This window comes from Psammomys obesus, unplaced genomic scaffold, assembly GCF_907164565.1.
Source record: "Psammomys obesus unplaced genomic scaffold, mPsaObe1.curated_primary_1811, whole genome shotgun sequence".
Taxonomy (NCBI): Eukaryota; Metazoa; Chordata; class Mammalia; order Rodentia; family Muridae; genus Psammomys; species Psammomys obesus.
The window spans coordinates 19,613,210-19,741,358 of NW_026593286.1; the positions used below are offsets into that span (position 1 = coordinate 19,613,210).

The following is a 128,149-nucleotide window of genomic DNA, read 5'->3' on the forward strand; positions in this document are numbered from 1 at the left end:
GCAAGAACTAGGGAACTACAGTGCTCTGCTGGCCCAGCCTGAATCCACATTTCACCTTAGTGATGCTTGAGCTCATTTACTGAAAGAGGAAAATGAATGTCTCTCTACAGGGAAACTGTGATGTCTCTTCTCAGTAGCAGATCATATATTAGAAGGGAGAGGTGATAGATAATTAGTTAAGAGGTTGACTAAATATTTTGTAGGGAATGAGCCCAGGCCTTGTGCATGCTAGACAAGCATTCCTCCACTAAGCTATATCCCTAGCATCCTAATCATCTATTAACGATTCTCCTATCTAAGGCCAGCCCTTGACTAGCTCTCCTTATACAGCAAAGTCCCTAGCTGAATAGACTCATGGGGATAGGGAAAGCCATAGTTTGCCTTTGTGTAAATGACTGTGGCTCTTTCCCACACACCTGACTGAATGTAACTTTTTATTATTATTATTCTTTAGCTGTTATTCTTTCTAGCTCAGATTGTGCTGGAAGGAATGACCAAGGCCTGGGTCACCAATGATGATGAAAAGTATAATAGTCAGTCTTGCTTGTCAATTTGACTGGTGTGAGAAATGTCTAATAAAATACACTTCTCAGGGTGTCTGTGATGGTGTCTTCAGAGACAATCAGATCATCAGGACTATCACCCCTTGACACATCATAATATGATAGCATTGTTGGAGAAAGCCGACCACTAGTGGAGTGAGCTCAGGGGCTAAACCTTGCTTTCACTCCTTTTTCTCTGCTTCATGGCTGTGTGCTGTGAACTGCTTTGGTCCATCATGTCCTCCCTTGACTCGGATGAGATGGACCTCGAGAAGATGCACGTTTTTTAAGTTCCGGTCACCATGAAGAGAAGCTAGTTAATACAGAAGGTATAAACAGAGCTCCTCCTCACTCTCTAGAAATGTTCAAAACCGTTGTGGGATTTATGGGGTAAATCTTCTGCATCAGGGATAAACTCATTCATCTACTTACCCAATACAGCTGTTGATGCAGCATGGCTTGTTCATTGCTTTTGATTTTGCTTTTGCTTGTTTTTGTTTGCTTTTGTTTTGTTTTGGGTTTTGTCTTTGAAAAGATGGAACTGTACAAACCCAGCGTTTGTCAAAGGAAAGAACACATGAATTGCCATTCTCTATTTAAAAAAAACAGATAAAGTCGGCATCTTGAGTCAACAAAATAAAAGTGGTTTACTGTTGAATGTGACGTCATTTGGGTTCACAGTGGTTCTCAACCTTCCTAATGCTATGACTCTTTAATACAGTTCCTTATGTTGTGGTGACCCCAACCATAAAATTATTTTTCTTGCTACTTCATAACTCTAATTTTGCTACTGTTATGAACTGTAAGGTAAATATCTGTGTTTTCTGATAGTCTCAGGAGACTCCTGTGAAAGGGTAATTCAGTCGTTAAAGGGTTGCGACCCACAGTTTGAGAACCACTAATTTAGGATAAATACACTTGACTGCTTATAAAAATCAATTTGACTTGATCCAACTGAAGCCACACCTGTGCCTTTTTAAACCTTCAGCACTACGCTGGTATCAACTGCTTCCATTTTCTTCTTCTTCTTCTTCTTCTTCTTCTTCTTCTTCTTCTTCTTCTTCCCTTTTTTTTTTCCTCCAGGAATATTGAGTCATTACTATGTACCCACTGTGTTGAATGCTCATGAATTATCTTAGTCACTGAACTCATCACGCCAGGTCTTTAAAGGTGCTATTACTTTTGCAGAAGCACAAGAAGCTAAGAAACTTTATCCAATGTCATATAACAAATTAATAACTATAGTTTTTAATCCAGTGTGATTCTTGAACCCATGCTCTTGGCCATCCTGGTGCAAAGTCTTTTGTGGCAGTTTTGATTCCGCTTTAGTATGTAGAAAAGGAGGTTTTGTAGATGTAACTAAGTCTCTTAGTCATCGTTTGATTTTGAGTTCATTAAAAGGCTGATGAATAGTTGAGTTGTATAATATTACATGATTCCTTTCAAATGTTGGTGGCAGTGGAAAAGTCAAAGTGATTCAAAGTACAACGGGGTTTAATACAATGTATCTGGCTTGAAGGGGGAAGAGACTACAAGCAAGGGCCAGAGATCCACTTCTAGCTTCTCTAAACGATCTCTGGCAGGGAGCAGAAGAAGCTCATTTCTGCCTATAACCTGAAAGAGTTAGATGCAGACTCTCCAAGAGACACGAACCCTGCCTAGACTTCAGCCTTCCATGACCTTAATCAGAAAACTCAGTCAAGCCTACCCAGACTTCTGACTTAGTGAACTGTAAGATAAAAAAGAAAGTGTTTTAAGTTGTTAAATTTGTAGCAATTTGTCATACAGCAACAGAAAAATTGATGTAAGTCTTTTGTTGTTGAAGTTAGGCTAAGCTATGTGAAATGGCCAATGTCAACTGCTGTGATCTGCAAAAATAATTATTTTTAGGTTTCATGTAATGATTTCTGGGGGTGTCCAAACTAATATTGTTTAGTGCATTCCCATAGACTTGACATCTTAGGAAGACACTGGAAGTGTCTGTGGGCTACTCAACCCCTTGTCCTTTACTCCTAAGAATGTACACACCAAAAACTGTGCTGACAATTCATCCATCACGCAGCAGAGCGAATGTCTGCTACACCTCATCATGCTGCCAATTACAGCTTGGGTCTGCGCACAGGGATGATTTGATGGTGTCTGAAGTAGGAAGCACATTTGTTTCCAGCATAACATTTTTTACAGTAATAAATATGCATTAAATTTACAGTGTTAGCCTCTGGGGTATACAAAGTTAATTATTTAGTTGTGAATATGTTGGATTTTGTTTTTGTATGACCACTAAAGAAAAAAGATATTTTTAGTTTAGACTATAGTTTAAATCAGGACTTTAAAATTGTTTATTGTCAAACTAAAAGAATGGAAGGAAGGGAGGAAGGAAGGAAGGAAGGAGTTGAGAAGTATCAAAAGTTCTCATGCACAGAAATATGACTCAGTTGATGAGATGATAATTCAAGGCATCTTTTCAAAACACCTCACTCTAAGCCTCTTTCAAACAAAGAAGAAGCTGGGGGTGGGGATGCACTTCATTAATCCCACCACTTGAGAGGCAGAGACAGATTTCTGAGTTCAAGGTCAGCTGGGTTTACTTAGCAAATTCCAGGCCAACTAAGCCTGTATGGTGAGACCCTGTTTCAAAAAACAAACAAACAAAAACATAACTAAGACATACACGCTTAGTTATGTGAGAACCCAGCAGTTGTTGTTGTGGTTTTTTTTTTTTTTTTTTTTTTTTATAAAACTAAAAAAAAAAAAAAAAAATGTGTGTGTGTGTTTTAATTTAACCCTAACAGCGAAGATCAAAAGCTACAAAAGATGAGCTCAATACGAGTAGGTGCATATTTTGATCCCACGGATATGGCTTTGAGGCAGTAAAGACCAAACGGCTCCTCCTACTTGTCAAGAACAGTATGCCGCCATCAAATCAAGAGTTTCTGTTGCATCTAACTCAGTGTTCTTGTCGGTGTTGTCTGAAGGACTGTGCATGAAGGCTGCTCGCTCTATGCACATACCCTGAAGCTATGGCTGATTTACAAATTACCATCAGTTCACTCTACCCCATCAACTTAGCAAATATTCAGGACCACCTTTCCTTATTAATACTAGAGTCTATTCTTGGAGCAACTTCTGTTCACAGGTTTCCAGCCAAATCCTCTCACCAATTACATTTGAACCCTGTTGTACTGCTTAAAGAGCAACTAGCGAAGGAATACTAGCACGATATTCAGAATACGCGCAAGGATCTTTTAGATTTATGTATAGAAAAGAGATGGTTGTCAATATTTTACTTTGTAATGACTTATTCCAAGTGTTTCCCTTCCTTTCTAATACATCCCAAAGGTCCTTTGTTTCTTTCTATCACAAGCAGAGACAGTTTTAGTTTATCCTATTAACTAAGGAGACAAATGAAATATTTCTCAAAAAGGTTTACTTCGTTAAGAGATCCCGTTCCTCTTACAGAATATTAGACTTGGAAGAGACATGGAGGTCACCAGCATAACCCAAGCATGAATGGGTGCTCCTTAGGCAATGCCACCAAATGCTTTCATAACGTTTGTTTGACCACGATAGTACACATCAATCTGAATAGCTCTTCCCATTAGAAAGTTCAACTTACATTGAAATAGAAAGCATACTGCCATAATTGTTCCCTACTGCCATGAAAGCCAAGCTACACTGAAGAGCGTAGCCACTTCATTCTCATCTTCCCAGTTACTATTTAGTTATAGGTCTTCAGTCACTGAAAACTCTCATTCCATAGTGCTCATCAGTTTGGATGTCCACAGAAGCCATTCCCACAAGCAAGATTTTAATCCTCAAATGGCACAGGGGCTTTCAAAGCTATGGGGAAGTTTAGCATCGATGGTCAACCTGAAGGGATCTAGAATCATCCGGGAGACAGGCCTCCGAGCGTGCTTGTGAGAGATTAACTCAATTGAGCTTTCTGAGGTGGGAAGGCTCCCCCTGTGTGTGGGTGACACCATCCCACATGCTGATGTGCCAGACTGCATACGAAGAAAGTGCAAGCATTCAACTCCCTCTGCTTCCTGACTGTTCATGCGCTGTGAAGAGCTGCCTCAAGCTCCTGTGGCCATGCCTTGCCCTCCACGACAGACTGCTTAAACCCAGAAACTGTGAGACAAAAGAAATCCTTCCCTACGTCGCTTTCCTCAGGGTGTTTTGTCACAGCAACAAGGCAAATGTTAAGTCTCAAACAAATGGCTGAGGAGCCTATTTAACATACCAAAGCCTACCTGGCTGCCAGGTTCTCCCAGCATGCCTAACAGCAAATGGCTGGCAAACACCACTCCCTACCCTAAACCTCTCCAGCCCAGGGTCTGGGTTGCCCTTTTCCAGCTGCCCATCCTTATATATTCCAGCCATTTTGGCTATGCCACTCTCTTGGTCAGTCTCTTGGCCCAAGCCTCTTCCTCTCCTCCCATGGTCCAGCTTGGTCTGATCATGTCCACTCTGTACTCTTCCGGATGTCCCTGTCTCTGCCTATGCTCTTCGTTTTATCTAAAATATGCTTTCTCCTCCACCATACCTAGAAGCAGTCATGTCCTTTCCTTTTTATTTCTTTTTTTTTTTTCATTCACAAATAACTAAAACAGTTGTTTCTAAGGTCTTTTCTAAAACAATTCACATGAATTCAGATTACGGAAATGAGATAGACTCTCTTGGAAGTCTATTTTTTTTTTAATTCCTCCAAATACAAATGTTAAAACTAAAATGTCAGAGTAAGCAACAGTAATATTAACACGGTAAAACCGGAGCTAAATGTTAAACACATGCATAGACGTCTTTGCAAAGAGCATCTGCAGATGTAAAACCAAGAGCGGTTTTGTTATAGACAAACCTACTTGGAAAGTTACATTAAATCACTTTATGTGATGTATCTTGGCATTTTCCTCTTTTAATTTGCAAATATATATGTATATATATTTCTGGAAGACCATGACTAGCAGTGGTTATGTCTGTACACTCAGAGTGATCATATTTCCCTTGATTCTGGTGATTTTCTGTGAGCATGGTCTTGTACAATTCCTGGCCCATTTTTTCATATTGTCCGTTCTCTGTGAAGAAACGGACTAGGTTTACAGATTTGGAAAGAACTATCACAAGACTGCTCAGTTGTGTTGTCTTTTTTCACCTAGGTCTTGTTGACTGGGATCTCTGTTACATTTCTGTTCATCCATGCAAATGGCCTTTCTAGAATGGCTGATAAGCCATGCAACAGGCAGGTGGGACTGCCTACGTCATGTCCATCAGTCAGACTTGTTTTATTCTGTCATGGAGCCACTTTCACTGGCCTGGACTCCACCCTTCTTTCATTTGGAACTCAGCCCAGAATGTGCTATTTTAGGCAGTGCATCCTTCACCTTCATGGAAAAAAAAAAAAAAGTGGGAAAACAATGAAAATATTTTTCATTTACAAAGGCGTGTGGTAGGGTAGGGCAGTCAAAGCTCTTCCTTCTTGTTAGAGATAAAGTTTCAGCTAGAAACATAAGTAAATTTAGGATATGTACAAAATGTGCACTTGAGTGTTTAGCAAGAGTAAAGGTACCATTATTCTGTTTTTGCACATTTTTGAAAACACAAGATACAAGTTATAATGGACAAGAGTTGGGGTAGTTGGTTTTGGTTCTGGATTTTCAGGTTTTTGGGGGAAAGTATCTCTCTACATAGCCCTGGCTATCCTGGAATTCACTATGTGGACCAGGTTAGCCTCAAACTCACAGACATCAACAGCCTGCCTCTGCCTCTAGAGTACTGTGATTAAAGGCATGTGTCACCATGCTCTGCTCTCCTGAAACTTTTTTAAATTACAAAATTTTTGAGCCCAATAAATAAAAAAAATAATCTCATTTGGATTACAGATAGACAGATGGAGGCACAAAGATTTAAACATAATCAAGTAAATTCTGACATATCCCAGCAGACCATGGAACCAGAGTGCCAATTATATAAGAATGCCAACTGCCACCTAGCCCCAAACCGCCGTGCCACTCAGTATCTGTGCAGTGTTCTAATGGTGTACATAGACCAAACGTAACTTCATCCAGATTTGACCAAAGCAAGTCCTTTCCTTAGGAAGGACTTCAACCACAGTTTTAAGATTGATAACTAAAGAATTTCCTGTCGTGTCTCCCTAAACCAGATCACACATCCTCAGCATTTGATGGTAACCACGCCCAGAAATGTTCCAAAAATGCTGGGTTAAATTTTTCAGCCCCCTAGCATTTTTCTTTCAGTTACAAGGGTAACTAAGGCCGAACTGTAAAAATTTGGAGCAGTTAAAAATGAGAATAAAGTGAAAATCACCTCAAGTTATACACAACAATGGACTTTTCTTTGGTCAGTATTTTTCTAAGCTTGAGGAAATGCCACATTGTTGTTGAAAATAAATGGTATCAGGCTAAGTATGTTTATTATTAGCCATATAATTCTTCCAGCAGTATTATTTAACCCACTATCATAATCAATAAGACACAGACAACTGTTGGATTTTATAATTGCCTTATTCCACCTTGGGCTAAACAGATAATTCACCTATGCTATCTCCTTTCTCCCAGCCTTCGTCCCTTGCCTTCTGTCTTAACCATTCTTAACTGGGCTACCTCCCATCCATAATCCCCAATACTTGCTAATGTTCTTCATCTGGGCCACTTTGTTCGCCATTCTCGGAGTTCTTCCAGCCCACGAGGTTCTCTCTTCACCCAACCCAAGGTGGCTTCCCTTCTCTTCCTGTTTGTCTGTCTCCTTCCGGGATTCTCCGGTCTTCAGAGCCCGGGAACCTTAGCCACGCCTACCTCCTTCTGCCCTGCCCAGGTGTAGGCCTTTAAATCAACCAATCAGCGATACTTGGGGAGCATTCCTTCTCCTCACATGGTTACCGGAGATAGCTGAACACTGTAACAATGTCCCTGGCAGGGCGGTAACCAGATCTCAAGGCACTGAAGTCAGCATTTGAATACATAGCACCAGACCGACCCCCCAACACCTCGTGTATTTGGGCATTACACATTTTTAGTGTTTATTTTGTGTGTGGAGTTGGGGGTCGGTGCGGGAATGTGGAGGTCAGAGAATAACCTCTGGCAGTCTTCAGGAGGATGGATGAGGGGAGGAGCGTGTGCTTACGTGAGCCGTGATGCTTACGTGGTACTTGGAGGGCTACTCTGGACAGCTCCTCTCTCCTTCCACCGTGTAGGTCCCAGGGGTTGAACTCGTGTCTGCAGATTTGACGGCTAAGGCACTTCCACCCAGCCAGCATTTGCTGGTCCCGCTGTCGATATTAATGACATCCTTAACCCAATCTGAGCAAGCACTTGTGTCTCATCAAAAATGCAACGCAATCTGTTCACAACTTCATCTTTGTCTTAAAAACAAATACTGTTTGCCATTTCCCCTCACACCGTATTATATGCGAGGAGGGCCTGTGACCCTTTCAGCCGTCTTTCACGTGGGCGCCTCTCAAAGATTCCTTTGAATTTTGCTGCCTAGGCAGAAAGTCTAACACTGAAGCAGTAGGTGAGAAAACACAAAAATAAATCATGAAAGCTGATGTATCATTTGGGAGTACAGCAAACAAAACAAAACAAACGAACAAACAAACCAGCATCTCAGATCAAAACAGACTGAGACTAGAGTCAGGACTGGAGAAACCCTTCCGTGTGGCTGGGGCCTCAGGGATTGTCACCTCTGGCTTGTTGAAGCGTCATCATCTGCTCTCAGAAGAGGAGTTTCTTGAACATTTTTGTCATGTATTCAACCTGGTTCTCCATGCTTGGAAAAAGTATAGGAAAAGAAATGGAATGCCGGTCCCCACCTCCAGGGACTTCATCTTTAGTAGACTACATGAAACCAAGAATCTGAAGCAGCCAGACTACAAATACGACATCAGGTCTCTTCAACAAGGGCCACTGAGCATCTCGGCCACAGTAAACTACAGTCTGCTTTCGCTATAGAACAGACTGTTAATGCCTGGTGTTGTACCCAAGGCATGGTGAGCCAGGACCTGCCTGTTCCCAGAGCTGAGTGATATGTTTATCCAGAGTCAGTTATCAAGTACCATGCTGGCTGTCCTAATTGTACTTGATTTTAATTATGTAATTCAGGTCAATATTTTTGAACCTCTGAAACAGAAGTGTGAAAAGAAGCATTTTGTATGAAAATCAGTTTGAATTGTTTCAGGAAAATAATAAAACTGTGACACTTAAAATATTGCTGTTGAATCATGTCTTGGCAAGATAACCATAAAACAACAGAAAAAAAAAAAGGCTATCCAAACTTGAAAGGACATTTCACCTTGATGTTCTACACCAAAGGTCAGCAAACTGTTTCTAAACGGACATAGCAAATATTTTCAGATTCATGACCCATATGTCAACATGGAGTCTGTCACAACTTTCAACTATGCCATGAAAGCACAAAAGCTTTTAAATAAAACATTAACAGCATGTGCAAGTTATCTCCACATTGAGAGGCTGAAGCAGGAGGAGTGTAAGTTTGAGGTCATTCTGGTTTACATGGAGACCCCAAGAAGGGAGGAGGTAGAAAAAGAAGAGAGACTGTTCATCTACAGCAGATGGGGGCGATGGCCAGTGGGCAAAGCACTTTTCACACAAGTCTGAGGACTCGGGTTCTGAAGCTCAGTATTAACACAAGTGCTGGATCGTGCCTATAGTTTCAGCACTCACAGGTGAAGGCATGGGATCCCCAGAATGGACCGGCTAGCTAGACTAAACCCATCGGTAAGCTTTGGGTTCAATCAAGAGAGCCTGCCTCAGTGAACTCGGTGGAAAGTCATTGAGGAAAACCCCCAGCAGCAGCCTTAGGTCTCCAAACCTATGTACACACACACACACACACACACACACACACACACACACACACACACACTGCAGACACTTGTGGAAAAAAAAAAAAACCAAAACTTCATATATGAACATTGAAATTTGAGTATCATACAATATTCTCATGTCATGAAGTTATTCTCTTTTTTTTCAGTCATTTAAAAAAATCTCAAATTGCAGCTGGGGTTGTAGCACAGTTGATAACATACTTGCATAGCAAGCACAAAACCCTGGCAAAACCCACTACAGGTTTTACCCCTGTAGTGGTTTGAATGGGAATGTTGCCAATAGGCTCTGGCCTTGTTGGAGGAATTATACCCCTGGAGGTGGGCTTTGAGAGTGTGTTGGAGAACCCAGTTGTTTGAGGTTGCAATCCACGAGGACTCCAAAAGCTTGGTGCAGAATGGAGGACTCCCTTTTTCAGCAGGGGCTTCTTTGTCTCTGCCTGACCTCATCTGGAGAGTGTCTCTAGGCACAGATACCTCTAACCACACCTGAAATATGCTCTTTGACACAATTCCCTGGGAGGGGGGTAAAAAAAAAAACTCTCCCTCTGCTGCACATAAGATAATTAGATACTGTGTTCCCATTCACATGATAGGACCTTGCTGCCAAATGCAAATAAAGCATTCCTGGCACTTCTGGCCTCAGTTGGTAGTGTACAGCTACACTGGGAACCCTCCACCCACAACTCAAGAACTTGTTCACCCTGAATAAAGTTGAGCGGTCTTGCGGAAGCTGGTCCCTGAAAGTCATTTCCATCCAACTCACAAGCCATCAGAATCCCTTGTTCCCTTGCACATTGCTTCTGCTCCCTTTGTCCTCAGGGACCACTGTTGGAAGATCCCCCTGGGGGAGGGAGGACCAGACCAGAGCACTCTCTGCTTAATGCTTGAGGTTGGAGATGTGAGCCCCCAACTTCCTTCTGCTTCAGCCATGCCTTTGCTCCACCATCATAGACTCTAGCCCTTTGAAACTATAACCCAAATAATCTCTTTCTTCTATTTGTTGCCTTGGTCATGGTGTTTCATCACAGCAACAGAACAGTAACACAATCCTCAACACCATAAAAACCAAGAGGAGGGATATATACCCATAATCCCAGCACTTGGGAAGTGGAGGCAGAAAGACCAAAAGTTCAAGGTCATCCTCAGCTACATAACAGGAAGCCTGAGATGCATGAGACCCTGACCAAAACAAAAAATACCTAAAATCTATTCTTAACTGAACACACACACACACACACACACACACACACACACACACACTGCATACCTGTGATATACAACAACATAACGTAAACAGTCCCACTGCGAACGAGACTAATGGGAAAATAACATGAAAAGCTAGGGCCAAAGCAAGACCCAAACACCAAGTCCTGGAGTTTTATCACCAGCATCCAGATGCTGTCAAGATGTGCACCCCAACGGGTAGTCCCACCATTATGGCTTTGCGGTTTGCAACCCACACGCTCTCTCTATTGAGCTGGGTCCAGTCTTTGCCTCCAGCTTCATTCAGCATATACTCACTTTGCTGGCACCTCCAATACCTTGGAGTTCCTATCGCAGCTTGGACCCTACCCTCAGAGATTTATGTTTCACCTTCTCAGGGAGGGACACTTGCAGGAAACCTGACTCTTTTGACATTTCCTGGCTTCGCTGGCCTTCCTTTGACATCACAGGGCTGGCCTCTATGGACCCACGGCTCCCGTTCTTTTCCACACTTGTAAACTTAGTGTCATAAGAATTATGTTAATGCCTGCCACCATCTTAACTGGTGGCCAAGATTTGCCTCTGAGTGTCTCATGACTGAGTCTGATGAACGAACCCTGGTGAATTCATTCTCTAGACATCCCTGGGCAATCTAGACAGAGGTGGTGCCTTCTGGGAAGAACGTGTTTCAGAAAAAGTTCAATCCTGAGCCACCTTCAAGGCATTCGTGTGGTCCCAGTGTGCCTTCATTCTTTAAACTATCTGTTTCTTTACAACCACTTTTTCCGTGGGTTCAGCTTTAAACATGCTTCTTTTTTAGGAAAGGGGGAAAAAAAAAAAGCACATTTTTTTTTCTCAGTCCTCCTGTTTTGCTTTCCTACTTCAGATTCTCACTGTATACTGGGCTAAAAGTAGCCAGCAATATCCTCACAATAGTGTGAACACTGGGCAGTCCTGAAATTCCCAGATGGGCATGCTGTCCTTTGACTCGGCCTCTCTGTCTCAGAAAGCCATCTGCCACAATGATGCATGAAGCCTCACCTGTCAGGCCAGTATTGCTATTGACATGCTCACCTGCTGAGCTCCCACTGAAATTACCCGTTATTAACCTCTGCTTACACATGCTCAGCCTTCTAGCCCACATCATGAACATTTCTCAAATTCCTCTCACAGACCCGTCCCCAAGCTTTCTAATGACCCTACTCAACCTGCGAACAATTCCCTGTTAGTCAGCATTTCTAGATGCTGGGACCAAACACCTGAGAGAAACACCTCTTAAAGGAAGGAACACTTATTTGGGCCCTCCCCCCAATTACATAGGCTTCACACCATTGTGATGGACAGCATGGCGGGGCCATTTATACCATACTGTTGCACAGCAGAGACACAGTGGGCGCCACAGCCTGCCCTTTCCTCCCCCCCCCCGCCCCATTTTGCTCCATGCAAGAACAAATTTACTGGGTTGTCTTGCTCACCGGCAGGATGAGTTTTCTGCTCTCACTGAATCTGCCCTGAAAACTAGTCCCTCCCCCATCTCCTCCACCCCCCCCAAGCCAGACTTGTGTTGTGCTACTCCTGCAAATGCTTCCCAGACTGATGGACTTGGCGATCAAGACTGACTTTAGGAAGACTGACTTCTGTCTACCTGTCTGTCTCTCTCCAAGAATGACCATTTTGAAGGTCAGGTTTCAATGCATAACATTATGAAGAGGGGAAAACACAACTAATCCATATCGGATATTTATGCAAAGTTTTGAATGTTTTAATAGATATACATTTACGACATCAACACATTCAAGAAATGACCCTTAGCTATTTCTTCTGATTTCTGAACTGGTAGCTAGAATTGTTTTATTGCTTAAATTTTCTGACCATCTGAACACATAGGGATATTTGAGCATTGAAGAACAAGTCTTGTTTATTTTCTCTTTTCCAAGAAAGTGAACATTTTGTGTTTACATGACTCTTGTCACATCTTGGTAGCACATTTTTTTTCATCTGTCCTGACCTCTCATTGTCCTTTTAACTTAGAGACATACCAAAAAGAGAAAAAAAAAAAAATCAATCTTAGTGAAAGGATAACTAAGAACATTAAGTTTAGGTCAAGTGTCTTCATAATTCTTGTTTCTCATTATTTGGGTTCTTAGATTTGACTTTCATCAAGTGTAGAATAAAGAAAAAAAAGTTTATGATTTGTATTTCGGAGTGACCATTATAAAATTTCTTCCGTAACTATCTATTTGTTGTTTTTTTGTTTTTTGAAACAGGGTTTCTCTGTGTGGCCCTGGCTGTCCTGAAAATCTCACTGTGGACCAAGCTTGGCCTCAAACTCAGAGAACCACCTGCTTCTGCCCCCCGACCGAGTGCTGGGAATAAAGGCGTGCACCAGCATCCCCTGCTAAGAAATATTTTGTAATACAAGAAATGCATCTTCAAAATAACCCAGAGAAAAGCAGTTGTGTGATATAGACATCATCTAAAAACTGCTTTGAATCCTGACACAGTGGCCTTACTTTAGGATATTATGAAGGATGCTAAATTCAAAGCCAAATGGAAGACATTCTTCTGACAAGGTGAGGGCTGAGAGGTGAGGGTCCTGCTATCATTCCTCGGGAACTCTACAGGAGAATGCCAGTCTTCTTTACTACATACTCATCAGCAGAGTTGCAGACTCCTGTTTCACCTCTCATTTCTTGGGAAAGGAGAGAGGCTCATGGACAGGCAAGGTTAAATCAGCTTATGGTAACATGTTCCTTTTAACTTGAGTGGTTCTAGACTACAGTCTGGCCATCTTGCTTGCTGAATCATAGGCAGTCCCAGAACAATAAACAGCCAACTTTCAAGATTTAGAGATTCAAAAAGAATAATCAGTCTTGAGTACTGAGGGATATGACAGGAAATTCACAAAAGATTAATAAAAAAAAGTCTATACAGTTCACAGAAGAACCTGAGAGTCAGAACTAAGTTTTAACCATGAAAAAAGTTTGCCATCAACGAAGGGTTTGTTTGACTGTTCATAAGTAGGGCTGACACAAAGAGCCAGTTCTATACATGATAACTGGCAGAAAACAACAGAATGAAATACATTATTTTCTTCTGAGGATAAGAATACTAAAGGAGGGCTTGAGGTCAGAGTTCCTTGCCCATGATCCCTCAAAATACTCAGTCATCCAGAGCTTGAAAGTTCATCCATGAACAAGTGGCTAGAAGTTGCTTATCAGAAGACATGTCTATCACTTTATTCTCATAACCAGACAGAGTCTTCAGGGGAGACCAGCTTGCACTGGCCCACATTTTAGACATGTTATCATAGTTACTACTGAGTAAGCACCTTCTCTATAGGCTCAAGCTGCGCACAAGCCACTGAATTCTAATGGGCGGGGCTGGTCCAGAGGCAGCTTCTCAATCAAAGGTCCCATCCTTTGCTGATGTTGCCTCACTGCCATTTTGCAATGTGGTAGCCATCGGGGTGCAGGTGTATTTCACAGATTTCCTTCAGGCGTCCTTCTAGGAACCTGCTACAACACTCATCCAAATGCAGCTGTGCATGCAGGCAAAGAGCCATCTTGAAAAAAGGCAATGCTGTATGTACTCATGCCGTGGCCTTCCTCTGGAGCTGCCAAATCTCACAAGTGCCACAAATGAACAGTCCTTGCAGGGGGTGCCTAGGAAACACCCTGATGAATGCCACATTGCTTGGACCTCACACACTGTTTGGCCTTCACTATCTGCCATTAGCTCACCACTGTCTAGACTCAACTGGGTCACAGAACCATCAGCAGCACAAGCGGCGAGGGTGACATGTTTTTGGTCTAATGTGGCAGTAGACAGCTGTTTCTACATGAGTGTCATGGCCTCAAAGACCATAGACGGGTTGTAACTGAAACAGAACAGAGCCCACAAGAGCCATGCCATCAAGCTGTGCTCAGTGCTTTTGGACTTGCGACTACGAGTCATGAGCAGAACAGAAGAGGCTCATTATTGTCAATTTGGCTTCAGAAATTATTCAAAGACTGGGGCAAACCCATCTAGCTCTGGCATGTGGGAGGTCCTAGTTGTTTCACGGACCTTCTTGTAGAGACGGGCCACTTTGTTATTCTATGAATAATGATGAGTCCTCGTCAATCCACCTTCAAACTGTCTGGTTCTTCATGGTACCAGTCTTACAGATACTCTCCTGTGGACTTACTAGAATTCTCATGATCTTATTCTTTGTTTTGTTTTTCTCTTGAAGCATCAGTACTGACCATTGATCTTTTTCCTCTGCCAGCAGAGCCCTCTCTAAAGAATATTGTGGACATTGGGTATGGCTATGAACGCTTTTGATTCCAATCCTTGGGAGGCAGAGGCAGGTGGGTCTCTCTTCTGAGTTCTAGGCCAACCAGGGCTGGCTACACAGTGAGTTCCAGGCAAGCCATGACTAAGTAGTGATACTGTGTATTAAAAAAAGAAAAAAGGATTATGGGCTCCTCCAAAGCTCTAAGGCAAGCCTTGACCTCTGAGTCATCTGTGGAAACACTCACTCTTCCTTTCAAAGTCTGCCTGTACCTGTGTGTCTTACTCACTGGTACCCTACTTAATTATAAGTATAAATATAATTATAAATATGTCTTCAGAGTTTGTATTACCAGTTCTTATTTTAGATTTTTCTTTTCCTCCAAATTCCAGACTCTCCTTTGGCCAGACATTCCTTCTCCTTTTTTAAACCTCGGTGTGTGACTTCTTCCCAGGTGGCATGACTAAACCACCAGGGGCTTTGGTTGTGGCTGTTGTAGAGGCCTGTGTAGCAGCCATGCTGGGGTCTAGAGTCATGAGGCTCCAATCAACATCAAGCTGTAGAGTTCAGACAGTTTGCTGCCAATCAATTCTGCCTTTTTCTGAAGAACAACAGTCACACAGAATCAGGGCTCACTGTGACAAACTTGTAACTTGATTACTTCTTTTTTTTTTTTTTTTTACTTTTTTTTATTAAATTCTTTATTAATTACACTTTATTCACTTTGTATCCCCCCTGTGGTTCCCTCCCTCCTCCTGTCCCAATCCCTCCCTTCCTCCACCCTCTGTATGCATACCCCTCCCCAAGTCCACTGATAGGGGAGGTCTTTTTGATTACTTCTTTAAAGACTCTGTTTCCCATTAAGTAGTGCAAGGTCACGGCTGGTAAGGATGTCCACAGGCGGTTCTGAGAGGAGGAAAATCCTCTGACTTGTACCAGAACTCTTAGCAGGTACTGAGAAATATTCAATGGGTAATCTAAATTTACCATTGAGCAGCGAATAGCAGAACATTACAGCAGTTTGCCATAGAAACTACAGTTTTATGTGTGTATATGGAAAGGCAAAAAGAGAGAGGGGCTGTGGTACAGAGATGTCAACATCAAAACAAAGCTAGCAAATGAAGAGAACGTTCTAGGAGGGCAGCTAGGAAAAGCAGCAGAGAAAAAGTCTTCTATAAAAGCACGGCTCTGTAGCAGATGTGCCTAGTAACCCGGGGACTTCGTGACTAAAAAGTCCATTTCCATTTCAGACAGCAGTGCCAAAGTCACTGGTCAAGTTCTGTTCATCACAGAGTGTTTCAGAGCCAAAAAAAAAAAAAAAGTTCCTAACCATTTTCATCATCTTTATGGTAAATGCTGGGTGTCATCCACGCGTGCATTTCTGCTGGTGGGAGTGAATGGGAGGAGGCATGCTGCTCAATGAGGCTCCCACCCCGGGTTCTGAAAGACATCACTCCTCACATTCCACTGGCGAGGGCAATGCCTACTGCGTATCTCCCTGCCAGGGAAGCTACAAATGAAGTCTGCCCTGTGTGAGAAGACTTTACCCAGAAGAGGCTGTTCTGTGTAGAAACCTGGCAGTCCCTGCCATCCCCCTTAAAAGTCTGCAATGTGAGGAAAAGAAGACTTCCTAGTAAGAATGATGTCAGGGTCTTCCATTAGACAAATGACAGTACTCCTTGAGAGAAAAGCATCAATGAGTATTTCAAGAGCTGCAGTAAGATGTAGGTCTATAGAGAGAAGTGCTAAAGAAGACAGAAGTGCTAAAGGAGGACAAACATCAGAGTGCCCCGAATCATCAGAGTCACGAGTGACAGCCTCGAATGGAAACTAACTGACATCATCTTATTTACATATTAATTAGATTAAACAATAATAGGCCCGACCATTATCTGCCAATTACCTTAATAATCATTAAATTCAACACCTAGCGAAGCCATGGCTATAGTACTTATTTCTTGTAGTGTCTTTTCCCTCAGTGGCTTTCTATTAAACTTTCTTCCAATTTCAGTCTTTGACATCATGCCTCGAAAGAGAATAGAATTTGTTTTCAAATAGTGCACAGGTAGAAAACGATCTAATACTGGACTCGCAAAGAGAGAATATTACAATAACAGTGAGAAATTTATGTACTGAAGAAGCTGCCAAAAGCAGCACATTTTATCAGACTCCAAATGAAAGAGCCACAAAGTAGGCTTTCTAAAAATACTTAATCCATGGGCTGTCGAAAGAGATTAATGGGTAAACATATACCTGTAGTTAAACCTGACAACCTGAATCGGACCCCCGGGATCCATTTCCTAGGAGAGAAGTAACTCCTGTGGGCTGTCTTCTGATCTCCATAGGTGAGCCACGCCGCGAGCGCACCCATACCACATGCATATACACGCACAATAAATGTTAAGTTAAAACAAATAAAAATACACGATACAATTCCAAATTATAAGTGAAGCATGATGTCAAAAAAGGATGTGTTTTTTTTTCCAGCTGTTGATTAGTGTATTTAAACTGCTGAAAACACAGGAGCCCCTCAGTAACTGCTCACATGGAGGAGGGAACAAATGGCTACCTCACATGAAACAAACATACCGTGAGACAGGATGTTAAGAAGCTGGGGCGTCACACTGACGGTGACAGACAGAGAATACAACAGAGCGAGGACAATGACTGTTTTCTTAAAATGCTAAAACAAAACAAATCACCTAGTGAATAATTTGAACCATTTCATTACTAGATATTTATCCAAGAAAAAAAGAAAATCCATTCTTACAAAGAATAATTTATTCATACAATAAACCGAAGATGAATCTCAAAATAAGCATCCTCGGTGAAAGAGCCAGGTGCGGTGGGTACATAAGCCGTGGAAACGTAAACTAACCCAGAGTGCAGGGAGCTGACCCATGGTTGTCAGGATAGGGAAGACAGGAGAGGAAGTCACACCAGGGACCAGGGCTCTTTTGGTCACTGTCTTCTCAGAGGTGACCCATGTTGTGGTGTACGCATGTCAACCCTTATCAAAGTGTCTATCTCAAAATGCAGTTGAAATCTGACCGGAATATTTTAGACGACGCATCTTTTAAAATGTCCTAAACGCTCTAATCACGTAGCCTCTCGCCGCTCCAGTCCTCTAACTTGGGAGCAGCCAGAACCACAATTTGCTGAACTGTCCTAGTTGATTGTTTAAGTGATAACTTTATCTAAGCACTTTTAATTCCTTCAAACAAAACAAAACAACAACAATCCCAAGCCCCCCTCCCCTAAACTGAGGTGGTTTAGACATTAGGCTCCTCAGCACTTGCTTTATTCTACTCAAAGCTTGACTGGAAGAAGAAAATAGTCAGACAGGCTTACTGTGTTTATTGATGAAGTCTCAGGAACCTTGTGGAATGCTGCATCAAGGGACAGAAACAGGCCTGCTTTGCAATAAAGGATAAATTATCAAGTATCTTTGACTCCTCCCACATAAATGACATCGCAGTTGCTTTCGAATTCCAATCTGACCCCCAACTAAGCAGATTGCAAAAATATGAGTAACAGGTTTGAAAAGTATCCAGGACACTGAGGAGTTTCAAAGTACTGAAGAGAAGCTGTCTTCCTAAATGTCATCTTACGTTGTAAGTATTGCACGACACAAACGAAAACATCCTTTTATGTTCATGACATCTGTAGATTTATGAGACATTTATATTTTACTTATTTGTTGTTTTTGTTTTTTTGAGACAGGGTTTCTCTTTGTAGCTTTGGCTGTCCTGGAACTCACTCTGTAGACCAGACTGGCTTCAAACTCAGAGATTTACCCACCTCTGCCTCCCCAGCGCTGGGATTAAAGGCATGCACCAGCCTGTCTACCTGCCAATTCCAATCTCTTTGTCACATCATGGTTTACATGATTTTCATTCTGTAGCCGTCTGATCACTGGTTTAGAATATTTTGCTCTGGGAAAGCTGCAGTGTTAGAGGGGACACGATCAGCAGACAGGAGAGCAACCAGGGGAAACCCATACTCAGATGCTAACTGTTCCATTTGGAGAAGAATTCACGTGCCTTAGATGTATTGCTGCCAGGGAAGAGTAAGCCATACATTCCTGTCATGATTAGAGAACTGCTTAGATTTTTGGATTGAGTGTTTCATCAAGAAAACAGATTTCAAGTGGTTCTCATGGGAAGACTTTGGGGGAAGGTATGTTTCCAAAGTTGCAGCAACGGATAAGTTTAAGTGATGTTTAAGCCTCCAAGAATTAGCAACCGGGAAATTCTGTCACACTTGGGACTAGAGAAACAGGTCATCAGTTAAGAGAGCACAGTGGTCTTCCAGAGGATCTGAGTTCAGCTCCCAGGACTCAGGGACCCATGGTGGGCAGCTCACAATCACCTCTAACTCCAGCTCCAAGAGCTCCTCTTCATGCACGTACTCTCCTCCCCCCCAACCCCAATACATGACTTAAAATAAAGAAAAAACCTGTCACTCTAGGCCACCCTAAGTAAGCAGGACAGCGCTCTCCAGAGCTGGGGCCTCCCTAAGGGAGCACTCTGAAATCTAATCTGGATCAGTTCTGCATCTCTGCTTGTTTTTTTTATTATCTCTCTGATCCACCCTATCCCTGGAGATAAATTAAATTTGATTACAATTCTAATGGGCTAAATTAACAACAAAAGAAGGGGCTTTTTTTTTTTTTTTTTTTTTTTTTTTTTTAGAAAAGCTCATTCTGTATCTATTCCCTCACTCACCTCCCTGGCCTACCTCAAATTCAGACCAATCTTCATTGCCCCCCTTTGAAAAAGTAGGTTCTAGAAGGACAGAGCTGCTATCAGAAGGGCAGCTGGGAGTGGGATGGGGATAGGGAAGACGTTTCCTGGTCCCTTTTCTCCTGTATTCCTGCAAGCAGACAGCTAGCTAAATAGTCCATAAGGCCAGGCCCCAGGCCCAGAGCAAAGCAATTCTTGATCTGAAGGAAGATATGAGATAAAGCCAGAGAGTTTCCCACACTGTTTGTAACTTCCATGGGGGCAAAAATCACTTCAGGGAAAGCCATGACTGTCTTGGTGAAGAACATGAATTTTATGTCAGGGATCTTAATTTAAATTCCAGCTCTGTCTCTCAGTATTTAAACCCTGAGCCATAGAGAGTAAAATGAGGCTGTTAATCTCAATCTCTGGCAGTTGCTTTAAGGACAAAGTTAAATAACACATGCAAAGCACAGAGGACTGCCCCAGGCTGTGGTCTCCCAGTGAAGAGGAGAATGCTCCTCAGCTTAGATTCTTTTCTTCATTTACCAAGTACTCACTCCCAGGACACACGAGCACAGTGCTGGTCCTATAGGGGCCAACTATAAAACCGACCATCCCCATAAAACTTTCAGGCTAGAAGAGAGTCCCTAGTCTCACATTTGATTCAAAATGCCCAAACTAGGAGCTAGGGGGACTTGTGGCTCATTGGAGTATGCTTGGCACGTTCAAAACCCTGGGTTCAGTCCCCTCACCCCTGTCTGTCCACTGAAAAATAGTAGTCAGACTGCTACATGGTTGAACAGACCTTTATACAAACAGCAGGTTCAAGCAGCACAACAGTGAATAACTTCGTACGTGAATCCTCTTAGACGAATTAGTCTCATGTTGAAGATGACATCCTCCCACACTCTGCGGTCAATTGCTTTGCCCGTGCTTTTGTTGCGAGGGCAAGATTATGAAGTGACACACCATTTCTACAAGGCCGGTGGCTTAGAAAAATGTCATTCTGGAGATTTTCTGAGCCATAGCTTCTCTTTTGTAAGGATGAGGGGGTGATGGGACTTTTCCGCTAAGCGCTTGATGGTGGCTGGTGCTATAGCTTAGTGTGGAGGCCATGCTTAGCATCCTCCAGGCTCTGGGCTCCACTCCCAACTGCAAAAAGAGACAGCTGATAGGTGAGTGAGAAACTGCAGTGTAATTTGTTAGCAAGTCACCCAGCGTAGATCAGTGTTTACTAAAAATCCACTTACCTATTTTTTTTTCTATTAAGGTATTGAAATGTTATGGTTTTATGCATGAGGTCCTTGCCTTCCTTATTCATGTTTAAACCACAGATTTGAAATGTCCATTCGACGCTCGTAAAATTTTCATAGTTAACAAAAGAATACATGGAGTTAACCTCAGATATGATTCAGTATAACTTTTGAGAAAACTATGTTTTTGTCTTTATTCTTATAATTCAGTTGGATATGTCTTAATGTGTTACAGCTAACTAGAGACAAATAATAGCTATTGCTACATCTATCACAATAGTCTACTATTGCTATATATTTTTTATTTAAAGCATATTTGTGGTTATTTTTATGCATCTGATTCTACCTTCCTGGCCAACTGCATATGAGAAATTTGATATATGTGATTGTAAAACAAAACAAAACAAAACAAAAAACCAAAAACCTGAAAATAATTCAAATACAGAAAACAGAAAACAAAAAACAAAAAACCTTGAAACCTTTTATGTCAACCCTCCAAAACAAACTGCCAACCTAAAACAAAATTGGACTTAAATCATGTTGCCAACATGGAAAGATAGAGCCAAACTGAAAAAATAATCAACAATTAATATAGATAAAAGTTTCCCAACCACATGCTGCCTGTCTTGGGGGAGTAGAGACTGTTCGGTGAGGCGATACAGCCGCACGGTAGTTCCTTCCATTTTACTGGATGACGAAGACTCCCTTGCAAAGCCTCTGGGAGTTACATCATTCTAATGAGAAAAGGGTATTCCCGTTAAGGAGCAAAAGGCATAGATTAAGGCTTTTAAAGTGCTGATTAAAAAAAAATTTTTTTTTTCTAAAGTAACTTCAAACATAAACAAAATGCTTATTAAGTTAAAACTAGCTAGCTTTCATGGCATAATTTAAAGCCTTCCTTTATCAACTATTTTCTCCCAGGTTCCTGGCTTCCTGTTGAGTCTGGACAAACTGCTCAGACATTCTCCGTTTGGGCTGCCCATGGGGTAGTTTATGCTTCTTCTGCACCTGTGCTTAATGAGCAGCATCTTTGCAAACAAGGCTGTTTTCAGGATAAAAAAGGGAGGATTTCATGCAAAAAATAATAACAACAACAAACTACAACCTCCCCCTACCAAAAAAAAAAAATCTAAAATACAAAATAAACCAAAATGACTATAATTTATCCCCATCCAACCTACCTATGGAAAAATCAAGATATTTATGAACATGCTACAAGGTCTGAAGGCTGAAAGTTTCAAGGTCACCCAGGCAAGGGCAGGACTGAGAGACTAATAGAAGGATAAAGGCCAAAGATTAAAAACAAACAAACAAACAAACAAACAAACAACAACCAGCCACTGTCACCCAGTTGTCTACTTTGAAGTCTGGGTAGTCTATCAGCAATTACCTTCCCCCAGTAGGCAAGCAATTTGGTCAGTAGGGATTTTGCCTATAATGTTTATTAGTCTTAAACAAACCCACGTTCTCACTTGGAAAGTAAAAACTTGCTCTCACAATTTATCCGGTAAGTTGTTTTAATTTCAATTCTGAATGAATGGGCCTAATAAATTACCTTGGCTCCTCATCCAGGTCCATCTCCGATCTTCAACTGAAAAGCAGTCAATCTAATTCAGCTCTGCACTACACATGCTCTTAGTTATTTCCCTCCAACAGCAAACCATCTGAGGAATGTCCCTCACGAATGCATGCGCTCCCTTTTTCTTAGCGAAATTTTTAAGAAACACTGGGAAAATTCTGTCACCACGGTAATTCCAGGAGGAATCAAGGCACGGCTCTTCATGGCTGGTTGTCTCTTGGCCACATCTGTGCCATCACATATAAACTGCTAGTGCCCTAAGAAGCTACTGATGGGGAAGGAGAGTCCCCACATAAATTCAGGCCAAACTCCCTTGAGAAAAACTGAGAAATGAGGATGCTTTGTGGACATTGTTGCAATTTAGGATTAGGGATTTGAAATAAAATCAGGAAATGCTGAAAGTACTGCAAACAGTAAACCAAACAACCAAGAACAAAACAAACAAAACAACCTCCCCAACACTTAATGAGGTATAATTTCGACTGATTTCTTGGAATTACAGTGACATCCTCGTGAGTGGCCATGGTCATGAGGGCCGTCTGGAAAGTAGCCAGTGCTCTTAACTGTGGAGCCATTTTCCCAGTTCCCTCCCCTCCAGTTTCGGAAGTCTTTAACATTTAACTGTCTCTGGCTGGAGACAAGGCTCAGCGGTTAAGAACGCTGGCTGTTCTTCCAAAGCTCTGGAGTTCAGTTCCCAGCAACCACATGGTGGCTCACAACTATCACTGTGAGATCTGGTGCCCTCTTCTGGTGCACAGGCAGAATGCTGTATAAATAACAAATCTTTAATCTGACTTAAGAGAAAAAGGAGTTGGAAGAGATTTTGATCTTGAAAGGGCACCGTAGCAAGGCCAATTTACCTTCAGTAAGAAAATGTCTCCACATCCAAAATTAAAAATAGAACACAACTTTCAAGTAAAAGGGTGAAGTCCTAAACATTCCTATAAAATTCAATCAAATATTTTTGCTTATGGGCCACCAGAGACACTTCTTACTGGGCTGAAAGAGAAAACTTTCTTCTGAAATGTCAAGTGGGTTCCCTGAAAAGCGTATATTATTCCGAAGTATTTTGAGTAAATATACCAAACTATCATATTTTCGTGATGAAATTCTTTTCTAACCGCTTATTTCCTTCCTCCAGAATCTACCATATTTGCAGAAAGCCTTTCCCTTCAGGTTTATCTTGCAAGCATCCTGGTTTTCAGGTATCCTTCCCCGCAGCCCCTGGGGAGAGCGCTTCCCAGAAGTTCACTGTTTTACAAGGAGCCCTTGTGTATTTGAAAGAGAAAACTGTTTTGTCAAGGGATGATGAGAAATTCCAAAAAAGCTAACCCAGACCGGATTCTAAATTTGGGGCAATGTATGGCACCCCTTCAACTCCGAGTGTTGGTCACCGAGGTTCCCAGGCGTTATTTTACACCACTTATAAGAAACTGGTCCTCGCTGTGGTTTTTTGTTTTTAGGTCTTTACATCAATAAAAATAAATGTTAGTTTTGCGTCTTTAATGTGTTGAGGATTTTAATAAGGCACACAGTTCAAATTATCCTCAGGGCAGTTACAGAAGGCGAAGCTTTTGGCGAAAACAAGAACCTGGTACAAATAACATATTTTGCTGGTAGCTTAAATGCGTCCTCAAAGCAAATGAGACCTCGCGCCTAACCGAAAGGAGAAAGCCAAGTGTGGGTGCGGATCTGCTGCTTTGAAAACGGTGGACTTTTCGTCTTGAAGCCCTTCAAAAGCTACTGTGCTTGGGTGTGACTGAAAAAATAAAGGGGGCTGGGGGGAGGGGAGGGGAAAGCCAACGTTTAGAGCTGCCGGCTGCAGGGAGACGTCTCCTATCCCCTTTCCAACCTCAATTGTGTACAAAGTCCGGAGAAACCTTCAATGGAATTCTGTACATTCTTGGAGCAAATGACAACTGAAGTATTAAAATCTGGAGGCCGGGGAGGGGCTGGAGAGGGGAATTCTGCCATTAGCCCTGAAGTCTGCCCACCTCCTCCCTAGGTCTCTCACCGAGGGCCACCTAGGTCTCTGCTTTGAGTGCAAATGGCCCAGAGAACGTGGGTTGGGAGGAAAGGCCCCCCCCTCCCCCAGGCCAGCTCAACTTTCCCGCATCTCAAGCTGTTCACCGCTGCCCTCCTAAAGGAAACGGGCACTCCGCTCCCAGGAAAGGAAAACTTTGCTCCACGACTTAGAAAAGAAACTGTTGCTTCATCCTCGGCAGGGAAACTTGGTCCTGGGGGTCTGCCCCGAAACTGCAGAGCGCCGAGCGGAACTCCCGGGGATTGTAGAGGCTCAGGGTCACCTTTGCCAGGCGCTCACCCTCTCCTAGCTGGCTTTTCCTCGAAACCAGGTAGGTACCGCGTGGAGGAAAGGAGCCCGAGCCCAACCTCTCAAGGCAAAGAACGGGAACCCCAGGAGGCGCCCAGGAGACCCCAGGAAAAGCACCGGGAAGAAGCCGCCCCGCCCTGGGGCTGCGAAAGTGAAGTCTGGATTCTTACAGCGACGAGTTGGTGGTCGCTTTACGACTTCTTCGCTCCCCACACACACAATAAAAAGACACTCCGGGGAGCACAGACTTTTCTCAGGGGTGACGCAATGTTCTCAGACACCGCCACAGCCACCAATTAAAAAAAAAAAAAAGTAAAGAGAAGCCTTGCTCCCCCCCAGGCCTGCCCTTCCCTCCCTTTCCTCCGGGTCGACCTCACTTTACAGTCCTTTTCCCATCCCTACCCCCAACCCTCCTCCAAAAAAGTTTGACGACCGCAAAGGAAACCAAAGGGGAAAAAAAAAAAGTTCTCCAGCCCCAGACCTGGCGGGAGATCAGCATCTCTTTTGTTCGGGGCGAACCCACCGTACCCCGTGACGTCACCCGGACTCTGGGCCAATCGGCGAGCGGTCGGCGGCGGCTGCGGCGGCAGCAGGGGCGGGGGGAGGAGGACGGGTCCCTCCCCGCTGGCGCGCTGGGCCTCGTGGGGGGCGGGAGGGGACTGTCCCATATAAGCCCGGGCTCTAGGGGCTCAGCAGCCCGCACCCGCTGTGCTGCACAGGGGGGAGGAGAGGGAGCTCCGGGCGCCACAACTTCTGGTCCTCTCCCGTCCTCCTGCTCTCCTCCGTCCGTTGCGTTCGCCCCGTCTCCTTGCAGGACTTTTCCCGCAGGTTGCGAGGGGAACCGCGCTTGGTGGCCACTTGCCTGGGGAGGGCGACTCTCCTCCCGTCCACTCAAGATGCTCAGGGGTCCCGGACCAGGGCGGCTGCTGCTGCTGGCCGTCCTGTGCCTGGGGACGTCGGTGCGCTGCACCGAAGCAGGGAAGAGCAAGAGGCAGGCTCAGCAGATCGTGCAGCCTCAGTCCCCGGTGGCTGTCAGTCAAAGCAAGCGTGAGTACCCACGGTCTGGCTGAACCCGGCCGGCGGCAGGGATGGGTCGGTCCTGGGCGCCGGCTGAAGTTGGGGCTGAAGTTTTGCGCGCGTGCGTGCGTGGCCGTGCGAGCGTGCGTTGAGTGCGCGCTTTCCCGAGGGAAACCAGCTGTGGACACAAAAGGCTGAGGTTTGGACAGGCTGGCTGGGGGCGAAGGGCTCAGGAGAAGATCCTGCAGTGGAGGCCGGGACCTTACGTCCTCCCAAGTCCACTAACCAACCCTACAGCTTCAGAGCGCCCTTCCAGGAACCAAAAACTTGTGGTGAAAGAGAAAAGTGACACGAACTTATAATTTTTACATCTGAGGTTAGCGTGGTCCCCTTGATCCTCATTTTCTTTATTACTAAATAGTTGTGTGTATGTGTATATATATATCTGTGTGTGTATATATCAAATGAGGATGAAATAAAAATATCTAAATAGGTAGTTACTTACCAACTTGGTAGAAATGTGATTGGCTCACTGCTTTGGATTCTCCACCAAGCATAGGATTGGAATTTCACTAGCCCAGGCCTGTGTTCAACTTGGAGCAATTCTCCTGCCTCAGTTTCTGCTCTGGGGTTACAGCAGGACACCCAACTTTTTTCTTCCTGGCCTTAATTTTTTTGTCGTTAAGAGTATTGAAGGAAAACCGGGCGTGGTGGTGCGGACCTGTAACTTCAGCATTTAGGGAGGCAGAGGCAGGCCGATCTCTGGGTTCGAGGCCAGCCTGGTCTACAAAGCGACTCCAGAACAACCAAGTCTATACAGAGAAACCCTGTCTCAAAAAAAAAAAAGAAAAGAAAAGAAAAGAAAACCTCAGATGTTTTAAAAGTAATCTCTATCATTTACCTCTTAGAATGTTTCAGCTCCGCTGATGTAGTTCTCCTGACCAGATGGACATGACATCATTGTATAACTTTTAGCCAAGTTAAAAAGATAAGAAAAAAAAAAAAAAAAAAAAAAACCTAAATATCCACCTACATAAATAATGCTAAAGACTTTGGATAGCTAGTTTCCATGTCTGTATTTTAGTGGAATAATGCTTGTAAGAGATTCTGTGTTTGTTCAGACCACATCAGTTAGCAAAATTCAGTGATTTTATAAAAGGAGGAGGGAGAAACTGTGGTGACTTTTCCCTTCAATTCTTCACAGCTGGTTGCTTTGACAATGGGAAGCACTACCAGATAAACCAGCAGTGGGAACGGACCTACCTGGGCAATGCCTTGGTTTGTACCTGCTACGGAGGAAGCCGAGGGTTTAACTGCGAGAGCAAACCTGAACGTAAGTGGAAGGCAGTCTGGTCACTAGCGGAAAGATGCTGGAGTGTTAAAGTTAGCTTTAAATAAAAACACGCTTGCCTTTCCCCCTGCTGGAATTAATTGCCTGTGATTTCTTCTTCGTAAACCTGCTCATGTTGGCTTTACACATGCTCCTCTTACCTCTAAAACAAATGTAATCCGCACAAGATTCCAAAGCCGCCTTTCTATTCTCTCAGAGATTTTGATTAGAAAAGGAAAGGTTTTTGCATGTCTTCCTTCAAAAAGCAAACTTATAAAAGTTTGCTTATAAAAGTTTAATTTATTAGAAAGTTATCTCAGATCTTTGGCTCTCGAATTATGGGCCCAAAACTGCTTTGAAGTGCTGTGTTGTAAAATGATTTGTTAGTTGCAGTTCAATAAAAAAAAAAAAAAAAAAAAAAAAAAAAAAAACCACCACCACTTCTGAGACTTTGAAGCCCCTTGATATGTTTCTCGTGAATTACAGCAGTTCCTTCAGAGAGCCTGCTGAGGGGAGGCTACAGGGGAAATATTTCAGTAAGGCTGACAAAGGCCAGCGCCTGCTGGGAGGCAGGCCATGTTCAAACTGTTTGCATCCTCCTGTGGCCCTTGAATTGATTTCCCTGGTTTGAGACCGGAGTTTGAAATCTTTTCCTTCGCAGCTCAGCTGGTCACAGGGTGTGGCTCCTTCCTGAGAGTTCTTTACATTATAAATCAGAGAACAATGGGAGAGCTTGCCAAAGGTCAAGAACTGTGGTTTCATTAAATTTGGAAGTCTCGGTTCAGTTCCAAGTAGCCCCACTACTCGTAGACTAAAAGGGAAGGGGTGTTCTTAGGGATGAGGGGCTCATGCGCGCTCTCTTCTCTCCACAGCTGAAGAGACTTGCTTCGACAAATACACTGGGAACACTTACAAAGTGGGTGACACTTACGAGCGACCTAAAGATTCCATGATCTGGGACTGTACCTGCATCGGGGCGGGCCGAGGGAGGATCAGCTGCACCATTGCAAGTAAGAAAGGCGTTCTGTATTGTGATGGGGTCACGTGTACATGGGCCTGCCATGTCCTCTGTCCCGTTCCTGCCATTTTCTGCTGGCCGTATCAGAATATTTCTTATGTAGGAATTTACTTCAATGACCACCGTATCCGTTCGGGTGATCACCTAGTTCTTGTACCTCTGGAAAATGATCTGAGTAAAGGTGGAATCTCTCTCTCTCCCTTCCTCTGTGTGTATATGTTTATACAGTGGAAGATCTCTTGGTTCTTTTGGGTAAGGTGTGCCTAAGGGACCTACCTATTTTAACTTACTAGGGCATCTTCAAGCCAGATGGATCATATGATAATCTGCAGCGATGAGGCAGCCCTGTTTTTGTTCTTTGTCATGCGGTCTGTTTCTTTTTGATGAATAGGTTAGACTGAGGGGGAAGGTCTTGCTGTTTTCAAATATAACATAGAATGATGAGCACCGTGTATGTCCAAGGAACTTGGGCTGCCGGGCTGACTCTCACGAACTCTGTTGCTAAGGCAATCTTTCTAGTATGACTCACTGGGTTGCCAGTACTTACTATTAATAAAGCTTTCTTAAAAAAAAAAAAAAAGAAAAGAAAAGAAACAATTAGCTTTTAAATATAAGTTGTCTGTCCAAAAGAACCAGTTAGTCCCTTCTGAGTAGACCCAACCAATATTTCCAACAGTTAATGTTAGGGTTTTTCCAAGCTTCTGGGCCTTGCCCAAGATTTAATGGCACACAGTGCTTTTAACCCTGCATACAATTCAGCCATTGGCTTTAACAGTCTAAGAAGGCATCAGGGTTTCCACATTCACGAGTCTGTATGCTTGTCCACCAGAGTGGTGTTTCCATCCTAGAATGAACTGCTGGCTCTCCCTACCTCAGGAAATTGGAATGCTATGCCCATGTAGCTCAGCTTGCTACATGGGAGGCTATTCCTCCCAGCTCTTTTGTGACTTGGGAACAAATCATCTGAGCTCTCTCTGGGGAGCCATTATTTATGAACCCCTGTCATTCAGATTTCTCCTTGGCCTTTCCCTTTGTGCTTTAACAATTGACCCAAAGTGAGCGGTTATGTTGTTAGCCTTTTTTTTTTTTTTTTTTTTTTTTTTTTGACAGGAAAGTTGTTCTCAGAGTTAGGGGTCTCATTTTGGCCCAAACAAGTTCACCACCCACCTTAATCCTCTGTACTGCTTTCTACTAACATTTGCCTCTTACCTAACAGATCGCTGCCATGAAGGGGGCCAGTCCTACAAGATTGGGGACAAGTGGAGGAGACCTCACGAGACTGGTGGCTACATGTTAGAGTGTCTGTGTCTGGGAAATGGGAAAGGAGAATGGACCTGCAAACCAATAGGTAAGCAGCCGGGAGGGGCGATTGTGCCGAAAGGGAGATTCGGAGCTGTAATGTGTGGAACCCAAATCACTGGGCACGATGTCTGAATTACAACGTAAAACTTAGTGAAATGTGATGATCCCCTGGCTTAACGAAATCAGATCGTTGTGTATGAACCATAGAGAAATCCTATGGAGTTAAGATGTTTCTTTTGTTTATATCCGAAGCCATCTCCTTGGCGGAGACATGCTGTGTAAAACGGGGGAAAAAATGACACTTTTTGACATATTTCTTTTTGGAATGCAGTGGACTAAAGCACAAAATGGCATGTGGCTCTGGTCACCCCTGGGTAATTTCTTCTAAAATGAACTTTAAGGGTTTTTTTTTCTTTTTGTTATTGTTGGTTGGTCGGTTCAGCCTCAGTTGTACTCCATGAATCCTTAAGTTTTTGGTTCTATTTCCTAGTTCTCCAAATCAGTGTTATTGTTTTTCAAATTCATTTTGTCTTTGCATTTACAGAAATCTGAAATGTAAATAGCTTTTCCTCTCATTCTATTGAAGTCACCCATAATTCAGATTGGTTTGACTTAGGGACACTCACAGCTCAGCGATAGAGAGAGAACACTTTTTAGGAAGCAAACGTAAGGTCCTGGGTTCAATTGTGAGTACCACTTTGATGAATTAAAGAAAATAATAAAAAAAAGATTGTGATTTCGCATAGGGTCCTCTTTCCCACAGGGTACATCCATCGATTCTTTCCACTTGGAATAGTAGTGGGATGTTTGGGACTGGCAGAAAATGCCGCCTGTGTAATCATTAGAACAGAATTTGCCTGCCAGCCTGCCTGGGCCTTCCTCCTGCTTTGGATACTTGCTATGAGCATAGCTGCAGGGCGTGCCTTTTTCTGAACAGAGTGCCACTTAAAAAAAAAAAAATGTGGCTGAATTTTTGCTTACACGCTACACTTTAAATTACAGGGAGTCACTATAATTTTAAATAGCTTTTTTTTTTTTCCCTCTTTCTGTTTTCTAATTTCTCCTGCAGCTGAGAAATGTTTTGATCATGCTGCTGGGACTTCCTACGTCGTTGGGGAGACCTGGGAAAAACCCTACCAAGGCTGGATGATGGTGGACTGTACTTGTCTGGGCGAAGGCAATGGGCGCATCACCTGTACCTCCAGAAGTAGGTGGTTTTTTTGCTTGTTTGCTTGTTTGTTTTAAGCTCATTTCTGTTGAAAACGCAGCCTGCTGTTGCTTCTGGATTTCTAGAGAGAGTTGTAATGCTGTGTAATGCTTTGGCAACTTGAAGATGTCATAGGATGTCCAGAAAAATTGTATAACTAACACACTCTGTCTTTTCAGGAAAAGCAGTTCTCAGTTCATTACTGTCTTAGACAGTCAGCTAGTAAAAAGAGCCTTAGGGTTTCCTCTGATGTTGAGTGGGCCTTATAAGACCTGGAGATTATCACTGAGATATTTTTCTAAGTAGTAAGGACAATTAAATCCCTAAAGTAGCATGTAAACAGATCCTTTAACATGGGGGAGCTGTTGACATGGAAATAAAAGGCTCTAAAAGTCCAAAATTCCTTCTATGTTTGAAGTTTAAATAAGGTTTATTTACAAAACAAAAACCTATCGAAAATGAGAAGTGTTCAGTGGAATCAATTTCTGTGTGTTCATCTGGGCAAGCAGACCGTTAAATTATAACCGATCCTTTAACTTACACTACAATGTAAATATTAAGGGTCTAACTTCTTTGTGACTTAGGTATTACTGAGTCAGGACACACACACACACACACACACACACACACACACACACACACAAAATCAACCATTGACTCAGGCAAACCTACACACACAAGAATGGAGATCAAAGGAAGGTGTCTTTTTAGTGGTTGGTGCTTTCTGCCAAGACCCCAGCTAACAGTGTTTGTCAGACCTGAACAACCCCAGCACTATTTTCAGTATCTTTATTGAAACTCCTAATGCTGTGCTTTGTAAATGATTAAATACATACAAACCTTCCTCATCTCTGACCTCCTAAGTGGTGGCTTATTGTCCAGTTCTTTGTATTTCCCTCCCTTATACCACCCTATACAAGGTGTGTGCTTGTAAAATTTCATCGAACAGATGGGTTTTGCTCGAGAAACCTCTCAGCTTGCTATCAGAAAAGTCTTCAATGATAGCTAAGAGTTTGAGGTACAGATCTCTTTCTAAATTTGTTTGTTTTGTGTGTGGAAATGGGAGGAGCACACGCCACAGTGTGCCATGTGGAGGTCAAAGGGCAGTTTGTAAGAGTTGATTCTCTTTACTAGGCAGGGTCCAGTACCTCAGGTTGTCAAGCTTGGTGGCCATCTCAGGGGTCCAGAGCTAGATGCCTGGTTTGTCTCAGGCTAAAATATTGTCACAAAGGTCCTGGTAGACTGAAGAGCACCACATTTTTAAATGCAGAAGGTCTCATGAGCCAATAAATTTTTGGGAAAATATTTGATTATTTTCCATGTTTTATTTTTCTTTAGCAAAAGAATTTGAACTTGGGTGGTATTTTTTTTTTTTTTATTAACTAGCTTAGGCTCGATAAAAAGAACATATTCAAGATATTTAGATTTGATTTTGCATTCATCTTAAAACTCATGCTTCAGCAAATTCCAAGCCTGTTAGCTTGGAATTCAACAGATGGAACTTTGAACACAGAGGCAGCAGTTAAGACTTCAAGACAGTCTTAGAAGGGACAAAAAGGATGTCTGAGGCCAGCTTTTTTTTTTTTTTACACCAATAGAAGAGACAGTATCCTTAACTCCAGAAGAGACCTTTTAACCATGAGATAAAAGGCCATTTTGTTGGTGATTTTTATGTTACAGTTGTTACAGGTTATAGGTTACAGGTCCTGTGTTACAGGTCCTCATGAAGCCCAGGCTGGCCTAGAACTTACTTTGTTTAACACCTTATCCTCCTGTCTCTATCTCCTGTGCTGGGGTTACAGGCCTGGGTGTTTTAGAGTAGGGCAAGAAAAGAGAACCTTCTAGTCAAAGAATGAAAGTCTTTTACACAACAAGTAGATAAAGGGATGCTTTTATCATTTTATGGCTTCCCTGGGGCCGTTGGAAAGAGACCTTTTGAGAACTGCCTGCCTCTCAATTGTTTCTAGTCTTGTGAGGAGAATTGACTATTGAAAGAAAGGCCTTAGGCAATAATTACCAGGAGAAAGGTTTGGAAATAAGACTGAGAAAGAGTAAATAGTAGAAGGCCAGTCAAAGAAACAATGTAAAAAAGTCTTAAAAATTTTTGTTTTCAATCAATGAAAGACACTGAACAAGTTTTTTTGGCAAATGGAGAAGTGGCTCTGTACTGCAACAAAAACTATGGATCTGAATTTTATCTATCTATCTATCTATCTATCTATCTATCTATCTATCTATCTATTGTCTATCTAGCCATCTGTCTGTCTAACTAACAAACTACAGATATGAATTTTATCTATCTATCTATCTATCTATCTATCTATCCATCCATCTATCCTGTTTTTTCCAGACAGGGTTTCTTTTTGTTCGTTCATTTGTTTGTTTGCTTGCTTGCTTGCTTTTTGTGTAGCCTGCCTGTCCTGGAACTCACTATGTAGACCAGGCTGGCCTCGAACTCACAGAGACCCACCTGCCCCTGCCTCCTGAGTGCTGGGATTAAAGGCGTGCGCCACCACCTCCCGCCTGTGTATCTGAATCTTAACATCCATCTCGCCAGCCCCGGGCCCCGTGGTGTTAGACCGAGGACAGTCACTTAAAGAACGTTCAACTGGGACATCCCTGTCTTTGTTTGAGCGGCTGCTTGTCGGGTTACTAGCTGATTTCTCTATTCAATGCTTCTTTCCTGAAACAGACAGGTGCAATGATCAGGACACCCGGACATCCTACAGAATTGGAGACACGTGGAGCAAGAAGGACAACCGAGGGAACCTGCTCCAGTGCGTGTGCACGGGCAACGGCAGAGGGGAATGGAAGTGTGAGCGGCACGCTCTGCAGAGCGGCCCAGCTGGTGAGCCGCTGGGGCTGGGGCATAGCTTGCCAGACCGTCTGAGGATGAGTTTCAGCTTGGCTTTAGCACAAGACAGAGATTTGAAAGACATAGACTCTGGTATCGGCTCCATCGGTTCATTGACTGCCCCATAAGCATGAGGAACAGAATTCAGGGCCAAGAACCAACGTAAAAAATCCAGGTGTGCTGGTTTATCCCTGCTTCACCCCTGGCTAGCCAGCCTACTCTACTTAGAGGGGGCTGGTTCCAGGTCGATGAGAGACCATTTCTTAGAAAACAAGGTGAATGGTTCAGGGCTTGATCCTTGGCTTCCACATGCACACGCTGTCCACACGCGAGTTCACATACCTATGTACATGCCCCCTCACTCACACGCACAGGTAATGGCGAATGTGTGTGTGTCTGTGGTAGACACTCAGAATCCTCACAGCCCCGGGTTCAGTTCCCAGTATCCAAACCAACAGTAGTTAACGTGTAAAAATGAAAAGAAGAACTAAGACAAATGTTGCTAGCCCAGGTATTTTGTAAGAGTCTGGGGAAGGTTGAGTGTGCTCAGGCAGCGTGCTTGCTGACCGTGTGCAAAGCCCTGGCTCGTATCGCCAAGTAAAACCGGAGGTGTGGTGCGGCCTATGACTCCAGGGATGAGGATCAGAAGTTCAAAGTCATCCTTGGCTGCTTAGTGAGTTCTCGTCAAGCCTGTTCTCTCTAAGGTGCTATCTCTCTCATACACAGATCTGAAGAGAGAAATGCAGCCTTTGGGGGGGGGGGTGCCTTCCCGTTATTCGAGTTTTTCCGATGTGACATTCCAGCCTCGTTATTTAGCCTCTTAGCAATCAATCATTTAGCTGATAGTAATTAGATTATTTTCCCTTTTGATGAGCTTATCTTGACCTAATTAATCCTTGTGAAAGCAAACCGGGTTAATTTGACGATCTTTACATTATCTAATTATCGTCAGTAAAGTAGCTATTGGCCATAAGACAACAGAGGAACAGTTACAAATGTCATTCTACTGCACTAGATTAAGGATTAACTGTGAGTTAACTGGGATAAACAATACATGTTAACTATTTTTATGACATCACTAATATACTGAGGTATTTCCTTATGAAAAGCTCTGAGAAACAGTCTTAAATAAAGCAACCTATTCTATAAGCGCCCTGCCGCTCTTCTGTATGGTGGGCCTTGACGCCTTTGGTATCCTCTGTCTTCCGTATCTTTGGGTCTTGGTGTTCTGCAGCTCTGAGAGAGAGGCTAGATGTATACCACCAGCCCTTCCACTGCCCGCTGTGCTGCTGCTGTGAGCTCGGGCCTTCAGAGGACAGATTTCTAAAAGTTTCAAGAGCACATTCTGTTGTGGTATTATCAGAGAAAAGTTGTGATGATTGATTGGTTTTTAGGAGGAGAGCACACACACACACACACACACATGCACACACACACACACACACACACCCTAAGCAATTCTGCTGAGTAACAACACTCAAGAAGGGCTAACTCGGGAAGTCTGTAGCTATCCTGGGTGCTCTTTTATGAGAGCAGTTTAAGTGCGGGCAGGATGCCCACTGTGGATGGGCAGGGTTTCTCAGGAAGAGGAAGGCCTCACATACTGGGTGTATGAGAGGTATAAGGGAGGAGAGAGGGGGACCATTTCAGGTAATGGGGGATCCACAAAGGGAGGGCAGGCATAGGTGAGCAGGTGGGGGGTGTTGAAGCTTAGAACAAGGAAGAGAATGGCTAGCAGCCAGGCAGGAGGGAGCTATGGAGAAGTGTGGAGCTCACAGAGAGGTGCTTCCTAGCAGGACTGAGGGGTTGTTGGAGGTGACCTACTGTGTTGTGTGGCCGAATAGTGTTTGTCACTTAGGTGTGCTATTCTGGTGGTTCAGAGGAGTCTTTGTGAATTGCTTCTTGGGCTGAATGCGAAAGCTAAAACTCAGAATGGGAATGGGAGTTCCATTTCATCCAAGTTCCACGTCAAGCCGAGACCGGCTTGACTCACTGATTTCTTCTCTCTTCTAGTTTGTAACTTTTGCTCTCATGCTCTTAGGCTCCGGCTCCTTCACAGATGTCCGGACAGCTGTTTACCAGCCCCAGACCCACCCCCAGCCTGCTCCGTATGGCCACTGTGTCACAGACAGCGGTGTGGCCTACGCTGTGGGCATGCAATGGCTGAAGTCACAAGGAAACAAGCAAATGCTGTGCACCTGCCTGGGCAATGGGGTCAGCTGTCAGGAGACAGGTAGGCTGCCCCTCTCTTCAGTAATACTAGTGAACTCCTGTTTAGTTTCCCTAATATCTTATTTGTTTGTAAACAAACAAGCAAAAACAAAATGTAAAACAATAAAACCGGAAAGGTTTATAACCTTGCCTCCCTGTGATAAAAATCACAGTGGTTGACATTTTCTTCCAGGCTTTTTAACTCGTGTATTTTCTTCCTATGGTGAGGATCAGACTGCTCTGTGTTATTTATTTGCATGTTGCCAAAAGTGAGGCTTTAACAGCACCAGTCTCCCGAACAGCTAGTAATCTGCACTCTGGAGTTCAAATTCGAAATTACAGATGTCTTTCAACAGCCCATGGCACCTCTTCTGGGTTACAAGCATGTCTGTTTTTTCTAAATTGTTTTCCTAGAACAACCTTTCTTCTGTCACAAATAAAACTAACTATGTATCTTCCCGGGCCATCTTTGAGCCACAATTAACCCGTATTACTAAGGCTTTACAAACGGAGACACCGAGTCACGGCATCAGAAGTGTCATTAACAGAGGAGCTCATGGCTCCGTCCTGAATGGTTATACATTTTGATTGCCATTAACCGGATGACTTGGTTTTCGTCTTGCTCCTTCACTGACACCAGCTCGATCTCCATGTGAATTAGAAATCTGCCGCCGCTGGGGTCGGGATCGGGGGCGGGAAACAACCTTGCTGACTGAGACTCTTGGTTATGCTTGTAGCTGTGACCCAGACTTACGGTGGCAATTCCAACGGGGAGCCCTGTGTCCTCCCATTCACCTACAATGGCAGGACCTTCTACTCCTGCACCACGGAAGGGCGGCAAGATGGACACCTGTGGTGCAGCACAACTTCAAATTACGAACAAGACCAGAAGTACTCTTTCTGTACAGACCATGCTGGTGAGTCTGGAGAAACCAGCGCAGGGAGGAGAAGCCCTTCTGTTTGCCAGCAGTCAATCATTAATTGTGAGGCTGCACAAGAAACACAGCTTTGATCTATTTGGACCCTAAAGACACAGCTAATTCCACAGCAGAGCCACTCCCACCTCCCTTAGCACTACTGGGGAAATGACACCAGGGGAAAAGCCCCGAGGTTCAGTTCTTTTGACACACAGGGATTACGTTGTGATTAAAGACACTCAAGTGTTGAAATCAGTGGATGATCCCACAGAGCCTATGAACACACAGGATAAATGTCAAGGGTGCCTGTACTTATCTTCTATTTAATGCCATATTTTACACAAAGCTATCACTTAATCTTTTTTTTTTTCCTTCTTAGCTGGGAAAATGAGAGAACATGAGATTTAAATCTATTTTGAAAGTGAGGATGAAAATCCACTAAGGAGCTTACGAGTATATTATCAGATATCTTTTGCTCTTGGATAGGCCCTCTGGGAATTAGCAGCCGGAACCTGGGTCTTTCTAAGCCTTTGTAGTCTATCCTTGTTGTACACACCACAGCTCAGCTGCAATTTTCCTGTTTGCATGTCATCCCGGACAGTTCTGGTTCAGACTCGAGGCGGAAATTCCAACGGTGCCTTGTGCCACTTTCCCTTCCTATACAACAACCGCAATTACACCGACTGTACTTCTGAGGGTAGGAGGGACAATATGAAATGGTGCGGAACCACCCAGAACTACGATGCTGACCAGAAGTTTGGGTTCTGCCCTATGGCTGGTAAGTCGAAAAAGCCGTTGTAGGGTTGCCGTGTGGACCACTGGCAGCCTGGTTGATGTTGATTCCTTCTCTTCTCCCCGAGACAGCTGGAAGAGTGTGACCATACATATAGGCATTATATCTTACGTTTGTGAGTTGTGAAAGCTATCAGCAGCAATGATTATTGATATGCTTTTAAAATCCCATTCAAATGACTAAATGTCAAAAACTAACACACAGTAAAATTCCAAGTACCTTTTAAAATTTTGTAGGTTTTCAAATGTAAATTCACAAAAAGAAAATGGTCTTTTTTTTTAAAGTAATCTGACTGGTTGTCACAGACTAATAGTTAGTGACACCTGGACAGTTCGACTGGCACCACAGTTATCAAATACTAAAGTGAGCAAAAGGAGTCAGAAAAATCTGTTTTCTGACAAATACAGAACTGTCCCCAGTTTACCTGAATACAGGAAAAGGGATCAGGTGTTGTTTTGTTTTGTTTGTTTGTTTGTTTTTAAGTCCTGTAGAAGGCGTTTGACTTCCCAGTTGTAGAACCAGGACCCTGGGTGGTGTACAGTGTCACGTGTACTCAGAGGCAAGAAAACTATTCACACTTGTGTTTTTCTCGTTTCAACACATTGGGCTTAAGAGGGAACGTCACTTCCTCATGGGGTGTTATGCTCAAACAACTCTGCTTTGAAGCAGGGTGAGCTGGAATAGGCCAAGTCACAAGTTAAATCCAGTCTTCAAGACTATGGAACCAATCGAAGGAGTGGATGAGATTTTCCTAGTCTGATAGTCTCCAGCCCTTCTGGTTATTTCTCTCCAGTTCCTCTCTGGACTAGTTCTTTCCCGGGGAGTCCAGAACGCCACCTTCGTCCAGCAGCGTTCATGAAAATCTTCGTATGTGTATCCATTTGTAGCACGTGATCGTTTGATCGAGTATTTCTCGCCCGTTCCCAAACAGCGCACGAGGAGATCTGCACGACCAATGAAGGGGTCATGTACCGCATTGGGGATCAGTGGGATAAGCAGCACGACTTGGGCCACATGATGAGGTGCACGTGTGTTGGTAACGGCCGAGGAGAATGGGCCTGCATCCCCTATTCCCAGCTCCGAGGTATGCTGGTTTACTGATGAGAAGAGTTGAGCCAAGCTTTCAGAGAGACTGTGTGAAAACTTGTACTTGACAAAAGCAGAGAAGGAAGCGTGTAGTGCCGGGAGAAGTTTGTTTCCAGCAGCCCGTTGGGAAAAGCTGTTGAGAGAGTTGAGTAGTTCTGGGGCCCTGGAAACATTCCCAGGATGTATTTAGGTTGAGCCAAAAGGGTGGCTTCCCCAAGGAGAAACCTACATTTGATCCTTTTAGCTCTAGGTTATGCCTGTGTTTATGTCTAGAGAAGATAACATCATTTCTCTAAGGGGGAAAAAGGTTTTCAGTTGGCCACATTTAAAATGACGAAATACACACTTTTGCTAATTTGTTTTGTTCAAATCAGCTTTTCCCCTTTGGGCCCAGACATGATATGAAGAGCCGTTGACTTATTAAAGCAATTTCAGCTTTCCATTTCTTTGATTTGAAAAGTAATATTTAGGTGGAACTCACATGGTGAATAGTTCCCTTACCTAGTCGATAGATAGTGCCCTGGACTGATGGTCTTTATGGTGGTTAATGGGCAGAGGTAGCCAGGAGTCTCCTTTGTTGCTTAGATCAGGAAGAAAGCTTTAATAAGGTATGCAGAGCAGCCCTTCATTTTACAGATGCGAAAATGGGGACCCAAAGACAGAGTGTAACTTTTTCCAGGATTTCTCCTTGAAAGAGGAACAGAATTGACCTGAGTTTTAAAACCTTTTGAACACCATAGGTGTCATTTTATTTCCCAAGTCCAATTATCTTTAACTGCTGTCTTAGGTTTCTGTTGTTGTGACAAAAACACCATGAGCAAAAAAAAAACCAACTCGGGGAGGAAAGGGTGGAGTTCAGTTTATAACTTCCGGGTCATAGTCTAACACTGAGGAAAAAGGTACTCAAGGCAGGAGCCTGGAGGCAGGAACTGAGCATCAGAGGCCACAGAGGAGCACTGCCTACTGCCTTGCTCTCCGTGGCGTGTTCAACCTGCTTTGTTACACAACTGAGGCCTTCCTGCTGATGGGTAGCACTACCCGACCTGGAATGGACCTTCCAGTCAATCATTAATCAACCATAACCTCCTAGGCCTGCCTGTAGGCCAGTCTTATGGAGGCATTTTCTCAACTGAGAGTCTCTCATCCCAGATATGTCTGGGTTTGTGTCCACTTGGCAAAACCCAATCGGCACTCTGTCCTCTCCATTTCCGAAACCAGACCACAGCGTTACAGTGTATGCTATGTGATAGATTTCTCTGTTCATCTAATGGTGACGAGCAAAACTTTAAATGAAATCATCAACTAAGCAAGAACATAAGGGGAACTAAGGCGTGTATTTGTTGAAACATTTAGTTCTTCCGAGGAAGCTATACTTTACTATGGCTTTTAGTTTAATGGACTGCAGTCCTTGACAATTATAATAAGTCTATTAGACAGAATAAGAAGGGAGTAAAAGTTATATTATTAAGCTTTGGGAAAAGCTTATTCTACACCAGTAGAAAAGATATTTTAGCAGGTGTTAAATCCAGCAGTAGAACCTAATGCTTTGGGAAGTGCAATTTCTTTTATCTCATTAGTCAGAGTTACTAGTCATCATCTATTTAACGGTTTTCCCGGAACAGATCAGTGCATCGTTGATGACATTACTTACAACGTGAACGACACTTTCCACAAGCGCCACGAGGAGGGCCATATGCTGAACTGCACGTGCTTTGGTCAGGGCCGGGGAAGGTGGAAGTGTGATCCAATCGGTGAGTGGCTGCCTCTGCTTGGATGGCTTTCCTCCTGGAGGCCGGTTAGCCAGCCAGTTGTGGATAAGGAAAGCTGTTTGACATTGCCCGGCTGCGTCCTCTCCAGACCCGACTCACTGGTCTGCAGAGAGCTCTGCAAAGAGTGTTCCCATCCTGAGCCGGTGTACAGTCTGCCCTGCCGCTCATCTTTTTCCTGTTGTTGCTCAGATTGGTGACAAGTATAGCTTTCCTTCGGTTGAGTGGAGTTAGCTTTTTTGGTTCTGAGTCGTGCGAAAAGGGTTTTTTGTTGTTGTTTTTTTACTGGCCGAAGAAACATGGATGAAGGTCTGATGCCTCCCTCCCTTCAAAAACACCCCATCTTTTGGCTCCCTGTGCAAACAGATAGGACTCGGCTAGCGGTGAGGGTTCAACATTAGCAAGAGCCGGATTCCCCAAATCCAAAGTTGAAGATAATCAATTCCTATTCCTTTACTGAAAGAGGCAGACTGCTTACTGAGACAACAAATTGATCCCAGCAGTTTGTTTGGCCTGAGATTGCAAAACCAAGAGATCCCGAGAGGCTTGCTTAGAAAGCTGCTCATGTTTCAGATTTAGCTCGTTAAGGTAAAGCTAGCTCCTGGATTCTGAAGACGTATATAAAAGCGAAATCATTGCGAAGTTGTTTCTTGCTCTTCAAATGGCAAGTCAGTTACTTTGGTACCTAATTTTAAAAAATTAACTGGTATCTAGTTTTTTAAAAATTACTATGCAGGTTTCAAATATGTGCTGACATTTTAATCTTTTCATTTTTTAAATTTAGCAATTTTTCCCTTTTAAGGAGGTAACTATCCTTCCTTCGCAATAGGCACATTTTAGTTTTTACTACTAGTTTTTCTATAAGGTAAACAAACGATTTGAACCAAATGTTAACTTAGGGCTAGGGAAATGGTCCCACACACACGTGCAAGCATGCTCACATTCTCGTGTGCACACATCACGCTCACACGCTCACACTTCCTACTACTACTTTTGTGTTTGTGAGAACCGTAAGTTTTTCTTCATATCTCAAGAATACACAGTATCACACTTGCAATGGCTTGTTTGAGGCTGCTTTATTTACTCTTTTCCTTTCGTGGGTTCTAGACCAGTGCCAAGATTCAGAGACCCGGACATTTTACCAGATCGGTGACTCCTGGGAGAAGTTTGTGCATGGAGTGAGATACCAGTGCTACTGCTATGGCCGTGGCATCGGGGAGTGGCATTGTCAGCCTCTGCAGTCCTACCCGGGTAAGAAGGCCTGAGACCGACAGCTGACCCACGCGTGCCAGTCTCTGCTACTATTAGGGCCTCTCTCTCTCTATTCCGTCCTTTTTAATATTACCATCCAATAGTTGATCACATTTTTGACTTAAATTATTTTTTCTTTCTTTACTCTTCATCAGGTTAAAAAAACAAACCAAAACAAAACAAAAAAACACCGAAGGTGAAAACATTCTAATTAATTTTATTTCATTTATGTATGTACAGAAAGTACAATATGAGGTACAAATCTGTTCCCTGCCATCTTTTTTGTTTTTTATTTTGTTTATTTATTTATTTTTAAGACAGAGTTTTTCTGTGTAACCCTGGCTGTCTTAGGACTTACTTTGTGGACAAGGCTGGCCTCGAACTCAGAGATACTCCCAACTGCTGAGATTATAGGTGTGCGCTACCATGCCCAGCCCATTCCCTGCCATCATAAGCCTTTCTTTGTGTCAAATTTCATTTGTTTCAGTGGGATGGACTGTGGAACAAAGTATCTGGAGCTATGAAACTTGGTCAGCTCCATTCACACAGTTCAAATACTCTAAAATATTTATTGCTGTTTTTTGTTGTTGTTGTTGCTGCTTGTTTTTTTGTTTGTTTGTTTTTTTCTTCTGCGAAGACATCATGTCTAGCCGTAGGTGTTAATTTATCTTGGGAAAACATATGTAAAACTCACTGAGTGGCTGTAATGACACATGCTGAATTATGACATTAGCCATAACAGGCATGCGCTACTACACTTGGACAACTGAATACGGTTTAAAGTCTGATTACAAATATGCCGTAAACTCAGAACATACATACTTAGGAGGGTTGGGTTTTTAAATGATACACGTTTTTTGTTCGTGTGTTTAAGCTTGGTTTTTGGCAGGGCAGGTTTTTTCTTTCTTTTTTTTCAATGTATTTTCTTTTGAGACCTTTTTTTTTTTTCTTTTAAAATAACCCTACCCGCACAGTCTTGCTGCAAACATTGAGGTGGCCCTGGTGGACAGGAAAGAGTCAGCTACTTGGAGTTTTACCTGTTGACTTTGTTCCCAGTCTCTTAAAGAGGGCAACGTCAAAAGCCCATTTTGCACAGAAGAGATTTCAGGGAGAGCAGATAAATGCTTGACCCCGGAATTCGGTGCAGTGCTTATCTCCGTGGTGGCTTTGCTTAGTGGCTCAGGCCTAGCCCTCGAGGCTCCAAGAGTGGGGGATCACAGAGAAGCCACAGATGGCCGAAAGATTGTCTCTGAGCCTTGTCCTGTTTGTCCTTCCTACTGAGTTGGCAGAGTTGTTCAAACTAACAAAAGATAACAGGAATTTGGTTTGTCAATAAGAAACCGGGAAAGCCCATCTCTCAGCAAATTATGTGGAGAAAAAAAAAATATCATGAATGTTTAACTTCTCCAGGGTCACCTTTATCGGAAATCACTCATTCTGACCTTATTTTCAGCCGATTTTGAAAGTGTCTAACGTGTCATCTTACAAGTGGAGATTTCACAGTGGGAATTGCTGGTAGATGTTCCCTGGATGCAGGGGGCGGGGGTGGCGGCGATCATGCCAACTAACCGGTATCGGAAGGATTATAAAAACATTTCGATTTAAATAATGTAAGTGATAGCTGGCTTTTTAACTTCCCTGTCTTTAAATCATATGTGGTCGTGTGGAGGGTTAGAGATGACTTGGAATTTAATTGACCTTGACAATAACTCAGTTTCTCTTTTCATGCCTGCACAAAAATGTTCCAAATCCCCTTGCTGTTTAGGGCAGTCCCTTGAAGGTGGACCTTGTCATCATTTTAGGGGGCTGGGGAGATAGCTCAGCGGTACATTAGGTCATACCATTGGCCGAAACTCCAGCTCCAGGGGACCTGGACCCATGTACATATACCCTCTTACACATGAAGCTTTGGTGGTTCTGTTTTACTTGGGTTAAGTATTGCAGCCATCTTTCTTCCCCCCCTTTCTCATCTGTCGTCCTTGTGAGCACGGGTATATGAGCAGTGGATGGTAAACACCATTTCTGTTGTCTCAAAAGACTTACTTACTGAGGAGATTTCATCATCACAAATTTTCCTGCCTCAAATTCGCTATCGACACATGAAATAGAATGTGTGTGAAATGTCTCTCTACCTGAGAGATTATAGTAGGGTTTTTCTAAAAGATCGATATTCAACGACGTTATGTAGATTGTCACAAATAATGCAAGGACAAACATCTGCTTTTACTGATTTTATATGAAACCTCTTTAAATGTTTGAGCTTTTGTGTTTTAAGGTATTTGCATTTGTGAGGCTCTTCATCCATGGAAGAAGTGTTTGCAGAGAGTCATGGGAAAGGCTGTTGTTAATTGATCATAGGGCCACCTTTTGTGGTTTGTGGGCCATATGCCTCTTGAGGATGCAAAAGCTGAGAATTTTATCGGTGAATTGACATTTCACCTTGTAGCATTAAGTGAAATTAAGATTCAATGACTATTTGTTAATCTTCAACAAACTGAATTATTCCCAGTGTGGAAGTGAGTACGTCATTCTAAAATTTTTTGAGGTCACACAAATATGTGAGTTACATGTTTGTTCTGCTAAAGAAGACTTTGTCTTCAAAGAATTTAGAAGCTAAGACTGCAATTAAATCTGAAGGTCAATATATTTTCCCAAGAGTATTCAGAAAACTGCAAATAGTGCAGAGGACTACTTTCTCAGTACGCAGAACTGTGCTCTGTCTCACACAGCATCAGGGGGAATTTCTTATCTTAGGATTTCATGAGGACTTTATACAAATTAACTGACAGAAAAGATAAATTTCCACCTGTAAACAAATTTCATTATGATCCTAAATGGAATCTACTATATTGAAAAAATTGATTCCCTTCTCTTATTTTGCTTTTTATTCCCAAGCAAAAGAACTGAATCTTGTCTTAAATTTTGTTATTGGCAGTCATATAAAGATGTGAAAATATTGAATTTTAAATATGTGCTTTCCAACTGTCATTTCACTTGGTAATTGCTTGAACAAAACAAAGCAAGCAAACAAAAAACCTTTTAACAATTTGATCCATAGTGACTTTAGAGTATACTTCTTAAGTAAAAGAAAAACTAGATCCTTTCCTTTCTTTTTCAAATGGAGAGAAGGCTTACATTGATGGAGAAATAAACCTTGGTCTTTAATTATTACCTTTGTCTGTCTGTGTAAGATTCAACCCCATTTAGAAATGTTTGTTTTACATCATGTCTTATGGCCTTGGGAATGTTCTTCCTTCCTAGCAGATTCACTTGTGCTGAAAGCCTCTGCAGTTCAGAATTTGTCTTAAAAGAGCATCAATGTAATTAGCTCAAGAGGCCTGCATTCTGAACTGCATTATTTCGTGTTATGGAAATGTAACAGTTGTCTCTGAAGTCTTACTTTGAAAGCCAGAGAAGAAAGGAAGCAGTGAGACAATGGAGTGGTTTTTGTTTTATTTGTTAGGGGAAAAAAAAAAAATCTCATTGCATTTCTTATGGGAAAGGGAATCATTAACCAGGTAAAATCGGACCTGTTTCTTTCTAATGTCAATATGTAAAAGGGTTAGCTGAGCTCAGTCGTTTTTAATTTGCCCATATTTCCTGAGAGGCAAATAGTCTTTAAGGATGGACATCCATATATAATAAACTTTAAGGATACTCACACATTGTCATTTCCAGGCACAACTGGTACTGGCCCTGTCCAGGTATTTATTACGGAGACCCCCAGCCAGCCCAACTCTCACCCCATCCAGTGGAATGCTCCGGAGCCATCTCACATCACCCAGTACATTCTCAGGTGGAGACCTGTGAGTATTAGACCAGAATCCTTGCACTCTGAGACTCCCGACCTTACTGGATTAGGATGTGCTGGCTGTGGCTCTGTTTCTGCTTTTGAGTCAACAGAGCTGATTCCATGTCACATAGTACTTATATTTTCTTAGTGTCTAGCCAATGTGTGGTCCGCTTAATCAACTTGTAGATTAAGGGTTTTGTTGTTGTTGTTGTTTTTGTTTTTTGATCTTGAGAAGAAATTAGGTCTCTGTGTTAGAAAGGTCTTAGAAGTCATAACTTACAACTTAGAAGCTTACAGCTATTCTCATCCAATATTGAAAGAAAATTTGAAATTTTGGTATGCTTTGCAACTCCTTTAAAGTAAATTGCATTTTCAAATTATTTCCAGAGTTGGAAAATCAACTAAATAAATACACTCTTTTGACTCAGCTCAGCTGTACTTTGGTCCTCTAAAGTTGTTAGAGCAAATGAGGTAGTGAGAGAGTAGGAGCAGGGAAGAGATTATAGTTGGTTCCGTTTTTTTTTTTTTAATTATTTTATTTTTTTCAAGACAGGGTTTCTCTGTGTAATGCTGGCTGTCCTGGAACTCAGTCTGAAGACCAGGCTTGCCTTGTACTCAAAGATCCACCTACCTCTGTCTCCCCAGTGGTGGGATTAAAGGCGTGTGCTACCACCACCTGGCTGTAGTTGGTTTCTAAAAGGAAATAAACCCTAGAGTTTTTTTTGCCATCTAGATGCTGAAACCATATCAAGGATGCTATTATTCTATTAAACGTTGACATCTCTTCCCTTCTCAGACCTGCCCTCTTCCATCTCCAAAGTTAATGACATAATTTGAAAACCACTATTTTAAAAGGAGAAAAATGTACTTTTTAAAATCAAATCTATCCAACTGGATTATTTAATCCAAGACTATAAAAAATTGATTTATGACATTAACATATAGTTGAATTTAAACTCTTTAGCTGAAATCTGAGCTATTGAGCTCATTCTTTTTCTTCCCTTGCTCTGTGTTATCTATAGTCTTGTCAGCCTCCAACTGAATATCTGACAATGTCAACTTTTTCCCCTTCAATATGTTCTCCCTCCTCATCTTTTCATTTTATCACCATTTTTATTTACTTTGACCTTAACTCTAAAGTGTTTTTGCAAAGCCACCACAAATGGGACATTTACAAGTAGGTATAAAATCTATGTGGAATTGAGACATCTTCGCATTTGGTTAAATTCTTTTAAATAGTTTTCGGTCTTGGTACCATTGTGTTTTGTTTTGAGATGATGTCTCTTTAGGCCAAGACTGGAGTAAGTCAACCAAGCCATACCTACAGCTCTCTTTGAAATTTTAACAAGGAATTTCTTTTCTTTTTTTTAAATGGAAGCCATCTGAGAGCTTATGTTCTGATAGTTTCTTTTGGTGGTCAAGAAAGCTTACATCATATAAACAAGATTATTGCTAATTTTTAAGCTAATGCAACAGCTAACTTCAATTTCTTTCAGCATATTTAAGCTAAAACTTAAGTTTAAAGAGTACTTGGATCACTTTCATTTATCTCCAAAATATAAACGGGCATTAGAACATTTGAAGTATGTATAAACTTGATTGGATAACACTTTTCAAAAAAAAAATCACTTGAGTATTAAACATGTATTTGATATTTAAACCGCTTTAGAATATTTACACTTAAAAGGATTTCTCGTTTGAAGTCTGGGTGTTTCTCTTCCCACACAATCTATTGCAATGAGTTTTCCAGTCCTGACATATTAATGAAGCTGGACAGGATATAGGAATGTAAACCGGAGGGAAAAGATTAAATAAACTGAATTTTATTTTTCTGCACTCTTTCCCAAAGTTGGCTAGGCACTCTCGATGGGTTGTTCGTTTCCAAGGATGAGTCACAAAACCAGACAACTTGAACCTTGTTTGTGATGGCCCCAGGATCTGAGTCAAGGCAATATTATGCCTTCCAGTGTCTGCGAGGCAAGAAACTTGAACTGTATCCCACCAAGTTGAAAGATAGAGTGTGTGGCCTTTTCTCACTTCAGAGAGAAATGTGTCTCTGTTTACCAGAAAAGAGGCTCAGAGAGCTCAGAAAGGCTGCTGGCATTAAATTACTCAAGAATCGGCCATAGGGAAGGTATTCAGTGCCTTAACCATGTAACTTGGAAAACATCATTTCAAACTGTTTTTCTACCTGTAAAGTGGGAACAGTGATGCTGTTCACTTGTGGCAGGGAGACGAAGATTAGATGAAGATTCTCTGGCAAGGAGAAACAAGCAAAACAGTCCTGAGCACATGATAAACTAGTTGGATGAGGAATTAATTAACATCAAGAAACAGTAGGGGCCCCCTATTCTGAATCAGATTTTCCACCGTTTTTTTTTTTTTTCCCAAAACGGAACTGTGAGAATCCCGCCCTCCATTCTTCCTTGAGGATTACTAAACCCCACCTTGAGGGGTCCCACCCCACCAACGCTTGTGCCATGTTTTCTTTTTCACCTCTCAGAAAACCTCTACTGGTCACTGGAAGGAAGCTACCATCCCAGGTCACCTTAACTCCTATACAATCAAAGGCCTGACCCCAGGAGTGATCTATGAGGGCCAGCTCATCAGCATCCAACAGTATGGGCACAGAGAAGTGACCCGTTTTGACTTCACCACCAGTGCCAGCACACCTGTGACCAGTACGTACCTGGCATCTCTGGGGCTGTGCCATCCTTGGGGCTGTGCCCTGTGTTGCTCAGATGTGGGCTTCCCAGAGAACCCACAGAAGGTTCCGTCCTTACTCAGCAGCTTCCTTTCATTGACGGCACCTGCGTTTTCTTTTTAACCTCCTCTACGCACAGGGTGAGTGCTCTAGGTAAGCAATGGCTCGCATTCATTCCCCTTTCTCTAGGCAACACGGTGACGGGAGAGACTGCGCCCTTCTCTCCTGTGGTGGCCACTTCTGAGTCTGTAACTGAAATCACGGCCAGCAGCTTTGTGGTTTCGTGGGTCTCTGCTTCCGACACTGTGTCAGGATTCCGGGTGGAGTATGAGCTGAGCGAGGAGGGAGATGAGCCCCAGTACCTCGGTGAGTAGAATGTGTGGCTGGCTCAGCACGGGTGAATCGATACTTGGTTTGTGTGAATTTTGATCTCTGGAGCTCAATTCAGACAGTCCCCTGAAGACATTCCCCTGCATCAAAGCAAGGAAAGAAGTGGAGCCTCTCTGACTCTCCTGAAATTCCCTTAGCACCCTTATGGTCTCTGGTCTTGTATTTTTCACTTGTCCACATAAGGGACCAGAATGAGGCTCACAACTGGCAATGTTTGTTATCTTTTAGGGGTGCATAGGCACCTTCTTGTATGCATTTTAAATACCCCCCCCCTGTGATTAGGGGTCTTTAAAAAAGCTCGCTGGTGCCAGTGAGATGGCTCAGTGAGTAAAGGCCTCTGAACCTAACAACCTGAGTTCAATCCCATGGTGGAAGGAGAGGACTGATTCCCATGACTTGTTTGACCTCTAGCCCTCTGACCCCCCACATGTGTGCTGTGGCATGCATACATGATCCCCTCAAATAAATGTAATATATTAAAAAGATGCTGAACATACTTATGACCCAGATCATATAAAGAGCATCTTTCCAACTCCTGCCCTGCCATCCTTCCACCCATGGCCGCTCCCCTGATTTCTGATGGCAGCTGTGTTTAAAAACATCAGAGGGAGGTTATTAAAAATTATAATTCTTAGCAAGGAGAGTGGAAAATAAAAGAACGTCCATTGGAAATTGCAAGCTACTCACTAGAACACTCCTCCTCGTCAGCTCTTAGACGCCATGGAAGATTGGTTCGCTCTGGCCACTAACCTCTCCCTTTATTTCAAAGATCTTCCGAGCACGGCCACTTCTGTGAACATCCCTGACCTGCTCCCGGGCAGAAAGTACATTGTCAATGTCTATCAGATCTCTGAGGAGGGAAAGCAGAGCTTGATCCTGTCTACATCACAGACGACAGGTATGTATGCACTAAATAAACCATGTTAGAAGAATCTTTGGTATGGGGCATGGCGGATGTTAAACTGCTGTTTTAAAGACAAAATCTTAAAGGCTCCCGTTTAATATAAAGCATGGGCTTGTAGCAACACTGACTGACTTTCTTCTTCTGTCAGCACCTGATGCCCCTCCAGACCCTACTGTGGACCAGGTTGATGATACTTCGATTGTTGTTCGATGGAGCAGACCCCAGGCACCGATCACAGGTCATCTTTGGCTTCTGTGTCTGTTTTGATATATAGATGGGGGAGGAGAAAATTGTGACTAGACTGGCATGACCTTAAATCTCCCATTTAAATGGGTGTACGTGTGTGTGTGTGTGTGTGTGTGTGTGTCTGCGTGTGTGCGCGCGCACGCACGCGTGTACTTCAAATCTTCCAGGGCTACTGCATTATGACTTGTTTTTCCTCAGTCTGTTTATCACACCCCACACACATAAACACACCCGACATATGATATGTCAACCTTTGAAGCCAGCGCTGTGGCTCACTGAAGCAGGCATTCCAAGGGTTGCAGAGGTAGACTCTCCTGCAAACCTGATGCTCTCCACTGAAGAGGGAGCTGGATTGCTGCTTTAGCTTCGTCAGACTGTGTGTACCGGCTGGTCCGTTGATTGCCTCCCCATCCACAGCTCCAAGAAGAGAAATGGGCTTAGTATAAATATCTTACCTCATGGCTTCACTAATCGACATTTATTAAGGATCTCTGTCTCCAAGAATGATATCTAATTATTAAAAGATTTATATCGCTGTTCTTAAATCTCTGCGCCAGTCAGGCATTATCATAAGAAATGATAGCACTGAAAGACCCAGGAAGAATTTTACTGGTTCTTAGCAATCAAACAAGGTGCGGAGAGACATCAATTAGAAAGGAGAGTTACAATCTATCTAGCCTTGCCTTCAGAGCATCATGTGTCTGGACACTTCTCTCCTAAACCTGCAGGGTACAGAATCGTCTACTCACCTTCCGTAGAAGGCAGTAGCACTGAACTCACCCTCCCTGAAACTGCCAACTCCGTCACCCTCAGTGACCTGCAGCCCGGGGTTCAGTACAACATCACCATCTATGCCGTGGAGGAAAACCAAGAGAGCACGCCTGTTTTCATCCAGCAGGAGACCACCGGCCTCCCTCGATCCGGTAACTTAAAAACAGCACTGACCTCTTAGCGCCTGACCAGACAACGACGCTAACCTTCCAGGGCAAGGGAAAGCCTGCATGGATTATAGTCATCCCCTTAGCCTTCAGGGAGGACAGAGGTGCAAGTCATATGACTGACAGGTCCCTGAGAGCGAGCTGTTTTTGTTGCTGTCAGCAGATTCTACATTCTCATCACCTAAATCAGTGGTTCTCAGCTTTTCCAATTCTGTGACCCCGTAATACAGTTTCTCATGTGTGATGACCCTAGCCATAAAATTAGTTTTTTTTTAAATTTTTGATAATCCCCTTTTATTTTTTTATGTGTATTATTGTTTTTCCTACATGTATGTCTGTGTGGGGGTGTCAGATCCCCTAGAACTGGAATACACAGACAGTTGTGAGCTGCCCTGTGGGTGCTGGGAATTGAACCTAGGTCCTCTGGAAGAGCAGCTAGTGCTCTTAACCTCTGGGGCATCTCTTCAGCACCCATAAAATTAGTTTTGTTGCTAATTACTTCATAACTGTAATTTTGCTACTGTTATGAATCATATTGTAAATACCTGTATTTCCAATGGTCTTAGTGACCCCTGTGAAATGGTCATTTAATCCCTGAAGTGGCCTCGACCCACAGGTTGAGAACAGCTGACTTAAATGCTGAAATGTCAACACTAGGATGGAACTTATCAAAGACAACCGTCAGGTTTTCTGGTTAAAAACTGGAAACATCTCATTTTATTTTTCCTAAGATACTTAAGAATTACTTAATCTGTTTTCTTAACTATCATAAAATGAGTCAATTAAATAAATACACCACAGCTTTCCTATAGTTATCTTAAAGTAGAAGCATTTATTTTTGTGTTTTTAATGTCTTGCTTTTATGCTATAAACTTACGCCTATCTATAGATGCTAAATAAGGATTTCAATATCAGTTTGATTAACCATTAATATCTACACACACACACACTCTCTCTCTCTCTCTCTCTGTTTTTTGATTGAGGAGCAACACCCAGTATTGGCCTAGAATCAGTGGGTCTAAGAAATGCCTAAATTGTTCTGGGATCTCTGCCATTCAGCACCAACCTTCCGTGGGAACTGTGAATAACTCATTCCTCTTGTCTGCTAGAAAAAGTTCCCCCTCCGAAGGACCTCCAGTTTGTGGAAGTGACGGATGTCAAAGTCACCATCATGTGGACACCTCCTGACAGTGCAGTGACTGGCTACCGTGTGGATGTGCTGCCCGTCAACCTGCCTGGGGAACACGGACAGAGGCTGCCCGTCAGCAGGAACACCTTTGCCGAAATCCTGGGCCTGTCTCCCGGGGTCACATACCTCTTCAAAGTCATTGCTGTGAACCAGGGCAGGGAAAGCAAGCCCCTGACCGCACAACAGACCACCAGTATGTCCTGTTCCTGCCTGCCTGTCTTTTGGCCTCACCTCCAATCTCTTCCCCGTCATTTCTACCTGTGATAACATGCTAGTCACTCTCAGGTTACAACATGCTACTCACTCCCAGGTTCATGGCTAAGTAGTAAGGAAACTTCAGGTTGAAGGGAATGTTGAAGGTGGAATGAAACTAGGGTTCTAAGGATGCTAACACCAACATACGTGCTGCTTCCAACATCCTTACCACTAGAATGTACGAAGGAAAGCGTTTAAGCACATTTAGGAGTTTTCTTTGCTAATTGAGACAATGAAGATGCAATTTCAGTGCTTCTGTCCTCCTCCCTCTCTCCCTCCTTTCCTCCCTTCCTTCCTTTTTTCGTGCCGTGGAAGCAAGTGCTCTACCACTGTGCTGTATCCCCAGCCCTTAAGTTCATTTTTTTTTGTATATGTAGTTAGATATATCTATATCAAAGTTAAAGGTGTGTTCTCTTAATACTTTTGCAGTAGAATTTGAGACTAGCAGGTGGCAGGCAGAGGTGTGTGGCTCAGTGGTAGAGTGTGCCTGGCAGGTGTGATGCTCAGGGTTCTGTCTCCAACACCACAGAGTGAATTAATAACTTAAATAATAAATCCTGAGCATTTAGTGATACTGGTCACCAAGTTATCTATTTAGTTCTTTCCCAGAATAACCTTATTAGGCCTTCAGTCTTTGGTTGAAGTGTACAAAGGAAACTTACTTCTGTTGGATATGGGAAGAAACTTGAGGTGTACCTAGGGAGCTCTGTATCTAGGCAGTGACAGAAGTGGCTCTGGGTTACCTTTTGGTACCCAAAGCTCATGCTCTTCATTACACTCGACCATCTCTGGGAGGTTCCTTCTATCAAAGATGTTTCCTATGGGAAACCCAGTTATCATCCTTAAAAAGAAAAAAAGTGATAATCTGTGTGATTCTTTCTGACAGTAAAAGCTCCTACCGCCCCACCATGAGACTGGCATTCTGCTTATCAATTAAGTACATGTGAGGTAGCCTTTATTTCCCTGGCAGGGGGCTAGTCAGTCAGTACACGCATTAGCATGTTGTCTGCAGTACTTACCACGCTTTTCTTGCCCTCTGTCTGTTGGGCTCACCCTCCCCTCCCTAAACCTTTCTGGCCCAAAGCAAATTGCGGGTTGTGCAAAATGTTTGTTTTGCTTTAAGGAAAAAAAATAATAATAATGCCGTCACTATAATGTAACTGTAATTTCCAAGGGTGGTGGGTAAATCATGCTGGGGAAATTAGCCTTTTCGAAGGATGACAGACAAGTCATGAAAAAGGTCAATGAGTTCTCATAACTGACAAAAGTTTTGGCAAAATTCTACGTCAGCCCCAGTCTCTGAAAAAAAAATCTCACAGTTTCCAGGGATGTGGCTCTGACTTGAGTTAGTTTCAACCTCAAGGAGTGAAGGCTTGGAATACTTCATCAAGCTGGAGGATTTCGGCACGGTAATTATTGATCTAAACGTTTCTTGGCACATTTTTTTTTTTCCAGAACTCGATGCTCCCACTAACCTCCAGTTCGTCAATGGAACCGACAGAACGGTTATGGTAACCTGGACCCCACCTCGGGCCCGGATAGTGGGCTACCGCCTGACGGTGGGCCTGACCCGAGGAGGTCAGCCCAAGCAGTTCAACGTGGGACCCTCGGCCACCAAGTATCCCCTGCGAAATCTGCAGCCTGGGTCTGAGTACACTGTGACCCTGGTAGCTCTGAAAGGCAACCAGCAGAGTCCCAAGGCCACCGGAGTCTTTACTACCAGTAAGCCGGAAGCCAAATGCTTTCTTCTTTAGCGAAGCTGCCTGCTCTTAACGATTGGCTCTCTCTGTCCTTCCACTCTTTCAAAGCTAACTTAAAAAAGCATACTGCGTCATTTAAAACAGTGACGCCGAAACTGTGCTCCGTGACTAGGCTGGTGGTCTGCTCTAGCCATAGGGGCTTTGCCAGAATGGCCATCACAAGGCCTTCTCTTGGCCTGATAAATGATTTAAAGCAAGAATTTTCTGGTTGAAGGAAGCAGCAGTGTGTTAACTTGAAGGTGTTTCAGGGTTCCTTCTATCCTCCTGGGGCTATAGCTCAGTGGCTAAAGCATGTGACGCTTACATGTGAGGACCTAAGTCGGTATCTCTGGCACAGCCATGACGAGCCAGGTGCTTTGGCGTGTACTCATAATCCCAGCACTGGGAGACAGAGACAAGAGGATCTGGAGAGGCTTACAGCCAGTCTTGCTAGTCAGTAACTCCAGCTTCTCACTGTGGAGGCCGGGTGTCAGGGTGCACGCTTTTCATCCAGCACTTGGGAGGCAAAAGCATGTGGGTCTCGGAGTTTGAGACCAGCCTGGTCTACATAGTGAGTTCCAGAACAGTCACGAGAGACCTTTAAACATAGAGAGACCTTTAAAAAAAAAATGGTGGAGACTGATAAGGAAGTTACATGATGCATATATTCCGACTTCCTCACAAGAATTCCTGGACTCGTAGACCACACACACACACACACACACACACACACACACACACACACACGAAAGGCTTGACTCAACACTAATAGACAAATGATAATCAGGACCTATAGTTCCATCACATCACTCGAGACATCAAATGACAGTCGTATATGTAAACAAAACCCAGCCACAGACTGGAGAGACATCAGCAAACAGAATGAGAGGTTAAGCAAATGATTTCCTCGAGAGCCTGGACTGTTGAAGGCTACAGTCCTTCACAGAGCAGAGGCCTGGTTTTCCTTTTCCTTAAGCTTTAAATTCCACAGGGAGGAAGAATACAAGAATTTTTGGCCGTGGCTATCCTTTTACTCAACATTTCAGAGGAAGTGGCCGTAGATCGCTTTATTTATCCACATCCCAATGAAGGCCTGTATTCACAAGCTGTTTTTCTACTAAGTATGCTCTATTTACATGACAAAGAGTTATGAGATTATTTCTTGCTGAACACTTATTTGTTATTTCCAGCTTGACATTTTGAATTATGGAAGCGCCTACCACAAGCACGCTTTCGGCATTTATTGCCGTGTGCCCCTAGTTCTCAGCTTTCCGGGAGCTTTCAACAAGTCTTTTTTGACTAATTTTAAACTATGGGTGCTCAAAAGCATTAAAAAGTAATCGAAGCCAAGCATGGTGGTGCATGCCTTTAGTGCCAGCACTTGGCAGGTAGATTTAGGTGGATTTCTGTGAGTTCAAGGCCAGCCTGGTCTATATTCATGGGGTCCAGAATAGCCAGGGCTAGATAGACAGACCCTATCTTGAAAAACCAAAATCAATCAATAAAAATAAAAGCAATCATGTAGACACACCTAGTTTGTACATTACTCTGGAATTTCCCAAAGAAGATTCCCTGTCAGGTGTTCCCCACAGGAATCTATACTTTACCACAAACTGACTTCCATGTACCTTTGGTGTATGAGGTTAGTATTAAAGGCTTGCTTGTTCCTATTAAGATTGTTCATCACAAGCAAATGAAGTCTTTTAGTTGCAAGAGAATTCATTTTGCCATGTGTGGTGGTGCACGCCTTTAATCCCAGCACTTGAGAGGCAGAGGCAGGTGGATCTCTGAGTTGGAGGCCAGCCTGGTCTATAGAGTGAGTTCCAGGTCAGCCAGGGCTATCCAGAGAAACCCTGCCTCAGAGAGAGAGAGAGAGAGAGAGAATTCATTTTAAAAATTTTGCAATTTTATGTGGCCTTGCTTTGAGATAGTCTAAGATCCGCTCTCTTTGTTTTTCTTGCAAATCCCCATTTCTTAATAGATGTCCTTTAGGTGAATCAGCATGGAGGTTTTAGTGCACACTGCCTCTAACTCATGGCTTCTGGGCTATTTGCTGAGAAGGTTAATTTACATACTGTGTTGTACACAGTGTGCTTTCCAAAAGCCTTCAAATAGATGACCGACTGAAAGACAAATGGTTATTAAAACATCTCACTTAGGCTCAGATTTAAATAAACCAATGCAAGCAAGGAGTTACACAAATCCATTTGAACCTCAAATAGTCTCTGGCTATAAATATCAGCAGGGCCTATGAATATCAGCTGCCTACTGCAGCTTTAGTAGACTTGAACTTTGGAAACAACTTTTCTGAGTTTTAGATCTCATGCTAAATTCTTAAGAGCAGTTGTGAGAAGAGTGGGGAGATCAGCTATTTTTAGAGGGAGGAATTCAGCCTTCTCCTATATTGAGGGCATATTTTATTTCTCAACACTCAGGTTGTTTCTGGCATAACAAGCCTTGCCAGAACCCATAATTCATACTAACAGGCACATCCTTTGTTTGACAACAGTTTGTGGGTTTGTGGCTTGGTGATATTCCTGTAATGGTCTGCCTATGCAAGAGAATATCCATCCTAAACTTGGGGCAAGCTTTAGCTGCCTGGCTCCAGTGATAGAAAATACCTAGGTGAAAGAAACTGACTGCTCTGAATTGTGTTTGTTTGCTTGCTTGCTTTTCAAGACAGTGTTTCTCTGTGTTGTCTTGGCTGTCCTGGACCTTGCTTTGTAGATCAGGCTGGTCTCAGACTCAGAGATCTTTGTGCCTCTGCTTACTGGGGAGGGTTTATTCATGCTGAGAAGCTTACTGGGGAGGGTTTATTCATGCTGAATTGCTTCTCCCGGGCAGTTAGAAATGATTAGCTGGGACTGGCCCTGGCATTTTGGAGATGTTGTCAGCAGTCTAGCAGGGTATGATTTCAGGGCACCCACCCACATCATCTCAAATGCTACCAAAATAGCGCACTTAGGAAACAACCCCACCTACTAACTCAGTAGGTGTAAGCACAATACTTCAGTTCAACCACTGCAGCAACCTCCCTGAAGAGTGGTCTGTACGTGTTTGACTTTTCTTTCCACATTGCGTCTTTAAATAAAAGTTAAGAATGAGACAGTTGTAGAGTGAAATATGAAGCCATTTTCACTCTTGTTTGGGGGCCTATGGCGGAGCATGATTGGAAAGGTACTTGCCTCGCTGGGTTTGCTTTCCAGTGCTACACACACCGTGTCAGACCGGTGCACCTGTGCCACACACTGTGCGGAGGGGTGGGAGGAGCTCGTTCTCCACTATATAGAAAGGTTGAGGCCAGCCTGACCCACAGGGGACCATGAATAAACAAGGGAGAGAGAGTAAGAAAGAAAGAAACAAGAAATTCATCCTCATTTGTAGGACCAGAGGGTAACTAGCCCTTTATAATTTATGTAGATGTGTTCTGTGGGGTTTATTCCAGTAGGAAAAGAATTTGCCTTCGAAATGGAGCAAACAGGCTGTTGGAACACTGAAACACCTGAATCTAACCAGCTCAAATATCTTGTTTTCTGGGGCCTTGCCATTCTAAATTTATAACCAAACCTGAACGGTGGTTGGGAATGTTTACCTTAATTGTTTGTAATACTTCTCTTATTTAAATTTTTATTTTTTAAATAGATGGGGATTGGGGGGCGTTGGTGGCACACGCCTTTAATCCCAGTGCTCCGGGAGGCAGTGGCAGGCTGATCTCTATAGGGTCGAGGCCAGCCTGGTCTATAGAGCGAGTTCTAGGACAGCCAGAGCTATGCAGAGAAACCTGTCTCAAAACAAAAACAGAGCATAAAATAAAATCCTGTGTGTATATATGCTGGGGAGGGGTAGGGTATGTGCGTGTGGAGTGTGGGTCCCCAGGGAGGTGTTAGAGCCCCTCTGGTTGTGAGCTACCCAGAGTGGGTGCTGGGAACTGAACACAAGAGGCCCTATTTGATCCTAACTGCTGAACATTATCTCCAGCCTGTGCATTCAAAAAAAAAAAAAAAAAAAATTAGTATTTTCACTAAAAGAAATGACAGTGGTGTCAGGATTCTAGGAGAATAGCAAACATACTCTCGTTGTAATTCCTATGCCCTGTGGTTAGGCACTAGGGATCTGTAGCATTATTTTTCTGAATGACCAGTAACAGGTTTGAGGGACAGATCTTTAGAACTTGCAGTCATCTGTAGTGTTTCAGAATTTCCAGTGGCATCTAAAAGTAATTTTCCACTATCGTGAAGTAATCCAGCATGAAGCTACTTTTAGACTGTACCTGTAGTTTCGTCTTTGTTCACAAGGATTGAGAAACAGAATGACCACCAGTTTGTGGCGAGCCGTTGTGTATTTTATAAGGAGTTTGATGCTGATGATAAGACCCCCCCCAAAAAAATGATGAAAAGATACAGATCATTAAAAGCTGAGAAATCAAAAGGGACTTCTTCGAGGTCAGCTAGTCCCTCGTTCTACGTACATGTGAGTGATAGCTCTGTGCCAGAAATTCAAGCCCAACGCTGGCCCTGCAGAATCACGTGCCACCAGGTCCTGGGTGACTTAGGTCACTAGGAAGCAGTGACGGTCGGCTTCTCGGCCGATGAAGGAACCTGGGCTACATTCTCTGTCTACTTGTTGCTTCGACCAAAGTTCTGGTTAAAATGGTCGTTCATCTGCGGTCCTGGGCTACACCAAAGGGCTGACCCTCGTCTTGGTTACTTTGCAGTGCAGCCTCTGCGCTCCGTCCCACCTTACAACACCGAGGTGACAGAGACCACCATCGTGATCACCTGGACCCCTGTTCCAAGGATTGGCTTCAGGGTGAGTGGCAGAGGCACCTCACGATGCAGCCCCCAGGTGCCTTCCCAGATTTTTTTAGGGTCTTAGGAGAGCAATGACTTGCCTGCTCTGAGGCAGGCGCCTCTGTTTTGCAAAGGAAGAAAACCATTAGCATGGAGCTGTAATGCTTGGTTTTTGTTTTGTTTTTTTTTTTTTTCTGTTGTTGTCTGTCCTTTTCCCCAGGGAACTCCATTTTAAAATAAAAATATAGGAAAACCTCATTTGATGTGTCGCTCTAAATGAGTGTCAAGAAGCTAACGAAAGCCGATTTGGGAAGACCAATTAAACCCAGAGTCACTCAAAAATCACATTTTTTAGCCAATCAGTTTCATCCCAAGTTGTTCAAAGCCCTGTGGGTGAATTTCTTAATAGGAGTTAAAATTGAGGTCTTTGTTTTAGATATCTGGAGTCATGTTCTTTAAAGTAATAATATCAGGAAAGTGATGAATACAAATGAATATGTTTTAAAAGACTCTCATCCTTTGGCATTCAAAGGATGAAAAAAGAAATACCGATTATGCCTGGAAATCAAAGCCTGATTTTTTTTTTTTAAAGAAAGAAAAGAAGAAATAGATCGAAGGTCACTTCGCTTTTTAGCATGCAAATAGCCATATTGATGGGTTTGCTGTTCAAATACAGAGGAGCCCTTTACAGAGACTGCCAAGATACCACCTTTAGTTTCTCTTACTAATGTCATTCAGAGTTTTAAAAGCCACGGAGAATATGAAGGATTTCTCTGCAGTTGAATACTGCTTGATAAAATTACCTAGGCTTTTGAAGTTACGAACACACGTCTTCATGGGAGTGTGTTTTCATTTCTGACGTCTTCATGGGAGTGTGTTTTCATTTCTGATTGTCAAAGTGGAGGGTGAAAACTAGAAAGTTAACTGAATGTGAATAACTCATTAAAGAGAGAGCCTAGGGAATTTCTTCCCTGTGGACTGCTGCTATGCACCAGAAGATTCTTTGTCAAACAGTTATAATGGCATTTCTCTAGAACTCGCTATCATAAACAACCCTAGTGCCAGGGAAGATACTCCCCAGCTAATTGCAAAATAACTAAAGTGAGCCCTCAACTTGTTACCCACCCAACGAAAAGCATACTGCGGTTTTTTTTCAAGGAGTTCTCACTGTGTGAGTGTAATTGCAAAAGTTGCAACCTTGAGGGGAGCTCTGGAATATTCATCCTTCACGTTGATTTTGCTTTCCTCCTTCCAGTTGGGTGTACGACCAAGCCAGGGAGGTGAAGCACCCCGAGAAGTGACCTCAGAGTCTGGAAGCATCGTTGTGTCTGGCCTAACTCCGGGCGTAGAGTACACTTACACCATCCAAGTCCTGAGAGACGGACAGGAGAGAGATGCACCAATTGTCAACAGAGTAGTAACCCGTAAGAAGAGCTTTCTTTTTTTCTTTCAACTTTTAAACTCTTTAAAAAGACTATCAAAGCCAGGTGTGGTAGTGCACGCTTTTAATCCTAGCACTTGAGAAGTTACGAAGGAGGATCAGGAGTTCGAGGCCAGGCTCACCTACACCAAAAATTAGAGACCAGTTTGGTCTGCTTGAGACCCCGTCTCAAACGTCAGTGAGCTGGGTTTCATAATACATACTTTTTCTTCTTTCTTTCTTTCTTTTTCTTTCTTTTTTTTTTTAAGATTTATGTATTTATACATGTAAGCACTCCATATGGATGTATGCCTGCTTGACAGAAGAGGGCATCAGATCCTATTATAGATAGTTGTGAGCCACCATGTGGTTGCTGGGAATTGAACTCAAGACTTCTGGAAGAGCAGCCAGTGCTCTTAGCCACTGAGCCATCTCTCTAGCTCTCATAATACATACTTCTAATCTCAGCACGTGGGAGGCAGAGAGAGACAGATATTGTAGAGTTTGAGGTTAGCCTGGTTTACATAGTGAGTGCTAGACCAACCAACCAGGGCTACACAGTGAGAATCTGTCCAAAAAAAAAAGGAGACAAGTTCCTCAAATTCTGGTAAGTCTAGTGTCACAGCTTGCTGATGAGAACGGAGCAAGAGAAGAGCCCGCCCCTATTTATGTCATTAGAGTCTTCAGAATTTGGTGTAGCAGGCTTAGCTGGTCTCATGGCATCCACAGTGTTCCTTCCATGTTAAAAGTCTTTCGAACTGGCAAGATGAAACAATCTCAATAGTATTATAATATTATTAATCTGAAAAAAAAAAAAACAACAAAAACCAATATTCTATCAGAGAACTGTCGCCTGTGGTTTTATAGTATATATTGCCTTTATTTTCCCGATCCTAGAGGGAAGGGATAAAGGAAGGAAAGAAAAAGAAAGGAAAGAAAGATGAGGAAAGGGCAGGAAAGGAAACCTTCCACAAGCCAAACGTTCTATGTTCACTTTACCTTTTAAATTGTCTTTTCCGTGTAGCATTGTCTCCACCAACCAACTTACACCTGGATGCGAACCCTGACACTGGAGTACTGACGGTCTCCTGGGAGAGGAGCACCACCCCAGGTAAGAGGAGCACCACCCAGGTAAGGTGGGTCTGAGGGCCTGTCTACACAGGCTTTTCCAAGACAGAGTTTGATTCCATTCAGAGAAAGAGAGACAACAACTACTCGGGGTCTCCATGTGTGACGCAGGAGTATGAGAGAGTTCACAAAACACACAGGGTGTTTGCCACGTGTAAACATGTCTGTGTACGTTCTTCACGAGAGACAGAGCAACCAGAGGCTAGGCTGTGGGAGAAAAGACAAATGTTCATGCCGCAGAGAACTATGGGGACAAGATGGAGACAAGATTTTGTTCAGTACATTAAAAATGCCCAAACAGGTTGGAGGGATAGCCCAATGGTTAAGAGCACTGGCTGCATTTTCAGAGAACCCGGGCTCAATTCTCAGCACTCACATGGCAGCTCACAACTGTCTGCAACTCCTGTTTCAGGCGACCTGAAACCCTCACACAGACATACATGCAGGCAAAATGACAGTACACATAATAAACGAACAAATTAATAAATATGGCTGAAATCATAGCACATAGTTTTCTTGGTGTGAGTTGCCATACATTTATTTTTTAATTTCATTTTAGTTTTGGGCTTTTGAGACAGGGTCTCTCTTTTAACAGCCCTGGCTGTCCTTGAACTTACTATGTAGGCCACAGATCTCAAAGTTACGGATCCACCTGCCTGTACCTCCGAGTACTGAGACTGCCTGCCGCCATCCCTGGCTGTACCACGAATCTTAAATAGACTATTCACTGAAGTTGGTCACATCCCTTAGTATCTGGGTGGGGCTGGCTCCAGGATTCTCAGTGATTCCAAAATCTGCAGGAGCTCGGACCATTGCATAAAAAGTTGTTGTGCTTGTATAAAACCTACACATTGCTCCTGTACGTCAAGTCATCCGTAGATTACTTATAGCTTAATATGCTGCAAATGCCATGAAAGTAGATTATCTACGGAACAGTAACAACCAAGTGTGCATGCACAGAACAGATCCAAATTATTTTCAAATGTTTTTAATCCATGTTGGTTCAGTACACAGATGTGTAACCTCTGGATAGGTGATGAATTGCACTGTAAAATGTGAGAGAGACAGGGCCAGGGAGGAGAAGGCTGGAGTCAGTAAGAGCACTTGCTGTACAATCCCAGGGATGTGAGTTCATCCACAGCGCCTATACAAAAAGCTGGGCGTGGCTCAGGAAGACCTGCACTCCCATCGTTGTGGGGGATGGAGAGGAGCAGGCAAGGGGATGATTGAAGTTTGCTACCTGCCAGCCTAGCTCCCAAGTTCAGTGAGAGATCCTGACTCAAGGGAATGAGGTGCCCAGTGATAGAAAATGAAGCTGTAAACGTGTTCACACATACTAAAATCTATTTAGGGTTGGTGAGATGGTTTGGTGGGTCAAGACCCTTGTTGCCAAGTCTGAGTTGATCACCAGGAATCACATGGTAGAAAGAGGGAACTGACTGCCGGAAGCTGTCCTGTGACCTCTGAAAGCATGACCTATGTGCACTCATACATATCCACACATAGTAAACAAATGTAATAACTGATACATACACAAAATATAATTTCTTAAGGGGAAGAGGTGAAGTGTATCTCAGCGGGGAAAGCGGCTTGATGCCAAGCCTGACTGAGGTTAATCCCTGGGACCCATGGTGTCCTCTGCCCTTCACATAGATACCATGGGGATGTGCATGCCTACACACGTGCACACAGAAAGGAAATAACTGTGATAAAAATAGATGGAGTTAATAATAACATTCATAAAATCGCAACGTGCATATAGAATTTACGCTTTACCTTTCAAGAAACATAACGCACCATAAGACTATTAAGTTAGGTATAATTCTATCATTAAATAACGAGCACGGGGAGACTATCGCTGCGACACCATGATGCTCATTACTGAGAACATTCTAAATGGAAGCATTCTAACGGGAGCAAAATATTTAGTTTGCTACTTTGTTGTTTTTAATTTTACTGATATCGATAACACCTCTATAAAAATAAAACTGTCATCCCAATACTAAGGCTGAGGCAGGGAGGATTAGCATGAGTTCAAGGCTAGCATGGTATACACAGTGAGTCTTAATGCTAGCCCTCGTTACAGTGTGGGCTCTGTCTCAACAAAAAACTATATCTGTATCTATCTGCCTATGTTATATACACACGTACAGATGTACATGTAATTTTAAATCACCTTTGATGGGTGCATTTTTCATCTGTGTGATTGCAGGTGGTACTGGGTGTCTATGAGGGTCAGAGGATAATCTTCAGGGTATATCCTGCTTGAGACAGGGAGGCTGGTAGCTTATGGGGATTCTGTTCTCTCCAATTCCCAACTCTACAGCAGACACATGCTGTGGCGTCTGGCTTTATCTGGATTCTGGAGATAGGAACTCGGGTCCTCATGGTTGCATGGCAAACGTCTTATGCACAGAGCCAAATCTTTAGTCTGTAATTTGTAGAAATAACTTCTTATACAGTTCTTACCCTTGCTTGGGCACATGTGTCAGGCAATTATCTATAAATATGTGTGATTACAGTTGTACACTAAATTAAACTAGCTTGAAATACTCCCCTTAATCTCTCTTTGAAATAGACTGATTTGAAATGGTGGCAAAGTATTGTATAAGGTGACAGCTACATTGTTTCCAGATAAGTTACTTGGGGTTTGAAATTTGAAGCTGACAAGTTCCTTGCTTCTGGGCAGCTGGATCATTAATCTTTGGTCTCAGTGGCTTGCCCATTCAATGGTCAGTAGCAGAGGAAATGACCTAAACATTATCGATTTCCCATCCCATTGGGTTTCCTAGCACATACCACTTAATGTTCACCTTTTCCCCACTGACAGAATATGCCCTCCTTCCCTTATCCTCACCTAGTCAACACTGTAGTGTCTTCTTCCAACGTGGACCCTGCAGAGCTCTGGCCTGTGACTGATGCCTCCTTTCCCTCAACACTTTCACCACCCAGGTTTCACAGTTCTGAAGTCTTCTATGATGGATACTCTTTTTCAAGAATGAGCATCTAAACTTCTGTTTTCCACTCCACAAACCCCCTCCCCATTCTCTTCCTGAAAGTCCCATATGTTCCAACATTTATACCCTTAGGAGAGTGTTCTTCGGTAGAAAGCCATCACGGAATATTTTAAAAAAAGAAGAAAAAAAAGTGGACTATTCCTCAGCTCTCCTGCAGGCCACCCATTAAGGAAAAGCAGGATGGAGTGGTAGAAAGAGGCTGGAATTTGTAGGCAGGCAAAGTTTCAGGTCGTCACCTCTCTAAGATTTTATCTTGGTTAAAGGTGCCGAAATTTTATTTTGCAATTAACACATTTACACATATGTAAGGTCACCCAGTGGAGATGATGTAGAATGACCAAGTCAGCATTTTCATCTCAAACATTAATTTCCAAGTGCTGGACACTCTCAGACTGTGTAGTTATTTTGAAATAGTCACTCTGCAGAGTAGGGAGAAGACTAAAACTAATTCCTGCTCTCTGGCTGTTGGTAGACGTTCTTGCCCAGCCCCTTTCTCCCACCTGCTCCTGAATGGATCCATCACTGGTATATAAGTTCGTATGCCGCGGGTCATAAATGTTCGTTCTCTGTGGTAAACTCCTCTCCCTGTTTACTCCAGATATTACTGGCTACAGAATAACCACAACCCCCACAAACGGGCAGCAGGGGACCTCTCTGGAAGAAGTGGTTCATGCCGATCAGAGTTCCTGCACTTTTGAAAACCTGAATCCTGGCCTGGAATACAATGTCAGTGTTTACACTGTCAAAGATGACAAGGAAAGTGCCCCTATCTCTGATACCATCATCCCAGGTAATAGAAAAATAAGCTGTTATCCTCAGAGTGGCAGTTTGAGTAGCGATGGGGATTAGCATCTTAATCCCAGATAGCTGAGTGTGTCAGAGAGAGTTGGGATTTAACGCCAACCTCTCCAAAACCGCAAAGCCAAAGCAACTGTTTGGACGAAGGCTTTTCCTGTTACCTCTGCTTCACTCTCTGTGCTTCCCGGGATGCTATTTGTTGCCATGGATATGTGATGAGTGCAGCCACAGCATTAACTCTGTACTGTTTGCTCACGTGGAAAGATTACTAAACAGTGTTTCGTGTCTGTACCCAGTGCTGACAGGCTAAAAGTAATGTGGTAAATGCATCCACTCGGGACATTTTGAGCCCGATTTTACAATCCGTATCCACCTCCAGCCGTTATCTAGAAAACAGTTTTTGTCTCCATATGTGAGCACTGAAATAACACTTGGTTGACAATCCAGTTCTTTATCTTGCAGCTTCAAATCCTTTTTTAACAACTGGAAGTGGGGTGAAAAGACAGAAGGACAGAAAGGCCAGGCCTTCGGGGCTTGCTTTCTTCTGAACCGAAAGACAGCATCACAAAAACCTGTCTAGGGCTAGGTTCATTGTTTGTCCCAAGTCTTTGGTAGAATGAAAGTGCTGGGCAGATTCTATTCCCCTCTGCAGTATTTTGGTATGCGTTTATGAATGCTAATTAAATTACATGAATTAAAATGTTGGCAGTGGACTGGGCTCAGTGCTGGCTGGCGGTGGCCTGACTATGCATTTCAGTGGCACATTCACAACATACAGTAATACCATGACCACGATGCTGTCGTGAGCTTTAATGGTAGAAAGTGTATCAATTAACCAGCCAATTTTTCTTTAAACCTTGTACTTTGTAAGATTTTTATTTTCTTACCAAAGGTTTTGAATTCTTTCTACCCAACATGGCTCGTATCTCTTAGAGATATGCGTCGCTTCTGAGAATGACGTTGACACTGTAAATGTGTCTATGATTATTCTTTAAATGCAAGAAAGTCCCTAAAAGAATGTGGTAACCGACCTTATTCTCCCAGGGAAGCAAATTATTCATGGTGCGTGGGAAGTCTTTTCGAATACTTTGGGAGACATTGCATATACCATCATTGCTTTACCATTCTGTCATTTTTTTTTTTACTACTGGTCACCTGATGTACACTGCTTTATTTCTCCCTCTTTTTTGCCTCTACTTCCCTTTTGCCTCCTCTCTGCTTCATAACTCAATAGAGGTGCCCCAGCTCACTGACCTAAGCTTTGTTGATATAACCGATTCAAGCATCGGCCTGAGGTGGACCCCGCTAAACTCTTCCACCATTATTGGGTACCGCATCACAGTAGTTGCGGCAGGAGAAGGTATCCCTATCTTTGAAGATTTTGTGGACTCCTCAGTAGGATACTACACAGTTACAGGGCTGGAACCCGGCATTGACTATGACATCAGCGTTATCACTCTCATTAATGGCGGAGAGAGTGCCCCCACCACACTGACACAGCAAACGGGTGAATCTTAAAGTCTTCTGTGTTTGAGACATGGATGGTGTTGCATGCTGCTCACTCACTCTGGTTAAATCTGGATGTTTCTCAGGAGAAGCCAGTGATTGGCCACAGAGATGAAGACGGGGTGGATTCGGAGATAAAGGGGATACATTAACCCAACTGAATGAAAACAAAAATGAGCAGTCTCGTGCTTTCATTCAAACTGCAAACAGATGTAAAGATAAAGAAATCCAGATATCTGATCTGGGAAATGCGAGGTGGCTTAAGATTTCAGGTCTTGAGCTGCCTGTTTTTTAAAGTATGCATATCAAACTGTGTGACGGGCACCGGCTCACACAAAGGCACACCTCCAAACTGTGCCAGCCATGTGTCTCCTCTTACCTTTGGGTAAGCTCCCGTGCTCCTTCGTAGCTGATGAAATACCCATCAAAAGTTAGGGTGGAACAGAAGGGTGGTTCTAGAGGTAGGAAGACAACAAACGCTGGGCCTTGTGGTCTGCGCTGCTGTACGAGGTCAGAAACTCATCTTTAATCACAGTCTGGAGACCAGCATGCAACACCTTAAGGGTTCTCTGCCCTGCATGGTAAGAACATGCTGAGAACCGCGGTGCATGACCCCCTCACTTGTAAGTAGAGTTCACTGAATGGGATTATAGCAATGCAGTAGTGTGTAGATGCCTACCCGGGGGGCCCCGGGGAAACTGAGGACCCCACTTGTCTTTTTCTGTCTGTGTGCATGTGTTTCTTTGGAAAGTACTGCTATGTCTTTTTGCTGTGTGGCAACTTAAGCCTCTTCAGCCTGGGGTTAAAAAAAAAAAATCTTCAGTGGTATTAAAACCAAACCAAACCAAACCAAACCAAAAAAACCCCCAAAACGAATCAACAACCTGTTTGAAAGTAGATTAAAATTATTAATATTCTTTAAAATGCACTGATGATGGCAGAAAGGTTAAAGGGGCTTAACAGTATTCTGTATAGTGTTTTATTTATTTTTTAACAGTAGCATATCATAATTTAGATTAGATTTAGATTAGACTGTTTGCATGATTATGACTGGTTCTTCCATGCATGAAATATTGTTTTTTGTTTGTTTGTTTGTTTGTTTTACCTTTCCAGCTATTTTGTTAGCTTTAACTTTAAAGTTACATTAACTTAATCTTCCTTCTTATTTGAAATCACAGCTGTCCCTCCTCCCACCGATCTGCGCTTCACCAATATCGGCCCAGACACTATGCGTGTCACCTGGGCCTCACCTCCATCCATCGAGCTGACCAACCTGCTGGTGCGCTACTCACCGGTGAAGAATGAGGAGGACGTGGCAGAGCTCTCCATTTCACCTCAGGACAATGCCGTGGTCCTAACAAGTAAGCTCTCGGACCTACACATTCTGCAGATGCTTATCTGGAGCGCAGCGAATGGACGCTGAATTCTCGTGAAGGAGCGCCTGAGAGAAGGAGAGCTGTAAAAGCAACACACTCTCCAAGCTTAACAATAGGCAGCTCTGTAAATTGTCCAAGATGTAACGCTTGTGTCGGAGTGACACACCTTTGATCTTTATAAATCATAACGGAAAACACCCGTCAGCGAGGCGCCAAGCCTTCAAACGCTTTCCACTTCCACATAAGTACACAAAAAAGAAGTGAATTCCAAATGAATTCTGTAACTACGGAAAGAGAAAGGAAGATGCTGTCAGCACGTCTGGTTTATTGTCCTTTTCTGTGTGATACCGTTGGCCGGTGGTCGAGTTAGCATTAGAAAACTTAGAAACAGTTTTGTGCGGAGAGGTGGGGTTTAGTTCGTAATTCAGAAAACATCCGTTGGCACCATTTCCCTGAAGCTTGAGAGTTTAGGAAACAACTGACAGTAAACAGACAACTTATAGAAATGGTCTCTTCCCAGGCCCTGCCATTTAGGAAAAGATATTTTGGGTAAAAGAAAGCAAGAGGTTGCAACTCGGTGAGGTGCTTTCCATACACCTGTAGTAAGATGCGTTAAGGCCTCAAGATCCCACATCCCCTCCCTTTCAGGCGAGTCTCAGGAAAGTGAAATACAAAAAGGCAGCCAAGTGCTTTCTCCACTTTAAACTGGAGGGCGTGAGGCACCACAAGTGGTGAGGACCAGAGCATCTGGGTGCTGACTTGACGGTAGCCATGAGGCCATTTTTGTCGGGAGTCAGAAGGGACCACATTACCCAGTAGACTAAGCCCTGCATCACGTGTTGGCTCCAGCTTAGCCACACCCTGTCATGTGTTACGTGTCCTAAGAGTCCTAATGCTGTAACTTCCGAGTAACTCTGCCTTTAAGAAGTCGTTGTTGTCCTGCTTTAAAGATTAAGCTGCTTGGTTCAGTGTAGTGAACCCAGAGGTGCCACATATGTTCATGATCTTGAAGACACTGATGGCCCCACAAGGACACATGTCAGATGATTTTGTCCAACTGTACGTCTTAACTATATGCAAAGTTGTACAACACGGAAGTTGCCCATCACCACCTAAGGTTGCCGTGATGGAGTAGATAGTAATTCCACAAGAATTTTCATCACTTGCCCTCAACAGACACGCTTTCAAATGGATGAAAGAGACATGAATGCCCAGTGCTTACCCTCGACTGAGCTGCATTTATACAGGCAGAACTGAGGCTCTTAAAGAGGCTCGGGACAAAGCGGCCCTCTACCTGGCCCTCTACTGCCAGGCATAGGTGCTCCCTTAGCTACAAGTAGGCTGCGGGACCGAATGCTCAGCTGTATTTCATCAGATGGAGTAGCCCGGGGAGTACCGTGGTGGCTCATGCTCTCAGGTTTAAACCAAGTTTCACTTGCTCTTCAGATCTCCTGCCTGGGACCGAATATTTAGTCAGCGTCTCCAGCGTCTACGAAGAGCACGAGAGCGCACCTCTTCGAGGAAGACAGAAAACAGGTGAGTCGTGTTGCCAACATGTTCAGCTCTCAGCTGCCAACTTTAAATGGCAAAATGATACGTTGAGTCTAAAAATGCATCTCCACAATGCATTGCTCCACAAAGCCGTGTTTGTACACTGCTTTTTAAAAAAAAATTTTTTTAACGTTAGTACGAAGTAGTGGTTTTCACTGTGGTGTTCTCACCTGCTCTGTTGATCTTCCTCTTCCATGTCTTTCCCTGCACTCCCTGCCACTCCTCCTGGCCCCCTTCCTCCCTGTAGTAATGTGCAGCCCCCTTTTTTGTTCTCATGTCACCTCGCCACCTATATTCTATGACCCCCTTTTTCATTTCCCCCACTTAAGGCACCTTCTTCCCTTCCTACACTCCCATTTCTAGTTTCATGACCTATGCTCCATAAACACATGTGAAAATTAAAATCTAGGATCCACATATCAGAAAACACATGGTTCTTTGTCTTTCTGAGACTGCATCGCTTTGCTTAACATAATAATTTCTAGTTCCCTCCATGTCCTTCACCAGGTTGTTGTCCTAGTTAGGGTTATTTATTATGCCTGTAACGAAATATCACCATCAAAAGGAACTTGGAGGAAGGGTTTATTCGGCTTAAGCTTCCACATTGTAGCCCATCACTGAAGGAAGTCAGGACAGGAACTGGGAGGTAGGAGCTGATGCAGAGACCATGGAAGGGTGCTGCTTGCTTTATTGGCTTGCTTCCCATGGACTGTTCAACCTAGGTTCTAATTGAACTTAGGACCACCAGCCCAGAGATGACACCACCACGAGGGGCTGGGCCCTCCCCTTGAATCTTAATCAAGGAAAGCTTGCCACAGTCTGATTTATGGAGGCATTTTCTTTAACACTCCTGCCTCTCAGATGACTTTAACTTGTGTCAAGTTGACGTAAAACTACCAGGTACAATGCCAAAGCCCTTGAAAATATCAGTATTTAAATATGATGCAGAAAATAAAATTATACATACTGTTTCAATTACTTTGAAAAAGAAAAAAAAAGGATGAGTGCCTATGTGAGCTGATTGTGGTCAACTAAAAGTATTATAGAACAGGATCTGTTGTTCCCCCTTCTCCCCATACATCTTCCTCCATGTCTAAGCTGGCGGTTGTTGTGTGTTTTTCTCCCCTCTTTGTGTGGCAAAAACAGGTCTTGACTCCCCAACTGGTTTCGATTCTTCTGATATCACTGCCAACTCGTTCACCGTCCACTGGGTGGCGCCTCGAGCCCCCATCACCGGCTACGTAATTCGCCATCACGCGGAACATTCTTCAGGAAGACCCAGGCAAGATCGGGTGCCTCCCTCTCGGAATTCTATCACCCTCACCAACCTCAATCCCGGCACAGAGTACATTGTCAGCATTATTGCCGTTAATGGCAGAGAGGAGAGCGCCCCGCTGATTGGCCAGCAAGCGACAGGTAATTTTATTTTATTTTATTTTTTATTCTGCAAAGAAACCCTTTGTATGGATTTTGGTTTGGTGTAGTCTGTGAAAAAGCTTCGTGTCATCCGAGTTAGCATCACTAGAAAAGTAGATCACAGCTGGAGACACAGAAAGGACAGTGACGGAACCAGGCACTGTATAGCTCACACCTTTGATCCTAGCACTTGGGAGGCAGAGGCAAGCCTATCTCTGAGTTGGAGGACAAGCTGGTCAGTCCCAGGTCAGCCAGAGCTACTCAATGAGAACCTACCTCAATAAAGAGGGGAAGGGTGCATTTCTTCAGTTTTTGAGTCAGGGTTTCCTTGTGTAGCCTTGGCTTTCCTGGACTAACTTTGTAGACCAGGCTGGCCTTGAACTTACCTGCCTCTGCCTCCCAGAGTTCTGGGATTACAGGTGTGCACCACTGTACCCAGCTATAAGAATGCATTTTCAAAAGATAATTTCTTACTCTGAGAAATTTTCACCTGCTTCGGCTATCTATGTTTTGGCGGTTTTGCTGGTCAGTTTTTATTTATGGTTGTTTTTTTTTTTTTTTTTTTTGATTGAGTCTCATAGTCCAGACGGACCCAGAACTGGCTTCGTAGCTCATACTCCTGCCTCAACTTCTGAGAGCTGGGATTACAAGCATGAGCTACTACTACTCTCAGCTTGAATATTTATTTTATTTTTTTCTTTTTAATGTTTCATTCAAAAACATAACATGGTCCCAAAGTAACTGTAAACCTATGATTTTTTCAGTTGAGCCGGGTAGCACATATGTGAAATCCCAGATGCTTGAGAGGACATCATGGGTTGCTATGAGTTCAAAATTAGCCTGTGTAGTTCAGCAAGACCTTGTCTCAAAATTAAATCAGTTTTAAATTAAATCAAAGAGGTGCTATGGATATAGTGTAGCGGTAGATGGCTTTGCCTACATGAGTCAGGCTCTAGGTTATATAGACATCTGTATAACTAGATAAATATATTTTCAGTGACTGTGATTGGGAGACCTGTTATGATCACTGTATCTTAGCTACGAATAGGGGCATGTGTTAACAGTACTTGGATGGGATCTCTGTGAGCTCCAGGCCAGCATGGTCTATAAAGCGAATTCTAGGACAACCAGAGCTATTACACAAAGAAAAAAGAAATCCTGTCTTGAAACATAAAACAAACAAAAAAAAAGTGTGTATGGAGTTTTTATAACTTTTGATTTAGATTATTTTTCCAAAGAAAATGTTGAGGTAAAAAGAAGTTACAATTTTATCACAATTTGAAATGGTCTCTCCTTAGCTTCCTTACTTCTTCACAGATTTTAATTCTGCTAACTTAGTGTTGCATTGATATTTTTGTATGAAGGAAATGTAACAATCATCTAGGGAAAGAACAAAGAGTGAATCAGAGCTTTCCTTGGAAGTTACGGATGTGAAACTTTTTCTGTGATCTTTCTAGTTTCTGATATTCCGAGGGACCTGGAAGTCATCGCCTCCACCCCGACCAGCCTGCTGATCAGCTGGGAACCTCCCGCCGTCTCCGTGCGGTATTACAGGATCACCTATGGAGAGACAGGTATGTTCCTTTTGTTCTGGTTCACCTTGATGAGAGCGGGGTCAGGGTGGGTCGTTGGAAACAGGACAGTGGGTATGCGATTAAATGCTAGCAGGCCCGTTTAGAATCTTTTCTTCTGTCCAACAAATGCAAGGGAACTATGTTTAATTCATTATAAAATGAAGTTCAAAAGTGTATACACTACAGCCAGAGGTGGAAAGCAGAGCCGAAGGAAAAATGTTTATTATATATTCACAAATATTATCATTGCTAATTCCTTTCTTTTCTGGGTTCTCTCAATTTAACAAATATTCTGCTAACACTTTGGAAGAGAATGCAATTCATTCAATTTCAGGTTGAGTGAGCCACATTCTTGCCCCCTTTTTCTATTTGAAAAATTAATTAAGTATAATTACATTATTTCTTCCTTCCCTTTCCTTTCCTACTTCTTCCCAATTTCTTGGGCTCTTTTTCTTTTTACACATGCACACACACTCCCAAAAAATGTTTAAATACAACTTACCGCGTCTGTTTAGAGTTGCTTATATGTACATGATTTCAGGGCCGACTACTTGGCATTTCATCATCAACTCAGGAGTTCATTCATTCCTGGGGAATCTCTTCACCTTTTGCCTGTTAATCTATCTACAAGTCAGTGACATTTTCACCCAGGGATGCTAAGATGACATTAGCTTGAGAGTTCTCCCCGTTTTTATATACTTACCAGGGCTTCCTACATGCATAAATATACCTGCCTCTTCAGGCGGTGTTAAAGCAGCAGGCCTTAACCAGGGACTCTGCAAGCAGCATGATTTACATACATACATGATTTATTAGTGTTGGAGTAACTCCTGGCTCCTCACATTCTCCCCTCACCCCTTTTCATACAGGAGGAAACAGCCCTGTGCAGGAGTTCACTGTGCCCGGGAGCAAGTCCACGGCCACCATCAACAATATTAAACCCGGAGCAGACTACACCATCACCTTGTACGCTGTCACTGGCCGCGGGGACAGTCCAGCCAGTAGCAAACCAATTTCCATCAATTACCAAACAGGTACAAACTTCTCTTCTGGAGTGACAGGGGGTTATTTACGAAGACGATTATCACAGAATTCTCCCAAGGTATTTTCTTCACTGTGAAATTGATTTTTCCTTTAGTTTTGTGTGTTCTGGGGATTAAATCCAGCATCGCATAGACAGTAAACAAGTGTTGTATCTCTGAACTGTACCCCCGATCCTGATTGGTATTCTTAATAAGGCAAAAGCCTATAGCTAACACCACTCATAAGTAACAGAACGTTGAGACAAATGTACAAAGAAGACCTCAAGAGCAGACGTTTTTGTCTGTGTTTTTAACTACTGCTATACCCCGTGGAGATGTAGGCCATAGAGAGTATTCATAAATACCTGTAGAAAACTGGTGGGCTGAGCCGACGGAGTGGAAGACAGAGGCCTGCCGGAGATGAGGTGGTTTTGTTTGTGGGATGAAACAGTCACATCGAAAACAGTTGTGATAGTGTCCGCATGCGCACCTTTCCTTCTTCAAGCCAACCCTCCAGTCGTGTCAAAAGGAACACGTGCAGCACATTAATGGAAGCAGAAGATCAGTTGCGTGCACAGTAGAACTGAAGACAAGGGCTTGCCCAATCCTGCCCTCAAACACTGGCGCTTCACTGGTTCCTATTTTTTTTTTTTTTTCTTTTTAACTTAACAGAAATCGACAAGCCGGCCCAGATGCAGGTGACAGATGTTCAGGACAACAGCATTAGTGTCAGGTGGCTGCCTTCAAGTTCTCCTGTGACCGGTTACAGGGTCACCACCACTCCTAAGAACGGCGTAGGGCCATCAAAAACCAAAACTGCTGGTCCAGGTAAGCACAGCGGGCACGTCGCTTCTAGGAAGATAGACGCAGTAGGAGCTCAGACATTTTCGCTCCAAGTCCGTGGCCTGTAGGGCACGTGTGGCGGTGCTCCTGTCTGTAGACTGTTGCCAGCTCATGTCACAGGGCGGCTTCTAAACTTTTAGTATCCATATATTTCTGGTTCTATTTTTTAACACAGTAGTATGGACGCTACTTAAACCTTTAGTTGTCAGGAAGAGAAGGATGGACGGACATTGAGGATCCTTCTAGATCTAGAAAATGGTTTGCAAGATTATGATCTCAAGGCAATTTCTTAAGGTCAAGTTAATTTCTTTTTTCAAGACTAGCCTCATTAATCTTGGGGCATCATGTTAAGTTGAATATGATTTTACGACAGTATGCTAAATTTTTTTTCTTCTTTGTTTTTTTTGAGACAGTGTCTCGTGAAGTCTATGATGGCCTTTAATGCACTGTGTAGGCAAGGGGATGACCTTAAATTTCTGAACCTCTCGTTTGTTTTCTCCTAAATGCGGGTACCATAGGCATATAGTTTACTGTGCTACTGGGTATCAAAGCCTAGATTTGTTTGTGCGAGACAACACTTTACCAACTAAACCGTATTCCCCAGCCCCAGTTTTGTTACAAATGAATAGGTTTTCCCAAGAGGAAATAAGTCTCTGACTTTTTTCCCCAAGAAGAATAGGTGTTTCATGATTATTCTGCCAGTGAAAAATCACAGGCTCAACATCTGCTTTTCATTAAGCTCTCAGGAGTGGCTCGGGCGGCTTTATAGACCTACAATTGCTTCTCCTTCCTTTGCAGATCAAACAGAAATGACCATTGAAGGCTTGCAGCCCACAGTGGAATATGTGGTTAGTGTCTATGCTCAGAATCGGAACGGAGAAAGCCAGCCCCTGGTTGAAACTGCAGTAACCAGTACGTAACCAATGCTCCGTTAGTTGCTACTTTCAAAGTCATTTTGTTCTTGTATGTCTGGATGCCCCTGTACGTCTTTTGCCATTATATGCAAGGAATGGCAGCGTGTTGGTTGGTTCCTATCTTGAGATGAGCCCTTGGCAAATATGTTTTTTCTTCTTGGTGCCATACAGGGAGCTTTCAGGGAAAACCACTGTAATGATGCCACCAAAAGCTGCTCTGCTTCGAATCTCCTTTGCTCAAATAGCCTCAGCAAAATCTTATTTGCCTTTAGCAAATCTGAAATATTTCTCTAAGACCTACTTTTTCTACGACTGGATGGTAAAGTTGACTGAAGTATGAGGAGGTTATGTTCGGAGGGCATGGCTGGATCAGCATTTTATTTTATTATTTTTTAAAGATTTATTTATTTAATATATATACAGTATTCTGCCTGCATGTCAGAAGAGGACACCAGATCTCACTATAGATGGCTGTGAGCCACCATGTGGTTCCTGGGAATTGAACTCAGGACCTCTGGAAGTGCAGTGCTCTTAACCTCTGAGCCATCTCTCCAGCCCCAGCATTTTAATATAATAGTTAATAGAGGGAAAAGAAGAATTTGAGAAAGATTATAGCAGTCTACACTGAACACTGAAAATCAACGTTACCATTTCCAAGACATAGAAAATCCAGGTCTATGAGACTAACATCACATTGCAAAATCAAATCTAGAATATCTTTAAATTGATACAAATGAAACTAAATTTCCTATGTGGAGATTTTTGCAGGGTGTCTACACAGCTTATACACACCTGTGTTTCAATAAGTAACAATAAATACGCTAAACCTCAAAACCAAAAAAAAAAAAAAAAAGCCTTTTTAAGCAAATGTCAAGTAACTATCTTAATAGCGTGATAATTGGAGTTTAATTCGTCAAGGAAAATGGTTATCTGTAGAACTGCTTTGCACGGTATAAAAAATATGCTTGTTTCACAACTTGCTTTTCACATAACCTCTTACCATTAATTTGCCTAACAGACATTGACCGCCCTAAAGGACTGGCATTCACTGACGTGGATGTCGATTCCATCAAAATTGCTTGGGAAAGCCCACAGGGGCAAGTTTCCAGGTACAGGGTGACCTACTCAAGCCCTGAGGATGGAATCCATGAGCTTTTCCCTGCACCTGATGGTGAAGACGACACTGCAGAGCTGAAGGGCCTCAGGCCGGGTTCTGAGTACACAGTCAGTGTGGTTGCCTTGCATGATGATATGGAGAGCCAGCCCCTGATTGGAGTCCAGTCCACAGGTATATCGTGAACCGCACCGCCTGCGTGCCTACAGGAGCAGCGGCTTTACGCCCTGCTGACGTTATATTTTACTGAGCTATTGGTTCCCACAGAAGGGACAGTAGACAAATGCCCCCAAACTCCCAGGAAGGCAGAGGCAGGGGGATCTCTGTGAGTTCAAGGCCAGCATGAAGGGAGTCCAGGACAGCCAGGGATACACAGAGTAACCCTGTCTTGAAAAAAAAAAGAAAAGAAATCTGAAGTAGCTTAGTATATGTGCACATATATGTGTGTGTGTGTATATATATATCATCTATTATAAAGCAAGACATTTGAAGATGATATTGAATTGTGCATTATTTCCTAAGTGACGCACCTCGGTGGTTACCCTTCCTCTCCACACATGAAGGAAAGAAGTGTCGGATCATAAAGCTTACTCTGAGAACTGACCCTAAGCCAGGCATTTCCCTACAGCATGATCTAAGAATACATGGGGAAGTTCTTCCCTGGCTAGTTATCCTGTGCTTCAAGGATTCTGTCTGATCCAGAGGCTGAGGACAGAGTCATCAGGGCTAGTGCCTCCTACAATCCTTCGTCCTTTTGTGCTTTACTTACGGAGTAGGTTGGAATGCTTTAGCGTGTAGAGGTGACAGTCTGTGTTACCGCTCCTTGCTTCTCTTTCCTGCCTCTGTCGTGAACCAGTTTTCTTCTTAACGCTGCACCGAAGAGAATACTTCAAATTTAGCAGTGATATCTGCCATGGGTTCCCAAATAAAAGAGACAATAAGAACATAATTCTATCTCTTGGATGAAATACTCTGTAACCTGGTTTCCCATACACAGATAATTTATATAGAGAAAAGGCCATTGCTCATCTTTTTCGTACAAATGAAAAAAAAAATCAATTCTAATGACCAATATGATAATTCAACTCTTGGGTTTTCGAAGGGGTAGGGAGATAAGGCCCAAAGTCTCTTTTCAGTGGCGGCATTTACCCAGGCGTTTCCAGTGATTCTGAGAATTGCTGGTATCAAAACACAATTTTGTATCCTTTTGTATTACGTGTCTGTGCCGACTCCCTGCTGGGCCAGGGAGTCCACCAGTCCCTACAAGACCAATCCATTCTATTTCTTACAGTTGGCTTTGTTTGCCATTTTCCTCATCCCCTATAAGATAACCTTCTAACCAATGACCACTCCCGCAGCCATTCCTGCTCCAACCAGCCTGAAGTTCACTCAGGTGACACCCACCAGCCTGAGTGCCCAGTGGACAGCACCCAATGTCCAACTCACTGGCTACCGAGTGCGGGTGACCCCGAAGGAGAAGACGGGACCAATGAAGGAAATCAACCTTTCTCCCGACAGCTCGTCTGTGATTGTCTCAGGGCTTATGGTAAGCAGTGAGCTTCCATCCCTCGAACCAGGAAGTAGGTCATCTCACGGAGTTCATCAGGTAGTAGAAGGCTAATCCATAATGAACCTAAAGTCCTTTCCTTCTATCATCAAATGATTTTCTTATAAATTTGCACAATAGAAGTTGTCAGTGTTGACCTAGGATTTTCTAGATAACCTAACATGACTCCTGGATTTGAATGTTAGGAATAGCTTTGGATTTTGTGTAGTTCTTTGACAGAAGTATTCTGCTTGTTTTAAGGTTGTATTCTGTAGGGGGCAATTTATATATCCACTGGCTAAACTTACAGCTTTAATGAGTGGTGCTTCCTTGGCAAGAAGCATTCCCCAGTTAGTACCAGCTTAACTTGACACCACCCTTAATTAGAACATTTAAAAATCAGCCAGGTGTGGTGGCACACACCTTTAATCTCAGTACGAGGGAGGCAGAGACAGGTGGATCTCTGAGTTTGAGGCCAGCGTGAGTACCAGGACAGCCAGAGCTACAGAGTGAGGCCATCTCAAACAAACAGATAACATTTAAAAACCCTTTCTAGATCTGCAGAAACCAGCTAGGATTCTAAGGGCCTGATGCACATCTTAACTCAAGACCAGTTCCAAGGCAAGCAGCAGAACAGGGTTCAGAGACAAAAGCAGAAACTTTGTCTCATCTCTTTGTGATTAGAAAAAAAACCAAAACATGACTGATACCCATAAGATCATAAAAGCTGGAAAAAAAAAGGGGGGGCTGATACTGATCTTTTTTTTATTATTATTCTTTTTTTATTACCACTTGCGGATTGCTCGGACCTAACCCCTGAAAGCATTTTAAAATTCATTTAGTTTAAATGCGTTGTTAATCATAGGTAAGAGTGAAGTTGACCTGGGAATTTGAAGTGGGATGTGCCCATTGCCTTTCATGATAACCGAGTTTCTCTAGTGCTTTGCCAGAACTCTCTAGGCTTCATGCAACACCATTACCAAAGCTCCTCATGCCCTTATTTCTAGGTGGCCACCAAATATGAAGTCAGTGTCTACGCTCTCAAGGACACATTGACAAGCAGGCCAGCACAGGGAATTGTCACAACTCTAGAGAGTAAGTGATGAAATGTTTTCATATTGACAAACCTTGAATGTAAGTAAAAATAAAAGGTCGGTGAGTGATCTTTAAATCTAAGCAACAACTCAACAGTAGAATTTGGAAACTCATGTAATAGCTTACCGTTTTGATGATTCACTTCCGTATGCCATCCAGAAAATGGCCCACTGGAACGAGATGGAATCATGTCACTGTGTTATGCTGGTGCCGTTTGGCTAAAGCCCATAGCTGGTTTACGCTCTGCTGCTGAGGGTCTCTATTCCTAGAGCTCCAGTGTGGGGAGGAAGCAGTGGCTTTCGTCCCAGGAAATACGGGGCTAAATTAGGTCTGTGGTCCTAGTTCTCTGCTTTATCAGTAAGTTTATGTTTCATTATCTGTGGAATGATGAAGACGTGAAGCCTTACAAAAGTGACAGAATACTACTGGCCACACGCAGATCATTACTAATTGACCATGTTATATTCCTACCACACATTTTTACAGTACAGTAAATTATTCATTGCAACACTGGTTCAAAATATTTCTAGATACTACAGAGTCAGCCCTGGGAACCACTGGTAGTATTATTCATAAGGCTTTTCAGTTTCTTCAAAGGAAAGACATGAGAAGTGACTATTTTCATTTTTCCTAAATACCGTCAATCATTCTTCCTGATATCAAAGGGGGATGAACCTACACGTTATCAGTCAGTGTATTTCTGGAAGTGAATGCATTTGTATAACAAGGACGTGTTTTAAAATATCAAACCCTTACATGTATGAGCCAAGCATGCATTAATCTCCAGCTGTGCTTCTGCACAGATGTCAGCCCTCCGAGAAGGGCCCGTGTGACAGATGCTACAGAGACCACCATCACTATTAGCTGGAGAACAAAGACGGAGACAATCACCGGCTTCCAAGTCGATGCCATTCCAGCCAACGGCCAGACCCCAGTTCAGAGGACCATCAGCCCTGATGTCAGAAGCTACACTATTACAGGTTGGCGCACACAGCAGTCTGACTGTGTAGCTTATTAGTTATCCCATGGCTAGAACACGATTTAAAAATCTGATTGCCATTCCATGACCTTTTGACTTCCTGACTTTTGTTTGACCTATAAATTTCACTCATCAAATCTGTTGTTTCATAACATGCTCATTTCTTGTTTAATGAAAAAAAAAAAGCACACCTGAAGTCATAGGTAAGAAAGAGTCTGCGGCAGGAAGATGTGAGTTTGAGACCAGACAGTGAATGAAACCCTGTTTTTTTTTTTTTTTTTAAGTTAACACAGAAAACAAAAAGATACAAAATAGTAGTGCATTGGTATTAGCATGACTAGATTTAAAAATAATAATAATGAAAATTATAACTATAAACAGCACTGTAATACAGGTAGAAGCTGTGATCAGAGACAAATCGATATCAGAACGTAAGTGACTTGCTTTTGAGGAAGGGTTCTCATTCACTTTCCTCGTCCCTGTAAACTCCTTCGGTAGCCTACAAAAATATGCCACCGTAGAGGAGTAGAAGAAATTGCAGGCAAGCACGAGAGCTTAGAGCACTTAGTAACGCAGGCAAGGCTAAAAGGCTTGTCTCTTTAAATTCCAGGTTTACAGCCAGGCACCGACTACAAGATCCACCTGTACACTCTGAATGACAATGCCCGGAGCTCCCCCGTGGTCATTGATGCCTCCACTGGTAACTCCACTTTCTGCTAAGGAAACATCAGCTGATGCATATTGTAATCAGCTGTGTAAACTTTAGAGACAATTATGGACCTGGGATTTTACAGCTCCGGGGACTCTCAGGTTCCCTCCCTGCTCTGTTTGCTGGGGCTGGGTGCAAACGGGAGAATAGCTTCAGGGCCGTTCACTTTCTAAGGTGCCATTTTGTTTACTTTCAGCCATTGATGCGCCATCCAACCTGCGGTTCCTGACCACCACCCCCAATTCCTTGCTAGTATCCTGGCAGGCGCCCCGTGCCAGGATCACTGGCTACATCATCAAGTATGAGAAGCCCGGATCTCCTCCCAGAGAAGTGGTCCCTCGGCCCCGCCCTGGCGTCACAGAGGCCACCATTACTGGTATTGCTTCCGTGTTGTGGTTTTCCTCCTTAATCATAGATACCCAAAATCCGTAATACTCCCCAGTTGTGTCTTGATGCTATTTTATGAGAATGAAAGCATTCTTCTCAGGGACAAGTAGCCTTCTCAAAAGGTATAAGTGTGTGAGCATGTAATTTCAGTGCCGTCATATCGCACACTATGATGTATTACTCTGTGATGTAAATTTGCTTATTTCTTCATTATTTTGTCCCCCCAAATAAGATAAATTGTACGTATAGTGTTTCATGGATGTTGAAATCCCCGTAGAACACAGATATCAGGAAATCACAGCTTCTCTGTTGCACAAGAAAACAGAATCTGGTATGGGAAAAATACAAGCCGAATGCTAATTTCTGTTCTGTCATTGAAAGGGGTTAGTGATTAAACAGAAGTCTGGAGTCCATGGTGATCTCTCCCAAATGTGTATGCCACTGGTGGCATGCAGTGCTGATAGTTTATCTACAGGCTGAAAGAATCCTCCAGGAAGGTTATCGTGAAAAGGCTCGTTCAAGCGTCAGCTGTGATTGTAAAATGATCAGCCGGCTGAGTGGCCTTCTCGTGCAGTCTGTGAGTGTAGACAGGAGTGGAGCTGATCTCACCTTCTAAGACTTCAGGCAGCTGGGAGCAATGCCTCTCTCTACTGAGCCAGTGACTGCTGCTTGGCTGGCCACGCCTGCCAGCACAATGAAATGGCTGTGTTCCCCGTCAGGTCTGGAGCCAGGCACTGAGTACACCATCTATGTCATCGCCCTGAGGAACAATCAGAAGAGTGAGCCTCTGATTGGGAGGAAAAAGACAGGTAAAGACTCATAACCAATGGTTGCTTTGCAGGGTGAAGTTCCCTACTACATTTCAACACATTTCTCATAGGTTAGCTAATTTTTTTTTCCTAGCGGTATGTCTTATGTATCGTACTCTTTGACAGGAATTACCTAACATGCTCTAAAGATGTCTGGTTTGTTTATTTTTCTACAATCTAAAAAGCCTCACTCACTGTCAGCAATTCAAACTTGATAGTTTGAATGGGACCTTTCCTATTCGCCTTGATTTAGTATTTGGTTTCTGAAACTTCAAATCCAATATTTCAGTTGCAAAGGCTTAATTGAAGCAAAAGTGGCTTTCTGTGGGGCTCAGCGTTTCAAAGCTTCGTCTGTATGAGAAATTATACTAACATTTTTTTTTTCCTGTCTAAACTATAAAGAAATCTGTGAAGAAAAAAAAAAATTCCAGATTTCTTTCTAGAGAGTGTTTTGTGATCTGAGAACTGCTGGTTGTCTGGGAGTCTTGATCAGGTTGATGTACAGTTGTTGCCTGGATTGACTGTGATTGTTGCTTCTTCCTTGAGCTTAATGCGCTTTGCTTTTTTGGCTCTAACCTCTCTTGGCTAGATGAGCTTCCCCAACTGGTTACCCTTCCACACCCCAATCTTCATGGACCTGAGATCTTGGATGTTCCCACCACAGTTCAAAAGACCCCTTTCATCACCAACCCTGGGTATGACACCGAAAATGGTATTCAACTTCCTGGCACAACCTACCAACAACCCAGTGTTGGGCAACAAATGATCTTTGAGGAACATGGCTTTAGGCGGACCACACCACCCACCGCGGCCACCCCCGTCAGGCTTAGGCCAAGACCATACCTGCCGAATGTAGATGAGGAGATTCATGTTCCCAGGGGTGACGTAGACTACCACCTCTACCCTCACGTTCCGGGCCTCAATCCAAATGCCTCTACAGGACAAGAAGCTCTCTCACAAACAACCATCTCTTGGCCGCCATTCCAGGAGAGTTCTGAGTACATCATTTCATGTCAACCCGTTGGCACCGATGAGGAGCCCTTACAGGTGACTAATTTCCTCCTCCCCCCTCTTCATTTGTAACTGTGTCATCTAGAAAGGAAGCAAACAGAATTCACGAAAGCTCCCAGGTCAGATGTCTGCTTTCCCAGGACAGATGTTACAGCTCTCGGGTTGTTATTCTTACCTCATTGTGGCTCTGGAGCTTAAGCCAGAGACTGTCACCGTGTTTGACTCAATAGAGAGAATGAAATTATTTTTATTATTCTCATACACCGGAGGCTACTTAGTGAGATGGATAAAAAGATGATCTTAGGGAAAAGGAAAAAAAAAAGAAATATTTATATGAAGTTGGAAATGCCACCCCTGGTGTCTGTCCTTGAAGGGTCACATTATCTATTATGTGTCTAGGAAGATTAGGTAAACCTTTGGGTACCAGCTGTTATGAGAGATAGATTCTCCAAAACTCCGTTCTTTAATTTGTCCCTCTGGTGCAAGAATCAATTTTTATTGTGTTATTTTTAGAAAGTGGCAGAAACTTAAAAATGGACTGTACCCATAGGACATTTATTAGCTCAGAAACTTGAGTCTGGGGATGTGCCAGTGTTGTAGGAAAATTCAAGTTGTACTGTGATGGCACCTTGCTTGGAATGCACTCATCTTCCATGGTGCTCAAGTTTATGAAAGGGTGTGGGGTTTGGCAAGAGTTCCAGTGAGCTACAAGACTCAGAGGAGGCTAGTATAGCCGAGGGTTTCTGATAATTGTGGAACACCTAGGTAGAAAGATCTAGCAGAAATGATGGCTCTTTGCACTCATTTAAGATCTCCTCTTGACTGGGTGAGGATCCTATACACTCCCCTTTCTCTCCTCTTTTTGTTTTTTGTTTGTTTTTTGAGACAGGGTTTCTCTGTGTAGCCTTGGCTATCCTGGACTCACTTTGTAGACCAGGCTGGTCTCAAACTCACAGAGATCCACCTGCCTTTGCCTCCCAGCTTCCTTTTCTTCGTTTTTAAACAGGGAGGGTTATTAACAGAATAGGAGAGCACAGGCCTGTTTGTCACTGTAATGCTTTCTCCCCTCTTCGGGTGCACAGTTCCAAGTTCCTGGAACTTCGACCAGTGCGACTCTGACTGGCCTTACCAGAGGTGTCACCTACAACATCATAGTTGAGGCACTGCAAAACCAGAGGAGGCACAAGGTTCGGGAAGAAGTTATTACCGTTGGCAACACCGGTAGGTACACTGCTGCCCTGTGCAGGCACGTGCTTCCGGCTGGATCACCAGAGAAGGCTTTGCCTATTGTTCCTTGTTGTCTTTGACTGCACAACTACACAACAGCAGGAAATGTCCCCTTACGCAATTATACATATAATGTATGATTGACAGGATGACAGGCCTGGAAGGGAAATTCATATTATTCAGTCCAATTTCCTTTGTTCTTCTTATTGAGTATCTAGTTGATAGAGGCAATGACTTCTAGATACCTTTTACTAGTCGCTTATCCCATACTGTGGTCCACTTATGTTCCTAACCCGAACAGAATACCTAAGCACAGTCCTCCTTTGCAATGTTAAGTGATGGCTTAGGTTTTGTTCCTGACATAAACCGTTACCAGCATTGTCCCTTTCTTTCCAAAGAGTTCCCTGTTCCAAACTTCAGTTTTATATGGTTCTTTGTTTTCTTCTTTTTACATTTGCTTATTTTAATTTTATGTGTATGGGTGTTTTGCCTGCATGTATGTCTGTGCGCAAAATGCATGCAGCATCCACGGAAAGGCCAGAGGAAGGTGCCAGATCCTCCGGAACTGGAGTCACAGATGCTTGTTAGTTACCATGTGGGTGCTAGAAACTATGCCAGGTCCTCTAGAAGAGCAACCAGTGCTCTTAACTCCTGAGCCATCTCTCCAGCCTCTTTATATGTGTCTTAATACTCATTTCATGTTACATACATGCAAGATCTTAATAAAGGTTAAATGACCCCCATGCAAAATCTTAATAAAATTAATAAAAGTTCAGTGACCACCATGCAACATCTTAATAAAGGCTAAATAACTTTAATCATGAAAAATCTAAATAAAGGTTGAATGACCCTTGAGTCTTCTGTGTATCCTCTGGAAAGCCTTTTGAAGCCAACAGTGTGCCATTTGGCTTTTTAAATTGCAGTAGCTAAAGATTCACCAAGGAACACAAGTTAGGGAATAACTGAAATTGTGAATAGAAGTAAGTCTTCTTACACTATCAGGGCTAAGTCCCAAGTTCTTCCAGGTAGCAGGACTTCTGTGTAGGGGCAGTTACTTCCTTTTGGTCTCCTTCCTCAGAGAGAAGACTGCTTTTTCACTCGTAAATTAAGCAGAAGTGGGCCGACAGTCTGTATTACATCCACCATAATTAGCATTTGGTTTTTGTAGTCTCACTAGTGAAATACCACATGAAAGGACTCTTTTTTTTTTTTTTTTTTTAAGCACTGGGTTTTTGTGGGCGTTTTCCATATTGTTTTCTTGAAGATGGTGTGTGTAGAATCCGACTGTATTGTCTGTGATGGACTGAAACCTGCTATGCAGCTCAGGCTCCATAATGTCAGAGCAGAATTTAAACTCCTGGATAGTTTTAAGATGGTGACTGCCCATGTAAGAGCTCCAGACGCTTTGTTTCCTTCCAGCCCCTTGCTCTGCCAGTGTTTTTAGTTACCAGGCTCTCTCGGTTTTAAAACACTTCAGATGTTCTAGCTCTTGCAGGACGGCAGCTTTTGGAATATTAGACATTTCAAATATGGATTGCATTTGCACTTTTGATTTTTTTTTTTTTTTTGTGCTATAAAAAGAAATATCCACCTGAGGGATTCGGAGTCATAGTAAGTTAGCTGATTTAACATTTAGAGAGTAACCTGGTGTGCCTCATTTATGCAAATTATATTTACTTATTTATTCATTTATTCATTCTACATGGGAATTGATGTTTTACCTGTACATGTGTCTGTGTACAATGTACATGCTTGGTGCCCAAGGAACACAAACGATACATCAAACGCCCTGAGACTGGAGTTACTACAGACAGCTTGGAGACAGCATGTAGGTGCTGAGAACCTTAGCCAGGTTCTCTGCAGGAGAAGATATTGCTCTTAGCCACTGAGCCACCTTTCTGGCCCCTACACAGATTATTATTTTTTTATTCTTTAAAAATAATTTTTAATTTTTTTAATCCTTAAAAAAAATTTCTAAAAGGGAGGGATGAGATCTTGGGAAAGCAACAGATTTTTACCTACTCAAATCATCTACATTATGGTGATGTCTCTTCATTGGAAAGTCCGGTTTTACTTAGTTTCATAGTAACTGTAAAAAAAAAAAAATGCTATAATATAAGTGCAGATTGCATTATAATGTTATATAAAAATGTTAAGACTATTTTAAGTATAAGCAAGGAATGTTATCTAAGATGGTTAATTACTTACTAGCAATAGTTATTAGTGAGTAATTTCTGTATCTTGATGATTGGCCAGAGTTTTGATTTCTTGGTTTCATGTAGCCTCTATGAGATCCTAATGAGAGGAAGGGATAGTTATATTATTAGCCCCATGTATTTGTTATAGATGAGGAAAGAGAGGCAGAGAAATGTTAATTAGCTCAAAGATACTCAAGCATCTTGGAGAAGCATCACTGCCCACATTCTTAACTAGTTAAAATGTCTTAAGATCTGTTTCATGTCATGATTAGTAGATTTCCTGGAAAAGGTCACATTTTGAAACAGAAGACAGGAATGAAGGAAGATGGACTATGTTAACCCTGTTGTGGCAAGTGGCCACTGGCTACATCATAGCATTGCTGATGAGAAAGAACATTTGTGCTCTTAGTGCTACTAGATTAGGTCATGGTATACAGTACAGATGTTTCTTCTTATGGTCCAAAACTATCAATAAGATGTGTTTTCCTCTTTTTTCCCCTTTCTCCTTTTGTTCATAGTCAATGAAGGCCTGAACCAACCCACGGATGATTCATGCTTTGACCCTTACACGGTGTCCCATTACGCCATTGGAGATGAATGGGAGCGACTGTCTGACTCTGGCTTTAAGCTCACATGCCAGTGCTTGGGCTTTGGCAGTGGTCATTTCAGATGCGATTCATCTAGTGAGTAGCTTGCTTGGTCCATCTACTTATTCCTGCATCTCTTCTAGTCTCATGCATTTGCACTAATTGGGCCACAGAAGCATGTTTGGCAGACGCAAGCTCTTCCAAACATGATGCAAACAGAAGTATACTGTTTGACTCAAAGTAACATTTTGCATCATAGAAGGATGATGGGAAATTTTACTTGTTGAATATTACTGCATCTCAAGAGTTGTGTGCTAATCTAACCAATCAATAAAAATATATGTGTAGTGGTGATACACTCTTTGAAATATTCAGTTATATCTAAATTGGTGAAATTAACAATCTCATTAGAGTTTGGTCTAATTGAGATGATATAACACAGGCAGTCATAAACTCCACATTCCTTTCAGTCTTTAGTGAAGTCTTAGTCTTAGTCTTAGTCCTTAGTGACTAAGGACAGAGAGGAGCATTTAACTCACAAACACCATTTTGCTTAACATAACCAGATATACCTGTATTGTAATACATGCCCACATGCATACTCATGCATACTCACACACACACAAACACAAACATTGCTAGTAATATAGAGGAAAATGTCTTGGTAATGCATTTATCGCTTAACAGTCAAGTTCAGAGATGGTTAGTTGGTGATGGCGAGCCTGACAACCAGAGTTCCATCCCATCCCTGGAACCCACATGATGCCAGCTCCCACAGATTGCCCTTTGACCTCTACATATGCACTGTGGGACACTAATGCCCACATGTACAGACACATTTGCTTGCATACACGTGAAAATCAATAAATGTAAGGAAAATGTTAAAATCAACTTTGACTGGAAAAATAGTTAATTTTCAAAGGTTGATTTTTTTTTTCTCAAATTATCGATGAAAACGAGCCTAAAGTTTTAGTATTGGAGTGTATAACTATTCATTTATTCTTTGTTTTTGGAGGTATAATTATTATTGGAAGTTCGTCTCTTTCTGTGTTAATCATTATGTCCTAAGTACAAGCCTATGGATGATTATAGGAACGATATTCCATGAAGTGACATTTAGCAGCTCTCTAAAATTTTCTGTGAAACGTTTTCCTGAACATGAAGTAGCTAACTCCAGACCGAAAGTTTAAAATCAAGAAGTTTGCAGTGGCTGCAGACTTCTGAGCTTGGACGGAGCACAGCGCTGTCCACTGTGCTGGGTTGGAAGGATAACACTTGGCATTGACTAGGTGGTTTTTCAGTTCTGAGAACAAACTATGTTGGAGTCTGTGTGCTTTTACTGAGTCAGTACCTGATTGCAAATGTGGAGGTATACAGTAATTTTACCTGTGAGCCTTTGGCTCAATGTTCTTTGCTGAAAAGGTCATAACTTTCTTATAATTTTTGCTTATCTTTCAAGGAAGGCTGCATTTGTTGACAAAGTGGAAGGAGCACTGCATTGTCTAAGTGTGTTAAGTGAATTCTGTGTGGTATAAATCAGAGAGATTAAAAGGCATCTTACGTGACACTAGACACAGCTCCTGCTGACTGGATACTTCCTAGAACTCATCGTTTGTAGGCCTAAGTTATTGATTGTCATTATTTTGTTTGTTGTTACCTTTGATCACTTTTTGTTTAGATGAACTACGTGGTAACAGGTAGACACTAGCTGTTCTCTCTTTAATGTTTTTTTTGTTTGTGATTTTGGTTTTTCCGAGACAGGATTTCTTTGCGTAGCCCTGGCTATCCTGGACTCACATTGTAGACCAGGCTAGCCTGGAAGTCAGTATCTGCCTGCCTCTTCTTCCCAAGTGCTGGGATTAAAGTCAGGCACCACCATGCCCCAATCTTTTTTTAATGTTTAATTAAACTATGTGTATCTAGGATCTCTGCAAACCCATTTTAGAACCAAACGAATCACTGATTAGTCCTATGAAACGATTTTGGTAGTAGTGTTAGGTCTTAACACTGGCCTGGAAAACATTGAATGTTATGATGAAGAAATGGTCCATCATAGACACTGTGACCTTTGACTTCGACTTTCGATTCCTTATGCCCTGTCCGAGTGTTCTGCCCGTCGTGTGAGTCAGACCACAAGTAACTCTCTGCCTGTGCTGTCCCTACCTTACAGAATGGTGCCATGACAACGGTGTGAATTACAAGATTGGGGAGAAGTGGGATCGCCAGGGAGAAAATGGCCAGCGGATGAGCTGCACGTGCCTCGGCAACGGGAAGGGAGAATTCAAGTGTGATCCCCGTACGTCATCCTAATAATGGTTTCTAGACTCTAACTGAGCCAAAACAGGGTGGGCTGGACACAGTGGGTTTGCTAGTCTTGTTGGGAAATCAGTAGCATGCGTCAAAAGTGAATGGCTCATGACGGAACGTTACGTCCGAGCACATTAGCCCTCTTATAGCCTGAGCGCTTTGTTCGTCTGCAGTGGAGTTTTATAAGTAGACTGAGCTTTTAAAACATGGCTTCCGCCTTCCCACCTGGCCTACTATACCAAGGCTTTGGAACATCTCTTTACAGCTCACCTAAGTTGGTGAGATTTGGTCCATGCTCAGGCAGGTCTAGGGCATGATTGTTCTGCATTGGTCTTCATGATTGTTCTTGGTCTTACGACTGTTTCCGGCTTGTGCCCACGTGCAGATGAGGCAACGTGTTATGACGACGGGAAGACGTACCATGTTGGAGAACAGTGGCAAAAGGAGTATCTCGGAGCCATTTGCTCCTGCACGTGTTTCGGGGGCCAACGGGTAAGACCGGTGGGGATTAGGTAAAGCACAGAGTAGGCTCCATCATGGATGTACTGTGAGCACAGGTGTGCCTTGCCTCATATGATGAGCCCCAAGATGGCTATGTTCCTCCCTAGTTGTCTACCTCCTTGATAATAGCTTCTGCACCTGCACCAGTGACTAAAAACTCTTGGGCCGTCCTGTTTGTCCTCACATGAACTTCAGCACTAAGCCCCCAGTTCTGTGCTGATGGACTACTAGCATCTCTGTGGCAGTGCTGTTCGAATTTTTAATAATACCTTGATCTAAGAGAAATGTCGCTGTTTTCATGCCCTTGCTCAACCTAAAAATAGATCCCTTATTATCACTCTAATACTGAGCTAAGTAATAATGGGCAAACAGGGAACAGGAAGTGGCCCTGGCTCTTAACGATGTACTTGGGGACATTAAATTAGCATACCCTGCCAAGCCAAGCTAATCACAGGAGAGAGTCTGACTAAATACAGCTATGGATGGGCGGGGATCAGCAAGAAGGCTTCCTAGGAAAGACAAACTTAAGTCACCTAGGGTTAAGGATGGCAAATATTAAGTGGGGAAGAAAAAAGCAAAGACAGCATGCTCCTTGCCTGAGAAGATCTGCTCCAAGTGGTTCCCAGCGAGGCGGTCCTCCCCCTGGAATCTTTTGGTGAGGAATAAGAATAGAGGAGGGAGAGAATTCTGTAGGGCTGGGAGGTTCATTACATAAGCCAGGAATTCTCAGCCATTTCAAATATATGCCTGTCTTCAGTAACATAACAACAATTTCTATATTCATCTTTTAACAAAGAAAAATTGGAAATTTCAAAATGACTTAATAGGGGCCCAGGTGTGGTGGCAAACGCCTTTAATCTCAGCGTTCGGGAGGCAGAGGCCAGTAGATCTCTGTGAGGTTAAGGCCAGCCTGGTCTACAGAGTGTGTTCCAGGACAGCCAGGGCTCTGTTTCAACAAACAAACAAACAAACAAACAAACAAACAAACCAAAAAAAGAAAGAAAAGGCAATAGACAGGACAGGTTCCACAATTGTCCTTTGATCCCCACACATGCTGTAGCACATGTGTACGCATACACATTCATGAGTAAGTGTAATTAAGTTTTTAGAAATTAGGGTTTCATAAAGGGCCTGACCTTAAAAGGTCCCCACCTTCTGATGCATGAGGAATATGCACCCCATACACACAGTAAAGTAAAGTGGTTAATGTTCTTGGCATTTACCGACGATTAAAAGTGGCATAATGGAAAGTAGCTGTTGAAAAAATAAATGAATCTGGGAGCCAGCGAGATGGTTAAGCGCACAAGCTACTTTGGCAGAGGACTGGGACTTGGTTCATCTATCCACAAGGTCCCCAACAACCAATCCCAGGAGGACTGATGCCCTCTTCTGGCTTCCTTGAGCATCAGGTAGACGTGGTGCACAGACATACATGCAGGCAAGCGCTTATAAAATAAAAACATATATAAATCTTTTTTTTAAAGAAAAAGAAAATTAATCTGGCCACAGGAAGAATTCTGGGCATCATCAGAAGCTTCTTAGACCTTGGGCAGCCTATGGGATTGACAGTCTCATTTTATCCATTATTAATGGATGGAGCTCTCTCTTTCTTTCTTTCTCTCTCTCTTCCTGACAAACACACTTACAGAAGCAGATCATAAAACTCAGTCACCATGGTCTAAATGAATGACTTTGCTGGGAGGTAGACTTTGGTCTCCCTTCATCACTTGTTACTTATGAACATGAAACCCTTTGAGTAATGCCTTTCTAAAGTTCTGAAACATGATAGTTAAAGTTTTAGACCAAAGCACCTTTATTATTTCTGCAAACAGGTCTTATGGGAAATAGGCTCTTAAGTGGAGGAGTGGGTCAAAAAATAGTTAAATGATTGTATAAGACAGTGATTCTAATATGTTTTTTTTTTTTTTTTTTTTTTTAGACAGAGTCTCAAAAATGGTATGTAGCATTGGCTATCCTAGAGCTCATTATGTAGACCAAGCTGGCCTCAAACTCACAGAGATTTTTACCTGCCTGTGGACGTGTACCAGTGTCATTCAAGTTAGGCAAAAGATGCTACTTCAAGCCAGAGTTTGCATCCCTCTCCATGACTTCCCTAGTGCCACTTTCCTTTTCTTAGGGTTCCTTATAATGGTGACACCTTTCACCCAGTCAGCTCCAGTTTTCCCTCCTCCCAGTCAAAAGCAAATCTACGTCCAGCAACACTCAAAAGGAAGCATAGGCCCATTCATTGCCTATGCTTCTTGCTCATTGCCGTATCTTCCTGTCTCTCACGCCATCTCTAGCCAGAGCTGAGGCTACAATGCTAGAGAGAGTTTAAAAGGGACTGAAAAGAGAATACAGCCAGCTTTCTAATTCCACCTGAGCCCCACTGTGTCCTCTGTGGCTCCTCCCCAGTTATTCCTCGCCCGTGGGTCTGTTAGGATGGAATTTGTCCACACACTTTCAAGCCACTGTTCGGAACCATAGAGGGCTCTAAGAAATCCACCACCTACAGCAGAAAGCCTACCGAGGAGGAGGGTGGGAAGATGAGTAGGGCTTGCGTGGGAAAACAAGTGAGGATATTTCAGAAGAAAGAAAAGCACACGTAGACAGATATGTCCGTGTAAGATATGGTAATAAGCCAAGGTACATTCTAAGAGTTACAAATGCGTGAAAGCATCATGAAGCTTCCTGTTTGGTTAACCGTTTATAATGCCAGTGCCTAAGAGATGAGATTCTTCAACTCCAGCTCTAAGTTATGAGTACCCCATTAAATTTCACGTCTCTCCTCCCAGGGCTGGCGCTGTGACAACTGCCGCAGACCCGGGGCTGCTGAACCCAGCCCCGACGGCACCACGGCCCACACCTACAACCAGTATACCCAAAGATACCCTCAGAGAACAAACACTGTAAGTACACACAACCCCCGAACGCTGCCGGGGGCCTAGCAGGGGTTCTGTGTGCAGATGCTTTGCTTTGGAGTGAACCAAGTGAGTTTTATTTCAGATATTATATTTGATTTGGATATATTTATTTTATTTACATTGGAGAGAAGTCTTCTGTGGCTGGGGAGATGACTCGGTGCTGACAACCTGAGTTCAGTCCTCAGAACTCCATGCAAAAGAGCTAGGCACTTGGCAAGCGTTTGTAATCTGTTGTAATCCGCTCACCGAAGAGGCAGAAACAGGGGCTCCCTGGGGCTGGCTAGCTAGCATAGTCTAATTGCTGAGCTTCAGGCTCAGAAACTACTGTCTCAACAAAACAAAACAACAACAAAAACAAACGATAGGCACCATCTGCATGGCTAAGGTTTACTTCTTGCCTTTTACATACACAGTCTTATGAGTTATAACTTGTTATGATTTACTAAATTTCTGAGCATTGTCTGTTGTCAGTACATTGCCAGTCTTTTGAAACTAGACAGTTATCCTTCCTCTAAAATACCTCTGACACAAATCTCCCCTGCATGCTTTTTGTTTTCTCGGAGTATTTGCTCCTAATATATTTTTCTTCTCTTTTGACAGAATGTTCATTGCCCAATTGAGTGCTTCATGCCATTAGATGTGCAGGCGGACAGAGACGATTCCAGAGAGTAATAATATTTCCAGCCCAAACCAGCAAGTGTCTCTCTGCCAAGGTCAATCCACAGCCGGGCGACGTCAGCAGACCCCTCCATCTTTGAGTGTTTCTCTCTTAAGCCTTTCGCTCTGGAGTCAAAGTTCTTGGCTTGACCTCCACACACAGCTTCTCCAAGCATCGCCCTGGGGGATGTTTTCAGACTTCCGTCATAACACGGTGACGGCTGGTGGCCGTGTTCAGCTTCAGAGTATTCAGTACCGCTCAGTATTGTTTAACTGAATCAAAGGTTCTTGTGGTTTTGGTCTGGGATGACAGCGAAACACAGATAGCCAACGAAGATGCTAAATGTATTGAATGGCTAGTACGCAAAATCTTGAGTAGGAAAGTTACCCAGACACTTCTGCTTTCTTTAGCTGTCTGGCCTGCAGCACCGTCAGGAGGCATGTCCCATGGCTATGTGCTCCAACACCTCACAGTGTCCCAACAATTCTAATTGCCTAGGAATATCTTTCTCTTACCCGTTATTTATCAGTTTTTCCCAGTATTTTTATATGGAAAAAAAATTGTATGGAAGACACTTAGTATGCAGTTGATGAGAGGGATTCAGTATAATTATGGTTGGTGATTATTTTTGTACTGTACATGCCGACGCTTTCCTACTGTGCAAAAACAAGTGTTTTCATAAAAAGACTTACATTCCATGATGTGAAAGTCACTTCTTTTCTAGCATAATGCACTTGGTCAGAAAAATCATAATCTTCACAGATGTCCTTTTTCTCTTCAATCCAACAGACATTTGAAAAGCCAGTTATTCTTTTTTAAGGGGTTTGTTAGTGTGTGTGTGTAAGTGTGCATGAAGATCAGGAGGCCAGAAGGGGATGCTGGGTCCCTTGGAGCTGGATACAGGTGTGTGTGAGGTAGGCACTGGGATTTGAACTCATGACAGCTGCAAATGCTCTCACCTCTCCAGCCCTGCAGTTCTTTTTTCAACATCAGAGGCCTTTGGCTCTGATGGCTGAGCTGTTACAATGTCTTGAATGGCATCATGTAGAGAAGCTCTCGTTGGTAACCTCCATGCTGTGACCTCAATCTAGCCTGTCTTGATTCAGGTCAGCTGACGCTGAGTGTGAGTTGACTCTCAGCTCACAGTTTGCTTACATTTGATCCCCAAAAGCAATTTCCTTTTCAACTCCACCTTAGAAAAACAAGATTGCGAGATTTTTGTATTTATCGAGTGAGCGTGGCGTGTGTGGTGTGGTGTGGTGCGGTGTGGTGCGTGTGGCTCAGTGGCAGAGCACCTATCTAGAGTGTTGGAGGTGTTAGGCTCACAGACACTTTGCCCCACCTGACCCCGACCACCACCAAATCTGACATTTGGAATAGTAAATAGTAGCAATGGAAAAAAAAACAGTAAAAGGTTCATTACCGTCTTAGTCACCATTCAATGGCTGTGAAAAGACACACCCATGCAACTCTTACAAAGGGAAGTATTTAATTGGAGGCGTGCTTACAGTTCAGAGGATGATGATGGCACAGAACACGGTGGTGGCAGGCAGGCCTGGTGCTGGAGAAGTAGCTCGGCATTCTACATCCTGACCCATGAGCAGGGAGACAGAAACTGGGCCTGCCCGCCCCCAGCGGCCTACCTCCTCCAGCAGAGCTGCCTAATGCTTCCCAGACTAAGCATGTGAATATATGAGCCTATGGGTGCCTTCTCCTCCAAACCACCACAATTACTGATTAGTCAAGGATTCAGAAAACACTTTTAAAATACACCATTATTCATTAAAAAAAAAAAAAAAAAAAGTATTTTGGTAAATACATGGCAAAGAAATTCAGAAAGGTGTCTTTCTTGGTTCATTTGCTAGAACACACTAGGTCACTTTTGAATTTATTTTCAGTTTGCAAAATGCCTTGACATTTAGTTCTCATTTGGAGGAGGTTCCAAGCCTTACTTTTACAGAGAATTCAGCTAAGATGAGCTTTCCTTAACAAACTATAGGCCTAAGGAGCTTTTCCTTGTTCAGGTTTTCCAGTCCAACAGTTAGCGAGCTATTTGCAGTGTATCTATCAAAACAACAGAAGAGCTAGGCCTTTTGGCTTACACCTACAATCCCATTTCTTAGGTTGAAGCAGGTACATTGTCATACATCTGGGCTATACAGCTGTGCGAGGCTAAGCCTGGGTTTTGGCAAGTGAGATCTTGCAAAAGAAAAATATCACAGAATACTGTCTGATGACACACACTTGTAATCTAAGCACTCAGGAAGTGGGGGACAGGAGACTTGAGTTTGAGCCCAGCCAGTTTGGATACACAACCAAACTAGGCTACATAGACAACCATGTTTTACAAAACAACAGGCCTAGGGGCTGGAGAGAGGACTCAGAGGTTAAGCACAGGACCATCTCTTCAGCCCCTGAAAATAAACCTAAAGAACAAACAAGAAGTCCAACAGCAGCAAATTCTTGTCTCAAACTCACTGTAATCCTCCCTCTACGTCCCAAATGCTGGGTTGAGAGGCGTGGACCATCACATAGCATTCTACTGGATTTTCAAAGCGACATATTAAACTGACAGCTCAACTTGGGATATATGAAGCAAATTTAAAGGGCCTTCTCTGTTTGGGCATCACAGTACAATAAAGGTAGAACTCTTCTCTCCTAGTCCTCTCTCAGTAAGATCATTCATCAGCAAGGCCACTTACTACTGCCAAAGATCTCTAAGTCTTCACCCAGTTATGTTGGCAAGCCCCCTGAGAACTGCCTTCAGCAAGCCAGGTTGCCAAGGTATAATTAAAGGACATGGCTGGATTTAGGCTAGAGATAGGCAATTCAAGATAATCCAGTTAAAACTAGTAAATATTAGACTTTTAAAAGAAAGTAACAGTTTCGAAGTTTTAAAGTGCCTGGCCAAAGTTGATTTGTAATGAAATATGTGGTTTTGTATTTATATTGTTTTCAGCTCTAATGGCCTAAGTGAATTATGTAAATTAGGCTATAATAATGTCACTATAAGCCTGTAAGGCACACTTTCTTGGGAGGTGAATGAAGAAATGAGGTAGAAATCACAAGTACAGGAAATGGCTTTTCCCATTTAATTATATTTCCATGGAAAATTCTATTCCATTTCTCGCTGTATGAAACTCATTAAGGTGATTAAGAAACATCACATCAGTCCATTTAAGTGCTGCAATTGCCTCCTATTCAGTAAGTTCCCATTACTGCAGTAGGGAAAGTGGCAGGCTACAATTCTTTAAATTCTCACTCTCAGCGATGCAGTTCAACTGTTAAAAAAATAAAAGCATTGTTGGGGCTTTTATTTAGATCTTTGTTTGCAAAGATCTAAAGATTACTAGGGGCTGGCATGGGAGGCAACAGAAGGTGACCTTACACAGCCTAACCACGTTCTTGAAGACTCTAGAGCAGGGCCCCCAGGATCACTCAGTGTCGGAAAAGGAGCTTATTGCCAAGTCTGATGACCTGCATTCTAGCCTTGGGAGCCACATGGTGGAGAGAACTGTGTCCTCTCTGACCTCCACATGCATGTTGTAGTGCAAACACACACACACACACACACACACACACACACACACACACTTTAAAGATTCTTTGGCACTTTCATCTAAAGTGTGAGGATTTTGTTTTTATTACAATTTATTCACTTTGTATCCCAGCTGTAGACCCCTCCCTCATCTCCTCCTGGTCCCGCCCCTCCCCCAGTCCACTGATAGGGGAGGTCCTCCTCCCCTTCCATCTGACCCTAGTCTATCAGGTCTCATCAGGACTGGCTGCATTATCTTCCTCTGTGGCCTGGTAAGGCGGCCCCCCAGGAGACGTGATCAAAGAGCAGGCCACTAAATTCATGTCAGAGACAGCCCCTGTTCCCCTTACTAGGGAACCCACTTGGTGACTGAGCTGTCATGGGTTACATCTGTGCAGCTGTTCTAGGTTATCTCCATGAATGGTCCTTGGTTAGTTACCAGTCTTAGAAATCACCCCTGTGCCCAGATTGTTTTGGATCTGTTGCTCTTCTTGTGGAGCTCCTGTCCCCTCCAGATCTATCTCCCCCTTCTTTTGTAAGATCCCTTGCACACTGCCCAAAGTTTGGCTATGAATCTCAGCATCTGCTTAGATACTCTGCTGGATATCGTCTTTCAGAGGCCCTGTGGTAGGCTCCTGTCCTGTTCTGTTTTTTCCCTCTTCCAACAGATGCCTATCCAGTTTGCCTTTCTGAATGAGGATTGATCATCTTACTCAAGAGTCCTCCTTCTTAGCTTCTTTAGGTGTATTTTTATTATCAACACTGTCCTACTCTTTCATCAAATGATTCTATCTGAATTGAAAAAAAAAACAAAAACAAACAAACAAACAAACAAAAACACTCCATAAATTACAAATGAAGAAAATCTGCAAGTACTGAAATACTGTTCTTCAGCTAAAATCCCCAAACAGGAAATTTCTCTTTTAACATTTCTCAGTAGAGTCAGGGATGAGATATAAAGGCATGTTTTACATTTTCTTAAATTCCTCACTACTTACTCTTCAGAGACAAAGTGGTTTCAACAACCCTAGGAGCCAAATTCATCTCTAAAATAGCTCTTGTGAGACCCCTGGGGGAGGCTGCAGTCAGTCAGAGGTCACATCAGCACTGGCTTGGGTGGATCTGGGTATGCGGTTACTGCCCTGCAGGCTGCACACTGCTCAAGCTCCTTCAGGTCATGTGTACAGGAGCCAAGTGAGAGCAGGAAATGCTTTGCGCAAGTGCTGTGATGAACTTTCGTATGGCATATGGGTGTGCATAAGAGTGTGTGTGTGTATTGGGGATTCTTTTTAACATGACATGGTCCATGGATTTAAGCTTCTCATTCTCTGCCCTAGCTTCCAAGTGCTGGGATTTGTGTTCTCTGCAATCAAGGCAGGCAGGTATTCTATTGATCAACCATGCTCATATACTGTTAAAAGTGTTTCTACAAAACATCTTGTTGTTAAAAAAATATATATATTAAACTGATCCATTCTCCTAGCAGTATTTTTATTTGCAGTAAGATTATGTGAAAGCTGGAATCCCACCATCACCTCCCTGGTGTGAGGACGCAATAGTTTAAATACTCAAAAAGGCAGTGGTTAGAATTATATGTGTAAGCTCAATGAGGCAGTATAGGGTTAAGCAGACAAATGTTTCCAATTACACTTTAATGTTCACCTTCAGTCAAGCTAAATAACTTGAGGAAGACAGCACATTTAATAATTTATGAGCCAAAAATCTGCACTCACTATTTATTGCTACAAAAAAAAAAATAAATTAAGAAGTGCTGTGGCCAACAGTGTGTATGTGTCTGTGAGCTTGGAGTTCCTTTGGGGCTGAGGTTACAGCTCAGTGGTAGAATGCTTGCTTAGCACAGAGGCCCTGAGTCCTGATAGTTAATAACAGTACATCATATCAAGTCTCCTTTGGATACATAAGCCTCAGATGCCTCAAGAGGTGACAGCCAAATGTTGGCAGAGACTAGAGCTGAAGTTCCATTTGTAGGGCATCTCATTCACAAGGCTGGCAGTTAGCAAAAGCAAGATAGCTTGTGCCCTCAAAGAGGCAGGGAAGGTCTCCATAGCAGAGGGCAATCGAAGAAACCAAGGCTGAGGGATTGCCTGTGACGTCACACTAGTTTACTGATTACACGTGCCTAATTTGTTTCAATGGGTGAGCCCAAGGGCTGGAAGATCAGGCAGCATATAAATGAGTTGCGAAGATGATTATTAATAAAAATTTCTGTGCTAGGGTTGCTGGCACAAATCTTTAATCCCAGTGCTCAAAAGCAGAGGTATCTCTGATTTTGAGACCAGCCTCATTTACAGAGTGAATTCCAGGACAGCAAGAGCAAAGGAGAAACTTAGTCTTGAAAAACAAAACAAAGGAAGAACCACCAAAAACAAAATGAACAAAAAACTTGTGCATTTTTTATTTTATTTTTTTAATTTAGAGAGTGGAAAGAAGGCAGGACTAACCCACTGAGGTTAACTGACCAAAGGTTACAGCTGACCACAGGCATCCTCTAGGTAAATCCTCTACAAAAGCAGGGCCCCCCATACACCCTTTGCGTTCACTTCGGGTGAAAAAGTTCTAAGTAGAACACTGGGTCCATTTGAAGGTACCAGACAGGTTAGTAAACGACTAACACAGTTCTCAAGCGGGTCTGGGGGGAAGATGATGGGCAACACTGCACCAAGAAAGGAAAAGCAGTGTCAGCACTATCTAGATCGTGCTACAGATCCAGCTCCTGGGGGATAACTGGCTGTTTGTCAAGGAGGCAAACAGCCAACCTTCTCAGAGGCACGATGAAAAGAGCCTGAGGAGAGCAATCCCCAGTGGGATGTGCCATCCTAAGGCCGCTTGGCTTCTGTGGATTACTTGCACTTTCAGGTGTCACACAGGGACTGTGATGAAAGCTGGGCTCCAAGAGGGAGAGCTGCTTTCAGGTTCTGCATACACAAACCTCTGTGCGTGGTGTCTCAGGAGTCTGCCTTTCAGATAAGTAAGGCCCAACTACCTAAATCTATAGACCCAATTATTAAGATGCAAACGCTTCATTGTTTACAAAGGTACTCTCAAAACCCCATACTGATTATCCACTACCCATATGCAAACTAGGAGACGATGTAAACTAAGATCAGTGGTGGAAAAGCCGAAGATCCGTGTGCACCAAGACCATCCCTAGCTCATCACACGCCTCAATCACAACCTTGTCAGCGGCAGATCCAGATGGAGCAACAACGTAGGCCACGCCACTCTGTGGAGAGAAACCCCAAAACCAACATTGACTTTCAAGACACCATGACACGCGTACCTGAAAACACCAAAACTTCTCTCTAAAAAGCATAAGCCAGGGGTAGGAGAAATGGCTCCGTGGCTTAGAGCATTGGCTGCTCTTTGAAAAAAATCCAAGTTTGGTTCCCAGCACCCACAGAGCAGCTCACAACCATCTCTAACTCTGGTTTTGGGACCTCTGATGCCCTCTTCTTGAGCACCAGACAGGTGCACATACATATATAATTATGCGCAGGCAAAACAATCATAAAAATAAATACAGCTTTAAAAAAGCACATGCTAACAATGACAGTCAGGCAAAGCAACAGAATTTGGCTGTGCCTGTATCACACAGAGAAGTAAAGTAATTCTCCATTTGTATCAGATCGACACAGCGTTAGCACACAGCTCTAGGTAACTTAAAACACAGGAGACACCAATTCTTTCTGCTGGGAACCGAAACTGAGGCCACGTGTTGACTGGCCAAGTGCTCTATGCACCCCCGGCCTCCAAGGGAAATACCTGAAATCTATAATTCTATGTCCATGCCACACCACTTACCCTTTTAGCTCTGTCTATATTATCCCTGAAAGGAAAGAAGGCATCGGAGCTGACGGAAACGCCGGTCAGCTTGTCGACCCACTCCTTCTTCTCTGCCTCAGTGAGTAACTCGGGAACATCCTCGAACATGGCTTTCCATTTGTCCAGGTCTTCACCCTAGGCAGCCAGGGAGGCAAGGTGAGGCCCGCATCAGCCTCGCCTTTCCCCAGTGAGAGCAGACAGAAATCACAGGGGCCGTTTCCTGTGACTGCTCACTAAGCAATGACACACCCAGGTTCCTACTTACTTTCAGAAGCTCTTTGATGTTGAAAATACATTTTCCTTAAGGAAAGGTCATTCTCAGATTATAATCAAAGAGACTGTATCTTACTCTTGTAACTCAGTTTATCCCCAAACTACCCTGTTCCTGAATCTCCAAGTCAAATCTATAACTTTACACAGCTCTGCCAAAAGCATGTAAGACAATTCTTCATGTCCAATCCAGGAGGGAGATGATGGCTGGTGTTTGTGTGGACGACCTACATGCACACAACTGTCTCAGGAATCAAAACGCAACGCATGGATGGTATTTACTACTGCTTGGATGTTTGTTACCGCCAAACTTTATACTGAAAGGTAATCCCCAGTGCAAAGGTACTAAGTATAGACTTCTGCAGGGCACGGTAGAACGCACGTACAATCCTGCCACTGAGAGCTGAATTCCAGGCCAGCTCGCACTGCAGAGAAGACCTCATCTCAAGCAGCCCACCCCGTCAGGAGCCGAAAGCAGTCACTGGGAGAAGACTAGGCCTTTAAAGCATTCTTGTTGAAAAACCACAGCAAGTTGCTAATGGCTTTTGTAGAAAAACTAAAACAAAACAAAACAAAACAAAACGGAAAATATGGCCTTGGTGACTGGGTATCAGGTCATGGACAACTGAAGTCCAATATGCAGGCAGGCAGCAAGCCTGTGATGACAGTGGGCGATACTGGGATATGATGAAAAAGTCCTCACAGTGACAATATTATAACACGAAGAAAGGATGGACCTACAAAATTAACCCAAATTTACAACTCAGAAAGCAGAGGTTTGTGCCTTCAGAAAGGCTGTAGCAGTGAAACTGACAGGGATTAGGAAGATATTTTAAGGGTTTCAGACAGCTGAGGATTTCAAAAAAGCTTCTCTGCAGTAATAAGAAGAAAGAGTGGCAGAAACAATGAATGCATCAACAACAGTCCATCTGGGACTCAATCAGCCCGCACCTCACCAATGGTACCGGTCACATATTGATCAATGGCATTGGAGACTTCTGCTCTCTTCACCACGGTTTTGAACTTCATGGAAAGCACTCGTGGATGGTGTCGAAGCCACCAAGCGTTTGCCTTATCACCTGCAAGGCGGGTACAATGTATCCGAGACTGCTGTCCTGCTCCGATGCCAATAACCTAAGGAACACAGACAACTCTTCAGCAACATTTCCTTTTCAAAGGATGTCAATAATGTAGCATCCATTTCGAGTGGCTTTGCTGGCTCCTTGGAGACCTTGCCCAAGGGCCACTACCTACAGTCTGTCAGGATTTAGTGAAAAGAACTGGCAATCTTAATAGCCGGCAGCCTTGAAAAATCCAGAAAGGCTCTTCTGCATCATATACTGGTACCTCTTTGGCTCCAACAGCTATCATAACAGTCACCAGTGGGCTAGGCCATTTAAAAACAACAGAAGATAAACTGGAGTGAGCTGCTGAAGCTGTGGCAAAGCCAAGTTCATTCTCAAGTTAGGGCAATACTGGTAATGAACTGGTTCTATGCTGCATTCCACAGCCAGGACAAAGGGAAGATGTTTGCAGCACACGGGTAAGAAATGTTCATTGCTGGAGCTGGCCAAATGGCTCGCAGGTAAAGGTACTGCCCTAAAAGCAACCCAAGTGTGAGCCTTGTAACCCACACGGTAGAGGTGCAGAACCCTTGGTGTGGCCCTGAAATCTCCCTTTCAAGGTGCCTACTACCAAGACAGGTGGGCTTTTGAGTACTGTTCTGTAAAACAACAGTGCCTGTGAGGTGGCCCCCAGGGCTTGGTTACCTGCCCATCCTTGGCATAGCACACGGAGTTAGACTGAGTATACTTGACAGCGATGGTGGCTACAATGAGGTCCCTGAGGGCAGACTCCGGCAGCTGAAACAAACAGGGTGGTTAACATTTTTGAAATCTCATTAACCTTAAGCGATACATCAATGCAATATACCATAATGCAGTTAGGTCCCTCAGTGAAAGCCGGATGAACAAACCATGCTGCACGCTGCCATACTTGACTCAAGACTGAAACATGTTAGCATATCTATAATGTACTGCAGAGTCCCACATGTCACCCCTTCAACTAACGACAATCATTCAGCAAGGTAATGAGAAACGCTGTATTTATTTTAAAATGACAAATAATAGTTTTGGGTCAGAATATCTTTAAATAATAGAGGATAAGACAAGATCAGAATGAATATTAAGATTAATTTCATATACCTTGTGCACTTCTGTGACTTACACAAAACCAGTGCTGTTCTGGAAAAGTCGTAATATATTTTGCTTTGCTGAGAACATTTTAAGAAGCTATTTAAAAATATTTTGCACCTGGCAGTGGTGGCACACACCTTTAATTCTAGCACTCAGGACCTAGAGGCAGGAGTATCTATGAGTTTGAGGTCAGCCTGGTCTACAGCACAAGCTCCAGGATAGCCAGGGATACACAAAGAAACCCTGTCTCAAACAACTAAACCAAACCAAACCAGATCAAAAATAAAACAAAACTTTGTAAACTCTAAGCCAACACTCAGCAGTAAGTCTGTAATAGTCCCAAATGTTACTTTGATAGAAATTAGGAAACAGGACTGTGGCCCAAGCGCATGCAAAGTAGATAAAGGGTATCAGCTACAGGCAATTACACTGGCTACCAAAAAAAAAGACACATGATGCCCACAGTCCCAGTAATTAGCACTCAGAGGCTGTGGCAGGAGGATCGGGCTTCAAGGCCAGCCTAGACTACACAAAGAAGAATGAAGTTATGTTGCTTATGGAAAAATGGATGTAATTGATAATAATCACATTAAGTGAATAATTAAACTACTCTCAGAAATACAAGTCTATGCTCCCCAGACTAGACACATAAGAATATGTATCTATAGTATGTGCCATATGAGAGAAGAAAAACTCAAGGGGAACAAAAAGAACTAAGGAGAGTGGGGAGGACTAAAAAGGAAGTGTGTGTGTGTATGTGTGTGTGTTTAAATACAATACACACTGTCTGAAAATGTCCTATGTCACACAGTACCATATACAATGAATACATGCAATGAAAATTTAAAAACATAAACCCGGGGTTATCTCAATTCAGCTTCTACTCTGCGAAAGAGGAATGGAATAAAAATATGGAGAATCCAACAACTGCATCTGAACCTATAGTTCTCAAATCTCAAAATTTGAAGTTTAATTTTAAAAGATTTTTAAAGAAATTTGTTATTCTAAGTAATTATTAGCATGTCCTTCACCTTTTGTTTGCGCCAACAAGTGCAAATCTGGGGCTACAGAAAGCTAGCCTCTTAGAAGTCGACTCCAAGTATACCCCTGGCACCTCCAAGTCAGATCTAGGAAAATGGGAAGCACCTGGGGGTGGATGGAAGACAACTCAACTAACGGAAGCACTATTTTTAAAAAAGGGAGAAGAAAGACACCAGACATCCTCTCTCTTCCACTCTTGCTACAAAGGCCTGCTTGTGAAGAGATCACTCCCCTCCCAGAAGCACACAGAAAAGCAGGCCCTCAGCAAACGCTGATGGGCAAAGATTCACAGAAAAACTAGGAAGGAAAAACTGAGCCCGACAATCTAAACATTTTCCAAGTTGTATGCAAGAAGACAGGGTGAGAGAGCCAACTGGATTTCAGAAGCCGAACACAATGCCGGGACAATGCAAGGTCAGAGGACCCAAGAGGAAGGATGGGTAGACACTCCAGGCTTCTACAGGGTAGAGCTAAAGCACAGACAGACCATCTCTAACCAACACCAAAGCCTGAATTGAAATCATCTCGGAATCATCTCGGAATCATCTCGGCTCTTCCCGAGATACAAGCCATTTTACTTCACTTGCCTACCAGGAGTGTCGCTAATTCTCTGGGAGAAAAACACTGTCCAGACCCTCAGAACATCTCCACAGTGCCCAGCACTCAATAAAAAGCCCAGGCACATAGATAGGCAGGGCAACAAGGAAACGCAGGCTGACACCCTCCAAGCACTGAAAAGCAAACCGGCCAAAGTGTGAGCCAGGAAAGTACCCTTCAAAACTGAAGGCTCCAGACTTTAAAGGACCAAGGCTGGACAGACACACACGCACAGCATCCATTTCCCTATTTTGTAACTTCAGACAGATTTAACTCGTCTCTGTCCCCGTTCTGTAATTTTTACAATACAGAGGATGGTCCTCTCCTGGAATACTGCATGTAAGCAATTCTTCCCAGATCATTATCCCAAAGCAGACCTCTTCTACACGATGACAAAGAAGAGAACACAGAGCTTGTTCACATTAAACACCATCATCAAGCACTGAAAAAGCAAGGACCTAACTTCCACATGGCACAGATCACACTTGGGTTGTCAGGTGGCCTTCACTGAAGCAAATCAACAGTCGTCTGTACACCTGCAACCTAATGAACACAGTTGCAGAAGACACAACCGCGCTTAGGAATGATTGAAGATACTCATTTCTACGCAAGTCATTTACACATAAGCTTCTAATGTGTTAGGCCTACCTTACAACTCAGAGATGCTTGTATATCTATAAATTATAAATATGGATGACCTTAGTAAATGATAAGCTTATATATATTAAAGACAGATGTATCTTATTAGCATTTAGTTTAGATATTTTCAAACTTACATCTTTATTCTTGGTGACAATATTGCTAAATAATGCCTTGTCGATGACACCATTATTTCTCTTCTGGCTTAAACGTAGACCAAAGAGTGTTCGAATTTCATTTTCATCCGGTTTGTAGGACTGGTCCATCTAGGACACAAATTTTAAAAGTTACAAGTATTATATCTACAGTACCAAATTTTCCACACACATAAAAAATTTCATTCTTGCTGGGTACAGAGATGCATGCCTGTAGTGCCAGCACAGTAGTCACATGGATGAGGCAGGAGGACTGCAGGTGAGAGATCAGCCTGAGTCGCTAAGTGCCAGGCCAGCCTGAGCAATACAGCCAGTGTCTCAGAAAATAGGATCAAACACTAGCACAGGGGCAACTGCACTCTTTAAGTTACACCTGTTCTCCTAACATAAACAATGATGGTATCATTTGGTATGGGCATAACACAGTGGCCAGACACCAAAAATCAGTGATGAGCATGAGCACACTGTTATGGTAATCACAAACTACCACCCCTTTCGGTCCTTTCCTATGGCCAGCAGATAATACAGAAAGGCTGAGCCACAAAATTTACGACCTAATTTCCCTTTCTTCCTGAAAAATCTTATTAAATAAATTTGGCTAACACTTGAATTACATGTTAAAGATGGCATAAGCCTGATACTCGAGCTGTCTGGGAGGGCTGATGTAGGAGACCTGGATGTCCAGGGCCTGTCTCAGCTACAAACTGAGCTCGCTGAAGGCCAGCCCAGGCAATTCTGTGAGACTGTCTTGTGCTAAGGAACAGAAGGGCTGGGAGGCAGCTCAGTGGTAGTTTCTGTCTAACAGGCATAAGGACCAAGGTTCAATTCCCAGCACAACAAAAATAAACTGATTAAATAAACAGCAGAAAATGGGAAAATGCCCCACATGTGAGATGATCACGCCATGCATGTGAGATGCCACGTTCATGTAAGTGCAAAGATGGAAGGTTTGAGAACGGCATGCCCATGAGGACGTTGTTCTCCATCCTCTACAGGGCAGCAGAAAGTCACCAATACTCATAGCCTGTGACCCTGGTCTGTTTCTCTTGGAACTTAGGTAAATTATACAAAGACATGGACAGGTTTGCAAGGGTGTGAAGCTGTGTACACGAGTGTAAGAGACAAAAGAAATGTAGATGAGAACACAGGCAGAATTTGTTCTGACTTTCAGGAAGGACAAATAAGAAATTTAGGGTGGTCACTTTAAAAGGGGAACAGTGCCAGTAGGGAAGGAGGAGGTTTTCTACAACATAACAGCTAACACCGTTCGAACAAGAAAGCATGTAAACAAAAATTTACAAAGTTAAAAGAAAAAATAAAAATCACAGACCCCAAAGCACCTGTATGAAAAAATGATAATACTAAGAGTAACAGTGTTTGGCAGCGTGTGTTGGACCCCTGGGTATCTAGCCAAAGGCTACAGTGAGACCCTGTCTCAGAAACAATAAGATATGCTGCTGTAGGTGTCTAATCTTGGCAGTTGGAAAGCTGTGAGCATGAGGCCATCTTGAGCTACACAGTAGAACCCTATCTCAAAAAGAAGAGACAAGACATTGGGGGACAGGACAGAGACAACTACAACAAAGGGAGACAAATCTGAAGGCTGCCTCTGTAAGGAAGAGAGACACAGGGGAAAGAACACAAAATAAAACCGAAGACTATATTACTGCCTAATTTAGGAACAGCACTGACCTGGAGAACACAGTAATTTCCATTTTTCTTTTTAGAAAGTATTTTCAAGGCTTCCTCTTCATATCCTGGGGCAACAATGCCATCTGACACCTGGAAACACATTCAATCCAATTCTTATCTTTAGAAATCAGAAAACAACTCTGTAAGATATAGCAACAATTAGCTATCCTAAGTAATATACCAGCACTAGCAACAGAAAACATTAAAAAACTCAAAACCCAGTATACTCAGATTTCTTTAGGGTCGACTCTATTTTGCAAGCTATCCTATTCTATTTTCTGTGGTTAGTTTTAGCTTTAACTAAGAACAAATGGATGATTCACTAATGAGCCTTGCAGATGAAAAACTTATTCTCATGCTAGTCTCTTCATGAAGTGGGGTTGAGGCCTACACTAGAGAGCACACTCCAGCCTGGCTCAAGAGAACACAAAGCCAGGGGATGAGATCCCAGGGACTTGTTATCATGATGTCTCAGTGTCACCTGTGAGTGTCACGCCATCCAGCATGGCTGGGATGTCTTGAGACCATAGAGATAATCTCTAAAGTAACCACACACTACCATGCCACAGGCCCTGGACCATTCTCTGTCTTTTCATCTGAGACACCGCTTCTCCTTCTGCCTCCCAGCACTAACTGATGAGGGTTGGCTCCTCAGAGTTCCTCCGTCCTAGGCATTCAGATCTCTAAGGGTTCACAGTAAGTTCATTAATATTTACTCGTCATGTAAGGTGTCTCTGCCTTTCAGAACAATGACTTTGGCATTAAGATACACCCAACAGAGGACTTTAAAAAATTAAACATATAATAAAAATCTGAAACCTTAAATCTTGAAATTAACACAAAGTCAAGTATTTGTGTTTACCTCAGTATCCTACACGGCAAAGAACTGGTACAAACATCATCACTCTAGGCTACGGTTTCAGTGAAGTCCAGGAACAAGTTACACAGTTACATATGGATCAAAGTACCTGGACATCTCTACTTACTTCTCTGGAGATAATTTTTGCAGTCGGGACATCACAAATGTCAGATAATGCAATGAAATCACCAAATGAAGACATCCTATCAGCCCCTGTAAATAAAAGTTAAAGGGATTGGCCATAAAGCAACTTTCCATTGAAAAACCCATGTGATCAAATCTAGTGTGTCCTCTTGGATCCTTTCAGGTTCATAAACATGATGGGGTCTGCCATGAGCCTCCCCAAACTCTGTTACCATGATGTGGGTATACTATACACATGATAGCAAAAGAATACACTTTCTCTAAAGCTAACCTTATATAGAGTTAGTACTACCAGTCAAATAATCAGTAAAAAAGGTATTTGTCAGCATCAGCTACTGAAAATAAGCAAGGCAAGAGGCCTCTATCCAGTCAAAGTGTATTTATAGATGCAGAAAGCAGGCAGGACTCAGCACAAGGCTACAGTTGCTGCCTCTGGCTGTAACTGATATACTGTAGCAGATTTCTCAAAATCCCTCATGAACCAGTATCTGCTGGTCATTACACAAAAATCTGCTATTTCTGCGTTTGTAAAATGTAAGTCAAACCAAACTTAGTGGTTAGGATAACTGGAATTTTTCTCATAATAAAAATGTACTGGAAGAGCTAATCCAAAATAAAATGTACCAATCTCATTTGTTTCCACATATTACATTAAAATACTAATGTGCACTTTTGTAAAAAAAAAAAAAAGCTCATCTCAAGTATTAATTTAAAACAATAAAAGACAATTTTAAATCCTATGAGAGAAGCTACAGGTAATAATACTATTCTATTCAGGATAAAACACTGCCTTTTCCTAAGTGACAAAACCTCTTCTCTGACCTCTTGCTCTTGCATATGCAGTGGCCAGAGGCGTGAGGGTTGGATAGAGGTCATACACCATGCAGACTCTGGCTTCATCTTCGCTGAGTGGAACTCCAACAGCAGCACCTGCAAAGAAAACCAGAAAGTAGGGTAGCGATGGCGGGCAAAAAAATGAACTGGCCGAGAGCACCCACAAAAGTAACACATTTACTGGGCACCCCACCAAGGTAAAGCCCTGACTGGGCATCCCCTCACCACCATGTACACACAAAATTTTTAAAAAACCATAAAAATAATAAACCTAAAACCCCAAATTGTTAAATTTCAATATTCACACCAAAATCCTATTTTTAAAGGGCTGGATGTGTATCTCAGTGGTAAAACACATTCTCAGACTGGGTTTAATTCCCAGCACCACAAAATGAACAAAGAAAGCAAAACAATTTAAAAATGTCTTCATCTTAAAGACCTAGCCATATTTTTCAAACAAGTGGGTGGTATATTTTCTAGTACCTGTGCCAAACTAAACAGAAGCTACTCAGTGTGGTAAACACCAAAAGTACAAAGTCAGGGGGCAGGGCACTTCCCTCTGGCATCAAAAGCAGAGCTGCTGGGCCCTGACCACGCTGATGTGAGCAGGAAGCGAGGCCACCGCACTGCTGTCTGCTGGACCTGGTGTCACACACCATTACTTCTCACTCATTTCACTTTAGCACCCAATAAATATTACGAACAATTATGTGCTAGACTGCAAGCAGACCTTCTGACGTTATGGATAACTGAATTGTGGAATTAAGGACGTTAAAGTAGAAGCACAAGAATATCTCATTCAACAGAAGCAGGAGTAGAATGTGACAAGAACAATCTCTTCATGTTTACTAAGGTGCAATTCCAACATGTGTTGGAGGTTGGTCTGAGGCTAATTACTGGGCCTCTGTGTAAACCTGCCTAAGTCATTATACCTGATTGGCTAATTAAACAGCCTAAACCTGGGCAGGGCAGAATGGGGTAGGGTAGCTAAGGTTCCCAAGGCTTTGGAGAATCCCATGAGGAATCACGGGAAGGACAGACAGACGTGAGGAGAAGAAAGAGGAGGATGTGATGCCAGGATGGGTTAGCCTGGAGAAAACACCACATGGGCCGAGGAAAGACTCCAATAATGTTGTGAAAAGGCCCAGATGAATAAAGGCAAGTATTTCTAAGATAATGGATGGAAGAAGGAGGATGGCATTGGATGGGGGCTGGGAGACGGACAGTGAAGTGATTCAGAGGTAGGAATATCTGCTCGGCTCAAGGTAAATGAGGCAATTATAAAAGCTAACAGGTATCTGTCTTGTTATTTGTGATAGTGGGTTAAATACCACCATGATAATCTTAGGGCTAATAATAAATATTATGTAGGCCAAAAGCCTTTTTAAAATTACTACAACAAACAAAGAAAACAGTTATCTGGTTCTACTCCATTATGCCACTTTGTTTTTACTCCTAAACCTTCAGAATGACACTGCAAGGGCCAACAGCATCATTTCTCTATTACTGTGATATAATTATATATGTTTGTACCATGTTACCAAGTTTTGTGACTGCACTGACACTATTGTCAACAGACCTGCGTAAAGTGCCCTATGATGCCCCAGTCTGTATAACTGGCAAGAAAACTTACCAATGCCCGAGCATTCTAGGGCATTCTGAAACACAGTGCCTCACCTGCTGGGCTGACATGCTTGAAAGAAGCTGCAGCTGGAATGTCTGTTGCTTCTCTCAGTTCCTTCACCAGCTGCCAGGCATTCAAAGCATCACACAAGTTTATGAATCCTGGGGCTCCATTGAGAACTACACATGGAAACACACATGTAAATCAACAAGCAGGTTCAGTACGGCCTTCCCTGGGCTGAGAGAGGAAGAAAAGAAGCCAACAGGGGTACTGCTGCTTCCCAACAGAAAAATGTGGACTAGGGAGGCCTACCCTGAGTATGAATGAAGCTGTCCTGGCTCTCAGCCAGGTGCTGCCTCCTGTCAGTGCTTGGCCTCCACACCTAGATCTCTGCCCTTCCCCATTTTCCTCCTCTCAGAGGAATAGAACAAGGCAAAACACTGAAAATCCCTCTATTAACTCTACAAAATGTCATACAGAAATTCCCTTCTATTTCGGACATATTTTGAAGCAACTGACCTTACAGTAAAAGCAGGTAAGCACAGGAAGTTCCTAAAACTGATGAGATTGAGCAGGCCAGTACAGAAGCTGTATGGACTGCTGAGACTCTCAGAGCCTCTGAGCTACCTGGAAAGGACTCTCCAACTGGAACATGCTATAGGTTTCCAGCTTCTGTGAGCTGTCACCCACACCAGGGTAGGCTTTGGTGATGTAGCTATCTTTGAGTCATTCCTGCTCCTATAAACAACCTCTTATCAATATTCCTGTAAGTGATTATAATAAAAACCGCTGGTTAATCAAGTTTAGCTTTGGTGGTATCTGTACTTTGGCCTGTCACTGGTCTCCTGTCTGGAGCAGACATCTGTAAACATTTCCACAGGAATAGTGTTGCACAGCATAAACCCACGGTTCTGGTTATTAGTTCAAAGTATTATCCATCATTGTGGTTTCTTTTTTTAAATAAAAAAAATGTTTATTATATTGTGTGTGCATGTGTGTGGGGAAGAGAAGGCATGAATACGTTGCTCAGAGGATAACTCTGGCCCAGGACCGATCTCCAGTGGCCAGGCTACGGCGGCAAGTGCCTTTGCACTGACTGATCACACTGGCCCTCAACGTTATACAACTCCAAGCTTCTAAAATGTCCCACTGCAACTGTTCTTTTAGGCCCATCAAGGAACCACTTCCTGCAACATCTGCCAAGCAGACAGTGGCTCTCACCCCACTGAAATATAAAGTCCCTCTGCTGCTTCCCCCACTGCTTCAGCTACCAACTGTAGAAGCACCACAGGCTTGGTCTGGGTCTTCTGGAAATCTCAGCAATCCTACTCGGCCTCAAGTCTTCGAAAACACTTACGTCCCAAACACCGTTATCTACAACTTGAGCTTTGCCTACCAACCAGTGGCTTGCCAGGCAGTGCCCAAGCTGTAAAATTCTGACAGTTTGTGTGCACAGTCCGGCTGGCACCTCAATTCTGGTTGGGTATAAGTCATGCTAAGTAATCTAGTTTATATTCCGAATGGGAGTTAACATCAGACACAACACAGAGAAAGCCAGACGTTTACATGGCACATACTTCTCAAGCTTTACCTGTGACGGGAAGCTTGGGCTTCAGCGTATACAGCTGGGCCGGAGTCTGATGGGGGTTCATCCCATACCTCAAGGGCATCTGAGAGATTCCTTTACTGTACTGTTTCCTGAAGTAATCTGAAATCGCTTCATCATATTGTGCGGTATGAGTAAACGCCTACAAAAAGTTGCATTCTGTGAGACTCTAGGAGCACTTCCCAAGGGTGCTTGGGCACACAGCTGTTATGGACATTTTGGTTTATGATATGTAAACATGTTTTTGTTATAATTCCAAGTTGGGGATTTTGGTTTGCCCACACCTTTTAAGCATCTCGTGTTGAGTGTGGTCTTTGCCAGCTGGAATTAGTTGAATTCTGAGGACTCTGAGGGGTGTAACTGACAGCCCAGAGGAAGAAGGAGCAGCTGCTTGGAGCAGGACTGCTTGCTGCTGGTTCGTCCTGCTGCTGCATTTGCTGTTTGCTCATCTGCTGGTTACCTGGACTTCTGGATTTCCTGACGATTGATATTGGTATTTCCCCAAAAGAATACTATGACCCAGTGGGAAGTAGCAAAGAGAACTCTGCCCCCTGTCCTCACTAACCTTCTTTCTCTCCTACCAGTGTTGGGGGTTGGAAGGGAGGTAGAAGCTTTTAAGAATCCTAAATGAAGTAGGTTTATTAAAAATTCTAAGCCTACACACAGCCTTAGCCACCATCCCCCAAACATTCCAATTAACAGGGAATAACTAACCTTTCTGTCTTTGAATCTGATAGGATATTCCTAATATTCGATTTTTTTTCCCGTTTAAGGACATGACAGAAGGCCCAAGCAGAGTGTGGGAAGCCCATATACTTAGCAGAACTGAATAGCGCTTGGACTGACACCCGGACTGCATGGACATTGCTTTATCATAGAACAGAAATGCACCCCACCTTCAAGGCCAAGTGGCGCCTGGTCTCCAGGGAAGTGTCCTTATTATCAGACTTCTGCATCTCTGCAGCCACCTTCGCATAGTCCTCTGGTTCACAGACAACTGTCACTCGAGCGTGGTTTTTGGCTGCAGCTCTCAGTAAGGTCACTCCACCTTTGAAGGACAAAATACATTATTTTTCTTTGGCATTTTGTATCAGTTAACAAACTCTTTCAAATAAAGTCACTATGCACAATACTTCTACCTTAATTTTTGACTTAAAAAAAAATAGGGGAAAATAGCTCACATAAATTCCCCATACAGAAAAGCAGCTTATAAAATATTTTCTAAGCTGGGTATGCTGACACACAATTAGAATTTGTGCACTTTAGAGACTTAGGCAGGAGGATCACTACACGTGGAGTTCAAGACCAACCTGAGCAATGTAGCAATACTCTGTCTCAAAGAAATGTAACCAAACCACAAACACTCAACAATGAAAATAAAAACAAATCTCATGACAATTTAAACTCCATCCCTGCCAGCTTTGAAATATTTCTTTCATCTTACCAATATCAATTTGCTCAACAGCTGCCTCAACAGTTACATCTGGAGAAGCCACAGTCTTCACGAAGGGGTACAGGTTACAGGCAACAACTCTGGAAACCAAGGGAAATTAGCTGTCATTAAAAAACTCAAGCTTTGTCACTTACAACTATTTAGGAAAAAAGTTAATTTACTACAGATGTGATCAAAACCCGTGAAGATCTAAACCATAAACTGTAAGCTTGACATTTTCAAATTCTTTTCTTAAGAAAAGACTGCTTTTAGCCTGGTGTGGTGGCACACACCTTTATGCCCAGCACTTGAGACAGAGGCAGAGGGAGGAGGACTCTGGATACAGTACATATCATCCTCCTAGACCATCCTGCAAGCTTCATGTTTGGCTAGCCTTAGCTAACTATTACTCTAACTATTTGAGGGCAGCCTGGTCTACAAAGTGAGTCCAGGATAGCCAGGGCTCTGTTACACAGAGAAACCTAAAAATGACTGATTTTGTGTGTGGGGGGGGAGATCTGCCTGTATATCTGTGTACTCATGTATGCAGTGCCGATGGAAGCTGGTGGAGGACGTCAGATCATCAAGAACTAGAGTCACAAACTGTTGTGAACTGCTACGTGGGGGCTGGAATGTAAACGTGGGTTCTTTACAAGAACAGCAAGTGCTCTTAACCACCACTGAGCCACCTGTCCAGCCCCAACATTTTGAAGGTCTTAGAAGTTATATATATATATATCTGTATATATACAGACACATACACACACACACACATATATATTATAAAAAAAGGTCTGGAAGCTCTACACTTTTACAGCATAGACTCTGGATACATCATCCTACCCAGACTACCTGGCTAGCCTTAGCTAACTATTACTTTTAAACCATTAAAATGTCAAAATTTATTATTTTGGCCGAGAGTGACAGTAATCCCAACATTCAGAGAATCTAGAGTTTGAGGTCTACCTAGGTTAGACCCCCACCTAAAAAAAAATATTTTAAAAAGAAACCAAGATTGTAAGAGTACAGAAAAAACTCATTTTAGACTGTGATGTTTACCTAGGACATTCACATTTAAACTACTTTCCCAAGAGACTGTACACATGATGGAAACACTTAGCATTTTAAGGATAAATACTTGTTTTGCCTTCAGAGAGGTCATAAATACGTACCCCAGGACCATAGTATGGGCCCAGTTGTTGAAAACTAGTACAACAGGAGAGGCATGGATTCATTTATTAAGGCTAATATGTTTTCTTCTGAGCAGCTTAGGATTTTGTTTATATGTAAACAGCATCTCACCTCTGTCCAACCCTAATGCCTTTCCTTTCATTTTCTTTATACATTAATTTGGCTAACACCCAACAAAGTATTGACTAGAAATGGTTAAGAGTGAATATTCTTACTTCTGAATCTTTGGAAAATATTGATTATAAGATATCAATAAGCATGATGTTAGATTTTTGTTATATTTTATCATGTTGTGGCACTTTTACAGTCTGGGATTTATTGATGTCTTTTTTAAATTATAAATGCTGAATTTTTCACACTTTGTGCATTGACATAATCCTGTGGCTTTTGTTTTCTATTAATAGCAAGGCTGCAGGACACATGATCAATATGTAAAAATCAATTGTAATAATACACATTAGCAAACAACAATTACATAGGAAATTAAGAAAACAATGCAGTAATGACAGCATTAAGGGGAATCAAATATTGAATAGTATTACAAAAGTGTCAGACTGAAACACTGAAAAATACAAAACAATGTTGAAAGGAACTAAAGAAAATTAATGTTTCTCAAAAAGGAAAGAACTCTCACATTCATTGATTGGAAGACTTCCTGCTGTTGAGGTGACAGTAACTCCCCACGGGAGGGGGGGACCTTCATCACCATGATGAGGCGTCTTAGGTATGATAGCAAAAGTGCAAGCTACCAAAGAAATATCATCAAAATCATCAAAACTTGTGGTGGTCAAATGACACCACCGAAAAAACAACCACCCACAGAACTGGAGAATCGCTGAGAATTCAGTAACAAAGTGAGAGTGAACATTACTGAGCACAGGGGTGTCCAGTGGAAGCTACAGATGGGAAACAGGAATTTCTAACAGGGCATATGGTGATGACGTCACCACTTCTGAATGTACCCAAGACCATCACGCTGTATTTTTTTAATAGGCTGAGCCACATAACACACTACTAACCATACCTCAATAACGCTACTGTCTATCAGTTTCTTCACTGGTTGTGAAATTTAAACCTTAATTTTCGAAAAACCAAGACTGGGGCTAAGGGTCTAACTCAGTGGTGGGATGTTTGCTGCAAATCAGCAATAATAACAAAGCAAAGGTTTATTTTAACTTAAGTCACACAGTTTGGAAATACAAATTTGGCCAAATTAAAATGTTCATACCTAACAGATAAAAGATAAAGATGATAAAAAAACAGAAGATGCAAAAAAGTATTTATATGGCTAGGACAGGAGAAGACATCAGGTTTAGCACTATTTAATCTTTGGTCTTTAACTCATTTAAAGCTCAGCTTTAAGCTTTTTACCTTATAAGGTTGAAATCAAGTCTGGCCATGTCAGCATTATCTTCTGGAATATTTCGTGCCAGGATTCCTAATGTAACAAAGTGAAAGTTTGTAATAAGATCAGAAACTCAGGATCATATTGTGTAGTCCCATCAGTCACAAGGTAAATCCTGTAGTGTTAATTTTTTTTTTTTTTTTTTGTGAGACAGAGTCCCACTATGAAATTCTGGCTGCCTCAAACTCAAGAGATCTGCCTCTGCCTCCCAAGCACTGGCATAAAAGGCGCGCAACACCACCACATAAAGCCTCACTGCATTGCCCAGGCTGCTCTTACACAATTCTCCTGTCTCAGCCTTTTAAGTACTGGGATTACAAGCTTGTGACTTGTGACTATGTACCAAGGGCCTAATATTCTTAAAGAACATTATATCCAGTTGAAAAGTTCTCCAACAAAAAGTCAAGACATTTAACGGAAGACACTGCGGCACAGACCTGTAATCCCAAGCACCACGGTCAAGGCAAGAGAATGCTACTACATATAGTAAAGACCATATTCCATTGAAACAACAATTAAAAACAAACAAATAACCCACCTTTTCCCTCAATACTTAATTCTCACCAGGCCTGGTGGCCCACACCCGTGATACCAGCACTCAGAAGGCGGAGTTCCAGACCAGCACGGATTACACAGTGCATTCCGGCCTAGTCATGCCTCAGAGACTCAAAATCAAATCTAATTTCTTTTCCTTATGCAAAACAAACAAAACTCCAAGCCCCCAAAAACTGCAAAGGGAATTTGTACATAAGCTCTACCAGTCTTTTAATCTACGTTTTCATAAATTTATGACTTGACTGATAACCTTTAGTTTTTCAGCTCCTTTCCCTTTTTTTTGTTTCACTTTTAATTTATTTTATGTGCATGTTTGGCCTGTATATCTTGTATGTGTGCCACCTATGCCTGATACCCAAGAAGGTCAAAAGAGAGAACTAGATCCGTTGCAACTGAAGTCACAGTGGGTTCTGAGCCACCATGTAGGTGCCAGGAACTGAACCTGGGTCTCTGCAAGAGCAGCTGGTGCTCTCAACTGCTAAGGCCCAACCATCTCTCTAGCACTAGCTTTCTGGCCTTCCTTCACAAGTTTTACTGAAGCTTGTAGGGCAGAATTACATCCACTTCCTGCAGCTTTTACTGTTCAGAGGGTTTGTTGTGCCAGACAAATGAACAAAAGTCATATTCTTTTGAGAAACAGTTACAGTGTGACACGGTATGGCAAGTCTGAACTACTTCAGAAGCTTACAGTCAGCCTGTAACATGCAAACACTGCAATCTAGAAAAACAACCTGAACTTGTGCTGCAGTGAAGAGTCAGACTTTAAGGGGATTCTAACAGATTATGAAATCAGAAGGCAAAGGGGACAAAACCAACATGACAGAGTATCTGTTACAAACTGAAGGTGTCGTCCACTTACCAGCATGGACAGCAGGATGCAAGGTTTTCACACGGCCCCCTAGCATTTCAGGAAATCCTGTGAGCTCAGACACATCTCTGAAAACAGAGTAATGAAACAGTTACTAAGTTATCACCTCACAGGATTCAAAGCATCTCCCACCAAGTCTACTAGGCTCAGTTCAAGAGATTTTTTTTTTTTTCAAGTCCAACTTAAACAAATATATCAAAAGTTCACTATGCTGGATTTCCTAAATTTTATTTATTTTATGAAAAATGTTATGTTTTCCGAATGTTGGTTTTAGAGAACCAACTAGGAATCAAAGCACTGGCTTTATATTTTCTAGAAACTTAAGTCATAACCTTCAATTAGGAAATAAATTCAAGGGCAGTGGTATGACACTCCTTTACTCCCAGCACTCTGGGAGGCAGAGGCAGATCTCTGTGAGTTCGAGGCCAGCCTGGTCTATAGAGTGATTCCAGGACAGCCAGGGCTACACAAAGAAGCCCTGTCCTTAGAAACCAAAAGCAAACAAGCAAACAAATACATTCAACTGAGAATCATTTATAGAGAATTTAACAAAAAAAAAAAAAAAAAAAAAAAAAAAAAAAAAAAAAAAAAAAAAAAACAAACAAACAAACAAACAAACATAAAAAAACCTTTGGACTAGAAGCATAGCTCAGTGTAGAAAGCTTGCCTGGAATGCACAAGGACCTGCATAAACACAGCCACTCAGACACCAAAAGGAGAAAAACTCATTTAATTTTTACAAGAACTGGAAATACTACTGAGTTGTGTAAATAAGAAATTAAATCATTAAAAACCATCTTACTGAGTACCAAAATTAAAAATGTAAGAAACACTTTTCAAACATTAAAAAAATAAATAAAAAGCCAAAACCTGATTGATGGGATTGTGCAAATACTAAAAAACAAAAGAAAACAAAAAAACCCTTTCACTTTGAGCTAGATGCGGTGGTACATGCCTATACAGGAGGCTGATGCAGGAGGATTGCCTCATGTCTTTAGACAATTAGGGACTGTACAGCATGACCCCGTCTCAGAAATAAAACCTCAAACAACACAAAAATCTGAACAGCCTTCACAGCAGTGTGCTCACACCTGTGCCTGGCTCTAAAGATGATCTCATCAGTTTGTTGCACTTGTTAATTCAGAACATGGCTGTTCTGGCAAGAGAGCACAGCCAAAGACCTTCTAGGTCTGTGGGATCTGGCAGGAGTACAGATACGTCTTTAGTTCAGGAAACAGAAGCAAGCAGACCGAGTTCAAGGCCAGCCTGGAATAGAGCAAGTTTCAGGTAAAGAAAAGCTTAGGTCCAGGCATGGTAGTACATGCCTTTAATCCCCAACAATGAAGGTAAAGATAGTTTGTCTGAAACTGATGTCTAATTGAGTGGCAGAAAAGGTGACAAATCAGAGAAAGACTTGACAGAATAGGATGCGCCCAACTCTAACGAGAACAGAGAGAAAAAAAGGGAAGCTACTCAACTTGTAGCCCTTACTATTCGACTACACTTCTAACCTGTGAGTTTCCTCTTTCCAGAAATGAGTAGGGGTTGTGTCGGCCTCACAGAGTTATTGGGAGTAGAAGGCATCCTTTCTCCAAAGTGCTTGCATTACATCTCTTTCTAGTTAATAGGGTCACAACGTTGTTTCTCCCTGGACTTACCTTAACCACTACCTACTGCCTTACCTGACTGCTAGGCCAGCATCCCTGATAGCTTTTGCCGTGCCTCCGGAAGCCACTAGACTCAGACCAAGAGACGCGAGGTTTCTGGCAAACTCCACCAGGCCAGTTTTGTCAGACACACTGAACAGGGCTGAAACAGAAGGCATTGCTCATTACTCGCGGGCTTTGGCACCGCTTCCTCCCGGGTCTGGGGAAGGCCGGGGCCCAGCACCGGGGCACACATTCTGCAGGCCCGGCCCGGGGCTTCTCGAGCTCGGCCAGCAGCTTGCTGCACGAGCGGGTGGCGGGGCCTGGTACAGGCGGTCCCGGGACAGGGCTCCGCGAGGGCCTCACCAAGCTGGGCGGGAGCCATGGCTGCTGCGCGGGGTCGCAGAGAGAGGAGATGGACAGGACACGTGCGTACGCAGGCAGGCCGGACCCCGCGGTTAAGGAAGCGGTGGGCGGGGCGGGTGACCCCACGTGACCCGAGGCACCGCCCTCCCACCCCCTCTCCCCCGCCCAGCCGCTGCCTGAAGGCGGCAGGCGCGCCTGGGCGGGGTTGCAGCTAACGGGGAGTCTGCCGCCGCGGGTTTCCGCTTCCAGAAGCCAGATCTGGGCGTGGAAGCCCGGGGTTCGCGGGTTCCTAGGGGTGCAGCCTCTCGGGAGGAGGGGCCGCGGAGGCTGGAGGGAAAGCCAGAGAGAGAAAGAAACGGTTCCCCCAGTGCAGCGCGAAGTCAGTAAGAGTTTGTTCGGCTTTCTGCCGTGCTCTCCTCTTTTGGAGGTTTGGTAAACAAGCCCACGACCTAAGGATGAAGTCATTGACTCCACAGTCCGCAGTTGAGAGCCCCAAAGAAGCGAAATTGACCATCATTTGAGGCTTTTCTGCCCTATAATAAAATGGCCTGGAATCTACATCAAGATCACCATCTTGCTGCCTTCAAGCCCAGGTTAGAGGAGTAAAGGCTGCAAGGAGACCTTTTACTTCATTCATGAAAAACAGGAACAGCAAACTTGAACACATAAGCTTTTTTTTTTTTTTTTTTTTGGCAATAAAATTTTGCTGTATACACAGCCCTATTTTTAACGTTAATGTTTTAACATTACTTTTTACTTTTAGTTGTTTTTATTTTTAATGTTCCTTAATGAAGTTCGACAAAAGAGGCTACAGTTCTAACAAAAGAGCCTAAAGTTCCACAGTTCTATAAAAAGTCCAGCTTTTTATTTCCAGCCTAGGCTCCCAATCGGTGAAAAGTGCATTTTCCTATTACCTGGATCCTATTTATCTCTGCTTCTCTTCTTTTTCTAATAGTCCAATCTCTTTTTACCCCCTCAACTATCTATTGATCAGAATCAAGAATTTCAATTTTCTGACTTCTGAACGTGTTAACGCCTTGCCCTGAATACCTCACATTTCTAAGATAGATGTATTAGTAGCATAATGTCTTAAGAACATGTTTACAACTTTAAATGTACAGAGCCAAGGTTCATGGGCAGTAGTGTGGGAAGCTTCCCTGGCCAATCACATTAGATTTCTGTAGGTACTAGAAAGCAGAGAAAACAGGAGATGATAATGGGAAATAAACAATGATTAGATATTAGACTTTTTCACATTGTAAAGTATATGTATGTGTACATATATATTCAATTTGGCAAATATTTATGATACCTTTTGCCTGACATAAAGACAGAAAGCTATGACCTGATCACCAGCCCAGGAGCTCAAGATGGGAAGAAAGTGCAGACACATAACTTGGGGTAGTCAGAAAACACCAGCAAAAAAAAAAGAACACAAGATATTAAGCTGAATTAACTAGGGCCCATGGTAACAGGGCAAGACACATTCCTTTTATTTAAAGCTGTTTACAGTGTTTAATTTTGATTAATTCTCTCATAGTTTTAAAACACAGACTTAATGGCTGTTTCGTATGTTAGTAGCAGTAAGAAAAAAATGGGTTCTGTTCTTAGTTTTTTCATCACCCTGAACAAAATCACTTTTCTTCCTCTTGTGTATGTTTCTGAGCTGCTGAATATGTCCTTGAAGAGGCCAATGGAAAGTAAGCTAGAATCTTAAAAGTGAGAAAGCCATCATTCTCCAAGAGTTAATCAATCACTTCGGCTGCCATTCTAGACAGGCTGACAATAGAAATATGTAAATACTATAATGTAAAAGGAACTTTTAACTAGCCTGTTTCAATTGTTGTCTCAGAGGCTTCCTGCCTCTGCCTGCTAACCTAGGCCTAGTCCCGGAAGCTTATACTTCCACACCGTAGTCTATCATTGAAGGAAGTCAGGACAGGGACCTGGAGGCAGGAGCCGATCACAGGCCGTGGAGGGATGCTTCTTAGTGGCTTGCCTCACAGGCCCAAAACCACCAGCCCAGGGGTGGCACCACCCATATGAGCTAGGTCCTCTCCTATCAACCACTAAAATACCTTACAGGCTGGCCCACAGGCTGATCTAATGGGGGCTTTTTCTCAATCGAGGTTCCCTCCTCTCACATGACTACAGTTTGTGTCAAGTTGACATAAATCTAGCCAGCAGAGAGGGTATTGAAATTATGAATGCAAATGGAAGAGATGGAAAATGCAATGGAAGAGAAAGGCTTAAGGTAAACAAATTTGAAAAGTTAACGATACTGAAGGCCTAGAAGTTGGTAAGCCTAGAAGAAGATAAGCGTGCTTCATTAGGTTTAGCAAATAGACTGAGCAAGAAGGCAGTCCAAAAGTGAAAAATGTGTTCAAAAGGTATTTAATGTTCTAGGAGTACACGGGGATGTAACCAGTAGAATTCATAGCATGGATACCGTGGTTCATGGAGTAATAAGATATGTTAAGGCAAATGCTTCTCTTATAAGTATTTATTGAGGATGCTGTAATTCACTTGTGGATTCATATATACATGTATTCAGAGTATTAGTTATCATGGCACATGCTTATAATCCCAATGCTTGAGAGGAGAGAAGGGGAAGGATTTTGAAGCTTGATGCCGGTCTGGCCAAGATTTGAGACCTAGAAAGGAAGAAAGAAAAAAAAAAAGAAGGAAGGAAAGAAAAAAGGAAGGAAGGAAGAACAGATGAAAGAAAGGAAGGAAGGAAGAGAAGGAAGGAAGGAAGGAAGGAAGGAAGGAAGGAAGGAAGGAAAGAAGGAAGGTTTCTTTTGAGAGTTATAAAAGGAACTTTTTTATTCACCTGTTTCAGTTGTTCTCTCAGATGCTTATTGCTTCTGTCTGCTAATCTAGGCCTAGTCCTGGAAGCTTCTAGCCTCCATATAACCTAGGGTTAGAATGTTTTCAGCCTCTGAGACTTACTGCTGAATAAGATCACCCTTTCTTTTACTGGGCTCAAAGCCAGCTGGTTCAACTCAACCGTTCTGGCTCAAACTCTTTTCCAAGCTGCCTTATACAATCTGATTTCTCTCTCAGCCTCTGAATTGCTCTGCTTGGCCTCAAACTAACTCCAACAATCTTTTCTAATCTTTTGGCTCCTCCCACTCTTCACCTGTGTTCTTTCTCTGCAACCTGTCTCTGTATCTTGGTAAAACAGACTCGCCCCCTTCTCCTCTCTGCATTGCCCCTTAAGTTGCTTTCCTTTCTTCTCTCTTCTTTTGAGAGTTGGGCATTTCCTATTCTGTCAAATCTTTCTCTGATTTATCACTTTTTCTGCCACTCCAGTTAGATATCACGTTCAAACATGGGTGCTTCCTTCTACAAACGAACTTTTCCGTCATTGTTTGGGATTAAGTGTGTGTACCACCATGCCTGGACCTAAGCTTTTCTTTACCAGAAACTTAGTCTATACCAGGCTGGCCTTGAGTTTAGATCGGCTTGCCTCTGTCTCCTGAATTAGAGGTGTGTTTATATTCCAGCCAGATCACACAGACCTAGAAGGTCTTTGGATGTGATCTATTGCCAGAGAAGCCATGATCTAAATTAAAATTCCTCTACAGAGAGTTGTTCATGGTTTTCATGAGAAATGCCCCAATATTCTGTGGCATTTGAATGCTTGGTCTCCAGTTGGTGTCACTGTATGGGGAAGTTTAGGAGGTGACCTTGTTGGAGTAAGCAAGAAACTAAGGATGGGCTTTGAGGGTAAAAAACCAGCACCATTTCTAGTTCACCCTCTTGGTTTTGTTCTTACAGATTAAGATTAAGCTCTTAGCTTCTTGCTCTTGTCATCATGGACTCTTACCCTCTGGAACCATAAGTCTAAATGAACTCTTTTTTTTTTTTTTTCTTAAGTTGCTTTGGTTGTATTGTTTTATCAGAGCAATAGAAAGGTAACGAACACCAGGATCTACTCTGTGGTGAAAGGCAATGCTAAAGAGGGAATTCCTACACTCGAAGGTCAGTCTTGTTCTACAATAGCAACCTACCTGCAAGATACTCAGGTGCAATAGTGGCACAAAAGTTATGGGAGTAACTAACTCCTATCTGATTGGAATTGGGCCCACTTCAAGGAAACCATGCCTGACAATGGTTACATGCCTACATGGCAACAAACATGAGATTAGATAGGATATAGACCTAGGGGAAAAAAAATCAATACTACTGTTCTGCTAAATGAAGGTAGCAATAAAATGACTCTTAACAACATTCTGCCGTACACATAGATTAGTGTCTTGCTCAGCCACCGCGGAGAAGCTTCCCTTTGGAGTAGATGGGAACAAATACAGAGATCTACAAATGGACAATGCGCAGAGAGAAAGAACTCTTGGAACACTCATTCCTCAGTGAGGTGTCTCCGTCAGATCTTCTCCTCAGGGTTCAGGGAACTCTGTAGAGGAAGAGGCAGAAAGAGTAGAAGAGCCAGTCGGGGAGGAAGACACCAAGCAAAATAAGGCCTTCTAGCTATAATAGGACTTAAGCACATATGAACTCACAGAGACTGTGGGAGCAGGCACCGGGCCTGCACAGGTTTAAGTTAGAGGGCATCCCAGCACTGAGAGGGGAAGTGGAAGCAAGCATCTCTCTCTAACCCAGATAACCCAGAAGCTATCTAATTGATAACTGCGCACAAAGGAAAAGTTAGTTTTCTCCAACTGAGTCTTACTGAATATACAAACCACGCTTAAGGGAGGCCTCACGACTACCTACCAGTAGATGGCCAACACAAAATGAATTCAATAGTATCTTTAGAGGACTTTCTCTCTCTCCCTCTCGGTGTTACAGTGTTTTGTTTTTGTTGTTGTTGTTTGGTTGGTTTGTTTGTTTTTTTTTTTTTTTTTTTTAACTTACAGATCTTTTGCTTACATATTATGTGGGTTTTGTTGTAGTTGTGAAGAGTTTTAAGTTAGCCTAGGTGACTCCGTTTTGAAATAAGGAGCCATATTGACCGGGAGCTAACCTCAGGTACCAGGAAATATCACAGAATATGCACTTGGCAGAAAATAAAGTTAACTCTCCTAGCAACAGCCACCAGGAAATATCACAGAATAAATACTTGATAGAAAATAGAGACAATCTCCCTGGCAATAATTAATGAGAATCGGTTGGGAAAATTCTCCCCAAACGTTCCAGATATAGTTTAGAAGCATGGCAATTGTGATTATGTAGAAGGTCACCTCACCCCTATGACTTTTTACCCAATCCTGTAACGTCAAGGCATGAACTCCCCTGCTTGCTGTCATGGAAACCCCCGCTTGTGGTTTTTCCTTTTTAAAATCCTGCTCACCCAGGGCTCCGGGTCCCGCTTCTCTACTGCTGTGAGTGAGTCTCACTGTCAGTGAGACTTGGGTCCTGAGTTCAGTCACTCTCATAATAAAGCTGTCTTGCGTTGACAGCATTGTCTCCTGGTGGTCTCTGAGGGTCCCGTGATCCTGCCATAACAGTTGTTGTTGTTTGTTTTTATGTATTTTCTGTATGTGTGAGTTTGTGTGTCTCTTTGCCTGTTTGTTTTCTAAAGAGAGAAAGAAAAACAAAGGGTTTATATTTGGATGGGTGGGGAAGTCTAGGAGGAATTGGGGAGGGGAACTACAATTAGAATATATAGTATGAAAATCTTTTTGAATTAGAAAAAAATAGAGCTGTCAGTCTTCGAGAAGAAAAGTTAATACACAACAAAATGTACAGGGTGTTAGGTGAAGATACCTTCCCGTTACTGAAGACAATAGTCGGCCAGGAGATAGCCTCAAGTTGTTTACACTCTTGCCTCACCATGCTTAGGGCAGAGAGCTACAGTTGTAATCAGACTTGTCAAAGAACAATATTCCCCGGTCACAGTTGAGTGAACACTGAATGAGGGATGGCAAGCTACAGGAAACTTGGGGGAGAATGTTCCAGGCTGAGAGAAAACGGCAACGCAAAGGCCCTGCTTGGGGAATGTCCTAGCAGTGTTTCAGGAACGGCGGGAAGGGCAGAATGAGGAAGTGGAGTGACGAGGTGGAATAAGGCACCCATGTCCGGTTGTATATTCTAAATGAGAAGGGAGCTTTGGGAAATTCTGGGCAGAAGCGACATTTGATCTGTGTTGGATTACTCTAGTTGTGGAGAGCAAAGGTGAAAGGGTGAGGAGACTTGCAGTGCCTACCAGGGCAGGAGCAGAAAGATGTGGCCCCAAGCTTCTGCAGCTTCTGAAGTGGCTGGACTAATGAGGAGGAGATATGCGTGTGTGCTCTGAGGTCCTTCATGCCTCACGTGCCACACCCCTTTCTCTCCTTTCGAGTTCCGGTGCTCCAGTCGTGACAACTGGTGAGAAAAGAGAAACAAGGCAAGTCTAGGTCAGGTTAACCCCACAGTACAGTCCTGGACAAAATATTTCTCAGTCAACATATCTGCATGCAGAGCTGAGAGGAATCTGTCCCCAAGGTCAAGGTAACAAAGGGGATAGATGCAATGTGAGTAAAGAGATGTCAGGCCTTCTCAGCTTGTTCCAGTCGTCCACTGGACATCTGTAAGCCCGGCTGAAGAGTCAGTGTTTTCATCAAAAGTGCCCTTTATGCCCCTAAAAAGTAACAACTGTTACCGTAACCTACATGATAGAGGGATTATGTATGGCAAAGTCAGGGGTGAGCAAATAATGCATCACCCAGCTGTGTGACCTCCAGATGCGGCCATTTTAAAGTCACCTGAAAGCCAGTGGAGTTAGAAGTGTGTTTAGATTCTTTTTCCCTCAGTAACATGACAGGAGAGAGTTGTATTATAAAGCGATTAGTGACCCCAGGGAGAAAGACAAGAAAAACTGAGGGGACACAGAAAAGGAAAAACTTTCCCTCTCCCCAAGTCTGGTCTATACATATCTGTAGCCAAGACTGAAAAAAATTCCTGAGCAATTAACAGCATTTGGTATAAAGAAATAATGTTCTTTTTATGCAGAGATATTTTATTTTATCTTTTTGGTTTTTTTAAGACAGTGTTTCTTTGTGTAGCCTTGGCTGTCCTGGGCTCACTTGGGAGACCAGGCTGTACTTGAACTCACAGAGATCTGCTTCCCTCTGCCTCCCTGAGTGCTGGGATTACAGGTGTGTGCCACTGTGCCTTGCTTATACAGAGATATTTTAAACAGAGTGTTAAAATAGCAATGAACCATGCTCATTTTCAAATATCGTTCTTCTTTCCCAGATAATACTCTGCTGTCTTTTGGGACTCCCACAAACATTATAAACTTCATTTATAGTAAAAGCACATCTTAACTACCTTGTGTAACCTTTGTGACCGAAGATTTTTCTGACTTGCTATGATTCTATCCAATGCACCGGAGGAACCACATTTAAGTTCCTTAGCACCCATTTGAGATGTAACTGCAGAAGCAACCAAAATGATGCCTGTAGTAACTGTAGAGGTGCTTAAAGACCATCTGTTGAGATCCCTACGCCTGAGCTCGGGTATGTACTATCTTTTCCTTAATCGCTCTTCTTCCTGTGAACCGCAGGCTTAAATCTTAATAACTTGAGATCTGGGATGGATGGATCAGCAATTAAGAGCACTTGCTGCTCTTCAAGAGAGGACCTAAGTTAGGTTCCTGTAAAGGAATTTTAATCCAGTAACATGGCTTCTCTGGCCAGGGATTACATCTAAAGACCTTCTAGGTCTATAGGATCCTGCTGGAATGCACACTCACCCTGGATTACAATATTATCTGGCTGGAATACAGGCGTACCATTGGTATACAGCTTTAATCCCGAATAATGTAGGTAAGGCAAGTTTGTAGAAGCAAGCAGCCATGTTTGAAAGCCATGTCTAATTGAGGAGTAGACAAAGCAATAAATCAGAGAAAGATTTAACAGGATAAGTCAGAGATAGGATACAGCCAACTCTTACAAGAATAGACACTAGAGTAGGACACAGTAGAGTTCAGTAAAGATAGTACAGTTGAGTTGCACTGAGCTGAGTTGATGTCAGTCAGTGGGGAGTCAGTTGAGTGCAGTGGAGTTGAGTTCATTTTTGAGTTCATGCAGAAGAAGTTGAAGCCAGAGAATAAGAAGAAATCAGAATATTAAAACAAATTGCCAGAGATAGTTTGAGGCCAAGTATTGGCAATTTATTGAGAAGCCCAGAGAATCCAAATTGAATCAGTCAGTTCGGAGAGGAGTTTGTGCCAGAACAGCTGAGTTAAACCAGCCAGCCAGATTTCAGAAAGAAATAGAAAGGGGCCAGTTATTCAGCAGTAAGCCTCTGAGACAACAATTACATCTGGAGAATATGTTACTTTTATAGGTTCCCAGTAATTACATCAGGTGGTTCACAACTCTAGCTCCAGCCCCAGGGAATCTAATGTCCTATATACACAGACACACACACATATATATGTATAAGTCATGTTTTTCTTAGGAGACAGAAATGACAGCATGAAATATATACATACATATATCCTTATGTCATGTTGAATTTTCAAATTACATATTTAATTTCCAAATTCTTTCTATCTATCTATCTATCTATCTATCTATCTATCTATCTATCTATCTATCTATCTATC

The 128,149-nt window shown here is 42.8% G+C and overlaps 2 protein-coding genes across 11 annotated transcripts; one reads left to right on the top strand and one right to left on the bottom strand.

Annotated features, from left to right (window-relative positions):
* The first annotated feature begins 25,462 nt into the window (after nucleotides 1-25,462).
* On the top strand, nucleotides 25,463-93,793 carry Fn1 (fibronectin 1). Of its 10 annotated transcripts, XM_055616603.1 has the most exons (46): nucleotides 25,463-25,822; nucleotides 26,997-27,125; nucleotides 27,995-28,132; nucleotides 29,357-29,488; nucleotides 30,512-30,649; nucleotides 33,342-33,497; nucleotides 35,545-35,736; nucleotides 36,452-36,631; nucleotides 37,233-37,409; nucleotides 38,356-38,508; nucleotides 40,133-40,261; nucleotides 41,384-41,527; nucleotides 45,206-45,333; nucleotides 47,824-48,001; nucleotides 48,214-48,390; nucleotides 49,184-49,312; nucleotides 49,467-49,556; nucleotides 50,293-50,487; nucleotides 51,612-51,884; nucleotides 53,402-53,668; nucleotides 58,400-58,494; nucleotides 59,731-59,899; nucleotides 60,920-61,006; nucleotides 64,639-64,830; nucleotides 66,073-66,345; nucleotides 67,523-67,705; nucleotides 69,167-69,256; nucleotides 70,418-70,687; nucleotides 72,145-72,261; nucleotides 73,131-73,295; nucleotides 73,956-74,111; nucleotides 74,925-75,038; nucleotides 76,059-76,328; nucleotides 77,513-77,700; nucleotides 78,708-78,795; nucleotides 79,599-79,775; nucleotides 80,385-80,474; nucleotides 80,680-80,859; nucleotides 81,590-81,679; nucleotides 82,269-82,726; nucleotides 83,773-83,911; nucleotides 86,634-86,798; nucleotides 88,873-88,998; nucleotides 89,395-89,501; nucleotides 92,306-92,419; nucleotides 93,035-93,793. In XM_055616603.1, exons 1-46 carry the CDS (start codon nucleotides 25,672-25,674, stop codon nucleotides 93,104-93,106), a joined length of 7,431 nt encoding a protein of 2,476 aa, XP_055472578.1. In that variant the 5' UTR covers nucleotides 25,463-25,671; the 3' UTR covers nucleotides 93,107-93,793. The 10 variants fall into 10 exon arrangements, with proteins under 10 accessions (XP_055472578.1, XP_055472579.1, XP_055472580.1 ...); XM_055616604.1 differs by lacking the exon at nucleotides 76,059-76,328 and having other exon boundaries at nucleotides 25,464-25,822; XM_055616605.1 differs by lacking the exon at nucleotides 76,059-76,328 and having other exon boundaries at nucleotides 25,464-25,822; nucleotides 82,344-82,726.
* Nucleotides 93,794-99,028: 5,235 nt separating this feature from the next.
* Nucleotides 99,029-119,717, bottom strand: Atic (5-aminoimidazole-4-carboxamide ribonucleotide formyltransferase/IMP cyclohydrolase). The gene is made up of 16 exons (XM_055616957.1): nucleotides 119,593-119,717; nucleotides 119,263-119,389; nucleotides 117,572-117,648; nucleotides 116,124-116,190; nucleotides 113,574-113,662; nucleotides 113,026-113,177; nucleotides 112,115-112,271; nucleotides 110,577-110,702; nucleotides 108,888-108,995; nucleotides 108,049-108,134; nucleotides 107,063-107,152; nucleotides 105,353-105,481; nucleotides 102,513-102,605; nucleotides 101,695-101,877; nucleotides 100,453-100,608; nucleotides 99,029-99,874 (listed from the first exon to the last, which is right to left on the bottom strand). Exons 1-16 carry the CDS (start codon nucleotides 119,609-119,611, stop codon nucleotides 99,755-99,757), a joined length of 1,779 nt encoding a protein of 592 aa, XP_055472932.1. The 5' UTR covers nucleotides 119,612-119,717; the 3' UTR covers nucleotides 99,029-99,754.
* Nucleotides 119,718-128,149: the final 8,432 nt, after the last annotated feature.

Excerpts from the sequence above, each read along its gene's own strand:
- Fn1 (XM_055616603.1), top strand. The coding sequence starts at position 25,672 with ATGCTCAGGGGTCCCGGACCAGGGCGGCTGCTGCTGCTGGCCGTCCTG. Across the intron at positions 45,334-47,823 it reads ACATTCTCAGGTGGAGACCT|AAAACCTCTACTGGTCACTG; the intron begins GTGAGTATTAGA and ends TTCACCTCTCAG. Across the intron at positions 49,557-50,292 it reads ACCCCAGGCACCGATCACAG|GGTACAGAATCGTCTACTCA; the intron begins GTCATCTTTGGC and ends CTAAACCTGCAG.
- Atic (XM_055616957.1), bottom strand. Across the intron at positions 112,272-113,025 it reads GGCGCCACTTGGCCTTGAAG|GCGTTTACTCATACCGCACA; the intron begins GTGGGGTGCATT and ends AACTTTTTGTAG. Across the intron at positions 99,875-100,452 it reads ATATAGACAGAGCTAAAAGG|AGTGGCGTGGCCTACGTTGT; the intron begins GTAAGTGGTGTG and ends TTCTCTCCACAG.